The sequence below is a fragment of the Lissotriton helveticus genome (genome assembly GCF_964261635.1).
Source record: "Lissotriton helveticus chromosome 1_1 unlocalized genomic scaffold, aLisHel1.1 SUPER_1_unloc_69, whole genome shotgun sequence".
Classification (NCBI taxonomy): domain Eukaryota; kingdom Metazoa; phylum Chordata; class Amphibia; order Caudata; family Salamandridae; genus Lissotriton; species Lissotriton helveticus.
The window spans coordinates 276,525-420,703 of record NW_027611713.1 but is presented as its reverse complement, the minus strand read 5'-3'; the positions used below and the strand labels follow the sequence as shown (position 1 = coordinate 420,703).

The 144,179-nt window shown below is 45.2% G+C and overlaps 1 protein-coding gene across 1 annotated transcript; it reads left to right on the top strand.

The window, feature by feature from the left end:
- Positions 1-31,379: 31,379 nt before the first annotated feature.
- On the top strand, positions 31,380-99,742 carry LOC144806390 (uncharacterized). Its single transcript, XM_078672754.1, is given in 3 exon segments — positions 31,380-31,460; positions 94,372-96,754; positions 97,007-99,742. Coding segments are annotated over 2 exon segments (3,051 nt in total). The 5' UTR covers positions 31,380-31,460; positions 94,372-94,686; the 3' UTR covers positions 97,990-99,742.
- Positions 99,743-144,179: the final 44,437 nt, after the last annotated feature.

The window sequence follows — 144,179 nt, the reverse complement described above, 5'->3', positions numbered from 1 at the left end:
TATCCTACTTCTATCTGTTTCTGTTCCTTCTTTTATGGTCTGTTTATGATATGGGTTGTGGTCCTTTTATTATGGGTTTGTCCGGCTTGTGTAAGAAGGAATGTTAGGCATTTTGCATGCTTGCAAAAGCTAGGACTGCCCCTTACTTGTATGCTGAAGTTTGTAACCCTAAGCATATAAAAGGCCTCTGTTTTTTGTACTCTTCAGACTACCTCATTCAGTTGCTACGGCTTCTGTGTGACGTGGCCTCACTTATTAAATTTAATAAAGATGTCTTTTCATATTTTCAGCTTCTGTGCCAAGTTCTTTTTTTATTAGTAAGTATTCCCTGAGAATGAAGATGTCATTTCTTCAGCATGCCTAGTTAAGAAAGGTGCAGACGCATCCAAAATGCCTCAGCCAGACTGATCATCAACGTCCCCCATCACAGCCACAGCCACATCACCCCCTACCTGGGAGCCCTACACTGGCTCCCCATCAACAAGAGGATCACCTTCAAGCTCCTCACCCACACACACAAAGCACTCCACAATGCCGGACCAGCCTACCTGAAAAGCAAACTCAGTTTCTACACCCCCACCCCGAGCTTCACTCCGCCAGCCTCGCCCTCGCCGCTGTCCCCCGCATCCAACGAACCACCTTCGGCGGCAGATCCTTCTCCTACCTCGCCACCAAGACCTGGAACACCCTCCCTACTCACCTACGGCAGACCCAAGACCCACTCGCCTTCAGAAGACTCCTCAAGACCTGGCTCTGCGAGCAGTAGCGGCTCCCCACCCCTCTCCCCTCAGCACCTTGAGACCCTCACAGGTAAGTAGCGTGCATTACAAGTACTCTGATTGATTGATTGATTGAACTCACCAGTGTATGAAGCACAAAAGGCGCAGCAGAGGGCGTGTGCACGTGTGCAATTGTACGGTATAGAAATTATTTGTGGTTCATCAGTGTGGGCACAACTGAAATGAAGATGAAGCACATGTGGTTCAGCAGTGTGCACAACTACCCAGTATACAAAGCATGTTTGGCTCAGCAGTGATTGCCCCATTACAGTGCGTAGAATTATGCAAGGTCAGCCGTGAGCCTCTGACTGGAAGCAATAGTGGTTTATAGGGATGCATGGCTCGCCACAGTGCTAAATTGCACTCAAGAAACCATGTATTGCTCAACAGTGTGTACTACAGCAAAGTACAGTGAGCATGCAAGGTACTGCAGAGTGTGCACAAGGGTACAGTAAATGAAAGGAGCTTGACTTTTATAACAAATAATCAAACAAATATTGAGAGAATACACGGTTTAGTAATGCATGCATGATTAAGTAGCTACTGCTGGTTATAGCAGAAGTGTCACAGCCAACCGTGTGTGACTACCCAGATCCTAGATGCCTAGGAAACGTGCACTGCCCAGTACTTTATTTTGTTCCTGTGTGTGTCAGCACAAAGATTAGGTGTGGGATGCTAACTTCTGTGTTTGTGGGTTGTGCATGCACCGCTGTGTGGCCCACGTTATCAGTTTGGTTGCTAGAAAGCATACACTGCTCTCCTGTCAGTTCGCTGACCCTGTCCATGCAGGGATTTACTTTGCACTCAGACAGCAGATCTAACAGAGCAGAGAGTCCACTGCAAGCCCTAAAAGCAGCATGCACCTTTCACCTCTGTTCACATGCACCACAAACAAGTACTTCCCAATAAGCACACGGTCATTGAGAGTGCCAGCCCCAGTGCCCTATCCGTGCTCAGCCATAAGCACATGCAGACCCGGATGCAAAGTGCAACAATTTCCTGGGGCTCCCATGCCGCTCAGCATGTAGAGGGGGCCCAGGGGCTGAAGCGGGGCTGAAGCGTGGTTGTCCGCTGACCATGGAAGAGAGCGCTGCAAGGTGCTGCCGCAAGACGGTCATGCTGCTAAATCTTTTTCTTTTTAATTACTTAAAAACTAATCAATGGATTTGCACCAAATTACGAAAAGAGATCTTTCTGGACCAAGCTCTAGCTTGCTGCCAAATTTAGTGTATTTCCGTTCAGTGGTCCGGCCTGTAGTCATGTCTTAAATCCCTATGGGAAATTGCATGGGAAAAAGGCATTTTGGACCACCCTTTTTCTCGGCCTCTACTGACGAATGACCCCTAAGCTTTCCAGACAGCAGCTGAATTGAATGGTAAACTAGCTTAAAAACTTGTTTAGACTCATCAAATGGAGCCAAAGTTGTTAGCAAAACAAAAAAAACTTTTCCTACGGAAGCTAGGTCCTAACTATAACTACCTACTGGTGACAGCTAGTATTTCATATATATATATATAAACATACATTGAGCTCATTTTTTCACGCACTGGGAACCGGCGACACGTAGAAGGGCTCTAACCTGCAGTGACTGTGGTGCATTAGGTATTTACAACTACTCCACGCAGTATACGGAATACACATGGCGAATGAAATTTTAAAGGAGTGCGAGGCATTGGCTCTTAGAATCTTTAAATCAAAGTAAGCTGTGAGAGTTGAGGGCGCTGCCGATGTAAGCGATGCCGATGGCACAACTGGCACTTTGAAACAACGAGGAATAACACTAGAAAACAAGCATTTACAATGCAATGGTCTCGGCATTATTAAAGGTAGAGCTATTGGCATTGCTTATGACATTTTTTTTTTTTATGATCTTAAATAAATGGCATTGTAATTTACATTGCCAATAGCTTAATCGTTAAATAAATGGCATTGTCATTTACAATGCCAATAGGTTAATCGCTCGCAAATGCATGACCTATTGCATTTACACCCACACAGAGACACACACACAAAGACACACACAGAGCCACCCACACAGAGCCCCACACACACACACATCCACACCCACACAGAGCCCCCACACACAGAGCACCACACACACACTTACTAAAAAGCACAAAGTCTTCATACAAATAAAAATATAATCATGGTACATCAGCTATAAAATAGGTTTCTTTACCTCAGTGTGTTGATTCGTGCATTTTTGAAAATTCCTACAACCTACTGCCACTGTTCTGACAAGGGCAGGGCCATATAAATGACACTATTATGAAATCATGTGATATTGTTTAGCAAGGTATTCCCAACCTGAACCCTGTAGTTTTTTTAAAAGTAAATTGCACTTTAAAAACTAACTTCTTGCTTATTTTATGTAAAAAAAATTATATCAAAATATAGCAGTTTTGATGAGATTTGCGCCTCATTAAACTCACTTAACAATGGCAGAGGTATTAATTTAAGTCCTGCGGAGTGTGACGTTGCCGCCAAAGTACCACTGAGTGAAAATCCCGGACAATAGAAGCAGAAAATATAAGAACTGAAAGTTGTCCTGCAGTGAGCACTGCCACTAAAGTACTAAAAATAAACCAAGCTATGGCCATGCTTCGAATGACAAATTAAAATCTGGGACCAGGGCGACTTGCGGGATTGTCTTTCAGATGTGTAAACCATATGTATATGAAAACTTATTTTTTTCAGGAAAACGTAGCCTAAAAGCTGAAATAAATCGAGAGCCATCCACTTAAAAAAAAACTGATGTGACAAGTGGCATTTCGCAGCAAAAATCTAAATCCGAAACCATTGATCATGGGCAAGCACTGTTGATAGCTGACACTTGCTTTGTGCTGCTACATTACATTGCTTTATGTCATCTGACGTCACTGGCACCTAAAAGTCACAGAGTGACCGGGTATTAGGGTGGAGTGAACATTATTTCTGTGAAGTGCACTGAGGATGTGCTAGTTCGGTTCACACTTTCATACGAGGGGGAGGGGCGAGCCACTCCTGCCCTGCATGCAGCAGGCACCAGGCATGCTGCTGTGGCTTCAGATGGCGCCTGCCTCCGTAGCTCACCTGACACACTGGGTGGGGGTCAAACAGAAGCCATGCTTCTTCACCGTAGGATCTTCCATCTGATGTCCACTAGGAGCTCGAGGAATGTATGTTGACAAGAGTGTATTCAGTAGATGTCAATCTAAACCATTGTTAGTCATGCAGATAAGATGCCCATGATCGCAACCCCTTTCAGAGGCCGCTCCATCACTACTCAACCAGAGTACAAAGTGTGGACAGAGCTATTCCAAACCACAAAAATCCTTGTAGTAAGGGGCAAGACCCAACGGAAGTATATCCGGTACACCACACGCAGCAACCACATATATCCACAAACTCCGCGATGGCTCTTGATTTCATAAAGTTGACATGTTCGATAATATTACATGTGTCCAATAAAGTAAGCTGTGTCCCTTACACGCCGTGAGTCTGGCAAAACTCATAATATCCCTGTGCCTTAAAAAACCACAACCTGGCCTTGTAATGCAACTGGTGCTCATGTAAAGCGGTCCAATACTGTCAGATCAAGTTCGCGGTGTATTAAACTGCCAAAAGAACAATACATCAGGGACACACAGCCCCCAAGATTTTTTTAAACGAGGCAAGCCACTAAAAATGGTAGAATAAACGTAGGATCGCGCTTTCCTGATTGAGTAGCCTGCACCAAAGCTCCCAACTCCACGTGTGCAGGGAGGCGCACAGTGCGATTCCAGATTCCATTCCAGAAGCTTTTATGTACAGCATAAACGATCAAAAACTGAACACACATTTAATTATTTCGTTGTAGGCAGCCCATAGTTTGGCGGACTCAGGCAAGTTCATACAGGGGTGGAGGAGGGGGCGTGATGTCCACAAGTAGCCTCACACAAAGAAAGAGGTGCCATGTGTGAAGAAATCGGTGGGGGTCTGATGAGTACAGCCTCTGGGGGGAAAAAGGACGGCTCACTTTGGTAGAGTGCCGGAGTAGCCTCACGTACGGAAAGAGGTACAATGTGTAATGAAATCAATGGGGGTCATATGAGCACTGCCTTGCTGTGGAAAAGGAATGGTCTCGAGGGTAGAGCGCTGTTAAAACAAGAGCGTAACTGCACCGCCATTAACCCCTAAAACTACCACGATTTACAGAAAAATGAATGTTACTTTGCCACAGTACGGTACACCGCTTACAGCATCACCCGATTTGCCCTGAAACACATTTTACTGCCGGAAGAGAGAGGAAGAGGATAGGAAGGGAGAAGAAGGCAGGAAAGCAACAGCTCACCTTCACTGCGAAAAAAAATGGCGGCCGCAAGCTTCCGAACATTTTCGGATTTGGGGGCGTGTTCGGCGTTCTAAAAGGGGGCGTGGCTAAAAAGTGGAAAGAACAGCACGAACACACCCCCGAATCCGAAAGAGACGGAGCTTCTTTCGAGGGACGCCTCTTTCCTCCAATGGCTGGCCTCCGTTTAGGAAGCCTGCCAATGGAGGAGAGACGGAGCAGAGAGGTGGGTTAAACTGCCCTACTGAACATCATTAAATCTCCGACTTCCGGCTGGCAAGCCAGCCTTCGGTCCTCGACCTAAAATGAGGAAAAAGGAAATCAATCGATGGTGGGAAGCCACATCGCTTCAAAATTACCTGGATGTAAACAGGATAACGAGAGGCCTGAGAAACTAGCTACTGAAGGATTGGACAGAAAATACTAATGCATGCTCGAATACCATGCTCAGAATCCTGATCAAGAGTGCATGAATAGAGCATACGGTACTAACAAATAAAATCAAGGGCATAATGGATGAATTTGAGAAAGAAATAGATCTGTAAGCTGTTAAGAAAATACTTAAGCCAATTGAAAAACGCCTCAAGACCCATGAAAAGGATGTAATAGAGCGCAAACTACGCAAGTTCCTTCGGGATGAACTGGATTACGCAGCAGGAAGGATTCCGACTTTTGCCAAAAAATTTGATAAAGCCCGCCAACAAATTGCTAAAGATAGAACACTGTGAGCAATGGAGCAGAGAGTATCGGAATCAGGCACGGACCAGAGCTCTGAACTCGGATCGTACTAAGAAACAAGATGGCACCAAAGATTTCTTTTTCCGAGGAACTTCGGATGCTACAAAAAGAAAGCGAACACTCATTTCAGGCAAAACAAAGAGGCAGAGGAAGGGGCACAAAAGTGAAAGCCAGAGAAGAAGGCAACGAAGGAAAACAAACAAACAGCGGAATGGGAATACGGGGCCAGCAAGGAAAGAACAAGTAATGGCAGTACAATCGAAGGAAGTAACGGTAATAAACCTCTCTAAACCACAAGCCTCACATGAGGACATTGAGACTCTTAAACTTGGACTATCCTTTTGTCCTACATCACAAGTAAATTATGCACAATTAAGGATTTATTTATTTAAGTTTGTTAGGAAGGTGAAATTGTACAAAATACATTGTCACAACAAAGAAGGGGATTGAGGCTTTGAAGGCCGCACCAATAGTCAAGTTCCTAACGTTAATCAGAGTCTGGGTGCAACTGGTCTAGGATACAACCCCCTAGATCCCAAAATAGAACAAATAAAAAATTATTTGTTCTGTAAATCTAATTTCACAAATTGACCTCGCACACCAAAAAAGTTATATGATAAACACAGTATCAATGTTCAATCAACATTCGTATAATGAAAAAGGACAAGATTGAAACTGTTCTCCCAAGAAATTTGTTCAAGTCAATTTTCTTCGTTTTATTCTTTCTTTATTTGTTCAAACACTCGCAGATAAAAATAGCCAACGCGTTTCGTCCGAAACCGGACTTCTTCAGGGCTTAGCGCAGTGTACTCTCATGTCGAGCGTTCCATCCATCCTGGCAAGTATGCAAATAATGAGTTTTATGGTTATATCCTTGGCAGATTTAGTAATCATCCATTCATTTGGGATCCAGTAGAGTTAGGGAAAGAGTAAAGTATATGCCATAAATTCGGCGTCCTCGTCGTGTCCGTGTGCGGTCGTCTGGTCTCCCGGTCCAACAAATTGCTAAAGATAGAACACTGTGAGCAATGGAGCAGAGAGTATCGGAATCAGGCACGGACCAGAGCTCTGAACTCGGATCGTACTAAGAAACAAGATGGCACCAAAGATTTCTTTTTCCGAGGAACTTCGGATGCTACAAAAAGAAAGCGAACACTCATTTCAGGCAAAACAAAGAGGCAGAGGAAGGGGCACAAAAGTGAAAGCCAGAGAAGAAGGCAACGAAGGAAAACAAACAAACAGCGGAATGGGAATACGGGGCCAGCAAGGAAAGAACAAGTAATGGCAGTACAATCGAAGGAAGTAACGGTAATAAACCTCTCTAAACCACAAGCCTCACATGAGGACATTGAGACTCTTAAACTTGGACTATCCTTTTGTCCTACATCACAAGTAAATTATGCACAATTAAGGATTTATTTATTTAAGTTTGTTAGGAAGGTGAAATTGTACAAAATACATGCATTACGTCCAAACAGGGAAACAATTGATGTGACAACAACTACCAATTCTCCTCAGACTGCCCTTACAATACGAGACCTTGAGATATTACAAACACTACACAGTTTAGAAGGAATGGAAGAGACCACAATCATATCTAGTAATTCCAATGACTCTCTAGATCCCACTAATATTGACTATATTAACAACATCCTTGATATCAACACAGGGGGTACTGAGGCGACAAATTTTAGAATGCCATCGAGATCCATACCCCAACTACCCGAAGACAATATTGTTTTTTTTTTTTTTTTGTTTTTTTTTTTCACCCAGGCTGGTGGGAGTAGCACGTCCTCTGGAATCAAGATCAGAATAGATTCATTGGTCAAATCAGTGTGTGGCTCCGGTATATTGATGATGTCTTCCTCGTTTGGGAGGGGAGTGAGGAAGACCTTAAAATCTTTTCATCTGTCATCAATAACAACAACATCAATCTGAGATTCACCACGAATTACAGCCAGGAAACAGTGGATTTCCTTGATATATGAAAGTTTCACTCAAAAATGGCACACTCCAGACTGATTTCTATAGGAAGAACACTGCTGGCAATTCGATCCTCCTTGCGGATCTATCATCCACCAAGCTACTGCTGGAGTATCCCCTATAGCAAGTTTCTCAGAGCCAAAAGAAACAGTAGCACCAAAGAAGGCTATAGGAGAACCAAACAGGAGATGCAAGATCGCTTTAGTGCCAGAAAGTATCCCATGAAAACCCTTATAAAAGCTAGCATAAGGGCTGATAAAAAATCGAGAGATGAACTTTTACAAGGAAAACCACATATATCAAGGGAACCTAACAAAGAACCGATACGATTTATCACCAAGTTTACAAGTCAGACAAATAACTTAAGCAAGATCTTAAAGAGTAGATGGGCAATACTAACACATGATACCACCTTGAGTCCAAAGAGAGGCAAATACACCCAACATCACTTTTAAGAGAAATCTCTCCATAAAAGACATGTTAGTACACAGCCATCTCACAAGTAAAAGACAAACTTGGTTGCAACAGAGTCGAGGTTTCAGAAAATGTAGTCACTGCAAGGCGTGCAAATTCAGCACTAACGTCTATGAGATTACCCTAGACAGGATTAGGAAGAAATACTGTATCACTAAACCAATCACATGCGAAACAGACTATATGTAGTATATTTAATCATCTGCCCATGTGACAGATGAAATATAGGGTTGACTACCTTTCCCATACAAAAGCGTATACTCGAACATTGGCATGCCATCACAAATGCAGACATGAGCTACAGCACAACACTTCAGGGAACACCGTGATGGAGACTGGACCAAAGCCAGATTGTTTGGCATTGATACTGTTGTGAAACACGCTAGGGGTGGCAACAGAACTACTGCATTACGCAGAATTAAATCTAGGTACATATTAGAAGCAGGAAGTCTTGCTCCACATGGTATGAACCAGGACGAAGAGCTTTACACACATTTGTAAATTAGAAGCTCCTATGTGTAACTCATTTTTCTTTTCTTTTGATGATATTTCTAATGGTCACAAATGTATATAGTTCTTTCTGTAGACATATCACATTCATCATCGATAATATTTTCTCCTCTTATAATGGTTTTCCAAGATGCAACACAAAGAAGGCTGTACTAAGGTTGTACTTACGTTACGCTGGTATACTAAATCATTCTTTTTCTCCCTTATAGATATTTGGAAGCTTCCATGCACATCTGCTGGTAGCGTTAAGGAGACTATAGAAGGCGACCCCCATGTGGCAACACCTTTTGTAATTAACTGAGGTGGAAGTAGGATTTAGTTTCATTTGGGTACTATACCCTTAAGCACAGCAGCATTTGTTTGTCAGTTTTGAGTTAGGGCACTAGACCCTAACAAGAAATTATTTATCAAAATAAAAATATAATTCAGAAATAAGCCAAACATAGCTGAGCGGTCATAGAAACAGTACTATACCTAATATATGGTGGCTAAAGTCAATATTATTGGTAAAACTTAGTTTACTAAATAACAACTTTTGTCCGTCATTGATAAAGTTTTTGTTGACAAAGAGTCGAGGAGGAATTACAGAATGTGAAGTATTTTGTTTATGTCTACTTGAACGTGTTATTGCACGTTGTATAAATGCAATGAACATAGAGAAAAACGAGTTATGTGAAAAAGTTTGTCAGATCGAAATGCGCCACTTTCATTTGCCAAATAAAAAACAGTGATAAAATACTACTGTTTTGGTGTGGCTGTTTTCTCAGGAGTAACAGGCAAAGCGGAATACATGTGGAATATACATATATATTCACTGAAAAAACTACAGGTTACAGGGACATTAGAATTAGGTCAGATTTCACTGGTGCAAAACATAGAAATTCAGCTGGAACTGTTACCTGAGCTAACTATAACTTATGCCCCTGTAATGCACTGCTTATGACCTCCCATATTGCATCACTCATGACATGGTCAGTTCCATCGCTAATGACAACATCCACAGAACCCCTCACACACCCTCTCCTACCCCATAGAACCTCTCAGACACCCAATCCCAACCCCACATAACCCCTCACATACCCATTCACAGACCCATACCAGCACTCACACAACCAATGACTCATCCAAAGAGCCACTCACAAATCCACTCACTCACACAGCCACTTACATACCCACTAAGTCACCCATACAACCACTCATGCACCCACTCACTCACCAATACAACCACTCGCATATACATACAGACAGACACACACCCTCTCCTACCCCATAGAACCTCTCAGACACCCAATCCCAACCCCACATAACCCCTCACATACCCATTCGCAGACCCTTACCAGCACTCACACAACCAGTGACTCATCCAAAGAGCCACTCACAAATCCACTCACTCACACAGCCACTTACATACCCACTAAGTCACCCATACAACCACTCATGCACCCACTCACTCACCAATACAACCACTCGCATATACATACAGACAGACACACACCCTCTCCTACCCCATAGAACCTCTCAGACACCCAATCCCAACCCCACATAACCCCTCACATACCCAGTCACAGACCCATACCAGCACTCACACAACCAATGACTCACCCAAAGAGCCACTCACAAATCCACTCACTCACACAGCCACTTGCACACCCAATAAGTCACCCATACAACCACTCATGCACCCACTCACTCACCAATACAACCACCCGCATATACATACAGACAGACACACACCCACTCCTACCCCATAGAACCTCTCATACACCCAATCCCAACCCCACATAACCCCTCACATACCCAGTCACAGACCCATACCAGCACTCACACAACCAATGACTCACCCAAAGAGCCACTCACAAATCCACTCACTCACACAGCCACTTGCACACCCACTAAGTCACCCATACAACCACTCATGCACCCACTCACTCACCACTACAACCACCCGCATATACCTACAGACAGACACACACCCACTCCTACCCCATAGAACCTCTCATACACCCAATCCCAACCCCACATAACCCCTCACATACCCAGTCACAGACCCATTCTAGCACTCACACAACCAATGACTCACCCAAAGAGCCACTCACAAATCCACTCACTCACACAGCCACTTACATACCCACTAAGTCACCCATACAGCCACTCATGCACCCACTCACTCACCAATACAACCACTCACATATACATACAGACAGACACACACCCTCTCCTACCCCATAGAACCTCTCAGACACCCAATCCCAACCCCACATAACCCCTCACATACCCATTCGCAGACCCTTACCAGCACTCACACAACCAGTGACTCATCCAAAGAGCCACTCGCAAATCCACTCACTCACACAGCCACTGACATACCCACTAAGTCACCCATACAGCCACTCATGCACCCACTCACTCACCAATACAACCACCTGCATATACATACAGACAGACACACACCCACTCCTACCCCATAGAACCTCTCATACACCCAATCCCAACCCCACATAACCCCTCACATACCCAGTCACAGACCCATACCAGCACTCACACAACCAATGACTCACCCAAAGAGCCACTCACAAATCCACTCACTCACACAGCCACTTGCACACCCACTAAGTCACCCATACAACCACTCATGCACCCACTCACTCACCACTACAACCACCCGCATATACCTACAGACAGACACACACCCACTCCTACCCCATAGAACCTCTCATACACCCAATCCCAACCCCACATAACCCCTCACATACCCAGTCACAGACCCATACCAGCACTCACACAACCAATGACTCATCCAAAGAGCCACTCACAAATCCACTCACTCACACAGCCACTTACATACCCACTAAGTCACCCATACAACCACTCATGCACCCACTCACTCACCAATACAACCACTCGCATATACATACAGACAGACACACACCCTCTCCTACCCCATAGAACCTCTGAGACACCCAATCCCAACCCCACATAACCCCTCACATACCCATTCACAGACCCATACCAGCACTCACACAACCAATGACTCACCCAAAGAGCCACTCACAAATCCACTCACTCACACAGCCACTGACATACCCACTAAGTCACCCATGCAGCCACTCATGCACCCACTAACTCACCAATACAACTACCCGCATATACATACAGACAGACACACACCCACTCCTACCCCATAGAACCTCTCATACACCCAATCTCAACCCCACATAACCCCTCACATACCCAGTCACAGACCCATACCAGCACTCACACAACCAATGACTCACCCAAAGAGCCACTCACAAATCCACTCACTCACACAGCCACTTGCACACCCACTAAGTCACCCATACAACCACTCATGCACCCACTCACTCACCACTACAACCACCCGCATATACCTACAGACAGACACACACCCACTCCTACCCCATAGAACCTCTCATACACCCAATCCCAACCCCACATAACCCCTCACATACCCAGTCACAGACCCTTACCAGCACTCACACAACCAATGACTCACCCAAAGAGCCACTCACAAATCCACTCACTCACACAGCCACTTGCACACCCACTAAGTCACCCATACAACCACTCATGCACCCACTCACTCACCACTACAACCACTCGCATATACATACAGACAGACACACACCCAGTCCTACCCCATAGAACCTCTCATACACCCACTCCTACCCCATAGAACCTCTCATAGACCCATTCACAGACCCTTACCAGTACTCACACAACCAGTGACTCATCCAAAGAGCCACTCACAAATCCACTCACGCAGATAGATACAGCACATTCCTGCCCTTTCACTATCACGCAGCGCAGATAGGTGACTTGCTGAGCTGCGCTTTGTGCCCCTAAGTGTAGTAAAGGAAGTGCAGTATGGACAGATTTATCACACTGAAGAGTAAAGAGCAGTGCAGCGCGCCCAGATTTTCTCTTTTTCAAACGCCCCTCGGACTGTAGTAAAAAGTGATTCGATTTGCAGACCACAGATGTGCTCTAAACACCCTGTACAGAATAGTCAAAGGCAGAGGAGTCTGCACAGATTTCCTCTTTTATATTAAGCCCCCCTCACAGTGTAATAAAAAGCAGTGCAGTGTGTGCATATCAGCTTTCCTGTCAACAGCCCTCATAGAGCAGGGAAAGCAATGCAATATACAGATTTTCTCGGTTCTCAGAGATTATTAGTAAGCTGAGCACAAATTTCTCACAAAGTAGCAAAAAGCAGTGCCGTTTTCACAGGCATCTTCAAAGTGCAGTAAAAAGCACTGATTTCTCACAGTGCAGGGGGCACAGACTACTCATAGTGCAGTACAATGCATGGCAGCATGCACAGATCGTGCATAGTGCAAATAGCCGTGCAGCATGCACTGATTCCACACAGTGCAGTACGATACAGGGCAGTGTGCACAGATTTCTCATAGTGCAGTAAAAAGTAGTACAGTGTGACAGGTTTCTCATAGTGCAGTAAGATGCAGTGCAGTGTGACAGGTTTCTTATAGTGCAGTAAGATGCAGGGCAGTGTGCACAGATTTCTCATAGTGGAGTATGATGCAGTGCAGTGTGACAGGTTTCTCATAGTGCAGTAAGATGCAGTGCAGTGTGACAGGTTTCTCATAGTGCAGTACGATGCAGGGCAGTGTGCACAGATCACTCATAGTGCAAATAGCCATGCAGCATGCACTGATTCCACACAGTGCAGTACGATACAGGGCAGTGTGCACAGATTTCTCATAGTGCAGTAAAAAGTAGTACAGTGTGACAGGTTTCTCATAGTGCAGTAAGATGCAGGGCAGTGTGACAGGTTTCTCATAGTGCAGTAAGATGCAGGGCAGTGTGACAGGTTTCTCATAGTGCAGTAAGATGCAGTGCAGTGTGACAGGTTTCTTATAGTAATAATAATAATATAATAAACCACATTTGGCATTACGCAGAATGAAATCTAGGTACATATTAGAAGCAGGAAGTCTTGCTCCACATGGTATGAACCAGGACGAAGAGCTTTACACACATTTGTAAATTAGAAGCTCCTATGTGTAACTCATTTTTCTTTTCTTTTGATGATATTTCTAATGGTCACAAATGTATATAGTTCTTTCTGTAGACATATCACATTCATCATCGATAATATTTTCTCCTCTTATAATGGTTTTCCAAGATGCAACACAAAGAAGGCTGTACTAAGGTTGTACTTACGTTACGCTGGTATACTAAATCATTCTTTTTCTCCCTTATAGATATTTGGAAGCTTCCATGCACATCTGCTGGTAGCGTTAAGGAGACTATAGAAGGCGACCCCCATGTGGCAACACCTTTTGTAATTAACTGAGGTGGAAGTAGGATTTAGTTTCATTTGGGTACTATACCCTTAAGCACAGCAGCATTTGTTTGTCAGTTTTGAGTTAGGGCACTAGACCCTAACAAGAAATTATTTATCAAAATAAAAATATAATTCAGAAATAAGCCAAACATAGCTGAACGGTCATAGAAACAGTACTATACCTAATATATGGTGGCTAAAGTCAATATTATTGGTAAAACTTAGTTTACTAAATAACAACTTTTGTCCGTCATTGATAAAGTTTTTGTTGACAAAGAGTCGAGGAGGAATTACAGAATGTGAAGTATTTTGTTTATGTCTACTTGAACGTGTTATTGCACGTTGTATAAATGCAATGAACATAGAGAAAAACGAGTTATGTGAAAAAGTTTGTCAGATCGAAATGCGCCACTTTCATTTGCCAAATAAAAAACAGTGATAAAATACTACTGTTTTGGTGTGGCTGTTTTCTCAGGAGTAACAGGCAAAGCGGAATACATGTGGAATATACATATATATTCACTGAAAAAACTACAGGTTACAGGGACATTAGAATTAGGTCAGATTTCACTGGTGCAAAACATAGAAATTCAGCTGGAACAGTTACCTGAGCTAACTATAACTTATGCCCCTGTAATGCACTGCTTATGACCTCCCATATTGCATCACTCATGACATGGTCAGTTCCATCGCTAATGACAACATCCACAGAACCCCTCACACACCCTCTCCTACCCCATAGAACCTCTCAGACACCCAATCCCAACCCCACATAACCCCTCACATACCCATACACAGACCCATACCAGCACTCACACAACCAATGACTCATCCAAAGAGCCACTCACAAATCCACTCACTCACACAGCCACTTACATACCCACTAAGTCACCCATACAACCACTCATGCACCCACTCACTCACCAATACAACCACTCGCATATACATACAGACAGACACACACCCTCTCCTACCCCATAGAACCTCTCAGACACCCAATCCCAACCCCACATAACCCCTCACATACCCAGTCACAGACCCATACCAGCACTCACACAACCAATGACTCACCCAAAGAGCCACTCACAAATCCACTCACTCACACAGCCACTTGCACACCCACTAAGTCACCCATACAACCACTCATGCACCCACTCACTCACCAATACAACCACCCGCATATACATACAGACAGACACACACCCACTCCTACCCCATAGAACCTCTCATACACCCAATCCCAACCCCACATAACCCCTCACATACCCAGTCACAGACCCATACCAGCACTCACACAACCAATGACTCACCCAAAGAGCCACTCACAAATCCACTCACTCACACAGCCACTTGCACACCCACTAAGTCACCCATACAACCACTCATGCACCCACTCACTCACCACTACAACCACCCGCATATACCTACAGACAGACACACACCCACTCCTACCCCATAGAACCTCTCATACACCCAATCCCAACCCCACATAACCCCTCACATACCCAGTCACAGACCCATACCAGCACTCACACAACCAATGACTCACCCAAAGAGCCACTCACAAATCCACTCACTCACACAGCCACTTACATACCCACTAAGTCACCCATACAGCCACTCATGCACCCACTCACTCACCAATACAACCACTCACATATACATACAGACAGACACACACCCTCTCCTACCCCATAGAACCTCTCAGACACCCAATCCCAACCCCACATAACCCCTCACATACCCATTCGCAGACCCTTACCAGCACTCACACAATCAGTGACTCATCCAAAGAGCCACTCGCAAATCCACTCACTCACACAGCCACTGACATACCCACTAAGTCACCCATACAGCCACTCATGCACCCACTCACTCACCAATACAACCACCCGCATATACATACAGACAGACACACACCCACTCCTACCCCATAGAACCTCTCATACACCCAATCCCAACCCCACATAACCCCTCACATACCCAGTCACAGACCCATACCAGCACTCACACAACCAATGACTCACCCAAAGAGCCACTCACAAATCCACTCACTCACACAGCCACTTGCACACCCACTAAGTCACCCATACAACCACTCATGCACCCACTCACTCACCACTACAACCACCCGCATATACCTACAGACAGACACACACCCACTCCTACCCCATAGAACCTCTCATACACCCAATCCCAACCCCACATAACCCCTCACATACCCAGTCACAGACCCATACCAGCACTCACACAACCAATGACTCATCCAAAGAGCCACTCACAAATCCACTCACTCACACAGCCACTTACATACCCACTAAGTCACCCATACAACCACTCATGCACCCACTCACTCACCAATACAACCACTCGCATATACATACAGACAGACACACACCCTCTCCTACCCCATAGAACCTCTCAGACACCCAATCCCAACCCCACATAACCCCTCACATACCCATTCACAGACCCATACCAGCACTCACACAACCAATGACTCACCCAAAGAGCCACTCACAAATCCACTCACTCACACAGCCACTGACATACCCACTAAGTCACCCATACAGCCACTCATGCACCCACTAACTCACCAATACAACTACCCGCATATACATACAGACAGACACACACCCACTCCTACCCCATAGAACTTCTCATACACCCAATCTCAACCCCACATAACCCCTCACATACCCAGTCACAGACCCATACCAGCACTCACACAACCAATGACTCACCCAAAGAGCCACTCACAAATCCACTCACTCACACAGCCACTTGCACACCCACTAAGTCACCCATACAACCACTCATGCACCCACTCACTCACCACTACAACCACCCGCATATACCTACAGACAGACACACACCCACTCCTACCCCATAGAACCTCTCATACACCCAATCCCAACCCCACATAACCCCTCACATACCCATTCACAGACCCTTACCAGCACTCACACAACCAATGACTCACCCAAAGAGCCACTCACAAATCCACTCACTCACACAGCCACTTACATACCCACTAAGTCACCCATACAACCACTCATGCACCCACTCACTCACCACTACAACCACTCGCATATACATACAGACAGACACACACCCAGTCCTACCCCATAGAACCTCTCATACACCCACTCCTACCCCATAGAACCTCTCATAGACCCATTCACAGACCCTTACCAGTACTCACACAACCAGTGACTCATCCAAAGAGCCACTCACAAATCCACTCACGCAGATAGATACAGCACATTCCTGCCCTTTCACTATCACGCAGCGCAGATAGGTGACTTGCTGAGCTGCGCTTTGTGCCCCTAAGTGTAGTAAAGGAAGTGCAGTATGGACAGATTTATCACACTGAAGAGTAAAGAGCAGTGCAGCGCGCCCAGATTTTCTCTTTTTCAAACGCCCCTCGGACTGTAGTAAAAAGTGATTCGATTTGCAGACCACAGATGTGCTCTAAACACCCTGTACAGAATAGTCAAAGGCAGAGGAGTCTGCACAGATTTCCTCTTTTATATTAAGCCCCCCTCACAGTGTAATAAAAAGCAGTGCAGTGTGTGCATATCAGCTTTCCTGTCAACAGCCCTCATAGAGCAGGGAAAGCAATGCAATATACAGATTTTCTCGGTTCTCAGAGATTATTAGTAAGCTGAGCACAAATTTCTCACAAAGTAGCAAAAAGCAGTGCCGTTTTCACAGGCATCTTCAAAGTGCAGTAAAAAGCACTGATTTCTCACAGTGCAGGGGGCACAGACTACTCATAGTGCAGTACAATGCATGGCAGCATGCACAGATCGTGCATAGTGCAAATAGCCGTGCAGCATGCACTGATTCCACACAGTGCAGTACGATACAGGGCAGTGTGCACAGATTTCTCATAGTGCAGTAAAAAGTAGTACAGTGTGACAGGTTTCTCATAGTGCAGTAAGATGCAGTGCAGTGTGACAGGTTTCTTATAGTGCAGTAAGATGCAGGGCAGTGTGCACAGATTTCTCATAGTGGAGTATGATGCAGTGCAGTGTGACAGGTTTCTCATAGTGCAGTAAGATGCAGTGCAGTGTGACAGGTTTCTCATAGTGCAGTACGATGCAGGGCAGTGTGCACAGATCACTCATAGTGCAAATAGCCATGCAGCATGCACTGATTCCACACAGTGCAGTACGATACAGGGCAGTGTGCACAGATTTCTCATAGTGCAGTAAAAAGTAGTACAGTGTGACAGGTTTCTCATAGTGCAGTAAGATGCAGGGCAGTGTGACAGGTTTCTCATAGTGCAGTAAGATGCAGGGCAGTGTGACAGGTTTCTCATAGTGCAGTAAGATGCAGTGCAGTGTGACAGGTTTCTTATAGTAATAATAATAATATAATAAACCACATTTGTATAGCGCACAATCACCCGTTAGGGTCTCTAGGCGCTGGGGGCCGTCGGAAAGATTAAGCAAGCTAGTGCCCAGAGTCGCATGGTGCTGGGCTAACCTGCCGCCGGAGCTGGGGATCGAACAGTGATCCCCAGATTCCAGCGTCAGTCGTCCTGGCCGCGGCGCCACACCTCTCCCTAGTGCAGTAAGATGCAGGGCAGTGTGCACAGATTTCTCATAGTGGAGTATGATGCAGTGCAGTGTGACAGGTTTCTCATAGTGCAGTAAGATGCAGTGCAGTGTGACAGGTTTCTCATAGTGCAGTAAGATGCAGTGCAGTGTGACAGGTTTCTTATAGTGCAGTAAGATGCAGGGCAGTGTGCACAGATTTCTCATAGTGGAGTATGATGCAGTGCAGTGTGACAGGTTTCTCATAGTGCAGTAAGATGCAGTGCAGTGTGACAGGTTTCTCATAGTGCAGTAAGATGCAGTGCAGTGTGACAGGTTTCTTATAGTGCAGTAAGATGCAGGGCAGTGTGCACAGATTTCTCATAGTGGAGTATGATGCAGTGCAGTGTGACAGGTTTCTCATAGTGCAGTACGATGCAGTGCAGTTTGCATAAATTCACCCTTAAACACACATAATGACCACAAAAGTCCCAAGTGCCTAAAGGAAAGCCCCTTCACCCTCCCAGAGGTCCCCAGGTAGAAGAACCCAGCTCAGTCCACCCCATTCAGTGATTTCTCGTAGTGGGGTAAGACTGCTGAAAGTTTCCATCAATAATGATTAAGCATTGGACGTATTTACCTTTGAACTGAAACAGTATAAATTTCACAGCGTGCTCTTGTGCCACGGGAAGTTTTGGGTCACATCTGATCAGTGATTTATATTCTTCCCCCTTGATCAAGAGAATTAACTCTGTGCTTTGTTGCTGAAATGAATGTGTATTTTGTTCCCTTTCCTCCCGAGAACAATAGTATCATCGGATGAGACAAAGGCAGGAACCAGGGATAATCGCCCGCCATTTCCAATAGGATCAGAAACCAAGGCTGGGATTTCCTAAGAGCAGTTACAAACACTATCTGTGTCGATTGACGATTGATTTGGGTTGCCACCCTGGGAATGAGAATAAACGGGGGAAATGCATAGTTCATATTTGTTGACCAGTCCTGTGAAAAGACATCCGTCGCTCTCGCTAGCGGATACGGCCTCTAACTGAGGAACAACTGTAACTGGTATTTCAACCTGGAGGCGAACAGATCTGTCGCACAAGGTCCCCAAATCACCTGTATCCATTGGTACAGACACGGCTGGAGCTGCCAGTTGCTGTAGTCTGTCAGGTTACTGGAATTCCAGTCCGCGACAGCGGAGTCTTTAGCTATCTCCAACAGGGACGGCCTTGTATCCCCAACCAACAATGTATCTCACTGCAGATAATTTGTCCATCCTGAGAGGGATGCAACAAGACACCTGCTTGGGGAGAGGTTCTGTATCACAAAGGACCCCGCCAACAACTCTATACAGTTGAAGTGAAAAGACAATTCCTGGAGAGAACACCTGGCGCCGATGGCCATCTCTCCCCAACATGCACCCCAGCCCCAACGGTAGGTACTTGCGGTTGGGACCCGAAGATGGCCCTGCCATTCTAAACATCCACATGACCCAACCACCAGCGAATTTCTTTCCATACTTCCTCTGTCAAAGGAATCTGATCTGTATATTAAAGACTCTTCTGGAGATGTTGGAGTTTTAACCACCGCTTGAGAGACGGGTAATGAAGTGGACCTGAAAAATGGCTTGGATTGAAGAAGCCAACAGGCCCGTCAAATGGGCAATCACTCATATAGAAACCACCTGTTGAGAGCGAACCGAAGTCGGTTCCTTCTTCAGATTTCGTTTTGGAAAGCTTCAGCTGTGCCGACTGTGAATCGAACGCGCAAGAAAGTCTATTGTCTGGGACGGTAAGAGAATCGACTTGGTTCCATTGATGATGAAACCCAAATCTTACAAGAGAAATGTTGTCATCTGTAAATGAAGACTGGCCAAGAACTGTGATTGGGCCATGATGAGAATATTGTCCAAGTACACTATCACGCGTATTCTCTGTTCCCTAAGATTGGCTATCACCAGCTTCATCACCTGGTTAAACACCATAGGGCCGAAGAAAGTCCAACCGGAAGGACCAAATATTCCAACCACCTGTTCTTCCACCGGAATTGAAGAAATTGCAGGTGAGAAGGAAAGATGGGAATGGTCAGATATGCATCCTTGAGGTCCAGACTGAACATCCAATCCCTTTCCGTAGCAGTTCTGTTAACAGATCGATGCCCTCCATCTTGAAATATTTGTACACTATGAAATGATTGAAATCTCTCAAATTTAACACCAATCTCAGACCACTGCTCCATTTCTGAACCAAGAAACGTTGCCACAGAAACTGCAGGTGCTGTCGTTGGAATTCGTCACTGCATGTTTCTGCAGCAGATCCTCTATTTCGGCATCTATGAAAGAGCACTCTTGTTGGGAAAAAGTAACTGCCAAGGAGGAAACTCTTGTTGAGGAGTCTGATAAAACTTCAGATTAAATTCCAGAACTGTCTGCAAAACTCATGCATCTTGAGGCAGAGTCCTCCATATGTGGAAGAAAAACTTAACCCGACTCACCCCCAAAGGCATATCTGAGGTATCGAGAATTCTTGCCTACTGAACTCTGGGACTGAAATTAAGCTCCATGTCTGCCTCAGTTGAAGTGGCATCTGGAGAAAATTTGCTGGGTGGGGTAGAAGGTGCCACCCCTGATGCAGTCCCAATCGGTGCACAGACATAATATCGACTCCAAAATATCGTTTGGACAGAATATCGAGTTTGAAATATCGTTTGGACAAAATATCGACAGGACAGAATATAGACAGACAAAATATCGTTTTTAAGGTAAGTGAAGTAATATCGACTGTAAATAATATAGAAAGTGAAAATATCCAAGTATATAATCTAGATAGTAAAAATATCGTTTTTTAAATAATATTTAATTATTTATAATGTTTTTTCATGTTATAATATGTGTGAAAAGTGTCATTTTATGTTATAATTATTTTTAATTAATGATTTTTTTTAATTATTGTGTAATTTTATTCTGTAGCGGGTTGTGGGTTTATAGGGGAATAGGGTGGGAAGTAATTTAATTATAATTAAATAAATATGTAAATTTATTTATTGGTAGTAATATTTAATTAATTGGTAATTAAAAAATATTTGTTAATTATTTAAAATTTAATTGGTAATTAATGTAATTTTATTGATTAATTGCTAATTATGTAAATTTAAATAATTTATTTCCTGTAGCGGGTTGTGGGTTTATAGGGGAATAGGGTGGGAAGTAATTTAATTATAATTAATTAAATACGTAAATTTAATAATTGGTAGTAATATTTAATTAATTGTTAATTAAAAAATATTTGTTAATTAATTAAAATTTAATTGTTAATTAATTTAATTTAATTGATTAATTGCTAATTATGTTAAATTAAATTATTTCTTTCCTGTAGCGGGTTGTGGGTTTATAGGGGAATAGAGTGGGAAGTAATTTAATAATAATTAATGAAATATATAACATTTATTTAATTGTATTTAATATAAAATAATTGTAAATTAAATTTTAATTATCAAATAAATAATTGGTAATTAGTTACAAATTAGTATTAATAGGTAACTAATTGAAATATTTATAGTTAATTAGTAATTTTAATATATTAAATATTATGTTATATTAAATAGTTAATCATTTTTAAATAAATTTATATTGATAATATTTTGTAATTTATTTATTTATTTTTACAGCGCAGATACATTTACAACTCATGCCATTACAACGTAAGTATTGGTAAGTATATAATAATTTTTTTAATGTAAATTTTTGTAATTTTTGGTAAAGGGGTATTTTTAGGGTTCAGGGTCAGTTTTTAGTTTTTGGGTAAAGGGGTATTTTTAGGGTTCAGGGTCAGTTTCTGGTTTTTTGGGTAAAGGGGTATTTTTAGGGTTCAGGGTCAGTTTTTAGTTTTTGGGTAAAGGGGTATTTTTAGGGTTCAGGGTCAGTTTTTTGTTTTTGGGTAAAGGGGTATTTTTAGGGTTCAGGGTCAGTTTTTAGTTTTTGGGTAAAGTGGTATTTTTAGGGTTCAGGGTCAGTTTTTAGTTTTTGGGTAAAGGGGTATTTTTAGGGTTCAGGGTCAGTTTTTAGTTTTTGGGTAAAGGGGTATTTTTAGGGTTCAGGGTCAGTTTTTAGTTTTTGGGTAAAGCGGTATTTTTAGGGTTCAGGGTAAGTTTTGGGTTTTTGGGTAAAGGGTTTTTTTTAGGGTTCAGGGTCAGTTTTGGGTTTTTGGGGTACAGGGGTACAGTGTAAAAATAAAGTAAAATTACATTTACATTAAATTAATTTAATGAAATTAAATTAAAATATATTAAATTAATTTTAAATAATTTAAATTTAAAAAAATTATTATATACTTACCAATACTTACGTTGTAATGGTATGCGTTGTAAAGGTATCTGCGTTGTAAAAACATGCGTTGTAAAAACATGCGTTGTAATAGTTTTTGCGTTGTAAAAATTCGTTGTAATGGTAGTGTGTTGTAAAAGTTGCGTTGTAACGTCATATATCCACTGTTGCACTCTTTGGAGTGGGAATAGTAATTTTAACCCCTACGCTATCCAACGCTTTCCCTACTGTTGCACCCACTGGAGTGGGAATAGTAATTTTTACTCTTTTGTATTTGTACGTTAATAATATTGGCTATTATTTAATTAAATTTTGTTACTATATATATATATGTTTTAAGAAATATGAATAAAAAAATATTACTTTTTTACTTTCATTAATTATTTAATTATTAAAAGTTATTTTAAGTATTGTTAAGTATATTTTAGTAATAATTTTTTATATTAATGTAATTAAACATTGTTTTTATTAAAGTCGATATTATTTACAACGATATTTTTGTAAACGATATTTTAAACTCGATATTTTTGTACTTACCTGTTTGTATATAGAAAGTCAATATTTTGACAGTCTATATTTTGTCAACGATATTCTTGAAGGTCGAAATTTTGTCACTCGATATTATTTCAGTGATCCGTCCCAATCACCTCTACTGTGACCATATCCACCTCTGGGTGACCTGGATGATAGTAATGGCCTAGTGAGTGGCCCCTGCCTCGTCCAGCCCGGTTAAGGAGGCCAACCTGGAAGTTCCTTTTGACATTGGATTTGGCTTTATCCAGTGATGTAAAAGTACCCACATATTTAGACACGTCTTTGACAAATTTATCTCAAAAGAGATTGCCTTCAGCCAAGGGACCCACTTCGGCCAAAGCAGGCTCAGTAAGGTTAGAGTCCATTCAAACAAAGAACGATTTACACCATTCAGTTAACACGGCGCAATTTGCGTTCCCCAATAAACATATCGCTTGTTTGGTCTAGTCAGCTAATATATCAGGATTCACAGAAGTAGCTGTTTCCTTCGCTGTTGGACTTGGCCCTCTTGGCAGGGTCATCCCTGAACTTTTTGCCTTCCTCCAATATTCTCTCTGACCTGTTTTTGTTGGTTTAATGACTCTGGGCACTTTACCACTGCTGACCAGTGCTAAAGTGCATATGCTCTCCCAATGCAAAGTGTATATGTTATTGATGTCCATGATTGGTTCATTGGATTTACTGTCAGTCCCCAGTAAAGTGCACCAGGAGTGCTAGGGCTTGTAAATACCAATACTGCTAGTGGGCCTGCAGCGCTGGTTGCGCCACCCACAGAAGCAGCCTTTTAAAATGTGTCTTGGGTCTGCCATTGCAGAACCTGCGTGCAGTCTGGTACTGTCATGCTGGCTGGGCAAGTGCACACACTTCCCAGCCTCTAAACCTTCCCTTAACTTCATATTAGTCACCCCTATGGTAGGCCTGAGGGCAGGGTGCATTGTAAGTGTAAGGTAGGACATGCTCTGGTGTGTGTGGCATGTCCTAATAGTGAATTACTGCCAAATTCGTTTTTCACTATTGTAAGGCTACCTGTTCCCTTTAGGCCAGATGGCTGCTGGAATTATTACACTCTATAATCCCAGCAGGCTCAGGGAACATGGTAGAAATTAATGTTTAGTATGCCTGAACTCAGAATAATAAAATACTTCTATTAGTAAAGTTTATTTTAATATCCTGTGTTTGCAAATGCTACTTTTAGAAAGTTAGCATTTGCTTGCCTAACCATTTCAGCCCGCCTCTGCTTGGATGTGTATTTGACTGTCTGGGTTGTGTGAGTGACAGGGCTGGGGGATGACAGGTGGTGAATGGAAGGATTACACCTTAGTGGGAGGTAGGAGTTTCCCTGGACTCTTCATCAGGCTGTGCTCTGCCACCACAATGCTGGCTCCGCCCCCCTGGGGAGCAACTGATGACTCAGCCTGCACCTGGCCCAGGAAGGGCGAAGCACTGTCAACAAGGTACTCCTGGCTGCCCCTGTCCCCACAATGCTAGCTCTGCCCCCCTGTGGAGCGTCTGATGTGCCTGCCCTCACACTGAAAGCAGAAGCCAGAAGTACCCCCAACAAGTGCTCAGAGGCTGAGAGCAGTTATGCAAAGGCCCCCGTGGCCTGGGAGAACAAAAGAAACTCTGTATAAAAGTAGGAGCCCTGCTCCTTGTAAATCAGAATCCTGTTTTACCACAAAGAACCTCTGCCCGAATAGAAGGAGAAGAAGACGCTGGAAGGACTGGCCTGCTGCTTGCCTTGCTGAGGAAGGAGAGGAGAAGACTTTGCTAAAAGACTTTGCTGACTTGTGCTTTAAACTTTTCTCCAAGGGCTTGATTGAGCTTGCCCCCTGAACTGAACCCCAGGACCAGTGGGTTCTCCTGTGCTTTGGCTCGTCCCCTGCCTGAGGCCGAGTATTTCCTCCCGCCGGAGGTGAAGTCTGCCCCCTCTCGCCCCCTCCTAGGGCCGTGGTACTCGGGAGCCAGCCTGCCCTCTTGCCCTTGAGAGCCTCGCTCCACTCGGAGTAGCTCTCTGTCCCAGGGCTAAGGCCGGCCGCTCCTCTACCCCTGCCTGCTTCACGGAGCCCTTGAGTGAGACTTCAGCCCCTCCCGCCGGAATCCCGGGGACACGAGCAGCCTGTAGCCTGGACGGCCCCCGTGCATCTGATTGCACCCGGCTGCCCTGCCTTGCTCTGCCCCCCTCCAGGAGAGGCCGCACCGCACTGTGAAGGGAGCCCCCCTCTGTACCGTCAGTACCGAGGGCTCCTGTGCTGTGCCTTGCCTCCCGGAGATCCTCCGCTTTGAGAAGGGACCCCTCTGCACTGATAATTCCTGAAAGAAAGAAACATTCCTGAAGACAACATCGGGCTAGGGGCCCGCAACGTTTTATTTCCCCATCAGCCTTCCCTGTGCCTTGGCCCAAGAGGCTCCTCTCATCCCTCCCTGCTCCTCACTGCAGCTGAGATCCCCCACCTCTGGAAAAGGCCCGGGGTTCCTCTCATCGCCTGATTGCTGCTCTGCTCCGCAGCTCAGCCCCCACCTCCGGAAAAGGCCCAGGGTTTGCAGGCCCCTCTCTGGTCTCCATTCCAAGCATACCGCGAGATGCATGAGCATTGGTAGGGCCCGGGGTTTTCTTCTGTGTGGAGCACAGAGGAGTGCTGCGAAGGCCAAAGAGGCGCTTGGGAGCGCCATACCTTCCAGGAACGGGGCAAGAGGCCCCAATTATTGCATAACTGGAACTGAGAGAACTGTTTACAAGTGAGTTGAACAAGACAGAAGATACATTTGAACTGTAACCTAAGAAGCTTGCCTATTTACAACCTGTGGCCCCACAAAAACGTTATTGGTCTTGTAATAAGTCTGAACTGCATATATATATATATTTTTATATAAAGAATCGTATTTTGATATACTCACAGCCTGGTGTCCATTTGTGGGGGGATTGGTATATTTTACTGTGTGTGTGATTACAAATGCTTAACTGAATAACGCCTGAAGAATAGCCTTGGTTGCTCACGCCACGTACCTAGAGGGTGAGCAAGGGTAATTCTAAGGGGTCATCCTTCGCCCTGACTTAGAGGAGAGGGTCCCTGCTTGTCACAAGTGCATACTTGCGCCAACCAGAGACCCCCAATTCTAACATTCGCCATGAAGGCCATTTCCAAAATCTTAGTCAAAGGCCCAGCCAAGTCCAGTAACTTACCTGTCAGCTGCTTCAGGCGCAGTCAGTACCCTTCTTCGGATTCTTTGCAAATTTTTTCAAGAATGTTAGCATGCCTTAGTTTACTTCTATGGTCTCAGTACCTGAAGGGGGTTACACACTTCCTTATTAAAACTCTTTCTCAGATTCTCATGAAGGTACTCTGACACTTCAGGAACAGTGGCTCAATAGATGAATGGGGATTGACTATATACAGAGGGTTGAAAGTAAAGGGATTGGAGGTACTCAGAACGGGAACAGGGGGCTTAGCTGAGGCAGATTTCTTTGCCTTTTTCTTCTTAGGTGGTTCACCATAATCTGATTGGGTAGAATCCATATCCGTAATGTTCGTGTCAGTATGATTCGTATCTTTGCGATGGACTGTGCAACTACGGAAGACGAGGGGACTGAATAACCATTGTTACCCATATGACCCTGAAGTAGATTCATCATAACGCCTCCGTGAAGCCACTCTGAAGACTTGGCTTTAGCTTTACTGGGCACCTCTGAAGAACATGCTTGGGGATCTGGTGCTGGTGGATTTTGAAAGACATGTTGTTTCACAAAACGGTCTAATTACAGAGTGGTAGGTTTAAGGGCAGCATCCAGAGCCTGATTCACTGTGATGGGGACAGCAGTCTCAATAGCCCTGTTGACCGACTGCTGTACAGAAGCATCCACAGTGTCAACTCAATTATCTTCCAAAAGGGGTCCCTGTTGTTCCTCATAATATCACTCTTACTCCTCCTCCACAAAGGGAACCCAATCTTCCATTATTAATTATATTTATTAATAAATGAAGGGTAAATGCCAAGTCTATCCAACCAACGAGCCATCCAACATGCACACGGATCAACAATTATTCCAGCACTTAGCTCCTCAGCACCAGCTGTAGTCACAAATTATAGCAGCCCCAGAAGTCCAGAACGTTACGACCCAAGGATTTAATGGAGAGGGCACTCGCTCCACAGGACAGCCTCATCAATGCAACCAAGCCGGCACCAGGATCACACTGCATTCAGTTATGCAGTGGTAAGCCGAGCGCCGAAAACCGCTATGGCTACTTTTAGAAGGATCGTGCATAGCCCAAAAACATCCAAAACCAGCCCATTTGGGCTATGCACGTTCGTCTACTCAGGGATCTGTTTTAATATCGGGTCTGATATCCGGAAAGGCACCGATGCATGTTACACGGGAGACCACTATAATAAAAGACACTCTGAATAGTGATAGAAAAAGCAAAACAAAAAAGGCAATTTTAGACCTCTCCTTAAAGCGGGAGGGCATGAGACACCAGTGCGACAGAGGCCGCAACGTGAAGCGGGTGCACAAAGGAAAACCTCCCGAAGGGGAGACAAGAAAAGGGCAGGCAGCTCGTTCACCCGCAAGCTAGGGCGCGGGGAAAGCGCTTGCCAGGGACAATTATGCAAAGTACAATAAAAAGTATACCACATACACATCAATCATTATCAGAAAAGAAGTGCCACTTATCTCAGCTGCGAGTAGCAAAGAAAGACGCTTTTATGATGTTGATGATGACTCTCATATGGTCTCCTAGACCATCATTGGTGGCTGTATGCAAAATATAATGAGAAATATCGTTTTGTGTGTAATGTTAAAATGTTTTTCATTGGCTGCTATGTTTTTTCCAGTAAAAAAAGAAGCAATAATCTGAGCCTCCAGTCCTGAAGTAGAATTGTATAACTAGCGCCCCTGACGAGGTGCTGAAGCGCATTGGTTATATAAACTGTGGGATTCTAAGCAACTTATATGCTTCCTGTTCCTCTGTTCACTGATATAACAGTACATCAGAACTTTTTCAACAGGCTTAATAAAAGCAATAAACACACAGAGAAAATGCTCCTAAAAGGTACACAGCGCAGTATTTATTCACACATTCAGGGCTGGTTAATGGCAGGTGGCTGGATTTCTAACTGTCTGCATTTAAACACGCTCCTCATGCTGCATTGTGCAGGACCCTCCTGAACTGCAGCTACTCACTCCCAGCCACCAACAGACACAACTTTTATAGCTGCGCCTGCTCCCCAGTCTCTTCAGAGGAGCCCAGAGACTACTTTACCTTTTTGCCACCCCAGCCTGCTCCCGATCACCCCCTGCCCTTCCCCACTCCTGATGATCCTACACAGGTTTACCTCTGCAACATCCTGCCTGCTCCACTGATCTCCCGCTGCTCCTTCCCACCCTAGGGGACTCATACACAGCTTCACCTCTGCACCACCCAGCCTGTTTCCTCCACACCCCCTGCTCCTCTCCAACCTGAGGACCCATACACAGCTTAGCTTCCCAGATCACTCCCTCTGAGGACTCCATACACGATTTACCTCTGCACCACCCTGCGTGCTTACCAGATCACTCCCTGCTCCTCCCCACTTCTGCGGACCTGATACACAGCTTTACTTCTGCACCAGCCCCTCTTACTCCTTGTTCACCCCTGCCCCTCCTCATCCCGAAGACCCCATACACAGTTTTACCTTTGCTCCTTCCCTCCCCTGAGGACCCCATACACAGCTTAACCTCTGCACCACCCGCCTAATCCCCAGATCAGCCCCTACCACTCCCCACCCCAAGGACCGCATACACAGCTTTACTTCTGCGCCACCTCCGCCTGCTCCCACGATAACCCTCTGTCATTCCCGACCCAGGGGACTCCATACACAGCTTTACCTCTCCACAGCCACGCCTGTTACCTGAACACCCTATGGTCCTCTTTACCCTGAGGACCTCATACACAGCTTTACTTCTACATCAACCCTGCCTACTCCCTGTTCCCCCTGCCCCTCCTCATCCCAAAGACCCCATACACGGATTTACCTCTGCACCCCCCCTCCCTCCCATTTCCCATATCAGCCTACCGCCTTACCTCTTGGAAACACCGGAGACCAGATGTGGAGTACCCCTGGGATCCTCCCTCAGCCCCACCCTCTTCAACATCTACATGCCCCCTCGCAACCATCGCCAGAAAACACGGACTCTACATTGTCTCCTACGCTGATGACACCCAGCTCATCCTCTCCCTCACCAAAGAACCCAACATCATCAAGCCTAACTTCCAAGAAGGGATGAAAGCCATCGCCACCTGGATGAAGATGAGCTGCTTGAAACTCAACTCCGAGAAAACAGAAGTCCTCATCCTTGGCTCCACCCCATCCGCATGGGACGACAGCTGGTGGCCCCTCACCCTTGGAAACCCTCTCACTCTGATGGACTATGCACGAAACCTTGGCATAATACGAGACTCATAGCTCACAATTAAAAGCCAGATTAACGCTGTATCCTTGACCTGCTTCAACACCTTCCGCATACTCCTAAAATTTTTCATATGGATCCAATCCGAATCCAGAAAAACTGTCATGCATGCCCTCATCAGTCACAGACTGGACTATGGCAATGTTCTCTATGCTAGAATCAACAAGAAACTACTATGTAAACTCCAGACCACCCAAAACGCCACAGTCCGACGGATCCTAGACAAACCTCCGTCGCAACCACATCACCCAACACCTCTGAGATCGCCACTGGCTCCCCATCCAATAAAGAATAACTTTCAAGCTCTTCATTGACCCATACAAGGCCCTCCACAACATCGGACTATCATACCTAACCAAACGCCTCACCTTCCACGCACCCAAGAGACACCTCTGACCAGCTGACCTCTCTCTGGCCACCGTCCCATGCATCTACAAGGCCAGAACAGGAGGAAAGTCCTTCTCATACCTCGCAGCCAAGACCTGGAACACCTTCCCCCATCACCTCCGGCGAATCCCTATACTGCTTCTGTTCATGAAGGACCTCAAGACCTGGGTCTTCGGATGACCCCAACACTCAACGGAGCCATCCCCCCTCCCCCAGAGCCCTGAGGTCACACACAGCTTTACCTCTGCACCGCCCCCTCCTGCTCCCAGATCACCTTCTGCCCCCCTGAGGTCACACACAGCTTTACCTCTGTACCTCCCTCCTGTTCACCTCCTGCCCCTCCTCATCCTGAGGGCCCATAGAATCCTTCACCTCTGCCCCCCCCCCGTGTCCAGTGACCCCCCTCAGCCTGGGTCTGGTTCAGCTCTCTCTGGTGCTCGTGAAATCCCATAAACACACACAGTGATGACGCTGCACTCACCCCTGGACAGTGATCCTGGTCCTCACTGTCTGTAGCAGCGCCGTAAGGTCAGGCGGAAGCTGACCAGGAAGCAGGGTACACCCCTACCACTGCGCTTGCGCACAGCCAGAACACCGCCCGTACACCCGCTTTAGCACCGCCTCGGACAGCAACTGCGCATGCTCACATAGTGAGACCCTCATGGCCTGGTACAAGACGTGGATATTCGACTGCGCATGCGTAAATACTGAAACACTGATACAAGACAATGACATTTGATTGCGCATGCTCTATTGTTAGGCTCTGTAAACCGTGAATGCTGTGATAGCGAGACACAGGTACAAGATAGTGACGTTGACCTTCCCACGCTCAGATACAAAGATGCCCTGGTTTCCTACATATGCTCAGGGATACGGGTCTTTTTCCCCGAGCTGCGCATGCTCGGTCATTGTTCACCGACGAACTCAGATCTGCGCATGCTCAGTCATATTTCACCGTGAACTCCAAGCTGCGCATGCTCAGTCATTGTTCTTCGTGAACTCCTAGCTGCGCATGCGCAGGGGAATGGCTGGCTCCCCGGCGGCAGAGCGCTTCGAAGACTGTTCAAAGGCGGGCAGGCGCTGCAGAGCTGCCGAGGACACACTCAGGTGGGATGACGTCAGCATTAGTGGGGGTCATCACGTGTCTGCTTAGAAGTTTGTGTGGGGGTAGACTCTGCCCCCCTCCTTCAGAGGTTGGGCGCCTCTGTGTGTTCAGTGCTGAATCTGCAGCAGCTCCACCGTCACAGAAGCCTCGGGGGGCTGTGGGGCGTCAGCTGCTGCATTACATAAGAATGGAAATCAAATCTGCTCTGGTTTGCATCCATAATGCAGAACATGGTGGTGCTGGTCATTCTAAAAGGATCCATGGCTATGACTTTGGCATTGGGAGCAAGGTTCGAGTCTCAGCGCTGCCGGCTCAAAATCCTGTGATTCTGGGCAAATCAGTTCATCTCCATGCGCCCAGCAAAACATGAATGTGTCCTTGTAATGTAACTGGTCGGGTTTGAGCCAAATAAACATCTGCAAAGAAAGCATGGGCGGGGCGAAAAGTCCCAGTGTCTTTGGAGCACTGGCTGAATAGCATCAAAGAGAGAAGAGGATGTAGCCTAACGGTTAGGGCGGTGGACTTCAAATCTGGGAAATCGGGTTCGAGTCTTGGCAACGACACTCAACATCCTGTGGTTCTGGGCAAATCACTTAATCGCCCCGTGCCTAACAAAAATGAATGTGTCCTCGTGTAACGCAACTGGTGCTCGTGTAACGTGCTCCAATACCTGATTTCAGGTGAAGTTCGTGCAACATAAAACTTTGAGAAAGAAAGAAATAAGGCCCTGCCTAAAACCTCCTTCACTCTGGGGTCTCCTGAAAAAACCAACCGAATCTCCACAGTGAGCGCCCTGGCACATTTGCTTGGGAGACCCTGAGAAATTTCAATAAAAGTTCTCACGTCTTTTGATAGGTGAAATCTAAGTTGGGTAGTTGGCTGCAGGGTCAGTGGTGACACATCCTCCGACACCTCAACAGCTTGGCAGCTCGGCAGCTGAAGTCTGAATGAGGCCGTAATTACTTTATTATTTTGTAATCGTCAAGTCGGCTGCAATAATTTTGGCTGGGGTAAGTTTACAGCTGAGCTACAAGTACAGCGGCGGTCCGCGTTGCTGCGACGTGCCCGCAGCAGCGTTGCAAGCGGTGCCATCATTCAATTTGCAGTGCCACCCGCAAACCAGCCAGCCCGTAGACACAGCTTCCTCAAAACTCCCCACTCGGCAACAGGATGTGGCGTCCCCCGTGGCACCGGTGTTCTAAGGAGCGCTGTACACCCATCGAGCTCTGTACCCCCTACGGTTAGGGGGTGCAGATTTTGATAGGTTCGGCCTATCTGCCGCTGTTTCCCCATCGAGCTTTGTACCCCCTACACACACCATGATAGTGAATGCCCGCCCACCCACCCAACAAACACGAGGAGCCCCTTTTTCGCTCGCAGGAACCCCCCCCATCCTACGGCAGCGGGGGAGGCACCTGAGGCCCCGCACAGTAGCCCTTCACCGTCCTCAGAAGTGTGGGGAGGCGAGTAGTGTGCCGCCCGGGTGGGGGCCCCCATCCTCGGCACTGTCTAAGAGCCGAGGGGGTACCCCACATAGATCCTTTAAGGGTGGGGGAGGACCGGGCTGAGTGCCTCCCCATCCTCCGCCCTGGCAGGGGTGTACTGTAGACCCCAATCCTCGTACATGTGTGGGGGCACCCCCAGAGTAGCCTTTCACCGTCCGTCAGAGGTGGTGTGAGGGACCGGGCAGGGGTGCACAGCAGGGAGGGTGCACGGTAGCGCCCCCACCCTTCCTCGGGCGTGTGTGCGGGCGCCCCCACAGTAGCCTGCGGGAGTGCTGAGGTTCCCTCCCATGGGCTCCCCGTCCTGCAGCACTCTCTCCTGCAGCTGCCCTCTCTCGCCTGTGCAGAACAGCAGCGCAGCAGCAGCACCCAATGCCAGGACATGTTTTGAATAGAGCATGCGCAAATGCGAAACTTTAGGGGGTACACGGAATGATGGTGGGCGTGGTGCCACGTCATGTGCCGTAATGTACGCATGCGCACCATTCTTGCGCATGCGCAAAACGGGGGGAGACAGAGCTCGATAGGCTACAGCTCTCTATAGCACACCAGCATGTAGCAGACAACCTGACTGGCCCAGCTATCTAGTCATTCGACACTCCCTTGGATCATGGTGTCAGGCTGTCTAGTCGTTGGACACTACCTCGGATCATGATGTCAGGCTGTTTAGTCATTGGACACTACCTCGGATCATGGTGTCAGGCTGTCTAGTCATTGGACACTACCTCAGATCATGGTGTCAGGCTGTCTAGTCATTGGACACTACCTCGGATCATGATGTCAGGCTGTTTAGTCATTGGACACTACCTTGGATCATGGTGTCAGGCTGTCTAGTCATTGGACACTCCCTCGGATCATGGTGTCAGGCTGTCTAGTCATTGGACACTACCTCGGATCATGGTGTCAGGCTGTCTAGTCATTGGACACTACCTCAGATCATGGTGTCAGGCTGTCTAGTCATTGGACACTACCTCGTATCACGATGTTTGGCTGTTTAGTCATTGGACACTACCTTGGATCATGGTGTCAGGCTGTCTAGTCATTGAACACTCCCTTGGATCATGGTGCCAGGCTGTCTAGTCATTGGACACTACCTTGGATCATGATGTCAGGCTGTTTAGTCATTGGACACTACCTTGGATCATGATGTCAGGCTGTTTAGTCATTGGACACTACCTCGGATCATGATGTCAGGCTGTCTAGTCATTGAACACTATCTCGGATCATGGTGTCAGGCTGTCTAGTCATTGGACACTACCTCGGATCATGGTGTCAGGCTGTCTATTCATTGGACACTACCTCGGATCACGGTTTCAGGCTGTCAGTCATTGGACACTACCTCGGATCATGGTGTCAGGCTGTCTAGTTATTGGACACTACCTCGGATCATGGTGTCAGGCTGTCTATTCATTGGACACTACCTCGGATCACGGTTTCAGGCTGTCAGTCATTGGACACTACCTCGGATCATGGTGTCAGGCTGTCTAGTTATTGGACACTACCTTGGATCATGGTGTCAGGCTGTCTAGTCATTGGACACTCCCTTGGATCATGGTGTCAGGCTGTTTAGTCATTGGACACTACCTCGGATCATGGTGTCAGGCTGTCTATTCATTGGACACTACCTCGGATCATGATGTCAGGCTGTCTATTCATTGGACACTACCTCGGATCATGGTGTCAGGCTGTCTATTCATTGAACACTACCTCGGATCATGATGTCAGGCTGTTTAGTCATTGGACACTACCTCGGATCACGGTTTCAGGCTGTCTAGTCATTGGACACTCCCTTGGATCATGGTGTCAGGCTGTCTAGTCATTGGACACTCCCTTGGATCATGGTGTCAGGCTGTTTAGTCATTGGAAACTACCTCGGATCACGGTTTCAGGCTGTCTAGTCATTGGACACTCCCTTGGATCATGGTGTCAGGCTGTCTAGTCATTGGACACTACCTCGGATCATGGTGTCAGGCTGTCTATTCATTGGACACTACCTTGGATCATGATGTCAGGCTGTCTATTCATTGGACACTACCTCGGATCATGGTGTCAGGCTGTCTAGTCATTGGACACTACCTCGGATCATGGTATCAGGCTGTTTAGTCATTGGACACTACCTCGGATCACGGTTTCATGCTGTCAGTCATTGGACACTACCTCGGATCATGATGTCACGCTGTCAGTCAGAGTCATGCCGCAGGGGAATCATCACAATAATGAATTGTGATCCATTTGTATCACTAGTGCAGTTGAGTAGTGACTTGTGAGCCTGCCAGCACTGCTTTACCGCACACTGCAAGCCATGATCCTATGGGAGCACAGCGCACGACACTGGCGGTGCTCTGCCACACTTGGCGCTGTCAGTGACAGCTGAGACACAAGTAACAACAGATTTCAGTGCAGTAATGCGGATTACCACCCTGAAATGGATTAGTGTAACACCTGATGTATGGTACTTGGCTGGACTGTATGTGGAAAAACAAAAAAATATATAAAACAGGCCTCAAAGGGACAGCACCAGGATCTCCAGTGAGCTGATGTGAAATATCACCCTAGTGAGAATGGTGTCCGAACTTACACATTCACTCAATCTTCCCCCTATGCATTCCTGGTAGGAGCTAAACACCTCTTCTAGACCTATGACTGTAACCTATATGTCACTGATGCCTTAACCATTCATGTTTTGTGAGCAATGAAATGACAGGATGCCTGTGGGTTCCACTGATGGGATTGAGTCACCCAAAACAAAAAGACTAAAGGAGAAAATAACGTGGAGGAGGCTGCATACTCACAGCAGAGACCTGCTGTAACGATATGCATAAAACTGGGCTGAGGATTACCCCATGGTGCCCCATAAGGAAACTGAAATCTCACGCTGTCGTGCTTGTGTTGGCCCCAAAATGTGCAGGGGCACCACCGACGTGTATCAGAAGTGTTGTGGGGGGCCTTCGGAGGTGGCAGCAGATTCTCAGATGTTTTGAGAAATTTATGTCTCTAAGTCTCCTGGGCCGTGTGTACCATGATTGTAAGCACTCCTTGAGATTGTGCATTTGTGCTCAGGCTCTAGAGTGTGGAGATCTCTTGTAGTTGGTCCCATGACCAACTGGGTCAGGTGGCTCAGTGGACTAAAGCAGCCACTGCAGGGGCCTGTGTTCGACCTCATCTTCACAAGTTCAAATCCCGGCGGGTCCACTCAGCCTTTCATCCATCTGAGGTCGATAAAATGAGAACCATAGAGTTGGGTAAAAATAAACATCTGTTATTCAGCGCCAAGACACCTACGGGTAGTTGTGCACTTTACAAATACACCTGTTATGTTATGACTGCAGTGACATTTTAATTTATTTTTTATTTTTAAGATTTTCATTTTAAAAGTTGTCACCGGTATACCCAGCTTTACGCCCACAACCCTAAGGCCGGCAGCTTGTTAATGTGTAGCGATCTACACAGCTTCTTAGCCCACATCCCAGAGGCAGAGCAGCGTCACAATTAAGAATCGTTGCTCCCATCTATCGTGTCAGGAGCGTACTCTGATCACCAGTAATAGGAAACATTACACAAATTTTATAACAAACAAAGAGATGTCAACTCTGCCTGCCACTATCAGTACTCCCACTTCGTTCTTCAGCCTATGACCATGGAGCCTATCCATCGTGGCCCAGCTAAATCTCTTCCCTCCTAGTAGTTCCCCCCGCTATCGTCTAATTACCATCTAAGTCACCCACTTCGTTCTTCAGCCTATGACCATGGAGCCTATCCATCGTGGCCCAGCTAAATCTCTTCCCTCCTAGTAGTTCCCCCCGCTATCGTCTAATTACCATCTAAGTCACCTGTGCTGTCCGTCAATCCAAACACCTCCCGTCGCCCTGCAAGTTATGTGTACCCAGTGTCGAAAGAGGACGCTGGCTACTGAGAGACAGGGGAAACAGTTCCATCTTCAATCTCTGTTGTTGTCTCTATTGTGGTATCCTCCCCCTTACTGTTCAAATATGTTGTGTATAGCCCCCAGAAGTTCTTCGGGCCAACTCCTGGGGGGAAGCAGTTCGCTGAAGGTTTCTGACTGCGTGCAGCAATAAAGAATATCTTGTGACCACTGGGACATCGTGGGTAGGGGGCCCCTCATCCAGCACATAGCTTCCCTGCGTTTTGCCATCAATAAGCCAATGTCCACCAGTCTGCGAATTGCCTTCGACAGTGATTTGGAATATCCCAATAGTGCCACGGCTGGGCCGATGGGAACCTCCGAAACCACTATTGCGCTCAATTCACAAAATACCTTTCCCCAGAATCGAGCCACTCCCATGCAGTTCCACGCCAAGTGCAGGAAATCTGCTGCCGGAGAGTGACATCGATCACACTTCGCCTCCTCTCTCAGCTCGTATCTGTGCAGCCTTTCCGATGTATAATACACTCTGTTGTTACAGCAATAGGACAACATGGCGTTGTCTTTCGTCACGTCCAGATCGGGCTGTCAGGCCAGTCTCGCCTTTGTATGCTGGTTTGCTCTGTGGGACATTGCCAACTTATAAATATTGGAGACAAGTTTCCGAGGGGATTTGGTTTTAATGAGGTACGTCAGTTCCCGCACCTCCGAGGGTTCGTCCATGTCATCCCCTAATTGTTGAGGCAGTGCCATGCGCACTCTGTGAAACTGGATACGTTGCAATATTGTTGGGTCTTCCACTGTGGCTGAGATCTCGTCCCACGTCTTTGCAATACTACCCAAGAACAAGTCACCGGCTTTATGTATAGCTAACACGTGCAATGCTTGTGTGACCCCCCCGCCTCTACAGGGGGCTAGCCAGACCATCCATTGTATTGGCATTTTCGGGGAGTATAATAATGCCCCCGCTTGCTGCTGTAATAGCCAATGCCACACGTGCCTTGTTGCGTTGAGAGAATCAAGTATCCCTGTTCTACGATCTACTGGTTCCAAGATAACAGCTGCTAGTGGGAGAGGGTAGCGAATAACCTCTCAAGCCGGAGGTATGGAACGTCTTCCGCTCCATGTATCCACTTGTGCGCCTGCGCTCCCTGTGCGGCTCTGTAGTAGAGCTCCAAATCAGGCGCTCCAAGCCCTCCCAAGTGGTACGGAAGGGTAAGCACACGCCACAGCCAGTCGTATTAATGATTTGTTAAGTCTGACGAAAAAGGAGCATGGCAACACTATCGGGATGTTTACAAACAGAAATAAGAACCTGGGCAACACTACCTTCTTCATGATCGAGACCCTGCCTATGAGAGACAGCGGCAGGCCGATCCAGGTTTCGACGTTGTCCTCTAGTTTGGCTCCCGCCTTACCATAATTCTCACGGAACACTATGTCCGAATCAGTGTGTAACCTGATGCCCAGGTATCTCACAGAGTCATCAGTCCATTGTAGAGGGTATTCTATCTCAAATTGTGTAGTGGCTATGGTGAGCGGAAAGGCTATTGATTTAGACCAATTGACCTTTAACCCCGACAATGCTCCAAAGTGTACCATCTCTCTGAGGACCGGGGACAAATTACTTTCTGGGTCCCTCACATATAGCAATGTGTTGTCCGCATACGTAAAGATTACAATGCTATAGGTCGGAAATGGAACACCTCTATGACTGTGATATTCACGTAATGCACATGCCAGAGGTTCAGCGACTAAGGCGTACAGCGTCGGCGACAAGTCCCTCTGGAGATAGGATTGGTTCCCGTAACCAGATTCCCCAGCCGTATTCGGGCTGATGGTGCATTATACAACACTCCTATCAATTGCAAAAAACGGGACCTAGTCCCATTCTTGTCAGCACTTGCCGCATAAAAGGCCACTCCGCAGAGTCGAAAGCCTTCTCCATATCTAAGAATATCGCAATGGCCTTCGTGTCCCCTCGGACATGCTGCATAGTGCTGAATACTGTCCGTAAGTTGTAGGTAAGGTTCCTGCCTGTTCCGGTGCAGCCAGCTCCGGGGCTAGCAGGGCCAGGCGGTTGGCCAGTACTTTGGCGAACAACTTGGTGTCTACATTTAGCAGAGACAGCGCCCGATAAGAGCCGCACTCCTCCAGGGGCTTGCCCAGCTTCGGAATAACCACTAGTATTGCTTCTCTCATGGTTTGCAGCATCATACCTATCACACAAAGGTCGTCGAACAACGTAGTTATATGGGGGAGCAGTATGTCAATGAAAGCCTTGTAAAAACCGACCGTAAGACCATCCGTCCCTGGGGCGCTGCCGACCGCATCACCGCAAGTGCTTCCATGATCTCATCCCTTTCGATGGGGAGCATGAGGAACCCTCTATGTGTATCGGAGAGGAAGGGCAACTTAATGTGCTCCAGATAATCTAAAATTTTGTCATCCATGTTCGAGGAGCGGGATGCGTACAGATCCGAATAGTATTGTTTGAACCTTTGTACAATGTCCCCTTCTTCCGTAAGATCGCCCCCTTCCGAGCAGATTGCAGTTATCAAAGTTTACTGCGTCTAGCTTTTAACATATTGTCTAGCACCGATCCCGGCCTGTCACCCTCCCCATACATGCATGCCGTGGCATATTTCCCCGTATGCTTCACTTTGCTATCCACCGCTTCCTGATACTCCTTCAGCAATCTCTTCATTGCAAATGCTACCTCCTCTTCGTTCCCTGACAACTGTTGTGCCTCCCGATCCCCTATTTCACGTTCCAAGGTCGTTAACCTCTGTCGAATGGAGCAGAGCACCCACAAATGTTTAGTCATGGCCACCCCCCTAATGTACACCTTGAAAGCTTCCCACACCATCTGGAAACAATCCACAGAGCCAATATTTGTGGCGAAGTATGCGTCAATAGCTTCCGCCATCTCTTCTTTAAAGACTGGATCCAGAAGTGAATAGGGTGGGAATCGCCACGTAAACGGTGGTATTGTTTTCTTGGGTATGGACAAAACCAATAAAAGCGGAGAATGGTCAGACAAAGTGCGCAGCAAGACCTGACAAGCGCGAATCCCAGACACGAGAGACGACGACGCCAGCCAATAATCTATACGTGTGTGTAGGTTATGGTATGCAGAGTAATGTGTGTAGCCACCTTCATGTGGGTGCATCTCTCTCCACATGTCCATCAGTTCCTTGCTAATCATGATGCTTTCAGTAGTCCTGGCCGCCGCTACCTGCCGTCTCACTGGGCCTCCCGATCTATCTATCTCAGGGTTCCTAACTAGGTTGAAGTCGCCACTCCAAAGAATTGGTATCCTCCCATTTCCCCCATCGTGTTAGCCATAGTTGTAAAGAACTCCGGGCAGTCAAAGTTTGGGACATAGATAGTCACTATGAGCAATTCCAATCCCTTACCTTTAATGTGGAGATCACAAATCAACCCTCCTTGTCCGCCTTCACCTGTTGTATTGTGTACTCAGATCAGGGATTAACCCATGTCATAACCCCTCTAGCATGATTTGAGAAGCCCGATGCATAATTGTTACCCGAAATTCCCTTGTTGCGCATCATTGGACTGTGTAACGGGAGGTGTGTCTCTTGGAGTAAAGCCACATCAATATCATGTCTATTTAGGTAACTCAGCACCCTGCGGAGTTTACGGTGGTCATTGAGGCCCCTGACATTCCACGATAGTGCCCTAAGGGAATCAGTCGCTCTTGGGGTAATAATTCCGCTAGTCGTGGCCATCCTACCTGCTAAATGTCACTACGTGTCCTATCGTAAGTGGTGTACCAGTGTTGTGTGCAGCGTACATCAATTCAATTGCCATCTCTAACATCAAAAACAACATTACCCCCACCCAGCCCGACCCTCCCCCCCTCCCATGGCAGACCACCCACAACTCGGTCGCGCGACATCCCTTGCAACTCCCCCCCCCCTTCACCCCACTTGCCCCCTCAAACATAGTTAACTGTGGAGGTGTTTACACTCGCAGACAGAGGTCGCTCTTTATACTCTTAACTGCCAAACACAGGTATTGTCTCAACCCGACCTCCGCCCACCGCTTTCTAGCGCCTGCAGCTCACAACATAGGCTTCCCACCGCCGTTTGTGGCCTGTCGATGTCATAACTCTGATCCTCACCAGTGGCGCACATTCAAAATTACTACCCTGAGATTGCGTTGCAGCTAAGGTATGATCCCTGAGTTAATCTCTTAAAGCAGTGCACTAAATCTCAGCGGGCGCTCCCAGCGCAATTACATAGATAATAAAGGCCACCATCACCAGACTACTGTCACCAACATGTTCAATAACAACATATTTCCCAGTGCCCCCCTCCCCTCGCCCCCGCAATACTTATCAGCGCCGTGTGAATCAATGAGTCTCAGTCATGCTCTTCCAAAAAACCACCAGCTGCCTCATCCAGAAGTTGTCATTCCGGGCTCCGTCTGTGTTCTTTGGACCAGTCTCTCATGGCCTTCTGGAGAGCCTTCGGGTCAGTAAAAATGTGAGAGCGCCCCTGTTTGTTTACCCTGAGTTTGGCTGGGTACAGCATGGCGTAGTCCAGGCCCAGGTCCCGCAGCTGTTCTTTCATGGGTGCAAATTGTCTCCGTGCCTCCTGCACTCATGCGGTAAAATCCGGAAAAAGTGATATAGACGATCCCTCATATGTTAGCTCTTGCTTGTCCCTCGCCGTCTGCAAAGCAGCATCTCTGTCTCAGTAGTTCAACTGCTTCACTATTATCGGGCACGACGGGGCTCCTGGCACCAGTCTGGGCCCTAAGGAACGGTGTGCTCTCTCCACCACAAACATGTTGGAGAATACCTCTGCCCCCAGAAGGCTCACCAACAGCTTCTCCACGAATTGTTCCATGTTTCCAGTTTGTGTCGATTCCTGCAGCCCCGTGATCCTTAGATTGCAGCGTCTCGAGCGGGCTTCCAAATCCTCTGCTTTATCTTGTAATACTCGTATGACCCTCCCAAGCTGTTTATGGCCTGTATCTAGCATGGTTTGTGCGTCCTCCACTTCTGTGAGTCTCAGTTCAGACATGTCTAACCTCTCAGCATGTTTGTCCAGCCTTTTTCCCATTCTGTCCATCCGATATGAGAGGGCGTCGATTTTGGTGCCCAGCGAGGTGATACCACTCTTTAGGCCTTTTTCCTTGGATAGCAGTATGCTCCGGACATCTGGTTCGTCCTCAATATGAGCAGGAGTCCTAGGGGCTTCTCCTGCCGCAGTGTCCTGTGACTTAGAGCATTTTTGCACAAACATAAGCTTGGATTGCATCCTATCCGTCCGTCCCATGACCTTTTCTAAGTATGTGAATCGTAGTAGGGCTGTCTACGATGTTCCCTCAGAGGACAGCAGCAGACCTGATTGACGTCTGCAACAACTGCAGGCACCGGTTTCGCCGCAATCCCGTATCGGATAGAAGCGGCCCGCTGCACCAGCGCATTATCTTGCATCCAGCTTGGGGGACTATGTATGTTGGGGGATTATGTATTTCGCTGCTTAGGCGTCCACCAGTTCCCAGATCCCGACGTCGCCGGTGACCGTCCTATTGCACTAACTCTAGTGCCTTCTTGCCCCAGGGTTTCTCGCAGGTGCCTGCCCCTAAGCAACCTCCCAGTCACACTCCGTACTGCGTTCTTGGCTCTTCTTGGCTCTGCACTATTGGACATGTTAGTGGTAGGCCTGCAGGATTGTACAGCTGTGGCTTCTTTCTAGCCGGTGCTGCAACAGTGTTCCCACTCGGGACCAGCTGAGCCTGCCATACTCTCTCGCTGAAAGTTTTGTTTTGCACCTCAGCACTGACTTTCCTCCCTGAAGGGCGATGCGGGCCACGGTTATATATATATATATGTAGCTTTATCTGTCTCTCCTCTGCACAGAACCCAGCTGTGAGCAGCACAGAGAATATCTGCCAGCATAGTGAATGACAACCCTGCAAAGGGCTAAAGAGTGCTGAACGACATCGGACCGAGCCTCGTCTGTTCTCCACAGAGAGCCACCATTGTGCCCTGCTAGGAGCCTACCCTGCATTTCATCCTGTACCCCTGCCTGCACAGAGCCCATCTGCTGTCCTGTCCCTTATTTGCGGTCTCATGCTCCTGCTCCTCATGCATTCTCTCAGTATTGTACGTGTCTGACGTGTTGGCACACTACTGCTTTCCCTTGCTGAAACCGGATACCGCTTTTAGTTATTTTGATCTCCGTTGGGCTTGTACAAAACCTTGCTGTACTTGTGATATATTTGCTGATGTGTTCCGTGTGATTACACTGGGTGTATTTATCACTTGCCTTAATTCTGAGTTCTTCATTTTGCGGTGATTAACATCGGAGCCTATATTTTCCAATAATTTAGGTTCATAATTCAGATCTTTTGAGAAGTGAGTTTTGTTTTTAGGGGGCGCTAGAGGGCGCGCAAACGGAATGGCTGCCTAGCACAGCAGCTCCCGTTCCTTGGAATATTATCCTTCACATATCTGCTGCCAACGGCGAGATAACTCGCAATATAACCCACCATCTGCTGCAGGAGACGGTCCCTGACACTCGACCCGATGATCGGACCTCTTGGACGGAAGGAACCGCTGCCCTGGTCGTCGGAGGGTTGACCGGCTGAGCCCACGGAACATACCCCTTGCGGTGGCCGGGTGCGGGACCTACGCGAGGCCGGGGCTTGCCACGAGGCGGCGGGTCCGCTCGCCGAACTTGTCCCGGCGGTCGGACGGGACGGCTCCTACACCACTGAGGCGACGACTTCTAATCCTAAGCCCGGCTGTGCGCTACCCGGCCCGTCGGCCTGACTCCCTGAGACTGCTTTGGCGCCCGAGGTCTCTGGGGCTGGTGAGAGCTGTCGCTCCCCTCGCCCGGCCGGGAGAGTGCGGGGGGGCCTACGGTGTGATGCTGTGACCGTCGATAAGGTGCCTGTGGACACCCGGTGTTGCCGAACGGCCGGAGTGCCCACCGCACCCGTGCACACGGTGAGGAGCTTCAGTCCCTGGCCTGGGCGTGTTCTTCCCCACCCTGTTGGGCGGACTGCCGCGGAGCGCGGGACGGGAGCACAGGCGAACGTTGCCGATAACCGCTGCAGCCTCCCTTGCCGCGCGGGCGCCACTGCAGGCCTCTTGGTGCTGAGGTGCTTGTCTGGGCATACGATACTGGCGCCTGTTGGGATCAATTGACTGTGGCAGGGTTTGAGCGGCCTTAGGTGGTGCCGGGGGCGGACATACCCTTAGGCTGGAGATCCATACCTCTCTGCACACCCGCCCACCATAGGTCTACCTACGAGTGGAGGTCCCGCGAGCTGCCCCCCCCCCCCACTGCGGGGGCCTGGTATTCTACCTGCGCGCGTCCCTCCTTCCACCTTGGTGAAGTGGACCGGGGGCCTGGGAGTCGCGCCCCCTCTATGGATTGCTCCGCAGGCGCTGGGTGATCAGACGCTGCGGCCCTGGAGATTGAGACTGACTGCCACTGGACGACGGCCCCCCCTGCAACCTCAGGCTTGTGGAACGCTGGTGTGGTGGAGACGCGGTTAGTGGCCAAAATGGGGCGCCTCGACAATCGCCAAGCCAAAATCAGTTTTGATGGCACCAAGAAGTCTACAAAACCTGCGACTGCTGCATCGCAGTCCAGTGATGATACCCCATCGACCGCTCCTTCCCCTTCCAGAGACATTGATCTGCCCCGACTGTTCCAAGAGATGAGGCAGGGATTTGCCACTGTGGTGGAGAAGGTGGATGGAATGACCGCCAGACTAGACGCCCTGGTCCATAAAGTTGACCGCCATGAGGAGCGCATCACTACCACGGAGCAGCGAATATCGGACAACGACGACATCACCACGTCCCACACCATGCAACTAGCCCGTATGGATAACTTGCTCCGAATAATAGCGGCCAAGAACGAGGATTTGGAAGCCCGCAGCCGACGCAACAACATACGCGTCACGGGCGTTCCAGAGTCCACAGACACGGGTAAAATGGAAATATACGTTGAAAAACTCCTTAATGGCTCGATAGGAGAAGAGGCCTTCTTGCCGCAATTTATCGTGGAGCGGGCGCACCGCTCATTGGCCCCCGTTCCCATGCCCGGCCTGCCACCCAGACCGATTATTGCTAAATTGCTGAACTATCGCGACCGTGATGTTGCACTGCGAGCAGCCCGGACCCAACAAACTCTACGATACAATGGAGTGCAATTTTCCATATACCCTGACTTTACTCCCTTAGTGCAAGAAGAAAGAAGAAAATTCCTTCCTGTCAAAAAGAAACTACGAGAGGCTCAGCTGGAATACGCCCTCCTCTACCCGGCAAGACTGCGGGTCACCCACGGAGGGAAACATCGCTTCTTTACTAATCCTCAAAAAGTCGAGGACTTCCTGAAGGCCCTTAGGAAGGCCCAGCGAGATGGTCGTAATGCTGAAGCGGAACCAGAAGAGGATGACCCTCCCCCAGCAGCAGAGGAACAATGAGCATGGGCTCAAGAAATGACCTAACTGTTTACTATCCTGCACGGAAGCTGATGGCCCCTGTTCCGGGCGGCTGAGAGACTTGAGCCCTGCACTACTGAACTGGACTACTTACGCTCACCATTGGTAAAGTATCCCAGGGACCACTCTCCATGCCCTGACCTCCACCGAGGGCGGTACAGATCGGGAGGCCAGTTGGCGGGAGTAGTGGCTGTGCGCCCTTAGAGTTGTTTCCCTATCGGGTGTTCCCCATGCATGTTGTTGGAAAGTCAAAGTTGTGGGAGGGAAGGGGAGAGGGAGGGGGAGGAGGGTGGGGACAGGTGGCTGCTGGCATGATTGGGATGCAGTAGTGGGAGGGGGGGGTGGGATTGTTTGGGGGAACACGGTTTGCACACGAGAACAGTAAACGAGTCACAAAGCACTACAGTCTACTATATACTATGAACGGCACCCTGCCTGTTATCTCGCCATTACTGGGGTGGGATGCAAAGATGGATGAATGCCGGTGGCGGGCTTAGGGTCTGACACACAATTGAACTGCATATCGTGAAATGTTAGAGGTCTTAACAATGCTAGAAAATGTAGAGATGTGATTGCCTATCTTAATAGACATAATGTCCACGTTGCTATGTTACAGGAGACTCACCTGTCACCAAGGAGTAGAGCTACTTTTGCTAGTAAATGGCTGGTCTCCGGGTTTTTTCCTCCTACTCTACTTATGCTCGAGGTGTGACGATCCTGCTTAGACGAACAGTGCCATTTCATAAATACGGAGACCTGCTGGATAGTGAGGGACGTTATGCTCTGCTATGGGGACGCATGGGTCACGACACTATTACATTTATAAATTGCTATGCCCCCAACTAAGACATGCCTTCCTTTTTCACCACACTTTGGGGTAAGGTCATGGATGTAGGATCCCGCCTTGTCCTATGGGGGGGAGACTTTAACCTGGCGTTTACACCTCATTTGGATCGATCGGACGGAGCACCTCATTATAAACCGGGGGCCAGGGAGGCTCTGGAGGGCATCATGGCTGAGGGCGGCCTGGTGGATATATGGAGACACCTACACTCGACTCAGAGGGAAGGTACACACTTTACCTCGCACACAGGCACATGGTCACGGCTGGACTACTTCCTCGTCTCCAAAGGGGTCACCTCGGAGGTTCTGGGGGTCTCACACCTACCGAGAACATACTCTGATCACAGCCCAGTACTTCTGCATACACGTATCCCTGGGTGGGACAACCCGAGGCCAGGCTGGAGATTACAACCGTCACTCTATCTATCTATCTGTTGCCCTCTCTCTATCTATCTATTTATCGCCCTCCCTCTATCTATCTATCGCCCTCCCTCTATCTATCTATCGCCCTCCCTCTATCTATCGCATCATCACAGCATCACTCAGCACCACCACAACATAACTCAGGGGCACCACAACATCACTATGCACTACCACAGCATCACTGAATGCCACAGCATCACTCGTCGCCACCACAACATCACTCCGTGCCACCACAGCATCAATCCGTGCAACCATTCAACAACTGGTTCAAAAATGTTCTCTCAATGTTTCAAGCTTTATTACAAATGTCACAAAAAGATGTTAATATTTCACATCTGTACTTGGATTTTTGTCACAATAAAATACACTGAATATAATCTTCACAAAAGTTATTTACAAACGTTTAAGCTATTGCCATTATAAATTACAATAACTTCTATTTAAGTATTATTAAAAAAAATAAAAGCCATTGTTATTTGTAATATCAATACATCTAAGTCACGTAAATACAACACATATTGCATTACAAATGCTATAGGTGTCACATTTGTGAAAGTTACAACTATTGGCATTGTAAATGACAAAGCTATTAATTTCGCTATTTTCCAAACCAACACATAAATAACAAATGTGTCATTTACAATACCAATAGCTCAAACTTTCCTAATGTGAGACCTATTGCATTGCAAATGTTTGTTTCCTCTTCTATCCCCTCTAATATCCTTCAAAATCCAAATAACTGACTAACCTATCCACCACTTTAATTACTTTCATATTTCACTATATTAATTCAACACTAATCCTATAAGGGTCCCGGAGTAGCGTGCTACTTGCCGTAGAAGACTTCGACCACTCGTCAGGGGTAGTAAGCGCAATATAAATGCAATTACAATACAATATAATGTGTGTCTATTGTATTGGATCAGTACATATAAGAAATGGTGCCTGTGTAATTCCGTTTGTGCATGCACAAGCACTCATTCACGCATTAGTGGAATGATGCTACCACTGGTCCACTAGTTTTGGTTCCATCATCAAGCCTTTTTTAGGTTGAGCCAATAGCGGCAGCGCGCATGTGCTTCTCGCTTTGTGAGGCATGCAGTAATGGAGTATGGAGTGTGGAGTGGAAGCTCGGCTCACTCTCCGCCCATGTTTTTAATTGGCTTGTGTCATTTTCTTTCATAAATGCTGCCATCTGATTGATTATGAGGCTTGTTAGTCCCTCATTATGGCCATGTCGTCACTCCTACATGGGGGGAGGGACAATGCTACATGGGGAAGAGAACGGGTATCAGTGACGCATAAGCGCTTACACAGTGACCAACATGCTACATACATTCATATAATAATCACCTGTATGTGCACTCTCTTCACTGAGTTAAGTCTTGCAGGGTAATTAGTACAAGCAATCACCGCCTCTAGGGGCTCTCATACTATCCTTGTGCTTTCAAAGTAGTAGTTTCTCATTACAAGTCATTGCACACTGTAAAATAATAATATAACCATAACAGAAAATAACAGGAAACAAAGGCTCAGAGAGCAGGGGGGCCCGCGACAGGCCCCCAAAGTCTGATTCCGACTGCTGATTCGAGTCGGACAGCACAATTCATAAAGGCTGTCCAAATCCAGCATCATAATAGGTCGGTCGGAAACGCTGCCCGTACAGACGTATGATTCTGCTCCATACGGCTCAGTCATTCCAAATGGCATCCAGTTAGGATTGGGATCTTCATAACGCCTAACTTGCATTGTACTCGTTCGGTCGGAAACCTTTCCGATTCGGTCGGAAAGACACATTCCCAATCCGAATCTGACGGAGCAAATGCTGTTAGGAGGCCTTCCAAACCACAATGGAATTGGCCCCAATGACTCTATGAGCACAAAGTTCAAACACACAACTAGTCTCTGTGAGCACACTCCACTTAGCTGTTGGCCAGGGAGGCCTTATTCTGCAATCTGTTCTGGCTGCCGCAGGAGGCTGCAAGGAGTGAAGCAGAGGAATTCCCTGTGGGCGTTTCAAGGAAAGGGAGCTGATCAGCACCAGACACTGCAGGAAGGAAGCTTTGGCAGTGCTTACAATATGTATGGCACTCATGGACTTCCTGTATCTATGACCCTTACGTTGGAACCAAGACCACCATAGGAGTTGACAGATAGCACAGGAATGAGACAATGCGGATTCCCACCAATATGTATCATAATAAGGTGCTTAAAGTATATTTTCCCAATATCTTTATATAATGAATGAGTCGCTTCCCTGCGGCCTAAAGCCTTCAAGCTTAAATATGTGGTATGGAATTTTGAATCTAGATTTTGGGAGAAAATTCTACAGAAACAGGGATATTTCTCCTGATTCATTATATCATTCCCCGATTTCCAGCAATACATATTTTTTTCCTTACTTGCTTCAGCGAATCTGATGTTACTTTTCTGAACATTCATCTTAACGTAATGTTTCAAAGTATATTTATATAAAACACTTAGATTTCTTTGGAGTGAGATCCAATATGATTAAGTCATCGGGATACAAAAAAGAATAACACTTAACATTTTCCAATTTGGTGGGAAATTGTTAAACGAAATTGATTAGGTGAATCACATTGTCAGGTTGGGTCATAGTTTGAATATGATTTCCAGACAAGCAATCTCTAGGCGTTTGGGTCACAAAGCGTTTTCAAGAAGTAAGAGAAAGAAGTTACAGTTATCTTGGAGACAATTAGTAGCTCAGCAATTTATTTAGTTTATTTTTGTGGCCGCGTGGAATTTCAAGATGGCGGCCATAGTCCCAGTATTCAGATTGTCATTTGTGTTAGAGCGTTTCTTCAATCATTAGTTTGCATCTTAGCTGTTGCGCTGAAACTCAATATGGCGGCCGTCGTTGTGGCGCTCTAGTGTTTGAGCGTCTAAGGAGATCCTTTACTTTGTGCGCGAGCGTTAGAAGCTCTGCTTACTTCAACTGCTGCATCGGAGAAATCAGCTGGGAGTCGCCAGAGCTCTCAGTTTTCAGTCAGGATTATCGGCGAAAATATCAGTTTCTTACTCGGAAGTTGCAGAGAGATTCAGAAGAGATTTAGAGTGGAATTCCAGCGTTAGAAATGATCTTCGAGAAAATGTAAATGTAAATGTATGTGTCTTGTAAAGCGCACTGCTGCCCTGAGGCGTCATGGCGCTGTAGACCGCTGGGGAACCCGTCCTGGCTATCACTGTGAGATGGTCCCTACTGGGTATCTCCAAGGTGAAACCAGGCATCCCCGGCGAATGTGGGGGGCCGTTGTAGAGTTGAGGCAAGCTAATGCCCAGAGTTGCCGAGTGTGATCCCTGGTTAGAGTAGGCACCGAGGCGAGAATTATCAAGTCCGCTGACCCTGGTCCTTGACCCTGCCGCGTCGGGAATTGAACCCTGGTCCCGGGCCGTTCTCTGCTTCCGGGTCTGCCGCCTCTAACCAGTGAGCCACACCACTCCACTGTTCAAGTACTATTAATCTATTCTAAAAGGAAAAAACAGTTCAGAACTTTGTATTCTCAGAAGTTAGTCGATTTTCATTGAAATTAATCAACTAACTAGAGACTTGAAAAGACTCAGAATTCAGTTTGAGACTTCATACATGATAAATAATAGAACTCAGAATTTGTGCATTTATTTATCAGCGCAAGAATATTAAAGGATAATTTAAACATCAAAGAACTATTTAACTGAAGAGAAAAAATATCTAAGATAGAAAAGGACAGGAAGATTATATACATGAGAGATGATTTCATTCTCAAAACAAAAGACTGAATATTAAAAAAACTATTGTAGGTGAAAATATATATATATATATTACCTACTGGCGGTCGCCAGTAGGTATATATAGTTAGGATTTTTTCTCTATGGGTTTTTTGAAAATTCTATGTCTAATAACTTTGGCGTTTGTGGACGGAATTGGCTGAAATTTTCAGGAAAATGGCACATTTTGTTTCTGAGCAGCCCCTGAAAATTGGGGGGGGTTTCGTCCAGGGGGGGTCGAGAAAAAAGGGGGGTCCCAAAACGTGTTTTTAACATTGAGTTTTCCATAGGGCGGTTGGCCTCACTTTTAGCCCGAACGGCTGAAAGGATTTGCACGAAACTTGGCAAAATTGTAGGGACAGGTAGCCCGATGTGCCTTTTGTAGGTCTCAATATATGTGCTCCAGTGGATTTTGAGAAATTAACTTTAAAAAAGATATATATCTGTAACAGCGGACCGGGCAGCGTCCCAGGACGCGTACTTTTCGCGCAACGGAGCTTTGTGAAGCGAAGCTGATTGGTTCTCCGGCGTCTGTCAACATTCCAAACAGTCCGTAGCGGCCGCCATCTTGTCTCTCGGTAGGATCGAGAGACAAGAGGAGGCCAAAGCGAAGGGGCAAATGACCATAAGGGGGAATAGTAGATCCTCGCTGACCCCCTAGGTTTGATGTGGAGGTTTTAAAAGGGCCCCGCGGGGCAAAAAAAAAAAATAATAATAATAATCGAACGGCTGAATGGATTTGCACGAAACTTGGCAAAATTGTAGGGACTGGTAGCCCGATGTGCCTTTGCTAGGTCTCAATATATGTGCTTCAGTGGATTTTGAGAAATTAACGTTCAAAAAAAGATATATATCTGTAACAGCGCACCGCTTCGCGTACTTTTCGCGTTACGGAGCTTTGCGAAGCGAAGCTGATTGGCTCTCCGGTGTCTGTAAACATTCCAAACAGTACGTAGCGGCCGCCATCTTGTCTCTCGGTAGGATCGAGAGACAAGAGGAGGCCAAAGCGAAGGGGCAAATGACCATAAGGGGGCATAGTAGATCCTCGCTGACCCCCTAGGTTTGATGTGGAGGTTTTAAAAGGGCCCCGCGGGGCAAAAAAATAAAATAATAATAATAATCGAACGGCTGAATGGATTTGCACGAAACTTGGTAAAATATTAGGGACTGGTAGCCCGATGTGCCTTTGCTAGGTCTCAATATATGTGCTTCAGTGCATTTTGAGAAATTAACGTTCAAAAACAAGATATATATCTGTAACAGCGCTCCGCTTCGTGGAGATAAAATTATATCTGTATTACCTAGCTGTTGCTAACACCAGTTAGCGACGGCTAGTAGGAGATAGCGACCATCTTGGGCCCCACTTTGCATGTGAGTGATATTTATCACTAATGACATGCAAAGTGGGCATGCCAAGATGTTAGCGACTGGAAACAGTCGCTAACATCGCTATCTCCTATTATCAACTTTTGGAAATATTCGAGATAAGCGCGAATATCTCCAAAAAGTAACAGCTGCCCTGAGCAGTTCTTAGCCATGTTATCCAATGGGAGGTGGATAACATGGCTAAGAGCATTAGCTCGGTAATGCATGAATATCGCTGAGTTTTGAGCGATATTAATGCATTGCGGTCGTTTTTTATCGTATTTGCGATAAACCTTGATAATAGCAAGGTTTATGTGCGATAATTTCTGACGGTAAAAAAATCTTTGCAATGCATCGTTAGGGATAAATATCGCTTAACTTTGGTAATATGCCCCAACGTCTGTTAACGTTCGATTCGAAGGAAATCAGGAAGTGTTGAAAAACATTGTCTGCGCCATCTTGTCTTTTTTCAAATGCCACACTTTTGTCGTGCACGGCAGCCATTTTAGATGCCTTGACCAGACCCACTCTGTGCACGCTGTCGATCCTTAGCATGGCTCCCCACCCTCGCAAGCATCTCACCCAGGCAGTGGTCACCCCCGCTCTCTGTCTTATGCATGGGTAATAAACCTCCCCCCATCTGCGCTGCTCTTCCCTGAGAATCACACCCTGTGCCCGCCCGACACCTCCCTTTCACCCTATTCACTACCGCACCCTCTGACACTCCTTTTCCTCTGTGTCCGATTGTCCAGGCCGGTCCTAGGCTATCAGCTAGCCCTGCAGATGTAGTTTATGGCCACAGCTGTAAAGAATCACCCCTCTTCAAAGGAGTTATAGTAGATCAAGGCCCACACTCGATGAGATCCGTCACAGCAGAAGCGTTGCTATTATCTGAAAACCATCCTGTATTGTGATTGGGGAGGGGACCGAGCGTGAAGCGGTAGATTCCAGGGATGACTCTTTGTACATCAAAGTTTTTACAATTATGTGTCACATTAAAAATATATAGCACTCCGACAAAGTAGTAAGATTATAAAACTTTAATAATTTATAAATATATACAAGAAAACAAAAATAGTAATAACATATAAACATTTTTAGGGAAAAACAACGAAGTAGCGGTCGGCTGTGCGAATAGTCCCAACGCAGCACAACGTCCAGATTTCCGGCGTGGGGCGTCGCGGGGGGTGGGTCATCAGTAGCAAACTGTTGTGCGAATAGTTCCAAGGCAGCAGAACGCGCCGAAATCTAGATGACACGAAAGTGATGTCTAGTAAGTTGCCACCCAGCAAATAACGGCGTGGGGCGTCGCGGGGGGTGGGTCATCAGTAGCAAACTGTTGTGCGAATAGTTCCAAGGCAGCAGAACGATGGCACCAAGGTGATGTCCAGTAAGTTGCCGCACTGGTTTTGGTATCCTACAATGCTGCTCCGAATAACGGCGTGGGGCGCCCCGGGGGAGGCGGTGTGAACGGGCCTCTCCAGGTGGAGTGTCATCTGTTGTAGTGGGGCGCCCCTTTACCGTTTCAGTTGCCATTCCGTCCGTTTTTGGTCCACTGTGTCTTCAGCTGAGTTGCGCCCACTCTTGCGGTGCAGCGATAGGCGGCTGTCACAGGACTCTCAAAATGGCGGCAGGCTCTTTCCTTTTTGGGCCTGGTCCACTGAAATGGCCCTGGGACACCTTGGAAATCGGACGCTTGTCTGCTAGGTCTTGGACCCCATTCTCGAAAGCGTCCCCTCCGCCTTGAGAATTCATCAAAAGTTTTGGGGGCCCCGACTCCTGCAGGCTTCTGGTAGGGAGCGGCTGCCATGATTGCTCGCGGAATGACCACGACGGAGCTACGAGATGGTGGTGCTCTGATGCTGACGCCAGTTTAGTCTGAAACATCCAGAAACAAGGTGGGGCTTTCATCGTTTGGGAAAAAAAAAAGTTTTCATCCAATGAAAAGTGTTGTTTTTAGGTCATATGATCAAGCCTTCCATCATTAGGAAACCAAAAGTAAAATGAACCAATGAAAAGTTTTATAAACAAGTCACATGACCTGTTATGCGGCATAGGGTATAAAATGCGGAGAAAATACGTTGGCACGTGAGGCGGCGTCAGTAGCGGACCGATGTGCGAATAGGCCGAAGGCAATACAACGCGCCAAGATCCGGATGGCACCGAGGTGGTGTCCAGCAAGTTGCAGCACTGGTGTGGCCATCCTACAATGCTGAAAGTCGGCGTGGGGCGCCCCGTTGGCCTGTGTGTTTGCGTCAGTAGCGGACCGATGTGCGAATAGGCCGAAGGCAGCACAATGCGCCAAGATCCGGATGGCACCGAGGTGGTGTCTAGTAAGTTGCCGCACTGGTGTGGCCATCCTACAATGCTGAAAGTCGGCATGGGGCGCCCCGTTGGCCTGTGAGATGGCGTCAGTAGCGGACCGATGTGTGAATGGGGCCGAAGGCAGCGCAACAATATTTTCGGAATAGAAGACACCACTAGGCGCTGAGATGCCAAGATCCGGATGGCACCGAGGTGGTGTGTAGCAAGTTGCCGCACTGGTGTGGCCATCCTACAATGCTGAAAGTCGGCGTGGGGCGCCCCGTTGGCCTGTGAGTTTGCGTCAGTAGCGGACCGATGTGCGAATAGGCCGAAGGCAGCACAACGCGCCAAGATCCGGATGGCACCGAGGTGGTGTCTAGTAAGTTGCCGCACTGGTGTGGCCATCCAACAATGCTGAAAGTCGGCGTGGGGCGCCCCGTTGGCCTGTGAGATGGCGTCAGTAGCGGACCGATGTGCGAATAGGCCGAAGGCAGCACAACGCGCCAAGATCCGGATGGCACCGAGGTGGTGTCTAGTAAGTTGCCGCACTGGTGTGGCCATCCAACAATGCTGAAAGTCGGCGTGGGGTGCCCCGTTGGCCTGTGAGATGGCGTCAGTAGCGGACCGATGTGCGAATAGGCCGAAGGCAGCACAACGCGCCAAGATCCGGATGGCACCGAGGTGGTGTCTAGTAAGTTGTCGCACTTCTGTGGCCATCCTACAATGTTGAAAGTCGGCGTGGGGCGCCCCGTTGGCCTGTGAGATGGCGTCAGTAGCGGACCGATGTGCGAATGGGGCCAAAGGCAGCACAACAATATTTTCTGACTGACACCACAAGGCGCTGAGATGCCAAGATCCGGATGGCACCGAGGTGATGTCTAAGTTGCGGACTGATGTGCGAATGGGGCCAAAGGCAGCGTAACAATATTTTCTGTATGGAAGATACCAGTAGGCGTTGAGATGCCAAGATTCGGATGGCACCGAGGTGATGTCTAGCAGGTTGCTGTACTGGTGTGGTCATCCTACAATGCTGAAACTCGGCGTGGGTCGCCCCATTAGCCTGTGAGATGGCGTCAGTAGCGGACCGATGTGCGAATAGGCCGAAGGCAGCACAACGCGCCAAGATCCGGATGTCACCGTGGTGGTTTCATAGTTGAGAGGCACTTCATCTGCAGTGGGGCGCCGAGATCCGGATGGCACCGAGGTGATGTCTAGCAAGTTGCTGTACTGGTGTGGTCATCCTACAATGCTGAAACTCTGCGTGGGTCGCCCCATTAGCCTGTGAGATGGCTGTTCTTTGGATTTGGGCCTGGTCCACTAAAATGGCCCTGGGACACCTTAGAACTCGGACGCTCGATTTTTTTTTCCTTTCCTGTACATGCAAAAAAAGGTAAATGCCCGGTACGTTACACGCTTCATCTGCCACGATGAACTCTCCAGAGGAACCGGAAAAAAATATAGTTGTGGTAACTATATCATGCATCGTCATATGGAGAGGTGGCACCAATTAATTATAGTGCTGCATAAAAGAGAGATTTGGAGGAGAACCCCTGACCTGCTAGTACATTCATCAAAGAAGTGGCACTGAGAGCTTCAGAGGCAAGGGAAACGGTCCCAAATATTTAGAAGAACTTTGGAAAGATTAAAATGACATGTTTAGATTGTGGCAAATTAATTTCATGTGGACAGATGAGTGTTACTCTAATAAATACAGCATATGAACGTCATCATAGTCGATGGTTGGTAGAGACATTTTGACTATATCCTGGACCTGCCCGTCCTCGCCCAAAATGGCGCCGGAATAAATGGGACTCGTAACTCCTTGTTGTGTACTGGTTGCAGAACCTTGAAATCACGAGATACGTATGCAGTTTTGAAGCACATGGCGGGCGGGGACGAGAATTGATTGAATATTTCGACATCCCTATTGATATTAAGTTCTGATGTGTTATTGATTACTGTACTGTTGAAAGTTCGAATTAACGTCACCCATGGTACTTGCCCGCAAATGTATATCTAGATAATTTTATTGTAACTGGCCCTGTCGTATTTTAATTATAAAATGTACGTCCACCGATTCCGTAACTGTTAGACACCTTAGTTCTTGCAACCTAATGGCCCGCCCGTTACGTTCTTCTACAGTGTAAATGTCTATTCATCATATACGATTACAGTTTGCTCTGTGGCAGGCCCACGTGGTTATAGGCTCGTATTTGTATAATGAAATTTTCACAATAAAGGTTTTTAAAAGAAAACATGGTAGTAGTATATACATTGGTAAAGTTTTTAATAATAGTCACTGTTTTAGAATCATTAAAAGGCAAGTGAAATAAAGCAGACCAATTACATGAAGGGTAAAAGGTATAATACGAAGGAACGTAGTAAAGATAAATGGTCAAGGGCTGTTGTGTTTTCTATTCCTGCAACATAAAGTGATCGATAAGAATCTCATATTCAGGCGTATCGGCGACTAAGACAGCAGGTCGACCCTCTTTTGCTCAACGGCTCCGTCATGGGACGAAGAAACGCTCTTTTTCTCGAAAAAAGAATATATTTTACTTGCAGGACAGTTGTAAATTTTCGGGGAAAGTACATTAGCCTGGAACATTTTAACATATATTTAAGAAAAAATAATGTTCGGAAGTAATAAAAAGCGTAATTTTTAGGTCATATGACCAAGCCTTTCATCATTAGAATAAGAAAAGTAAAATGAACCAATGAAAAGTTTTATTAACAAGTCACATGACTTGTTATGCTTACGTTACGCGCTGCGCGCCCCGGATGACTTCCGGATGCGCTAACGCGGCGCGTCATATGACGCATTACGCGACAACGCAGGTCCAGAATATAGTCAAAATGTGTCCACCAACCAGCGGTCGGAACACACCCCTTTCAGCAGGCTAAATAGTTCTGTTAAATGACAACAGAAGGGACAGGCAACAAGAACCATCAGTCAAAGAGGGGAGGGCTAGTTCTTCTCTACCGGGTTACATTGGGGCGCTACCGGAACTGATCGAATTGGTAGTCTACAGTGTTTCTGGATGTTTCAGACTGAAGCTGGGGTTAGCATGAGAGCACCACCATTTCGTAGCTCCGTCGTGGCCATTCCGCAACCAATCATGGCAGCCGCTCTTTATCGTTATTTTGGGCGGGGTGGGTGGCGGAGCCGAGCTGTTTTGCAGCCATCATTGTGTGGAGTTCAGTTCATCTCACTAGTTTCGTATTTGTCATGAGGGGTTGTTCCTAATGTTTCTATTTTAGCGAGGTCAAAAAGAGATCCCATTAGTGGCCTACTGATTTTGCTCGATTCCTTTTGTTTTTTTTACACGATTTTTCGTTATCTGCAAAGACTAAACAGAGTATTGCGACTCTGTGTTTGTTTGTAAATAGAGAATGAACCAAAGAGAACCAATTCTAAAACAGTAAATGCTTGGATAACAATCAATCAAATGGAGAGAGAAGCAGGCACGACGTATTACAACGGGGGCAAAGGCCTGCGTTAACTACCTTTCACTATCTGCAAAGAGAGAGTACTCCTAATAGAAATGAGGGGGGGGGCACCATTCAAAGCAGATCAGTGTGCATAAACACGAAAATGTTTTTACTTACCACGTACTTGACATTCGACAGCTTATGATATTTGCTATTAAAAAACCATTGAAATTCACTGAAAAAACCATAGGTTATAGACCATATATAGTTAGGAATTAGCATTTACAAAACCTTGAAAATTCACTGAAAAAACCATAGGTTATAGACCATATATAGTTAGGAATTAGCATTTAAAAAACCTTATTTTACTCACACAAAACCATTGAAATTCCATATATAGTTAGTTGCACTAACTATATATCGCGCACCCGCAATCCACTGCTGATGATGTCACATATTACATCATTCATGACATGGTCAGTGACATCACTGATGACATCACTGATGACATCTCAAATGACATCACTGATGACATCACTGATGACATCTGAAATGACATCACTGATAACATCTCAAATGACATCACTGATGACATCTCAAATGACATCACTGATGACATCACTGATGACATCTCATTTGACATCAATGACCACATCACTGATGATATCATTCATGTGACAATACAATGCATCTCCTCACACTTTAATATAACCTCTGTTACACCCAGTGTTAAATACAGAGTATAATTTTTGAAACCATTGACACACCAATACTAGTTACTACATACGCACTCAGTGATTCCTATGTTTACACACACATTCACTCATTTACCCATACAATCATTCATATATACAATCACTCATCTTTACAACACTATCATACGCACTCATACACCTATACAGACTCTCACACTCTGTCACTCATCCATGGAGTTACTCACACACCTAGTCAGTCCTGTAAATAATCAATCACACTTTCATTTTCTACTCTATACAGTTAAACATAGAGCACCTTACATTTTGAAACATATACTAACACATACTTACTCTCTTATACAATCATTGATACAAGTACACATTGATCTGCACAGAGTCACACACCTCCCAGCCAGCCACACACACACTCAGTCTCCCATACAAATACTTGGGCAATCAATCAATAACCCATATAGTTACTCATATAGCTACTGACCAACACATGCAGCAGTTTACAGAACAACAGACATAATGATGCACAAATTAAGACAGTTTAGTCACTAACCCATGCACTCAGTGAGACACATTTAATCACTCACTCATACAGTCAGTCACGCACCTACTAAATCCTTTGTCCAGACACTTATACTTCCACTCATTCTTCAATATGTAAGACACATTTTAACTTTACAGAAACATACAGTCACTGGATGTTGTCATCAGTGATGTCATCAGTGATGTCATTTGAGATGTCATCAGTGATGTCATCAGTGATGTCACTGACCATGTCATGAATGATGTAATATGTGACATCATCAGCAGTGGATTGCGGGTGCGCGATATATAGTTAGTGCAAATAACTATATATGGAATTTCAATGGTTTTGTGTGAGTAAAATAAGGTTTTTTAAATGCTAATTCCTAACTATATATGGTCTATAACCTATGGTTTTTTCAGTGAATTTTCAAGGTTTTGTAAATGCTAATTCCTAACTATATATGGTCTATAACCTATGGTTTTTTCAGTGAATATATATATATATATACTCACCAACAAGTCGGCTTGATCTTTTATGTACAAGTACTGCATCTGAAAAAGAAGAGTAAAAAAGGACAGAAAAAGACAATCAAAATAAAAGACTTCAACTATAGCATATTAAAGGACTATTCACAGAGAGAAGCTAAAACCACTGATTAAGCAGGTAATAGCTTATAAGAATAAAATAGAAACTAGAGCAGGAGAAGTAGTTAAAAGAAAGAATCTGTAACCTTGTCTTTTTGTTGTTACAGGAACTGAAAACCATTAGAGGGTGATCAGCAAGTAATCTTACAGTGGCAGTTTCTTTTAATTCCCATTCCCCTTTCCCTTTCTTTACTGCTAGTTGAATATATTTCGATTGCAGTGAAGTGGAGGAATTGGGAAGAATTCTTCAAAGATAAAGAATCAAGATCAATTCTTCTGACCCTGTGGAGTCAAGACTCAGGTACTTGGTTGATAACTGACACACATATATAAAAGGAAAAAGTAAGGGAGTTAAAATATATCCTTGCTTTAGTTCCTAATCAGTCATAATTACATCGGACACTGCTTAAGCATTAGAGCCGTGTTTGTAAACATAATTAGATGATGGGGATTCCGTCATACCCCTTTTAGTCCTTAATCACCAAGTATTTGTGGTCTGACAGTAAGCACTCAAATGAATGTCTCGTAGTTAATTATATGCACTGGATTCACGGTACTGACCAATGTCTCCAATAACTCTGAAAACTCTGCTAGAAATGAGGAAATCTTATTCTCTCCTGTGAAGCCAGAACATTAATAGAACAATGTAGCTGGTAGCTGCTCAATAGCGCCTGATCCAAAATGACCTTCAGAGCAATAATTACACATTGTATCGCACTGTCAACAAAGCGCCCAACTAGGTAGTGGTAGTGTTGGAAATGCGATCTCTGGTTGGCTAAGGCTTGCGCCAAAGCCAGGCAGAGACCACCACTCTAGTCAGGGCATGGGAGTTACACACCAAAGATAACTCCTGCTCACCCCTTTGGTAGCTTAGCACGAGCAGTCAGGCTTTTCCCGGAAGCCATGTGTAAAGCATTTGCGCACGCAGATAACAACAGCAACAACACAGCAGGCACACCACAGAAGGAACTCCATACAAGGTTATATCAAAAATAGCCTTTGTATTCTCAAAACACATTAGAATAGTAGCGATACAAAAGGGGATGATGGACGGAGCGTTTGAGCAAATCAAACACTCACCCCCAGTCAACTGATCTGGGTTTAATCCATCACCATTCTTTAGCTCACTCTCCCACCCCAGTTCAGACATGGCCATATGCTAATCATTCTGACCCTGTGCCTTATGGGAACAGTCCAGCCTGAACTACCCAAGCCATGTCTTCCCTGGACGGAAAACAAGCATCCTGGGACCGGTTTCTGGCATTGCAGCCGTCATCAGCCAGGCTAGCTTGAATCCAGTGGCAAAGGGAGCAAGGGACTCACGTCTGAACATACCCTGCCAACTTAGGGCGAACAAAGCGATACAAAAGGGGATGATGGACGGAGCGCTTGAGCAAATCAAACACTCACCCCTAGTCAACTGATCTGGGTTTAATCCTTCACCATTCTTTATCTCATTCTGCAGCCCCAGTTCAGACATGGCCATATGCAAATCAGTCTGACCCTGTGCCTCATGGGAACAGTCAAGCCCGAAATGCCAAGCCATGTCTTCGCTGGACCGGAAACAAGCATCCTGGGACCGGTTTCTGGCATTGTAGCTGTCATCAGCCAGGCTAACTTGAATCCAGTGGCAAGGTGAGCAACGGTGGATTAAACCCAGATCTGTGACTGCTGGTGAATGTTTTGCCATTGTGCAACATTTCACCCAGACGCCGGCCCCGTGCTCACTAAGCCACTGGAGTGAAGCTATCCTGGCTGATGAAGGCTGATAGCCAGAAACCGGTCCTAGGATGCTTGATTCCGGTCCAGGGAAGACATGGCTTGGCAGTTCAGTCTGGACTGTTCCCATGAGGCACAGGGTCAAGACTGATTTGCAAATGGCCATGTCTGAACTGGGGTGGCTTGGTGAGCAAAATAACGATGGTTTAAACCCAGATCTGTGACTGGGGGTGAATGTTTTGCCATTGTGCAACATTCCGTCCATCATCTTGTGTGTTTTGCTGTTCACCCTATGTGGGAAGGGTATGCCCAGACGTGGGTCCCGTGCTCACTAAGCCACTGGAGTCAAGCTATCCTGGCTGATGAATGCTGATAGCCAGAAAGCGGTCCTAGGATGCTTGATTCCGGTCCAGGGAAGACATGGCTTGGCAGTTCGGTCTGGACTGTTCCCATGAGGGACAGGGTCAAGACTGATTTGCATATGGCCATGTCTGAACCGGGGTGGCTTGGTGAGCAATATAACGATGGATTAAACCCAGATCTGTGACTGGGGGTGAATGTTTTGCCATTGTGCAACATTCTGTCCATCATCTTGTGTGTTTTACATTAGAATAGTAAACACATAATGTACACTGTGCCAACTGGCACTGGGGAATATTTGCAAGGGATTATGTACACCTGACAGGGCCACATGGACCACTGTCAAAACCATCACAAAGTGAACTTAGTAAAAAGAAAACTAGGTCATAAAAGTACAACCAGTAAACACTGCTAATCACTGTACTTAGCATCAGTCTGTGACATAAACTACATTATGCACAACACCTCAGTAGCCAAAACAAGCATTGGCGATGCTAAAACAATATATCCGGCAAACAAGCATTGGCAATGCTTACAATATGTATGGCATGTATGACCCTAACCTCCTAAGCATAACTCACATTAGGGGCGTAAATCACAGAGTGAAACATAATCTCACTAGCATAAACCATGATATGCAAAACAACATCATAATCATAAACCATATTTAGAGATATCAAACAGTGTGCGTAAAACATACTAAATGCATTACATTTCGTAGCACCACATCACATTAGCACATACATCACATTAGGGCCTGGCACCCTATAAATGTAACCATACACCTGGCCAACTGACCATCTCAAACGGGGGGCTCAAATGCCCTATGTCCACAAAGTCAGGGCTGAGGCCTAGGCAGCGAAGGTCAAGTTTGCGCCACTGCGCAAACCTAAATGTAGCAGCTGCCCACTACTTCCTTGGCAGCTGTGAATCTCACATGAGGGCCTAAACGGAGCAGCTGGCACTAAGTGATGCGCAGCTGTAAATAATCAAATGAGGCATGGTCTCTCACTGGCCCTTGAAATAACTGCTCAACGTTGGAGCAATCTGGCTCTGGAAAGAAGCATGTCCCCAAGCACTGGGGAAAGGACACAGGCCCCTCTGGCCCTGTAAACAATTATGTGTCCCCTTGGTTGGAGCCATCTGGGCTCTAAAACAAATACTGCGGGGTGGTGGCGCCACCTGGCTCTGAAAATAAATCTGGCCCCATGGAGCGCACTGGCTCCGGAAATAATCCTGCCCATCACTAGGGCCACGCGAGCTCTAAAACCAAAAGATACCCCGCTGTCGGAGCGTCCCGCAACTGGGAGCCCGCTCACCAAATGGGCACCGTGTGCCTATCTCTGGCCTCCCCCATGCACTTTACACTGGGCCACAGTGCTAAAGTGAGCAGAGGCCACAGACTACTAGTATCAGGTCATAATAACAGGCAAAAAGTTCAGGGGTGAACCTGCCAAAAGGGTCAAGTCCAACAGGTAGTCACCACGCCGGTAAACAGAACATCTCTCCAAACACCCAGTCAGGTAACAAGAGCACTGCATGAGGTTCCCCTCACTCTCAGAGCTGCTAACACAAAAACAAATCGAAGGTGGTGCAAGCACCCTTACAGTACTGGGAAACGATACTCAACTAATTTCGGCAGCACATTCAGGAACATCCTAGCTAGAATAATCTGCACCACCTTGTTGTCTTACTTATTGCTCCTCTAACCCACGAAGAGGTTCCTCTTCCATGTTCAAGATGAATCGCGAATCGTGGGAAATGTAGTGTTCATTCCCATGTGTCCCGCCCCTCTTCTACAATCCATGCGTTGCTCAGTTTTAGAAACAGTGAAACCACCCCTGTGAGGTTACATGGCTGTTCCGATGTCTTTCTCTCTTGTTCCAGCACAATCGCCAAGCTGTGGCTATGTGTCCCGGCTGTGTGTTACACTTGTTCATCAACTGCTGCTCATTGACTATCTGAATGCAACACACAAGCAAGAAAATGTACAACTCCGGAGGGTTACATCTGCCACTCCAATGCGTTTGGAGGACCAGGGACCTTACGGAACCGCGGCCTACCAATACCCGGGGTACTCCCAACGATGGAAACCGAGAACAACAGTCCATCCTGACTCCCATAGAACCCAAACTAAGCACCTGTCAAGGGACATCAAGACACCCGAGACCCACTTCATGAGTGTCCCAGCTGCCCCAAGATTGCCTCTCCAAGTTGCCAGTTCCTGACCGTGAGGGCACTACGATGCATGATGCCCAGTTTGCCTTATCTCCCTGCACTAAGCATAGGTGGAGTTCCACTACTCAGAACTCTGCTAAGTGACAAAAAATCTCTGCCAAACTGCACGGAGATCCATGAGCGATGGAGTAGGTTACCTCATGGCGTTCGCACTGACTGCGTAAAATTCTGTCACTCAAGTAGAAGTACTACTAGAGCGGCCGCTTCTTCAACACGAACTAAAGGTTTCTCAATACGAGCGGTAACACCCACCCATGACTGCCCGTGTTGAGAAATCTTGCACGGAAATTATCCAGGATTTTTAAGAGCTCCTTGGAGTGCGAAAAATTCAGTGAACAGAGAAGAGTTCACCGCCCAGGGTTACTCTGCACTCGACCCCAGCACTGACCAAAAGGCCTTCTCCCTTGTTCCCAGACCCACCAGAGTTACCTGTAAGTCCTCCTTCAAGTGTGTTTTTACATAGCCCCCTTTGTCTTTGCACACTAATCTTTAAGACCCTCTGGACTCTGCTCCATCCCGATCCGGGCCGCTCTTGAACTTCTCCTGCTGGAACTTTGAACCTGACGCTGACATCAACCTAAAACGAGAAGGTGAATTTCATGAAAGCATTGCCTGATATTATATGCATTTTTCATGTTTTTCCCTCATTGATTCCTATGGTGCGTAATGGCGCACAAAAGTGATATATTTCGTAACTCTGAAAGTACTTACCTTAGAACTGTGTTCTTGGTCTTCAAAATTATATACAAATCTGTATTATTTTTACACATTGGTCTTGAGTTTATTCTTGTGTGTGCCTCATTTCTTGCCACTGTGTGTAACAACAAATGCTTAGCAGGACCTCCTGATAAGCCTAACTGCTCGCCGACATTACCACAAAATAGAGCATTCATATTATCTGTTGCTGCATCTCATGGGGACTCGTGGACTCCCTGCAAGGTGGTCTTCATTTTAGAACACCATATAGAGAACCAGCCTCCTAGACAAGGGGACAAGGTTTGATGGATGGATTGATAAAGATAACTTTGTAGATAGAGATGGATACACTTGAAAAGATAGGTACATTGATAGATAGACTGATAGATTTGCAAAGATTGATAGAAGTCAAAAAAATTGGTATAGTTTCAAAGATAGAGGGACAGTAGATAAATAGATTGATAGACCAGTAGATACATATATGGATGAGCAGGTAGACCGCTATATCAACACATGCAGGGGTAGGTAGATAGGATTGGAAAAATAGACTGCACGGACAAGATTCAATTAGTAATATAATACTTAAATATGTATATAAGCATGACAAACCAGCACTGAAAACAAACTAGAAAGACATACTACCAAGACATACAGACTAAATTGGTTCACAAACATAGCTGTAGTCCTCAATTTAATTACATACAGATTTGCAGTTAAAAAGGCATTTTATTGCGTGCATTCTAAAAAGTGAATCACTTCATAAACAATAGATTCAAATGGACATCATCTGGCATAATCTGATATATCAGCAATCACATGAACAGTGATCCGTTTCGTGTTAAATATATTGATGTGTTCTCTACCCTTCATAAATAGCTCTTTCAAAGATCGGAAAAATCAACCCAGCTATTTTTTCTTTGAAAAACAATTTCTTATGCCTTCTTTGTTCCGTTACTCCGATCTTAGTGTCATATTGGAATCTACTCTATGGAAGAGCTATGTAGGAAGTGTAGAGAGTACCTCAATAGGAATTTTATCTACTGCTACATGTTGTGAAATGGATAATAGCTATGTCTAGGTAGTACATATGGGTTGTATCTATTTAGAATTATGAGTATAGCCATGATGGGTTTTAGTTCCCATCTTGACTAACTCTATTCTTCTGTTTATCTTTGTTTTAATCAGGAAGGGGAGTTCATCTCAAAATGTTTAAGAACAGTTCTGACAGATTTGAGCGTGCCTCACCGTAGAAGATACTAGGTGAGTTGATCCTATTGGGATCATAGAATGAAGAGGTAAAAGTGCAGTAAAGTGATGTTTGGTGTTGGCCTCTATAACGTAGTCTTGATGGGACTACTATGATAATTTATCATACAAGATACTTTTTTTTCATAAAAATCTTTCTAAAAAAATGCATTGTCTGGTACCAATTTATGAAACAGAAGAATAAGATGGTCACCTCCAGTCACAGGCTCAATTTGTGCTGGCGTACCGAGGGAGAGAACAGTGCTCCTTTCCTGAGCTGTCGCCAGGTAGAGGTGTGGTTGCTTACCCAGTAGTGGCGGGTAACTCTTCCCTATGCAACAGACAGATTAAGAACAGTTTCTGTCCTTGTATCCTTTTTTGTTGTATCACTCACACTAAGCAGCAGCATCATAGGTCCTGACGATAGTCTCGCCTACATATAGGTTTATGGCTGAAACATGTTGATCATTACTTTCTATCTCACAGTCGCGGTTTAAATCCATACCGCTGGTGCACTGTTTTTTTTATCCTGGCAGGGGACGTACCTAAATAAAGTAGAATTTTTACGCTCCTTTGCTAGTTTAACTTCACTATCCCCACATTTTTTGTTTCTTTGCGCTGCACCCTCATTCACACAGCTGTCTCTTCATATGTGGATTTAGAGTATCCTATCAGCTATTCAAAACCTCCCTGAGCTCCTCCCTCTCAGAGAGGGGGTGTAGCCCCCCAGAGGAACTAGGTTTTTGCTCTGGGAGGAGAATTCCATATGATGAAGCATGTCACCTCTGGTGAGTGAGGGATTTCGTCCTGAAAAGGGAAGTGCACACAGTTAGTTCTGTGGCGCATAGTCATTGGTTCTGTATTATTTATGTTTTTGTTCACAAACTATCTAGCAGTGGTTCGCCACACTCTCTGATTTTTGTAATAGACCCAAGGATTTCGTACTGTTTAGTGATTAAGTGTTGGGGATTAAATCCTGTGTGGTCTTAAAAATTTCCCGAGGACCCTGCGGCTTTGAACCGTTTTTTGTTTGGTAGAATAAGAGGGTCTATCAGACCCCTGTTTTAAGTCAACTGAAAAGTGTATTTTCTTTTTACATAGATTGTTTAAGATTTAAGCTAATGTGGTTTTATCTGATATATGTCCTATGTTCTCTATGCAGGCAAATACTGTATTATTTGTTGGGAGGTATATATTCTTGTTGTCCTGAAGAAGACAGTCTTATTCTGTTTTATCCACCGAAACCCGTCAACGCCTAGTTTTGTTAAATTTGAGTGACAAAGTTTCACGTTAAGAAAACCCTCAGACAGTGCAATTACTCTAATTGATTCCTGCGAATTAACATTTTTTATGACAAATGTGTGTGTCTTATATGTGGTCGCCAAATGATTTTTTTATCAGGTTTTAGATTGATTATACTTGAACTTTGTGAGAAAAAAAATAATATATATATATATATATATTCACTGAAAAAACCATAGGTTTCAGGAGTTATATAGTTAGGAATTAGATTTTAAAAAACCTTTGAAATTCACTAAAAAAACTATAAGTTTTAGTGGTGTTATAGTTAGCTGGACATTTTACTCATACAAAAACATTGAAATTGCTCCTATATAGTTAGTTGTACTAACTATATTTCGCGCACCCGCAATCCACTGCTCATGATGTCACATATTAGATCATTCATGACATGGTCAGTGACATCACTGATGACATCTCAAATGACATCACTGATGACATCACTGACTTCGTTATTTAAATATGCATTATATATATATAGCAATTTGCATTGAAGAATAAGTGGATATATATAAATAAATATTTGGATGGAGGATTTAGTAGCAGTGTAATTGACTGTTTACTTGACCAATTTATAATGTCTCACTAAATATAGTGGATAGTGACTAAACTGTGTGAATATCTGTATCACTTTGTCAGTTGTTGTGTAAACTGATTCTACAGTTGGTTACTAGCTATGTGAAAGTCTATATTAGTTATTGATTAGTTAACTGAGTATTTGTATGGGAGTGTGAAAGTGTGTGTGGTTCGGTGGGGGGTGTGTGACTGTCCAAAGATGTGTGAATAGTTGATTCAGTAGATATATGAAGTTAAAACTACATGTTCTAACAGTTGTTTGGGTGAGTGAATATATTTATGGGTGTGGTGATGAGCAAATATATTTCTCAATATTACAGGTCCAACAAAATAGAAAAATAAAAGGCAGTGTATGTGTCAGTTGTTGTATATAAATAAGTATACATAAGACACAATGATTGTGTGAGTGACTGTATGGATAACTGTATACTTGTAATAATGATTTTATAATTCACTAAGTATGACTTACTATCTAAATGAATAGAAGAAGTGGTGTTTGTATAAGTGTTTTGCTAAGTAAATATGTAAGTATGATCCATTGTTTGCATAAGTGAGTAGGATGACTTCATATGTGAATAGGATGCGTGCTGTTGTTTAATGTCGATATAGATGTATAAGTATTTTTGATAGTGTTCTATTGTTCATTGACAGCATGTATGAGTGAATCCATAGGTAAGTGATTAGATGTGTGTATACATCTATGAATCACTGAGTGGATTTTTAGATACTTGTATTGCTGTGACAATGCATTTAAATATGATACTCTGTATTTTACAAAGAGTGATGAAAAATTGTAATAGTGTATGAAAAGGTGTATGTGATTGTCACGTGGATGATGTCATCAGTGATGTCATCAGTGATGTCATTTGAGATGTCATCAGTGATGTCACTGACCATGTCATGAATGATCTAATATGTGACATCATCAGCAGTGGATTGCGGGTGTGCGAAATATAGTTAGTACAACTAACTATATAGGAGCAATGTCAATGTTTTTGTATGAGTAAAATGTCCAGCTAACTATAACACCACTAAAACTTATAGTTTTTTGAGTGAATTTCAAAGGTTTTTTAATAGCTAATTCCTAACTATATAACTCCTGAAACCTATGGTTTTTTCAGTGAATTTCAAAGGTTTTTTAAATGCTAATTCCTAACTATATATGGCCTGAAACCTATGGTTTTGTCAGTGAATTTGCAAGGTTTTTTAAATGCTAATTCCTAACTATATAAGGCCTGAAACCTATGGTTTTTCAGTGAATTTCAAAGGTTTTTTAAATGCTAATTCCTAACTATATAAGGCCTGAAACCTATGGTTTTTTCAGTGAATTTGCAAGGTTTTTTTAAATGCTAATTCCTAACTATATAAGGCCTGAAACCTATGGTTTTTTCAGTGAATTTCAAAGATTTTTTAAATGCTAATTCCTAACGGTATAAGGCCTGAAACCTATGGTTTTTTCAGTGAATTCGCAAGGTTTTTTAAATGCTAATTCCTAACTATATAAGGCCTGAAACCTATGGTTTTTTCATTGAATTCGCAAGGTTTTTTAAATGCTAATTCTATTAGCGGATAACGTTTTTATATATTAAAACGTTTTTTAAATCTCAAATGCCTGCTTTGCTAACAGAGTTTTAAGCACAGGCTCTTTTGTCTCTGGTGGCCATCTTGGGAGACTGCATATCAGAATTTTTTTAATGAAATATAAGAGGATTTGAGAAGTCACTCAAAATGTGCCCTAATTTTTCTTTCTTCAGCACTAATCATAATTTCTATGGCAAAATGAGCCCCCTCATTTTGTTCCTTTGCAAATTAAATGTTTTAAGTGTTAACACTTTATTCCAATCAAGATGACTTCAGGTGTGCCATACTTTTGTCATAAGTAAGACTGTTAGCGCTCTAGTTGTTCCTTAGAATACTCTGGGACATTCTGTCATTGGGCTATAGTTGGGCTACATCTGGCTGATATTTGGGCTACATTTGTTTTTTTTTGTCTCTGGTGGCCATCTTTGGGCTACATTGGGCTGCATTTGGGCTCTAACATATATATAGCCCAATGTAGCCCAATATATATTTTTTCAAAGTTAATTTTCGTAAAAACCACTGGACCACATATCTTGAGACATAGCAAAGGCACATCGGGCTACCAGTCCCTACAATTTTGCCAAGTTTGGTGGAAAACCATTCAGCCGTTTGTGAGTCCAACCGCCCTATGGAAATTAACATGGGGAAAACACGTTTTGGGACCCCCTTTTATCTCGGCCCCCCGCTTGACGAATCCCCCCCAAACTTTCAGGGAAGGACCGGAGCGCCGCAAGGCAAAGTTAAGGAAAATTTCAGGAAGATTTCTCAACCGGCGCCAAAGTTATTCCCAATAGAATGTTGCGATTTCCCTATGGAAAACAATCCTAACTATATATACCTACTGGCTATCGCCAGTAGGTAATATATATATATATATATTACCTACTGGCGGTCGCCAGTAGGTATATATAGTTAGGATTTTTTCCCTATGGGATTTTTGAAAATTCTATGTCTAATAACTTTGGCGTTTGTGGACGGAATTGGCTGAAATTTTCAGGAAAATGGCACATTTTGTTTCTGAGCAGCCCTTGAAAATTTGGGGGGGGGTTCGTCCAGGGGGGGCCGAGAAAAAAGGGGGGTCCCAAAACGTGTTTTTAACATTGAGTTTTCCATAGGGCGGTTGGCCTCACTTTTAGCCCGAACGGCTGAATGGATTTGCATGAAACTTGGCAAAATTGTAGGGACTGGTAGCCCGATGTGCCTTTTCTAGGTCTCAATATATGTGCCCCAGTGGATTTTGAGAAATTAACGTTTAAAAAAAGATATATATCTGTAAGCGCGCTCTGGGCAGCGCTCCGGTCCGCGGACCTTAAGCGTACCGGAACTTCGCGTAGCTAAGCTGATTGGCTCTCCGGTGTCTGTCAACATTCTAAACAGTCCGGAGCGGCCGCCATCTTGTCTCTCGGTAGGATTGAGAGACAAGAGGAGGCCAAAACAAAGGGGGAAATAACCATAAGGGGGCATACTAGATCCTCCCTGACCCCCTAGGTTTAATGTGGAGGTTTTAAAAGGGCCCCGCGGGGCAAAAAAAACAAAAAAAAAATTGTTTTTTTTGCGTGGGGAGCGCCCGGTCCGCGAACCGGGAAGCGTTCTGGGCAGCGTACTGCAATGAAAAATGAATGATAGACTTTTAAAATGCTGTATGTTAATTGATTGTTGGTTTTGTTGATTATTATTATTTTTTTTTTTTTAAGCATTTTTTTATTGTGATTGTGTTTCATAATTTATTAAACTTTCTAACATTTCATTGTCAGAAATTTCATAATTATCATTGAATATACATTGTAGTCTCTGAGGGTGTAAAATGGCCTCATTTGCAAGGAGGTTATCTACTGCTTGTACACATTGCAGTAGTTCATTGTCCCAAGTTTCATCGAAAAATTCAATATCATTTTCATCAATGATTTCTTGGCTGCTCTCTTGCAGGACAATTTGAAATTCAACTTTCTGTTCGCCTTCCATTTTGCCTGAAATTTAGATTAAAAAATTATATATTAGTAGAGATAGGGCACTGTTGGGATTAATTTTAGATAGGCAGTTTTTATCAGTGAATTTATCTTTGGGCAGTGTATAGTATCAGAGTGGAAGTAGGAATATAAAAAAGTGTATGTGATTTAACGTAAGTAAATTCATAATTATACAAGAGAAGCCTAACTCCATCCATAACTATAACAGAGAAGTCTATCTAAATCTATAACTACTACAGAGGGATAGTATATAACTATCAGAAAAAGTTTACCATATTAACTTATAGAGCACAATATACTTCAGTTTTAAAAATAAAAAATTACCTTTAGAAAGAAGTTGAAGGAATTAGTGAAAATACTATTGAAATGTACACCAAGAAGTAGTAGTCAAAATGGCTGTGTTTTCTTCTCTTCCTTTATATATATTGAGGTATATAACCAATGAAATGTCAGGTAAAAAAAGTAGAAAATGAAAGTAACATTTTCATTGGTTGTCAATTCCAACACTTCAGATGTGTTTTGTGAAGTAATTTACCTCAGGGTATTTAGAGAGGTCTACAGGCTAAATGGCTCAATGGAATTCCAATCAAATTTGTGAAAATGGTAGGGATTGGTATGTAGTATGAGCTAATCTATATTTGGTGAAATTGTCTCCAGTGGCTTTTCTGTGAACTACTTTCCCACCTTTTTTGATGGTGCGCTTCCCAGGGAGCGACCCGGTACGCGAACCGTTGAGCGCCTCGGTTCGCGGACCTTAAGCGTTCCGGGAGTCCACCATTTTGTGTTTCGGTCGAATTAAGATACAAGATGGAGGGCAAATAATGTTCAGAATGGGTAGAAGGGGGCACGGTAGAGTTATCTTGACCCCCTAGGTTTTGTGAGGGTGGCTGAGGAGGCTTATATGTGCGAAAAAAAAACATTTTTTTAAAAAATTTCGCGAGGTTAGCTCCCGGTTCGCGTACCCGGTAGCGCCCCAGGGAGCGTACTTTGTTGAAAATTAGTGAAAAATGTTAGAGTAAAATAATAATTGTGAGTGATTAGATGTAGGGTAGCTCTGAGAAGAGCTTTTGGGTTTATGGTACATTTAGGTACTTATAAGTAGGTACCAATGCACATTCTTAAATTCAGAGTGAAAATTCTGTTGCCCTCATCTGAGAAGTGAACTCCATCTCCTCTGTAGATATCTTGCATGTAGTAACGCAAGTTATTGTTGTACAGGGAGCCCATTCCATGGTCTCTCATGTAAGCTGAAACAGATTTGTTTACATGCTTCCTCGACTTCTCAATTTGTGGACAAAATTGGTTTGACCACCTCCATTTCTGTCTTTGGCATATATTTGAATATACCAAGGCAGTCTGAGGAAAAAGTGCCATTAATTGCTCAAAGGTGTCCTTTAAAAGCATTTCCAGACCTACACCAGTCAAAGTGCCCAAGTCATTACCTCCACAGTGCACAATTAACAGGTCAGGTTTGGGCAAATGCAAAAAGGTTTTCACCAATGGTATCAATTGGTGACATTTTAATCCTCTGTGGCCAAACCACTTAATTTCCACATCTTGTAAATTGAGGTTAGGTAAATTCCTGTTTTCAACGTACCTTTGAGCCCAGTGAATATAACTATGTCCAACAATCCAGACAGAAAACATGGTGAGAGAAGGTTCTCCTGCAGTCAGATGAAGTGTGGCAATGAAATGGCAGTTGAAAAAATGAGAGTGTAAAATGAAAAAAAACTGTGGAGTTTCTGTGTTCATGAAGCAGTAACAGTGATTGGTGGATTTTGATTGCTGAAAACAGAAAGTTAGGGTGCACGGATGTGTTCTTTGAAAGATGTATTTTGAGTGGTCAATAAAAAATCATTAAATGAAAGAATGCACTGGATATGCAGGTGCACTGAGAGTTCAGAGTTCAATTGCAACATTGTTGTGTGAACTTGCAAACAACAGAGGTCTTCCAAGAGGTGGTTGCCATGCAGAAAAGGCAGAAAGGGCAGAGGGGGGATGGGTTTTCATTTGAAAAAAAGTGAGGGAAGAGTTTTGATTGGGGGTGACATGAGAGATATGTGTGAAGAATTACAGCATTTCTGTGCTTTTGATAGCTGCAGACTCTGGAGTGCATACCTTTTGCTCTGCTGAAGACAAATTGGTGTGTTTCTGAGACTGTTTTCAAACTCAAAGTATTTGCTAAGGTGAGAAAATATTTCTTTAATTTAGATAGAGAATAGTGTGCTTTAAGGAGAAAATTATGAATTATGTGGCGCAAATTGCTTGTAAATATGCTCCCACCTGTGCATGGAAAATTTAGATTTTGAATGTTTGTGTTACATAGCCATGTTAAAAGTGATACAAACATGCTGCAAAGGCAATCAAAAAACGCTTTTATGTGTCTTAAGGACATTTTAAGTAATTTTCCCATGTGCAGTGTTTTGAAATTATGATTTGAAAATCGTTTTTGGGGAAAAGGAATTGTTTTTAAATTTATGACAAGGACATAATGGTGTATGCTTCTTTATAAGGCAATTGACTGTCCCTGATGTTATTTTTCCCATTTTAATGTAAGACCTTTCTCTGTGGCGCAAATTGCTTGTAAATATGCTCCCACCTGTGCATGGTAAATTTAGATTTTAAATGTTTGTGTTACATAGCCATGTTAAAAGTGACCCAACCATGCTGGAAAGGCAATCAAAAAACGCTTTCATGTGTCTTAAGGACATTTTAAGTCATTTTCCCATGTGCAGTGTTTTGAAATTATGATTTGAAAATCGTTTTTGGGGAAAAGGAATTGTTTTTAAATTTATGACAAGGACATAATGGTGTATGCTTCTTTATAAGGCAATTGACTGTCCCTGATGTTATTTTTCCCATTTTAATGTAAGACCTTTCTCTGTGGCGCAAATTGCTTGTAAATATGCTCCCACCTGTGCATGGCAAATTTAGCTTTTGAATGTTTGTGTTACATAGCCATGTTAAAAGTGATACAAACATGCTGCAAAGGCAATCAAAAAACGCTTTTATGTGTCTTAAGGACATTTTAAGTAATTTTCCCATGTGCAGTGTTTTGAAATTATGATTTGAAAATCGTTTTTGAGGTAAAGGAATGTTGTTAAAATTTATGTGCGCCATATGCCCCCAAATTTCTTTTTCAAGGGTGCAGCAGGGTGTTATTGAGACACCCCTGCACCTTTGGAAAAATTCCTAATTTGCGATGAGCAAATTGTTAATCGCAAATTGCACCTTCATTTATATGAGCCTCCTAGCCCATGGAAATGAATGGGTAATTTGCAATTAGCAATTTGCTCATCGCAAATTTGGAATGGTAAAGAATCGCTATTTATTCCTTAAAATTCGCTATTTTGGAAATGCAAAATAGTTATATGATACATATGGCGGTTGATGTCTAACAAGATAAGAAGCTTAGGGATACATTTATGATGACTGGCGCAATGAAGTGGACATCACTTACTTCATTGGTAGAGCTGTACATGTATTATGTCCTCTGTATTCTTCATCAAGCGTAACTTTAATCTGCAATCCTGAGTAGGCCTCACCTTAAACAAACCTCTGGATAGGCCACATCTTATTGTCATCCTGAATTAATCATTTAAAATGCTAGGGACAGATTTATGATAGGTGTATGCCTCTTTTGCGCCACTTAGAAAACACTGTCCATGGGGAAATGACTTAAAATGTCCTTAAGACACATGAATGTGTTTTTTTAAAACGTTTGCAATTTGTTTGGGTCACTTTTAACATGGCTATGTGACTCAAACAGTCAAAATCTAAATTCGCCATGCACAGGTGGGAGCATATTTACAAGGAATGTGCTCCATGGGGAAAGGTCTTATAATGTAATATGGGAAAAATGACATCAGAGACACTGAAATGCCTTATAGAGACGCATACACCATTATGTCCTTGTCATAAATTTGCAAACCATTACTTTTCCCCAAAAACGATTTTCAAATCATAATTTGAAAACACTGCACATGTTGAAATGACTTAAAATGTCCTTAATTCAAAATTTGCTATTCCTTATTTTGCGATTGCACTGAAGGATTTGCAAATTTTGCGATTCCTTAAATGCAATGTATCAAACAAAAAATATGTAAAAAATGATATTAAGGATTTGGAAACTACCACCAACTTCTAGTTTGTGGTAATTTGCGAATTCTTTTCAAAAAGCATTTTTTTCCAAAAAACAAAAGGTCCCATATGACGCCCATACATGCCCTTAGGGCATGTATGTGTGCCATATGCCCCCAAATTTCTTTTTCAGGGGTGCAGCAGGGTGTTCTTGAGATACCCCTGCACGCTTGAAAAAATTCCTATTTTGTGATGAGCTAATTGCTAATCGCAAATTGCAACCTTCATTCCTATGAGCCTCCTAGCCCATGGAAATGAATGGGTAATTTGCAATTAGCAATTTGCTCATTGCAAATTAGGAATGGTAAAGAATTGCTATTTATTCCTTAAAATTTGCTATTTAGGAAATGCAAAATAGTTTGATGGTACATATGATGGTTCATCTGTAACAAGATAAGAAGCTTAGGGATACATTTATGATGACTGGCGCAATAAAGTGGACATTACTTACTTCATTGGTAGGCCTTTACATGTATTATCTCCTCTGTATTCTTCATCAAGCGTAACTTTAATCTGCAATCCTGAGTAGGCCTCACCTTAAACAAACCTTTGGATAGGCCACACCTTATTGTCATCCTGGATTAATCATTTAAAATGCTAGGGACAGATTTATGATAGGTGTATGCCTCTTTTGTGCCACTGTGCGTCACTTTTATGATGCAGCGGCGGTGCTAATTTGCAATTAGCAATTTGCTCATTGCAAATTAGGAATGGTAAAGAATTGCTATTTATTCCTTAAAATTTGCTATTTAGGAAATGCAAAATAGTTTGATGGTACATATGGTGGTTCATCTGTAACAAGATAAGAAGCTTAGGGATACATTTATGATGACTGGCGCAATAAAGTGCACATTACTTACTTCATTGGTAGGCCTTTACATGTATTATCTCCTCTGTATTCTTCATCAAGCGTAACTTTAATCTGCAATCCTGAGTAGGCCTCCCCTTAAACAAACCTCTGGATAGGCCACACCTTATCGTCATCCTGGATTAATCATTTAAAATGCTAGGGACAGATTTATGATAGGTGTATGCTTCTTTTGTGCCACTGTGCGTCACTTTTATGATGCAGCAGCGGTGCAAAAGATTTGCTATGAGGCGACAAAATTACAAATTGATGCATTTAGGCAGATATGTCATGGTGTAAAAAAAACGTACCACATGAAACCGATGCAGCAGTGATGCAAAAGATGCACCATGTCGCAAGACAGGCCTCACTTGGGGCCATATGTATCAAGCTAATTAGCATTCGCAAAGATCAAAATTCTACGAATTTCGGCCTTTGCGAATGTTAATTAGACAAATGGTATGTATCAAACAAGTTTGATGCAAAATAAGGAGTAGCAAAATTTGCTATTCCTTATTTTGCAATTGCACTGAAGGATTTGCAAATTTTGTGATTACTTAAATGCAATGTATCAAACAAAAAATATGTAAAAAAATGACATTAAGGATTTGGAAACTACCACCAACTTCTAGTTGGTGGTAATTTGTGAATTCTTTTCAAAAAGCTTTTTTTCCAAAAAACAAAAGGTCCCATATGACGCCCATACATGCCCTTAGGGCATGTATGTGCGCCATATGCCCCCAAATTTCTTTTTCAGGGGGTGCAGCAGGGTGTTCTTGAGACACCCCTGCACCCTTGGAAAAATTCCTAATTTGCGATGAGCAAATTGCTAATCGCAAATTGCAGCTTCATTCCTATGGGCCTCCTGCTGCATGGAAATGAATGGGTAATTTGTAATTAGCAAATAGGTCATCGCAAACTAGGAATGGTAATGAATCGCTATTTATTCCTTAAAGTTCGCTATTTAGGAAATGGAAAAAACTTTGATGATACATATGGCGGTTCATCTCCAACAAGATAAGAAGCTTAGGGATAGATTTATGATGACTGGTGCATCACCAGGGATGTGTCAGTCATCCTGCGCCGCTGTTCCGCCACCCATGGTGTGCTGCATTTACAATGCGGGGCATCATGGGGCAAAAATGGCACAGATGCGTGACGTATCTGTGCTGTAAAGGTAGTGATTGCTGGAGTTGTATCGCAAGTGCGATGCAGCTCAAGCAAGGCTCAGGGGTGCCCCATCTCCACAATGTTGCGTCAAGACCTATGCCTGCTTAAAGCAGGAGCAGGGTTTTGACGAAGCTTTCTCCTATCTAATTGTAAATACGGCACAACATGGGTGGCAGAGTAGTGGTGCACGTTAACTGGTGCATGCCTGGGGATGTGCCATTTAACATAAATCTGCCCCTTTACATTTAAGTATGTGCAGGACACACAGAGTCGGTGAGGCTTATCCAAGGTTAAGAAGAGATGAGTCCTGTTCACTGAAAATTTAGACATAGTCTTCACCTGCTCAGCATTGCTGGACATGGCTAAATAATAGCTGCAAAATATTACTCTTGTTAAACAATTTTACTATTATAATCTCTGAGATTTGTCTCTTACTCTGCAACATCTCATTGTTGTTATCTTTCTTTAAAGATAAAGACAACATCAACATAAGCGACAATCTGCAATCAGTTGATTTCGACCTCATCATTGAACTCGTAATTGAAACATCAGTGGATGTTGATCCTTTGGATGATTTAAATCCTGAGGATGAAGAAGAGCGTGATGAGGATGCAGATTTGTCCGAATTATATGACATAGGGTGGGAAGCTGACCTGCTTGAGCCTATGGAAATATAAACATTTATTTTTAAAATTTATAATTAATAAAAAGTAAAAATGTAAACCGTTTAATTTAAAAATAAAGACACCTTCAAAAACAGGTTATGTGTAGTGTCTTCAATAAAATATTAAAATATGCTCATAAAATTAGATCAGATTCACATATAAAATAGCACAGGTAACATAAATATAAATGTCATTTCTTTTCTGCTATTTCTGTATTGTAAATTTGCCAACGACTAAAAAATCTTCTAATTAAAATGTCAAGTAGTGTGTTAAGTTTTTGATCACTGTTATTGATTTACTGTTTGGTAATAATGGTTAATAACATTTTTTATTATATTTTACCACAGATTCAACTGCAGATCATTTCAAGATTTCACCATGCCAACAATAGAAAGACAGAGAAAGGCTGCAAAACGTCAAAGACAGCAGGTGAAAGAAAATAAGCAGCAGTCCTCTAACAAAAAGATTTGTCAAGTCACGAAGAAAGCACCGGGTAAGAGCACAAAATATTTCATAAGAAATATGTGTAGTAAAAAAAATATTACTACAGAAAATGTTTCAGTCCATAAAACGAGAAGGAATTCAAATGGAAAAGAAAGGCCAATCAAAAATGTTACTGCTAGAGCAAGAGATAACTCTGTGCATGATAGTAGAAGGAAACAACAGTTTAGGGAGATTCGTAAACGAATGTTCCGCAACAGGATAATTGGCAATTTGTTAAAAAATATTAAGAAAGGTCAACAGAAACTGGTTTTTTATAAGAGAAAAAAAAAAGTTGAGAAAGTTATTGATCAGGCATTTGAAATTAAACGTAAGTTATTTATTTTGATAATCAATAGAATTAGGAAGCTAAACAAGGCAATTTATGATTTCAAAAGAAATAGTAGATGGAAGAGAATAGTTAATCGTAGTAATTTTTGTGAAGTTTTTTCTGGAGAATGGATGCATAGTTCAAGCTGTGAGGCATTTTTTAATGAGGAGAGTTATTTCCAGGATAATGATTTGGTGCATGCAGTTGACACCAGTGGTCGTGCTTATGAAGTGAAAGATGGTTGTCCAGTTGAAAAAGAAAAACTTGTGACAACAGAGACAGAAGAGGTGTTAGGTAATGAGGTTTTAGGAAGACGTGCTAAGGGTCCTGTCTACACCTGGAAGTGTAGTAGTATTTGTAGTGTGCGACAGGATTCCATCAATTTGCTTTGTGATTTTGTACGGTCATTTAATAAGAAAAGTTTGAAGCAGAAAATAAGGTTGTTGCAAGAATTAGATCCTTGCAGAGTGAGAGAAGTGACAGGTTTGCATGGTCATTCACTGGCTTGTCTTTCCAGGAGAGTATGCCAGAGTGTTTTTCATCATTTCAGGATGCTAGCAGTGCATCATAATAAAGTGAGGAAATTAGTTAGAATGTTGTATTATGCTAAGAGTCCAGCAATTATGCTTAAACAATTATGCGCTGCTCTTTTGCATGGTTCTGAAGTAGATGTGAAGAATATTTATGAAGAAATTGAGTTTTGTTACTTTGGAAGTAAAGAGGAGAATGTTGAAATTGACCAAGAAGAAGAGGGTAATGTGAAAGATAGTGTACAGGTTTCCAGTACAGATAATTTCCAGAGGGAAATTGCCACGTTTGAGGTGAAATCAAGTGAGAGGCCAAATTTCACTTGTGTGTGTTGTCGACGCACTTATTATAAGAATCAGACTAAGTTAGTGGATTTATATGTAAAAAGTGAAAGGGAAAATAATAGTGAATGGAAGGATTTCGCAACATACTTGATGGTAGAAAATTGTTTTGATTTGGGATTGTATCAACGTGTGTGTACTTATTGTTGTTGCAAATTAAATCAAAACCAGATGCCTGCTAGAGCAGTTCATAATAATCTGGAATTGGTTGAGATTCCTTCTGAATTGAAGGATTTAAATACTTATGAATCTATTTTGATTCAAAGTATCCATCCCTTTCAGGCTATTGTAAGAATGGAGCCAAAGACAGGGAAATTGCCTCCATCAGATTTACAGAGAGGATTAAAGGGAAGAGTTGTTTATTTGCCTCTAGATTTGAAGAAAAACATTAACACAATTGGAGTAGAAAAAGTGGAAGAGGAACCTCTGGTTATCTTAGTTAATGGGGTTCCGACAAAGAATAAGACAATATGGCAAGATTTAGTAGATGTTAGGAAAGTTAAAAAGGCAACATTGTATTTGAAAAAAAATAATAAATACTATAAGAATGTATATGTTGCAGAAGAGGATAGCGATTTGTGTGCTGGTCAAATTGAGAAAGTAGAACCCTCTACTAGTGAAGAAATATATGAACATTATAGTGTTCATCCTTTGCATTCCAAGGAAGTCATGGGGAATGCTATTGAGTTGTTTCAAATGAAACAAGCCAAAGGGAGTCCCATTAGTGTTTGGGAGGAAAGTTTGGAAGCTCGGTGTTTCCCACAGCTTTTTCCAATAGGTCAGGGAGGAAGATATGATGAGCGACCTCATCAAATTCCTGCTTCTGAATACCGGACTTTGCGATTGTATGCAGGAGGTGCTAGGTTTCGACAATGCATTCCTTATTTGTTTCATCTCCTGTTTGAAAGCGATCTGTCTGGACTGTCATATGCAGTGAACCACATCTTGAAAAGTGGTATACACATGCAAAACATCTCGTCAAGTGACTTTATGGATAAAGTCAATGTCCAAGACAGTATTTTGGATTCTCACCTGATTAATCTCATGGCGTGTCAGCGTGGTACTAATGAGTACTGGTACCGTCGTCATGGTGATTTAAAATGTATGCTGAGGAACTTAGGTACTCCCACATGGTTCCTCACTCTGAGCTGTGCCGAGTATGGCTGGGAAGACTTACTTGAATTTCTACGAGAGGCAAATGCTAACGTAGATAACATCGAATTCAAGACACCCGGAGAACTGTGCTCTTTGGATCCAGTCAATGTATGTAGGTACTTCAATCATAGATTTGAAGCTATGATGTCTTTCATCATGAATAAGAAGAATCCACCTCTTGGAGAGGTGTTGGATTTCTTCTGGAGAAAGGAGTACCAAGCAAGAGGTGCTCCTCATATACATATGTTGCTGTGGATCAAGGATGCACCTAAATTTGGAACGGATCCAGAAGACTCAGTGATGAGTTTCATCCAACAGTATTCTACGTGTGCTGTTCCAAACGCAAAGGAGAAGAAAAGCCTAAGAGAAAAAGTTCTGCGTTTCCAAAGCCATCGATGTGGAAAGTACTGCCGTCGTAAATTCCGAAACAAGGACAAGTTCTACACCAAATGTCGTTTCGGCTTTCCACGACCGGTGATTTCTAAAGGAAGAGTAAACAGTTTGATGTCTTCGCTGCGACACAATGTCATGAAGAAATCACCTAAAAACACATACAATTTGAAGAGGAACGAAGAGTCCAAGTACATCAATGACTACAACCCGGTGATTTTGTCCATGTGGAATGCTAACATGGATATACAGTTTGTGGCTGATAATTGTATGGCTGTGGCTCGGTATGTGACGTCTTACATCACCAAAAAAGAGAAGACAGAATTGAAGGATATGTGGGAGGACATTTCCCATGAAAAGAGCCTCAGCAAGAAGTTGTACAGTTTCAGTCTGAAGATGTTGTCGCATCGAGAAATCGGAGCGTACGAATGTTCTGACCGGTTGTCTTCAGCAAGTCTCTATGCCAAGTCCAGGAGTATCGTTTGGGCGAGTCTTGGTCTTGCTGCAACGCGTAATCGAGTTCTCAAACCTGTCCGGGAAATTGAGTATTTGGCGGAAAAGGAGCCAAACAGTACCGACATTTTGAAGACCAACATGTTGGATACATATTATCCAAATCGAAGCATTCACCTTGAGAATGTTTGTCTGTATGATGTTCTTCAAAATTACATATTCAAGAGGAACATCAAAGAAGATACTGAGAAAGGAGGGTATGCTGTAATAGGAAGTGAGGGATGTCTGGTCAAGCAAAGAAAATGCCACTTGGTAAACCATCGAAAATTGAGTGGCGAATCTCCTGAAAAAAAGGAGTTTTTCTATTTAGCACTTTTGCAACTTTTCAAGCCTTGGCGTGCAGAAGAGGAACTGCTTGGAGATTTTCTCTGTTACGAAGACTCTTTCAATGCCGCCAAGGAGACCATAGAATGTCCTGCTTTTCCCAAATATGTAGAAATGTTGAATGCGGAAATTGAGCAGGAAGCAACGATTGCAGCCGAGATTGCCAGAGACAGTTCTCAGGACAGTCAGAGTTCTGCTTCATTGAGTCAGGATCCACTAGGAGGACCTGTTATCAAAAATGAAGCTGCCACTGCTATGAATGAAGTGGAAAGAGCCATGGCACATGCTCAGGAGGATGCGGTTAACTTAGAAGAGTTGGAAAGACAACTCAACGTTGAGCAGAGGAAAATATATGACGAAGTTACCATGCAAATTGATCATGGATTAAGTCATGATAAGAAAGAGTGCTCATGTACGTCGTTGAAGCCTGTCCGACTGTACGTGAGTGGAGAAGCGGGAACTGGAAAAAGTTTCCTCATTAAAGCAATTTCATGCTATTTGCAGGAAAGGACAGAGTCATCGCTGTCTTGTGTTGTCACTGCTCCAACTGGACTGGCAGCACATAATATTAAAGGGATTACTTTACATCGTTTACTGATGCTGCCAGTGGAGCATGACAACAAATTACAATATCACAAGCTATCTGGAGATGCTTGTTTTGAAGTTTCAAGAATCTTGAGAAAAATGAAACTTCTTATCATTGACGAAGTAAGCATGGTTTCCAATGTCATGCTTGCCTTTGTGCATTTGAGAATGCAAGAAGTTCTCAAAACAGAGTATGATGTGTTATTTGGTGGCAAACACATCATTGTTTTTGGAGATCTTCTGCAGCTGACACCAGTGAAAGGGCAACCTGTGTTCAAAATGCTCACGCATGAAGATACCAGGAAGTGCCTAGGCAGCATTGGCAACGTCAATATATGGTTAAACTTCAATTATGCTGAACTGCATGAAAATATGCGTCAGGCGAAGGATGAAGTTTACAAGACTATTCTACAAGATGTTAGAATTGGAAAAGTGACCGAGCATGGGAAAGAAGCTTTACATGCACGATTACTGTCAAATTTATATCCAGATCAAGATGTTGTGCCTGAGAATATTTTTCAGAAAATTACTGAGAAGAAATCTGGAATATGTTTGATGCCAACTCTTGCAGAATGTGCCAAATTTAACAACAAAATGTTGCATTTAGAAAAGCAAGAGATTGTGAAACTGGAAGCTATTGACAGAGTAGAGCATATGGGATCAACAATTATTTTGTCTGAGAATCTGAAAACAAAATTGGATTCATTAGAGAAGAGTATATCTAAAACTGCAGGTTTTGAAAAGACTCTGAATGTGTGCTTGAACTGCCGTATAATTTTAAGAAGGAATTTACATGTTGAAAGAGGTCTGGTAAATGGATCAATGGGTAATGTTGTGAAATACAGAAATAGAGATGGAATTGAATTTTTAAAAATTTAATTTGATGGCATTGAGGAAGTACAGCTAATTGCTCGTTGTTCTGCTAGATTTTTGCTTGTAAAAGACTTATATGTTCGCCGTAAGCAGTTTCCTGTTTGCTTGGCATATGCGGTGACAATCCATAAATCGCAAGGTTTAAGTGTAGACAGTGCATTGGTGAATATTGGCAGTTCTGTGTTCAAGGAGGGTATGGCATATGTGGCATTGTCACGAGTTAGAACTTTATCGGGATTGTACTTGATTGAGTGTGATGTCACAAACATTTGTGCTGATCTAGATTGTGTTAAGGAATACAATAGGTTAAGAAGAGAGTATGCGCCACATTTGCCTCAGTATCCTTTGTTTGAGAAACGTGTGGTAGGCCGGAAACGAAGAAATGTGACCAATACTGGGGAGGTTGTAGCAAAAAGACGAAAAAACGATGAACCTAAAATTACAAGCAGAAACAAAAAGGATTCTGTTGAAGATGTTGTTGGTTTTCAATTTGAAAACAGTTCTGGTGTCAACTGCTATGCTAATGTAGTGGTTAATGTTTTGTTTTCTCTAGAAAATGTAAAAGAAGAGATTGTGGTCAATTCTGATCAAAGATTTTGCAGTTTGTTAAATTCTGTGTTAGAGAAATGTAGCACTGATAGAAGAAACATAGAAAGTGTGTCTGAAATTCGAAATCTGTTAGACAGATGTTCAGGCCAAACACAATTCTCTCAAAATATTCAGCAAGATTGTCAGGAGTTTTTAATGTATATGCTTGATGTATTACATGCTGAAGGTGTAGATGTAGATCAGCTGTTTGGGCTTTCTTATCAATGGCAGCATGACTGCGAGAACTGTATGGTATCAAGTACTACTAGTGTAGACTCAGAAAGATTTATATATTTAACTTTGCCAGACAGTAAATCAGTCTCCTTTAATAAGCTAGTAAAAGCAGCTGATCACAACATGGAGTGTAGCCAATGTAAATCTGAAATGATGTCCACATTATTTATACGAACATATGGCCAGTATGTCATTTTAATGTTCCAACGATGTAGGCCTGATGGAACAAAATTGACAACTTTAATTAAAAATTTTGTAGCTTCGCAGTTGTCAATATCAGGAAGGACTTTTGTAACTGCAGCAATTATATATCATGACGGCCCTTCAATAACATCAGGACATTACACAGCTTATTTAAAGTCTAGAAATGGCTGGTCATTCTGCAATGATTCTGTTTTAATTTTCACAAAAAAATTGCCGTATGACCTTAAAAACTCTTACCTGGTGTTTTTAAAACCAAACTTTTAGGGAAATAATCTCGGGATGTGCTCTGTGGAATTTCAAGAAGTTCTAATGGCTCCTACACAATTTGGCCTTGAGGATAAGTGTAGTTCAGAGACATAACTTCTAACCATAGGACTGGACGTCATGGAGAAATACGTGCACTTTGAATGAGTTCAGAAAAACTGTTTCTTTTTATAAGCTAATTGAAGCAGCCAATCTAAACATGGAGTAGAGGGAATGTAAGTCTGCAATGCTGTCTACTGTTTTACATTGCTTTGTGATTAAAAGTGATGTAGAGAATTAAATAATTGTAGTAGTCATAGAGGTAGTGTAAGTCTGCTTCATAGTAAGCAGTATCAGTGTCATAGGAAATGTAGAACATGACTGAGCAAGAAGGGGAAGATATTACTATTCCAGGATTGTGAAAATGATCTTCAACATTTTAATTCTGAAAGTTGCGGAAATGCCAAATGACGGGATTGGCTTACAAGAAATCCAAGAGTTATAAATGGCTCTGACCAGATTTGGCCTTGTGGAAACTTGTGGTAGAGAGCAAGAAGTAATTTATTGCATGTAACGTGTTTTTAAAAACGATGGAGATTTTCTTTCAGAAAGTGGCGGGCTGAAAGTAATAACAGCACAAAAGAGTGTAAGCTGTTCATAGGACATCCTTGGACGTCATGGAAAGTAAGTTAACTTTAAGGAGTTCTGAATTTTGATTTCTTATGTTGTATGGGTTTTTTAAACACAATCATTTTGATTGTGTTTTTTTTTCCCCGCTGTTATATGATGAATACCTTCAAGTCACTGTTTTAGTGAATTTTGATACATTCTGAGAACAGCAAAAATAAACCATTTAACATGTATAATTAATTCTGTACTGTTTGCATTTATGATGTATATGTAGAACTGTGTAGGAGGCATGGAGAAGGTGAGGCTTCTGTAAGTGTCAAAGTTGTTGCATGCAGTGCTGCACTTCTGCGTATTCTTTCATATGCTAGACTACATCTGCACAATGAGATACCTAAGCAAAGGAAACACAAGTGATGTGATTGTGAAATGAGCAAAATAAATTGCACGTATTTCAATTACATCACCTGTGTTTCCTATCATTACGAATCACATTGTGCAGATCAAGTTTAGGTCTGTCCAGGGAAACATAGGAGGTTTGGACTTTGTTGAAGAGTGCAGTGGACATGACTCACTTCATTGGTAGACCTTCACATGTATTATCTCCTCTGTACTCTTCAACAAGTGTAAATCTCATCTGCAACCCTGAGTAGGCCTCACCTCAAACAAACCTCTGGATAGTAGACATCTTATTGGCATCCTGAAGCAATTATTTAAAATTTTAGTGTCTTGCGACACTTTTCTGAAACAACAGCTATGCAAAAGATGCACCATGTTTTAAGATAGGCCTCACTTCATCTGCATCAAGATACTGTTAGTTTAAAATGTATATCTTTAGGACTGTGTAGGGGGCCTGGAGAAGCAGAAGCTTCTGTAAGTGTCAAAGTTGTTGAAAAACTGTTTGTCCTTCAATCTTTTCCCTTGTCTTTTCTAATTTTTAAATACATGTTTTAATATTTTTCAAATGTTTGTTCTCTCTTTCACAGATTGAAAGTATAAAAACAAAAAGTGAGTAATTTAACGACAATTATAAGGTAAATATTTTGTACTCTTTTCGTTACATTTCTATCACATTTAACTACTATTAGTTCCACTGCTTCATTTCTTTAACCCTCAGTTTCCTGCCTTTGCTACTTCCCTCATTCCTTTCTCTATTACCTACTTACTCAACTCCTTCCACTCTTTTTCTCAGTCCCTCTCTTCTCATAGTTCCTCACTCTTGTTCACTCACTCCGTCTCTATTACTCTTAGTGTCTTTGACTGATCACTCTATCACTACTTGTTCATAATGCTTTCTCTGTGTAGTTGAAGCACACTAAGGGGAATATTATGAACACAGCCAATAAAATTATTGCTCTTTTTATTGGCAGAAAACTGGTGCAAAAGTGGTTTTAGCGGCAGTTTTCTGCCACAAAAGCAGCTTTAGCGACACATTTCTGCCAATAAAAGCTGCAAAACTTTTATTGCCTATGTTGATGATATGGCTCTATGTTACTTACATTTCTTTGCTGTTTCAATTAATCTTTTTCTGTTATTTTTTGTTTTCTGTTTTCTATTTTTTCTCTCTGTTATTCCTCATGTTTTAATCTTATTTTGAACATTCACTCACATTCTCCAAGAAACTCTTCTTTGTTAATGTTATACTCTCTTTTTTTTTCTTTCACTTCGTTATCTATTTTGTTTTTCACAATTATACCCTCTTCTGTCTTTTCTTCTGTAAATAGATCTATTAAACAGTATCTCTTCTTTACTCCCTATAGCTGTCTTTCTTTTAACATCACTCTCTGTTTACTTTCCTTATACTTACACTTTTTTTTTTTTTTTTTTTTTTTTGGTTAGCTCCCGGTCCGCGTACCGGGAAGCTAACCCGGGAGCGAACCAAAAGAAATAGAGCTTGCCAGAGTGCTAAACATTCTAGCAATTTTTTTTGAAAGGGAAGGTAGTTCTGAAAAGAACTTTTTTTTAAATATTTTTGTTGTTTTATATTTTTTTTATTTTTTGAACATTTTTTGTTTTTTTTGTATTTTTTGAACGATTTTATATTTTTTTGGGTTTTTTTGGGGGGGGGAAACAACAAAAAACAGGCGTTGAAAAGGGCTCAACAGGAGCAAAAAAAAATTACTGGGGGCGGTTAGGGCAATCATGGTGTTCATACGCCAGGTTGAGTGCATTGATGCTCATGTTGCCACAAGCTAATAATGCACGACAGTGCATACATAAGTGAATCATGTGCCCAAAATTTTCTTGAATATTTGGCACAGTTTCCCGTGCCTCTTCTGGTGTTAGAGAAATCGGTATTGTTGGTCTGGCCACAGGAGTTGGTCTTGGATTGTCCTGCATATCCCTTATTTCCGCCCGGCTGTAATTTAGTGGATGCTTCCTTGTCATGTGCCTGTGCATTGTGTGATTTCCATAGCTATATTTTTTGTCCGTCCCTCTGGACAATTGTTCTTTGCATATGAGGCAGGTGACATACCTCGCATTGACTTTTTTTTGGCCAAGAGGGATCGAATAAAACTGCCAGATGAAACTGGCTTTCTTTCTGGAAACCCGGGGCAACTCTTCTAAGAACTGTGGTTCTTCTCCCTCCTCATCCATTTCTTCATCTTCCTCCTCAGTGTTGGTAATGACCTGGGGAGGTGGTCCTCTCTTCCCATGAGGAGGTGGAGGTGGTGGTGGGGGTGCACCAGCTGAAGCAACCAATGAAGCCATTTTCCAACAAGCAAAATAGGTCTTCCTCTCACAATGATGAAAGTCAGAGTGAGGAAAGAAGGAGGGGTTTTCATCATTTGGGAAAAACAATACTTCTCAACCAATGAAAAGTGTTATTTTTAGGTCACCTGACCTAGCCTTCCATCATTATGAAACCAAAAGTGAAATGAACCAATGAAAAGTTTTATTAACAAGTCACATGACCTCTCACGCTCATGTTACGCGCTGCGGAACGCTCCCCGGTTAGCTTCCGGGTCGCTCCGCTTCGCGCCTCGGTCCGAGCCCCGGGACACTTCCGGGTGCGCTAACGCGATACGTCACAAGACGCATTTCGCGGCAACGCGATACGTCGCGCTTTCGCGACGCGCCGCGGATCGCTTCCGGGGAGCTGTGTTTCGCGCCTCGGTCCGCGCCCCGGGGCACTTCCGGGTGCGCTAACGCAGTACGTCATAAGACGCATTACGCGGCAACGCGATACCGTCACTATGTTGATTTCTTACCGGTTCGCGGACCGGGTCGCGGCATCAATTTGAGCTAACGGAAAGCTTCCCGGTTCGCGGACCGGGAGCGAAACAAAAAAAATATTTAAAAAAAATTATTAATAAACATATAAAATATATTTTTGTATTTAAAGAAGAATACATTTTACAGCTATAGATATTAGCTTTTAAAAAACCAATGAAATTCACTGAAAAAACCATAGGTTATAGACCATATATAGTTAGGAATTTGCATTTACAAAACCTTGAAAATTCACTGAAAAAACCATAGGTTATACACCATATATAGTTAGGAATTAGCATTTAAAAACCTTATTTTACTCACACAAAACCATTGAAATTCCATATATAGTTAGTTGTACTAACTATATATCACGCACCCGCAATCCACTGCTGATCATGTCACATATTACATCATTCATGACATGGTCAGTGACATCACTGATGACATCACTGATGACATCTCAAATGACATCACTGATGACATCACTGATGACATCTCAAATGACATCACTGATGACATCACTGATAAAATCTCATTTGACATTACTGATCACATCACTGATGGCATCATTCATGTGATAATACGATGAACCTCTTCAGACTCTAATATAACCTTAGATACACTCAGTGTAAACAGGCACTCACAGACTGTCACTCATCCATGGAGTTACTTACACACCTAGTCAGTCATGCAAAGAATCAATCACAGCTCCATTTTCACAACTATACAGTTATACACACCTTACTTATTCAAACATATACTAAAACATATTTACTCACTTATACAATCCTGGATACAAGAGCACAATGATCCATACAGCCACTCACACATTCACTGGCTCTTATGCACAGTTATTTATATATGTCAACTCTCACATGTACTGTATTTTACATATGTACTTACTTTGACATGTAGCACTGAGATATCTATTCACTCACCAATACAGTCATGCACACAGTCAACCACCCATACAGCTGTTTCCACATGCACTTTTGAACCCATACATCTATGCACAGTCATACACCTCCCAGCCACCCACACACACTCTCAGTCTCCCATACAAATGCTTGGGCAACCAATCAATAACCCATATAGTTACTCATATAGCTACTGATCAACACATGCAGCAGTTTACAGAACAACAGACATAATGATGCACAAATTAAGACAGTTTAGTCACTAACCCATGCACTCAGTGAGACACATTTAACCACTCACTCATACAGTCAGTCATGCACCTACTAAATCCTTCATCCAGACACTTATACATCCACTCATTCTTCAATATGTGAGACATATTTTAACTTTACAGAAAAATACAGTCACTGGATGTTGTCATCAGTGATGTCATCAGTGATGTCATTTGAGATGTCATCAGTGATGTCATCAGTGATGTCACTGACCATGTCATGAATGATGTAATATGTGACATGATCAGCAGTGGATTGCGGGTGCGTGATATATAGTTAGTACAACTAACTATATATGGAATTTCAATGGTTTTGTGTGAGTAAAATAAGGTTTTTAAATGCTAATTCCTAACTATATATGGTGTATAACCTATGGTTTTTTCAGTGAATTTTCAAGGTTTTGTAAATGCAAATTCCTAACTATATATGGTCTATAACCTATGGTTTTTTCAGTGAATATATATATATATATATATATATATATATATATATATATACATATATATATATATATATATATATATATATATATATATATATATATATATATATATATTGCCACAGCTTCTTCTCTCCACTTCTTGCGGATCAAAGGACACGGCACAGCAGCAGTAGTTTTTTAGCGTTTTATTATTTACACACCAGTGCAAACATAACGTGCAACAAAAAAGGACGGTCTACGCGTTTCGGCTCCTGCCTTCAACTGGACCATAGAGTCCCTAGGTCTAGACCTTATTTAAGTAGTGTGTTATAAGTGTAAGTACCCTCTACCATTTCCATGGTCATCTTGACCAACCCGCCCAGCAGTATATACATGGCTATTACATGTTAAAGGTATATACACAAACCTATGTACAATCAATGTAAAGTACTCTACTGCATGTATTGTTCTAGTCACTTTTTTAAAAAATAAAGTATTTACAATATCTCTCTTTTGTACATGTGTTACACAATTTAAAAGATTAACGTAAAGTACCCCTAAAAAATAAAGTATTTACCATTTCTCTCTTTTGTACATATTTGTGTAACAAAGTTAACGTAAAGTACCACTGAAAGTGAAGAAAAAGTTGAACTGGTAATTTGGATGAAGTATTGACAGGTATTTACAATATGGTCCTTCTAGTGGCATGTAGTATTTATCCAAACACTACACAATATCAGTAGGGAGAGTGAGGGCTATTTGAATTAATGGGTAGGGCTGAGGTTGTACGGTGATGGCATAACAGGATGATAATGTGGGAATCTAAGAGAAGGTTGGGTGAATTTCTATATTAAATAAAATTAGGATTCTAAAGTCCTCTTTTAACCCAATCAACTTCAGAGTTATTCTTATAAACTTTTTGGCAGATTCCTATGGTAAAGTACCAAAAACATTACATCTCATTCCAATAGTACCCTACAAACTCAAATTTTTAAACAAGGCAGCCACAATGTCTCTCTCCTCAGTGCGAACGTTCTGTGTGGTGGACCATCAATTTTAACCAGTTCAGTATCTATATAGGTTATGGCATGTACATTTTCCAGCATTCGTTAAGTGAAGGATATCCTTCCTAGGAGTTCAATCTACTCATATGACTTCAATAGCATCGGTTCATCAGGAAGTTACAAATGTACATGAAGTTCAGCGTCCAAATTATGGCCGAACGGTGCCTCCGTTCCCATACTCAATATCATTCGGGATTCTAGACGCCTTAGAAGTTGTAGTTGATCTCCACCTCGTTCTGGTGTTTTACATAGTCTGATTCCCGAGTATTTCAAAAGAGTGGTGTCACTTTGATGGTGTTTAGTGAAGTGTGAGGCCATTGGGTAGCTTGGGTCTTTGTTTTTGATCGCCCTTAGGTGTTGTAGTATCCTCAATTTCAATTTATTTATAGTGCTCCCAATGTAATACTTTTCACAAGGACATTTGAGTCGATAGACAACACATTTGGATTCACATGTAATGTGGTCATAGATGGTTTCTTTTCTTCCATTCTGAAGTTCATAGTGCTTGATGTTCTCCCCATGTTCACAGGCCTTACATTTATGACATTTCCAAAAGCCAGGTGTTGTCAGCCATACCTGTTTCTTCTCCTTGCATAATCCCAAATGACTCTGTGTTAATATGTCTCTTAGGGATGAGGTCTTTCTATATGTTATGCTCGGGTTGGCTGGCAGGCTTTCATTCAAAGTTTTGTCCATGCGCAAGACTGCCCAGTGTTTTTTATAGGCTTTCTTCAATTGTGTGCTCTGATTGTCATATTCCACAATGATTCTAGTTGTTGTGCTACTCGAATCATTGTCATGTTCCTGGTTTCTGCGCAATCTCTTATCTTTTGGTGTTAGTAATTCTTCTCTCTTCTTTAAATGCATCCGATTTCTAGCAGAGATGATGACTTCCTTAGGGTATCCCCTCTCGAGGAATCTGAGACTCATGTTGTTCACCTCTTCCTCTAAATCATCTACTTCAGAGCAATTCCTTTTTGCCCTCAGCATTTGTCCGTATGGGATGCTCCATTTTAACCTAGTTGGATGTCCACTGTTAGCATGCAGGATGCTGTTGCATGCAGTTGGCTTTCTGTGGATTTTGGAGCATAGTTTGTTATCCTTAATGAATACTTCCACATCTAGGAATATCAATGATTGGGAGCTTGTAGTTGATGTAAATTTTAGAGTGAATCGATTGTCGTTCAAGGTTTCGGTGAATTTTGTTATTGATTCCTCATCTCCATCCCAGATGACGAACAGGTCGTCAATAAAACGACACCATAGTTTGATTTTGGGTCCATCCGGATCTTCTTGGTCTTTCCTGACCACCTCAGTTTCCCATGCCCCCATCAAGATATTCGCATATGTGGGCGCAAAAGATGTCCCCATCGCGGTCCCCTGCTTTTGGAGATATGTGTCTCCCAGGAAGAGGAAGGCGTTGTGTGTTAAGCAATATTGGAGCATGTCCAATAACATTATTGAATGTTCCAGGAAGTTGACAGACCGTGTCTTGAGGATTTCTTTTACAGCCTCAATGCCATCCTCGTGGCGAATTGAGGTGTACAATGATGTCACATCAATTGTTGTCATTTGGTAAGTTGATTTCCATTCACAGGTGGATATTCTCTGCAAAAAATCCATTGTGTCCCTTAGAAAGGAGGACTGAGTAGTCACATAGTGCATCAAAAAGATGTCGATAAATCTCGAAGTTGATTCTAATAGAGACCCTATTGAACTCACAATAGGTCTCCCTGGTGGTTTTACTAGTGACTTATGAATTTTTGGTAGAAAATATATGGTGGCCATAATCGGGTTGTTCGTTTTCAGATAGTTGTATTCATCGAAGTCCAGCAGACCCCTATCTTTCCAGATTAGTAATTTTGCATGATATTCATCTGTCCAATTTTCTAGTGGATTAGTATTTAGTTTCTCATAGTGTTCCTGGTTGAGGAGTTGCCGATTGGCTTCTTCAATATAATCTACAACGTTCTGAATAACAAGATTGCCCCCTTTATCAGAGGATTTGATGATTATAGAAGTGTCTTCTTTTAGGTCCATCATCGCTCTCCGCTCATCCAACGAAAGATTTTGTTTTTCACTTTGTCCTCGTTTCATGGATCTATTTGAGATCTTCATTATTTCCTCCACCATAAGTTCTTGGAATAAGTCAACCTTATTCCCAGGGGGTAGTTGAGGACAGAATTTGGAAGTTCTTTTGAGTCCACTATTTCCACCTATGTTGGTGGGTAGACCAATATTTTCACAGAAATCTTTTTCCATTTCCGGAGTGATGGTATTGTCGCTTTGGCTTTCAGAAGGGATCTCTTTAATTGTTGTCAAAGTAATCATAGCAGTTAGATCTTTCTGTGTAACTGTTGAAATTTTATGACTCTCCAGGGCACATGTTTTTTTGTTTATATTGGTTTGAGTTCTCTCAGCAAAGTATATATATATATATATACTGTTTGATATTAAACTTGATAATCAAGGATTGTTTTGGTGGTACATTTGATGACTGGTGTATATTAGTGTGTGACGGTGTAAGAGGTGATGAACAATGGAGGTAATAGAATCTAGTTTTCCAAGAGAATTTATTTGTGACGATTAAGTCTCACATGGAATCCCATCTCTTGGAGTAACAGGGCCTCTTTCTATTACATTGATGTAAAATGGTTCTAGTCCGCCTGCTCCTTGACTAGATATGGTCAGAGTCTCGGATCTCTGAAATTACACTATGTTGAAGATACTCAGATTACCTGTCTAGCCTCTTCCAGACTCTCTGATACTATAAAGGGACTCCCTTGCAGCAGTCGCTTATGTTTCCTGCCGTTATTGTGATGCTCTGTCTTGCATGGTCCATTCACCGGAAAAGGCTCCATTTTGTATTTTTGTTAAACCTGTGTGAGAATAGGAAGCATTCCCTTGATAAGAACGGAGGCATTGTGTTGCTATGTATTTGGCATTGTAGCACGTCGTAGGGTGAGGGTCTCACTCAATGAACAAGGAACCTTCTCTGGTGTCTTGGTTGCTATTTTACTCCTCGATAGAAAGGGATCATTGAAGGATCGTATGCCTTTACTCTGTCTACTGCATCTTCACATTGAAAGTGTAATCTAAAATTTCTTCAGCGCATTTGTCTTTATGAACAATTACATGCCAATAGATTTTTGTGATGGCCTCTGCATTTAAACTTATCCAGTGTGTTTTTATTTTTAAATCTTTTTCTTATAGGTAAAACAAATGCAATAATGATCGAAAAAGGTGAAGGCAGTAAACGTTACTTGTTTAGGAAGTGATGGAAAAACAGTATGGCTGGAGATCACTTCCCATGAAGGCTACTGCCGTGCCAAAGTCTTTTTCTACAGCTGAAAACCTGTACTATCCAGTGAGGTCTGCACTTGGCACTTAGGTATCAGCTGATATACATAAAAGACATAACACACTGAACAAACTGAAGCAAGTCGAATGAGATTCTCATTACGAAGGAAGAACTAACCAAGTATAAGAAAGAAAACAAATAAGAGAAACCGTGTGAATATGTAGAAGATGACAACACAATGCGGCAAAACATATAGAACAAATGGAGAGCTAGAACTACATCAGAAAATTCACACAGGGGAGAAACCATTTCAATGTGCACAATGTGGAAAAGCATTTATAACTAATGGAGAGCTAACACAACATCAGAAAATCCACACTGGGGAGAAACCGTATGAATGTACAGAATGCAACAAAGCATTTATAAGAAATGGAGAGCTAAATCGACATCAGAAAATACACACTGGGGAGAAACCATATCAATGTGCACAGTGTGGCAAGGCATTTATAACTAATGGACAGCTCAAACTACATCAGAAAATCCACACTGGGGAGAAATCACATCAATGTACAGAGTGTGGCAAAACATTTAGAACAAATGGAGAGCTAAAACTACATCAGCAAATCCACAGAGGGGAGAAACCATATCAATGTGCACAATGTGGCAAAGCATTTATAACTAATGGAGAGCTAACACAACATCAGAAAATCCACACTGGGAAGAAACCTTATGAATGTACAGAATGCAACAAAGCATTTATAAGAAATGGAGAGCTAAAACGACATCAGAAAATCCACACTGGGGAGAAACCATATCAATGTGCACAGTGTGGACAGGCTTTTATAAGAAATGGAGAGCTAAAACGACATAAAAAAATACATACTGGGGAGAAGCCATATCAATGTACAGAGTGTGGCAAAGCATTTATAACAAATGGAGAACAGAAGCAACATCAGAAAATCCATGCTGGGGAGAAACCATATCAATGTACAGAGTGTGACAAAGCATTTATAAGAAAGTGGCAGCTAAATCAACATCTGAAAATCCACACGCGGGAGAAACCGTATGAATGTACAGAATGCAACAAAGCATTTATAAGAAATCTAGAGCTAAAACGACATCAGAAAATCCACACTGGGGAGAAACCATATCAATGTGCACAGTGTGGCAAAGCATTCATAACTAATCCTGAGCTAACACAACATCAGAAAATCCATACTGAAGAGAAACCATATCAATGTACAGAGTGTGACAAAGCATTCATAACAAATGGAGAGCTAAAACAACATACAAAAATCCATACTGGGGAGAAACCATATCAATGTGCACAGTGTGGCAAAGCATTCATAACTAATCCTGAGCTAACACAACATCAGAAAATCCATACTGGGGAGAAACCATATCAATGTACAGAGTGTGACAAAGCATTCATAACAAATGGAAAGCTAAAACGACATACAAAAATTCATACTGGGGAGAAACCATATCAATGTACAGAGTGTGACAAAGCATTCATAACAAATGGAGGGCTAAAACGACATACAAAAATCCATACTGGGGAGAAAGCATATCAATGCTCACAGTGTGGCAAAGCGTTCATAAGAAATGGAGAGCTAAAACGACATAAAAAAATCCATACTGAGGAGAAACCATATCAATGTACAGAGTGTGGCAAAGCATTTATAACCAATGGAGAACAGAAGCAACATCAGAAAATCCATGCTGGGGAGAAACCATATCAATGTACAGAGTGTGACAAAGCATTTATAAGAAAGTGGCAGCTAAATCAACATCAGAAAATCCACACTCGGGAGAAACCGTATGAATGTACAGAATGCAACAAAGCATTTATAAGAAATCTAGAGCTAAAACGACATCAGAAAATCCACACTGGGGAGAAACCATATCAATGTGCACAGTGTGGCAAAGCATTCATAACTAATACTGAGCTAACACAACATCAGAAAATCCATACTGGGAAGAAACCATATCAATGTACAGAGTGTGACAAAGCATTCATAACAAATGGAAAGCTAAAACGACATACAAAAATCCATACTGGGGAGAAACAATATCAATGTGCACAGTGTGGCAAAACATTCATAACTAATCCTGAGCTAATACAACATCAGAAAATCCATACTGGGGAGAAACCATATCAATGTACAGAGTGTGACAAAGCATTCATAACAAATGGAGAGCTAAAACGACATACAAAAATCCATACTGGGGAGAAACCATATCAATGTTCACAGTGTGGCAAAGCATTCATAAGAAATGGAGAGCTAAAACGACATAAAAAAATCCATACTGAGGAGAAACCATATCAATGTACAGAGTGTGGCAAAGCATTTATAACCAATGGAGAACAGAAGCAACATCAGAAAATCCATGCTGGGGAGAAACCATATCAATGTACAGAGTGTGACAAAGCCTTTATAAGAAAGTGGCAGCTAAATCAACATCAGAAAATCCACACTCGGGAAAAACCGTATGAATGTACAGAATGCAACAAAGCATTTATAAGAAATCTAGAGCTAAAACGACATCAGAAAATCCACACTGGGGAGAAACCATATCAATGTGCACAGTGTGGCAAAGCATTCATAACTAATCCTGAGCTAATACAACATCAGAAAATCCATACTGAGGAGAAACCATATCAATGTACAGAGTGTGACAAAGCATTCATAACAAATGGAAAGCTAAAACGACATATAAAAATCCATACTGAGGAGAAACCATATCAATGTTCACAGTGTGGCAAAGCATTCATAACTAATCCTGAGCTAACACAACATCAGAAAATCCATACTGGGGAGAAAGCATATCAATGTACAGAGTGTGGCAAAGCATTCATAAGAAATGAAGGGCTAAAACGACATGAAAAAATCCATACTGGGGAGAAACCATATCAATGTACAGAGTGTGACAAAGCATTTATAAGAAAGTGGCATCTAAATCAACATCAGAAAATCCACACTGGGGATAAACCATATGAATGTACAGAATGCAACAAAGCATTTATAAGAAATCAAGAGCTAAAACGACATCAGAAAATCCACACTGGGGAGAAACCATATCAATGTGCACAGTGTGGCAAGGCATTTATAACTAATGGAGAGCTAAAAGTACATCAGAAAATCCACACTAGGGAGAAACCATATAAATGTGCAGAGTGTGACAAAGCATTCATAAGAAAGTGGCAGCTAAAACAACATCAGAAAATCCATACTGGGGAGAAACCATATCAATGTACAGAGTGTGACAAAGCATTCATAACAAATAGCGGGCTAAAAGGACATCAAAAAATCCATACTGGGTAGAAACCATATCAATCTACAGAGTGTGGCAAAGCATTTATAACCAATGGAGAACAGAAGCAACATCAGAAAATCCATGCTGGGGAAAAACCGTATGAATGTACAGAGTGTCACAAAGCATTCATAAGAAAGTGGCAACTAAATTGACATCAGAAAATCCATACTGGGGAGAAACCATATCAATGTACAGAGTGTGGCAAACATTAAGTACAAATGGAAAGCTAAAACGACATCAGAAAATCCATACTGAGGAGAAATCATATCAATGTGCAGAGTGTGACAAAGCATTAAGTACAAATGGAATGTTAAAACAACATAAAGGCGACATTGGGGAGAAACAATATCAATGTACAGAGTGAGGCAAAGCATTGTTAATAAATGGAGATCTGAAGCGACATCAGAAAATCTATTTGGGAGAAACCGAATGAATGTACGGAGTGTGACAAAGCATTTTTAACAAATAGAGAGCTAAAAACAACACCCAAAAGTCCACACTGGAGAGAAACCATATCAATGTACAGAATGTGACATGGGATTTGTTAGACAGCAAAATTTTATTTAACATCGGAAAGTTCACACAGGTGAGAAACCATATCAATGTATTGACTTTCACAAAACATTCATGACAAATGGCGATCTAAAATGACATTAGCAAATCCACATGGAGAGAAATGCTATGTACATACAGAATGTGATGGAGTCTTAAATAGGAAGAATAAGCTAATACAGCATCAACAGATTTACACTAAGGAGTAACCATGTTAATGCACAGAATGCAACAAGGGATTTGCTACAAAACAACATTTGATATGACTTTAGAATGCTCACATTGAAGAGAAACTATATAAATGTTTTGAACGTGAGAGTGCATTCATAAGAAATGGAGAGCTAACACAATATGAAACGTCACCACTTAAGACTACACTGAACGTGACAAGGCATTTATTAGCAAGGGAGAGTTAAAACAACATCAGAAAGTCTCTGGGAAAATCTGTATGAGTGAACAAAATGCAACAGTGTTCTTAATGACGTAACCGTATGAATGTAAAGAAAGTGACAAGGCATTTATTAGAAGGACACGGCCTATATAACATCAGAAGTTCCACATAGAAGTAAAACCATATGCATGCACTTACCACTTACTGAGACAAGGCATTGTTTAAAAAACCCACACCTGCTCACAGTGTTATGTTTCATACAGATACCCCAATATAGGCTCAGGGAATTACCAAACCTTTTACCTATATCTTCCCTGCCATTACACTACATAACGGTTCTTGGTAGTGACATTATACCTAGTTACGGTACTGCTTACAGGACGTGGGTTTTTTTTCTGAAAAACTAGCCTCATCCATTATGCATGAGGATTCTTGGAATCTCAGCAAGACTACCATCTCCTGCATAATAACTATGTATAAGGGTTATTCCTTCCGTCATCCTAGTCCGACATGACACAGCAAGGTAGATCCCCTGAGGGTACCACTTTGGGCATATAAACACCATATCTTTCCTGAGGCAGGGGGAGGCGAAGAAGGACTTTCATACTGACACATTGACGCGAGACGCTGAGGTTCCTGCAGGCAGACACTCCAGATCGCAGTGGTGTGACATCCCTCGCAGTGTGTCCATCTTCAGACCAAGACAGGGTCACACAGTCTCTCATTTCAGGTAATGGGGTTGGCTTTATCCTAGGGGGATTCTTGGCTCTACACCTACATAAATGTTAGGTACACGTAGGTACATCAAGATAGTGTTGCATTGTAGGAGGAGGAATTTATTACTGTCATGTATTTTATATTCTGGTCTGTATTCATTGTTCTAGCACAATGGTAGGAATCTACCATCATTTTACTCTTTTGGTGCTTATAATCATTTAGATCTGTTTGTCTTATGGTTGTTTCAGCACACCTATTTTACAGCAGAATGACGCTGGTTCAATAAATGCTTATTGAAAAAGGTCCCTACTGTTTATTCTGTGCATTACTCTGAAACAAAAGTGAGCACGAGTAACTGAGCGAAAAGTACTGCACTGTTTCCACAATCCCTGATGGGACAGAGTTGTTATGTTCAATAGTTGCTAAAAACTATTCTCTCTTTGGTAAGAAGGGTTTATAGTGGCACTGTGAGCTAGCTGGTATACAGGTTAAAATACCCGGTGGGGGTGTCTGGAATTAATCTGGACACCAATCCCACAGTGTATGTTGTCTGAACGTGCAGATCCTATATATGTTTATAGGAACTACACGACAACAGCTATAGGGGGATGAAGTAACTGAGCACAATGTGGAACAAAGGAACATAAACAGTGGCAGTCATCAAAGGTGCCGAAGGATTAGTCAAGAAAAGGTTCCAGGACAACTTGCCCCTTTCCTACAGAGGTGACAATATGCACTCTCCAGATAGCAGCAAATGGACAGAAAGCAACAGCTACATTTCTTTACCTACACCCAGTCTGCTGTAGGTATAAGGGCTATTCTAGCTACCTCGTGATAGGACCTGGTGCTGCCTATTTACTCAGTTATTAGATTTGCTCTGCAAGGCCTTCTAGGGCTCGTATCCACAGTTTTGGGCACATTGGTGCAGTTTGTTATCTAGGATGTTAAGTTCATGCTGTATATCGTTGGCATTTTGTTAATTTCATTAAACAATACTACCCAGGAGAGGCAAGTGGAGTTTTGGGGTCAGATGGAAGTCAGATGCTACTGGCCTTAGGTATTTGCAGCCTGAAGTATGTGTGTATCCGGTTTATGGTTTCATGTGGGACAGGAGGTGCCACCATTTGTACAGACATTGCATGACAGTTTGCTGAACAACCTGCGAATAAAAGGCCTCTACTTAGAGCAGTGATTACAATCTACTATATCACATGTAGGCAACAATTGTATTCTTCTCCTTTTGCACCATGTATTTTTTTTAACATACTGATCTGTAATAAAATAAATATTTGCTGAAAGTACCGACTGCAATCCTAGATGGTTGAACACTGTAGACTATCTTATACTATACAGTGTATAGAGTTAATCACCTTTCTATAGCGCTCCAATGTCCTTTCAGACTATGTCCGCTTAATAGAAAAAAACAAATAAATAAATCTGTTTGCCTGAATAGGGAAAGACAAAGCTGTTCATATCTCTCCTCGAGCCTTGTTCCAAAAGGATACATTCTCTGGCCACCATTGGAGGGGAGGGAGGGGGTTAATGAGGAGAATCAAACAGATTATTTATATTTAGAAACCATGGAGAGGGATCAGTAATGTCAGCAATGTGTACCCCAACTTTCAGTCTCATAAAATGTGAGCCCCTGGTTGATAGACCCCCTTAGTTTCTTCCAATGTGAATAAATGGTCTAGTACTACCCTCGGTGCCTTGCAATGATGTGAATGTGACAAAAAATCATTCCTTCCTGATCTTTTCTAAAAAATAAATTATTTATTTTCTTAAGAGGTTTTATAAAGCTTGTACATGATCCAAAAGAATCAGAAACCAGTGCATACGAAAAAATTGTTTTGGTTTCATATTTAAGCGCAGTACAATTTTTAAACCACCAATGAGAGAGACATTGCATCAATTTTAGCAACTCTGTACCCGCATATTTGGATTGAGGCAGGTGATTGGATAGCACATCCAGTGGTGTGTGCTGTTTACAAAGTTGAGTGAGAAAAACAGATATTTGAAAAATTCCTTTTGTTTATGCGGCCTTATGTCCAAAGCCATCCAACAAGAGCATTTTTTTTAATTCGGTCGATTTAAAAAAAATCTGCGAACTATTTTATTTCTCTCAAAAAAGTGCCAAAAAGTGACTTTTTGTGCAAAAAAGTGCCCGTACAATATTTTTTCATCTAATAAACTTTTTATGACTCAGAATACACTTTATTATTGTTAATAATTCAGTGTGTTTTTATGCTATTTAGCTAATAATGCATGAACCTGTTTATTAACATGTGCATAATGAGATACCAAAGAGAAAATAATGAAAATGTATTGGTAAACCGTATTTTGGTAGACTTTAAAAAACCCCATTGAAAAACACATGCATCACCAATGCTGCTTTTTGCTTGTGCCTAAAACAAAAATGTGTTATTAAAAAGTGAATATAACACATAGAGATGTTTTTTCTTTTGTTTATGAAGCCTAATGTGAAGGCAGGTCACACCTATGTTTTACTTTGAAAAAATCTCTTTTCTAAAATTTACGGCGTTACCTTGTTTTTTAATATAGCTAAAAAAACAATTGTTAAAGTCGCTTATAAAAAAGTGATCGTAAATGCTATTTTGTTTTTTTTTTCAGCTTGAGGTTCAGTTTAATATGAGTCTTAATTTGATGTATCACTTGCCCTAGTAAACAATCCCCAAAGTCTATTTTTTTTCAATTTTCCCAAGCTCAATGTTAAACACATGCATCACCAATGATGCAAAAAGTCAAGTCAGAAATTTCAAACAGCAATAAAAAAGTGAGAAAAACAGATATTTGAAAAATTCCTTTTGTTTATGCGGCCTATGTCCAAAGCCATCCAACAAGAGCATTTTTTTTTTAATTCGGTCGATTTAAAAAAAATCTGCGAACTATTTTATTTCTCTCAAAAAAGTGCCAAAAAGTGACTTTTTGTGCAAAAAAGTGCCTGTACAATATTTTTTCATCTAATAAACTTTTTATGACTCAGAATACACTTAGGCTTCAGGTCAATGTGTTTTCGTTTGGGGGAGGGGCCCAGGGAAAAAAACACCTTTTTTTTCTCGGATTGGTCAAAGGTCAGGCTACCAGCTTGACTCTTGTTGCACCAGTGCTTCGGCTGCACCAGTGCTGCTTCGGCTGCACTGGTGCAGCTTCTCAGACTTGAGGCGTTGCACCAGTGCAGCATAGAAAAGAAACTTTTTAATAAAAGGATTTAAAACTAATTCAAGATATACATTATCTAAGGAATGTTATAAAAACTCAGATATGGAGAATATTTTTCATTTTCGTCCATTTTTGACTGTTTTGGAGCACTTTGAAGCACTGATGCAGCTTTGGGATTTTGATCAGAGATGCTCCTAATGTGTTTAAAATTCATGTGGGATGATTCCAAGACACTGCAATCACACCTATATAGTTTTTAAATGATTTTGATGTATTAAAATTTTGACCTCCATAAGGGGGGAAAGGTTGAACTTTTACCTCGCTCGGAGTTCCATGACTTTCGTGACCTTGTCCCCCTGAAATTTAAAATTGCATTTTCAAAGTAATGTGTACAACTATTCATTCTGTGTCATTCATTGTGTGTTTAGCATGCTATTGGGCCACTGTAGCACTTGTTTTTTTTCGTTTTTATGCATTTTTGACCGTTTTTGAACACTTTGATGCTCCAAATGGTCTTTGGACTTAGTCACTTTTTGCTTCATGGAGACTTCAAAAGTGTTAGAAAGTCACTTTAGAGGCACACAGGACAGTGCAAATGCACCTATATAGCAATCAGGACACTCCAATCACACCTATATAGTTTTTAAATGATTTTGATGAATTAAAAATTTTGACCTCCATGAGGGGTGGAAAGTTTGAACTTTTACCCCGCTCGGAGTTCCATGACTTCTGTGACCTCGTCCCCCTGAAATTTAAAATAGCATTTTCCAAGTAATTTGTAAATATATTCATTCTGGGTCATTCATTGTGTGTTTAGCTTGCTATTGGGCCAGTGTAGCACTTTGTTTTTTTCATTTTTATGCATTTGTGACCGTTTTTAAACACTTTCATGCACCAATGATGTCTTTGTACTTCGTCATTTTTCACTTCATGGAGACTTCAAAAGTGTTAGAAATTCATTTTGGAGGCACACGGAACAGTGCAAATGCAGTTACATAGCATTCAGGACACTGCAATTACACCTATATAGTTTTTAAAAGATTTTGATGTAATAACATTTTTGACCTCCATGGGGAGGGCCCTTAAGCTGAACTTTTACCCAGCTCGGAGTTCCATGACTTCCATGACCTTGTCCCCCTGAAATTGAAAATCGAATTTTCAAAGTGTTTAGTAAAACTGTTCATTCTGTGTCATTCATTATGTCTTTAGCCTGCTATTGGACCACTGCAGCACTATGTTTTGTTAATTTTAACCCAATGTTGACCTTTTTTGACCACTTTGATGCACCAGTGAAGTTTTTGGACTTGGTCATTTTTCACTTCATGGAGACTTCAAAAGTGTTAGAAATTAATTTTGTAAATACCTAGAACGGTGCAAATGCAGCCATATAGAATTCAGGGCACTACAATTACACCTATATAGTTTTTAAATGATTTTGATGCAATAACATTTTTGACCTCCATGGGGAGGGCACTCAAGCTAAACTTTTACCCAGCTCCGAGTTCCACGACCTCGGGTGGAAAAAGTGACTTTGCCCCCTTAAACCCAAAAACTTCAAAAAGTCACCCCTGGAGGCCAGAAATGGGTCTTAGACACTCTTGGTATGTCATCTGAGGTATACTATGGTGTTCTTGGGTCCAGAACTAGAAATGTGATGTGACTCTGATATCTAAGGCCTATAATGGAAAAAATGAATTTGACACCAAACACCTCAAAATGTCTGAAATAGGACTCAGACATGTACCTGAAGGCTGGAAATGAGCCCTAGACACTCTTGCTATATCACCTGAGATATAATATAGGGTCCTGGTGGCCACAGGGACCCAAAAACAGTCAGGTGGGTTGATACTGAAAATTAGCAAAAATCGTCCAAAACATTTTTTTGACAAGATTTGCTAATTTTCCAAATAGCTCAGAATGGATATCAGAGACACTGTTTGAGTGCGCAAGATACGAATACACTTGTTAGAAAGGTCAGCTCTGATGCTTTCATGTGATATATATAACTTTGATATTATATAAAGTTTTTTTTCCGCTACCAGCCAAGGGAAACACCTGATATCCTACCCGATTTTGAGAACATTGGGCTGGGTGGAAAAAGTCACTTTGCCCCCTTAAACCCAAAAACTTCAAAAAGTCACCCCTGGAGGCCAGAAATGGGTCTTAGACACTCTTGGTATGTCATCTGAGGTATACTATGGTCTTCTTGGGTCCAGAACTAGAAATCTGATGTGACTCTGATATCTAGGAGCTATAATGGAAAAAAAAGAATTTGACACCAAACACCTCAAAATGTCACAAATAGGAGTCAGACATGTACCTGGAGGCTGGAAATGAGCCCTAGCCACTCTTGTTATATAATCTGAGATATATTATGGGGTCCTGGTGGATACAGGGACCTGAAAACAGTCATGAGGGTTGATACCGAAAATTAGCAAAAATCGTCAAAAAAAGTTTTTTTGACAAGATTAGCTAATTTTCCAAATAGCTCAGAATGGATATCACAGTCACTTGTGAGTACCCAGGACCTAAATATACTTGTTAGAAAGCTCAGATTTGATGCTTTCATTTGATCTATCTACCTTTGCTATTATCTGAAGTTTTTTTTCAGCTTCCAGCCATGGGAAAAACCTGACATTGTACCCGATTTTGAGCACCTTAGGCTGGATGGAAGAAGTGACTTTGCCCCCTTAAACCCCAAAACTTCAAAAAGTCATCCCTGGAGGCCAGAAATGGGTCTTAGACACTCCTGGTATGTCATCTGAGGTATACTAAGGGGTCCTTAGGTCCAGAACTAGAAATTTGATGTGACTCTGAGCTCAATGTGATGTGACTCTGAGCTATATGGCCTATAATGGAAAAAATGAGTTTGACCCCAAACACCTCGAAATGTCACAAATAGGAGTCAGACATGTACCTGGAGGCTGGAAATGAGCCCTAGCCACTCTTGTTATATCATCTGAGATATATTATGGGGTCCTGGTGGCTACAGGGACCCGAAAACAGTGATGAGGTTTGAAAAATTCCTTTTGTTTATGCGGCCTTATGTCCAAAGCCATCCAACAAGAGCATTTTTTTTTAATTCGGTCGATTTAAAAAAAATCTGCGAACTATTTTATTTCTCTCAAAAAAGTGCCAAAAAGTGACTTTTTGTGCAAAAAAGTGCCTGTACAATATTTTTTCATCTAATAAAATTTTTATGACTCAGAATACACTTAGGCTTCAGGTCAATGTGTTTTCGTTTGGGGGAGGGGCCCAGGGAAAAAAACACCTTTTTTTTTTCTCGGATTGGTCAAAGGTCAGGCTACCAGCTTGACTCTTGTTGCACCAGTGCTGCTTCGGCTGCACCAGTGCTGCTTCGGCTGCACTGGTGCAGCTTCTCAGACTTGAGGCGTTGCACCAGTGCAGCATAGAAAAGAAACTTTTTAATAAAAGGATTTAAAACTAATTCAAGATATACATTATCTAAGGAATGTTATAAAAACTCAGATATGGAGAATATTTTTCATTGTCGTCCATTTTTGACCGTTTTGGAGCACTTTGAAGCACTGATGCAGCTTTGGGATTTTTATGGTTATTTTGATCAGAGATGCTCCTAATGTGTTTAAAATTCATGTGGGATGTATCCAAGACACTGCAATCACACCTATATCGTTTTTAAATGATTTTGATGTATTAAAAGTTTGACCTCCATAAGGGGGGAAAGGTTGAACTTTTACCCCGCTCGGAGTTCCATGACTTTCGTGACCATGTCCCCCTGAAATTTAAAATTGCATTTACAAAGTAATGTGTACAACTATTCATTCTGTGTCATTCATTGTGTGTTTAGCATGCTATTGGGCCACTGTAGCACTTGTTTTTTTCGTTTTTATGCATTTTTGACCGTTTTTGAACACTTTGATGCTCCAAATGGTCTTTGGACTTAGTCACTTTTTGCTTCATGGAGACTTCAAAAGTGTTAGAAAGTCACTTTGGAGGCACACAGGACAGTGCAAATGCACCTATATAGCAATCAGGACACTCCAATCACACCTATATAGTTTTTAAATGATTTTGATGAATTAAAAATGTTGACCTCCATGAGGGGTGGAAAGTTTGAACTTTTACCCCGCTCGGAGTTCCATGACTTCTGTGACCTCGTCCCCCTGAAATTTAAAATAGCATTTTCCAAGTAATTTGTAAATATATTCATTCTGGGTCATTCATTGTGTGTTTAGCTTGCTATTGGGCCAGTGTAGCACTTTGTTTTTTTCATTTTTATGCATTTGTGACCGTTTTTAAACACTTTCATGCACCAATGATGTCTTTGTACTTCGTCATTTTTCACTTCATGGAGACTTCAAAAGTGTTAGAAATTCATTTTGGAGGCACACGGAACAGTGCAAATGCAGTTACATAGCATTCAGGACACTGCAATTACACCTATATAGTTTTTAAAAGATTTTGATGTAATAACATTTTTGACCTCCATGGGGAGGGCCCTTAAGCTGAACTTTTACCCAGCTCGGAGTTCCATGACTTCCATGACCTTGTCCCCCTGAAATTGAAAATCGAATTTTCAAAGTGTTTAGTAAAACTGTTCATTCTGTGTCATTCATTATGTCTTTAGCCTGCTATTGGACCACTGCAGCACTATGTTTTGTTAATTTTAACCCAATGTTGACCTTTTTTGACCACTTTGATGCACCAGTGAAGTTTTTGGACTTGGTCATTTTTCACTTCATGGAGACTTCCAAAGTGTTAGAAATTCATTTTGTAAATACCTAGAACGGTGCAAATGCAGCCATATAGAATTCAGGGCACTACAATTACACCTATATAGTTTTTAAATGATTTTGATGCAATAACATTTTTGACCTCCATGGGGAGGGCACTCAAGCTAAACTTTTACCCAGCTCCGAGTTCCACGACCTCGGGTGGAAAAAGTGACTTTGCCCCCTTAAACCCAAAAACTTCAAAAAGTCACCCCTGGAGGCCAGAAATGGGTCTTAGACACTCTTGGTATGTCATCTGAGGTATACTATGGTGTTCTTGGGTCCAGAACTAGAAATGTGATGTGACTCTGATATCTAAGGCCTATAATGGAAAAAATGAATTTGACACCAAACACCTCAAAATGTCTGAAATAGGACTCAGACATGTACCTGAAGGCTGGAAATGAGCCCTAGACACTCTTGCTATATCACCTGAGATATAATATAGGGTCCTGGTGGCCACAGGGACCCAAAAACAGTCAGGTGGGTTGATACTGAAAATTAGCAAAAATCGTCCAAAACATGTTTTTTGACAAGATTTGCTAATTTTCCAAATAGCTCAGAATGGATATCAGAGACACTGTTTGAGTGCGCAAGATACGAATACACTTGTTAGAAAGGTCAGCTCTGATGCTTTCATGTGATATATATAACTTTGATATTATATAAAGTTTTTTTTCCGCTACCAGCCAAGGGAAACACCTGATATCGTACCCGATTTTGAGAACATTGGGCTGGGTGGAAAAAGTCACTTTGCCCCCTTAAACCCAAAAACTTCAAAAAGTCACCCCTGGGGGCCAGAAATGGGTCTTAGACACTCTTGGTATGTCATCTGAGGTATACTATGGTCTTCTTGGGTCTAGAACTAGAAATCTGATGTGACTCTGATATCTAGGAGCTATAATGGAAAAAAAAGAATTTGACACCAAACACCTCAAAATGTCACAAATAGGATTCAGACATGTACCTGGAGGCTGGAAATGAGCCCTAGCCACTCTTCTTATATAATCTGAGATATATTATGGGGTCCATTATTGAGCATGGAGGCTGTCAAGGTTAAATATGATGTTGGTGCTCATGCCTGGCTCTAGACCAGTCTTGCCCAGACAGCACGCAGGAAGGCCCAGCTCATCAGAAATGTCATAACTTCAATCGACGATACTGTAGTGTTTAAACATTCAACGTTGCAGAATATTGCACTGCTAGGCAATTACCTCTCAGCACGGGAGAATTATAGCTGATGTCCACCTTTCTGCCCAGATTTTGTTGGGTTTTTCCCAAGCACAGAGCTGTTTTCCATGGACAAGTTTCATAAGGTTTTACCTGACCAAATGTGTCCATGAGAAACCCACAAAGTGCAGTACTGTTACTCTTTTTGCAACACCCCTTAGATCAGAAACTCCAGTTTCTGCGCAAAATCGAATTTACAAACTTGTAATGAAGGTGTTTTTGGTGTCACAATGAAGGCATGATGTGATGTCAAGGCTTTTTGCTCAAATAACATTTGAGTTCTAAGATTGACAGTTCTATTTTGTAAAGGATGTTCTAAGTTTGGAATGAGAGTTCTAATTTAGAATTGAAAGAATTCCTTTAGAATGTAGATTGGAACACCGCTTCTAATTTGGAACGTTCGAACTATGTATGGAATGCAAATTCTACATTTGGAATGCCTCTTGCACAAAACATACATGTTTTTTTAAGGTTGAAGCAGCCAGCAGCTATGTGTGATATCTTCATTTTGGGAGTAGGAAACAGTACATCCCAAGACTACATATTCCTTGTGCACCTTGACCCCCCAGGGTACCCAGAACTACCTTCTATTGAATGGATGTGTGTGTGCAATGCTCTTGAAGCCGTGTGTAGTTACACAAGAAGGAGTCTATGGGAGGCCAGGCCAGCAGAAAGGCTAACACAGACGAAGACTCAGAGCCCAGCCATAAGACCGTTGCCAGGCTCTGCTAGTCTGTGCAGAAGACTGATGTAAGGTGTCTTCTAACCCTTAGATCCCACCCTGCCATTTGAATACCTGAATCACACCTGTGAAATGGGCAGAGCAGATAGGAAGAAACAGAATGACAAGCTGTGCATTCCTATGCAGTACACTAGGCCCATCTCACCATCGCCTTTACAGATTCTGTTAACATGTATGCAATAAAGAGAAAACAGGAAACCTTAATAATACGATTATTGTAACTGACTTCCTTCGCTCAATCTTCTGCCTCCGTGATGTTATGCGAAAGATGGACCTATATCTACCAACATAATGTATCACTGGTCCCCAAAGGCAGCCTTGAGTGTTATCAGCATTTCCCATCAATCGGTTGTGATGTCATCTCCTACACCACACCCCTGACCCTGGCAGGTTTGTGACATCATGTACTACATCACACCCCTGGGTCTCGCAGGCTTTATGACATCATTCACCTCTTTGCTATATATAGAGGCATAGTCGGGGATGCCTGCAGTGTGTGTGCAGTCTGTGGACTGGGCTATGAATGGTGGGAAAGAGGTGTGAATGGGGGACTTGGGGGCACCGAGCTAACATCAGACTCACAGGATGGCCGCGGCAGTTCTGCTTCTCGTGGCCTCTGCCATGTGTTGTTTGGTCGTTCAGTGGGAGAAAACAGGCAGCACCTCGCAGACCGCCAGAGAGATGCACTTTGAGGTGGGGGCGGAGCCTTCCATAAGGTGTGGTAAGGGCTTATGAGGTTCCTTGTCGTTGCAGTAAACAGCTTTTAATAGCAATTCCTGGGGTTCTCTTTGCAGGCGAATTGAATTTTGCCTTGAGCTCCAGGAACTCTGGCACCGCCCCTATCTGAAGCTGGGTGCGGAATGTCTGTGGGTCTAATGGGAAGCACGGTAGTATGAATGAAGGTGTGAATGGGGGACTTGGGGGCACCGATCTAACATCAGACTCACAGGATGGCCGCGGCAGTTCTGCTTCTCGTGGCCTCTGCCATGTGTTGTTTGGTCGTTCAGTGGGAGAAAACAGGCAGCACCTCGCAGACCGCCAGAGAGATGCACTTTGAGGTGGGGGCGGAGCCTTCCATAAGGTGTGGGAAGGCCTTATGAGGTTCCTTGTCGTTGCAGTAAACAGCTTTAATAGCAATTCCTGGGGTTCTCTCTGCAGGTGAATTGAATTTTGCCTTGAGCGCCAGGAACTTTGGCACCGCCCCTATCTGGAGCTGGGTGCGGAATGTCTGTGGGTCTAATGGGAAGCACGGTAGCATGAATGAAGGTGTAAATGGGGGACTTGGTGGCACTGAGCTAACATCAGACTCACAGGATGGCCGCGGCAGTTCTGCCTCTCAAGGCCTCTGCCATGTGTTGTTTGGTTGTTCAGTGGGAGAAAACAGGCAGTACCTCGCAGACCGCCAGAGAGATGCACTTTGAGGTGGGGGGGACGGAGCTTTCCATAAGGTGTGGGATGGCCTTATGAGGTTCCGTGTAGTTGCAGTAAACAACTTTTAATAGCAATTCCTGGGGTTCTCTTTGCAGGCAAATTTAATTTTGCCTTTCGCTCCAAGAACTCTGGCACCGCCCCTATCTGGAGCGGGGTGCGGAATGTCTGTGAGTCTAATGGGAAGCACGGTAGTATGAATGAAGGTGTGAATGGGGGACTTGACCAGATCAGATGCAATTGATGTTAATTTGTTTCCCTGACATAATTTTAGATTGAGTACAAAGAAATCAAATATTTCCCAAAAAACAATCATCCATGTTGTGTTTCATTATTTCATGCTCACCAGGACCTCCCAGGGGCAAGGCGGCGGCGACTGAGACTCCGGTGGCAGAAGGTGGAGAGGCTCAGTCCCTTGCAGGCTCTTCTGCTGGCCCCAGTAAGTTGTTCTATTGTTATATTAATACTTATACTTCCCTAACTTTTACAGCTCCTATTCATTACAAACTGGTTCCTAATAATTCTATGTTTTACAAAATAGTCTTTGATCTTCTTCTAATGTAGACTACTTTGTACATTCTTATCCTGCCTCTACCATCACTCTCTGTGCTACTACTATTTACAATTATGAGTCGGTCTGTGTAGGTAGCTAAGCTTGTCCATTCGGCAAATGGTGTGAAACAAAACTCTGATACAGCAATAGCTCTAGGCACTGAGTGCAGTCCTCTGGGTTGCCCTTGCTGTCTATTCCAGTCTTCTTAATGTAAGTGCTTTGACAATTTCCAACAACAAAATGTCATTGTTTACACCAAGTAAAAGGTAGCAGTTGCCTTTTGAGTTGAGAGGAGCACATCCCATACCGCTAGTGTTTCAGGGACTATTCTTCACACAAAGAAGTATGAACAAGATAAATAGGACATTGTTGATGATAGGTGCAGTTCGACTTTCGACATACCTCAGTCCGAACAGAAGTTGAACCCCCATTCCCCTGACCGACTATCTAGAATGTCTGACCAATGATTTTACGACCCAGAAGAACAGAAGAAGAGAGACTACCTCCGAGTCCCGGCCTATCTGAGTCACTGAAACATGACTGCCAAGTGCAGTATTTCAAACCTTTCCGCTCACTCACTCGTGAACAAAAACCACACAGTGTTTGTTAGTTTTAAATTTTTATTTTCAATTGAGAAATGAAAACATTATTTCTTTATTTTTAATAGCGTAGTATTCTTATGGATGAAGATGACGTTAAAGTTTACTTTAAACAACATTCCCATGAATGAAATTAGTATGACTCAAACTTAAAAATATTTAACACTAACAGACACAGGAAATTAGTAGAATAACTGTGTGTGAGCCCCCACCTTCTTTAAAGTACTTAAGTACTGCTGGTGGTGACTCTGTAGTAGTTGGTGAATCGTCTGGCAGAAGGGCAATGGAATCTTCTTTCTGTAATGAGAAAAATGGTGCACGTTAAGCAAGCATTAATCAGTTGTCAAAAGAAGAAGTGTAGCATTTAATGGAATAAGCATCTAAAAGGTTAACACCCTCCCCAAAACCGTAAAAAAATTTCAATCCCAGTAATACAAAATGTGTTATGTAACATTTCCTTCCATTACGAGACAAAATAGGGGGTTGTGTATGGCATCTGAAAATATGACATGTTTTTCCTAGACGTCACAACATCTGATGCGGCACAGATGACCATCAGTGCTGGGGCCAGCAGTGCGGAGGGGTCCACTCTGGATGCGGCGGTGCCAACAGGAGGAGCTGGGGGGGAAGGCTCAGCGGCGGCGGATGGTGGTAAGTTATTATACTCCTTACTTATTTAATTTTTTTTGAGTAGGCTCGTAAAGGAGTGTATGATGTACTGTACAGTAGTACACAGTACACTAGTATAAGTACACTGTACTGTCAAGAACATTTACTAATTTATAACTACTTTTTGGGCTATCACGGAGAAGACAGTCAACCTTGACTTGTAATAGCATTAGTGGCTGTACTTCTCTGGTAACCAATGGTCCCCTCTATTTCACTTGAACTCAGCTGGCCAATTTTTATTTTAATGCCAAGTCATATCAGATCAGATGTAGTTTAGGGATGTGAAGAACGAAAAGCTAAAGAAGAGTGAAACGAAGGACGAGCGAGTCTTAATATTTATTTATGACTGTAAAAAATGGTTTTGTTGAATGCAATTCAACATAAGAAAGAAGACAGCGGTTTCCAAAATATAATGAAAAGGGTGTTAGTTGGTTGTTAACAAAAAGAAATTTTGGTACATTTGAGACATTAAGAAGAATCATAGACGTACTTTGTAAGCCTGGATGTTATTTTCTTTATCCTCCTCGTCGATAGCAGAAGTGTATGATGTAGTAGAGCAGACGCTGAGTGGATGAAGTATGGCCAGTGGCAGTGCCACCCCTATAGAAAAGTAAGACATTCCTATTCCCACCTGCATGTACTGCTTAAAGTACTGCGAGTCTGCATCATCATGGCCTGTGTCTGTATTTCTTGGGTTAAAGCTGAGTGAGCTGCCATTATGGCGGCTACCACAAGTTCACGTACCAGTAATTTCTTTTGCAAAACAAGAGAAAAAAGTAAAAAAGGCATTTTTTAGTACTATCTGACTATGTATGTACTAGTAGTGAGTCCACCTATAGTGCTGCTAGTGGAATTCCTGAAACTCACAGTGTCACAGGCTTACAAAGACGGCGGAAAGATACAGGCCAAAATGTTTTACTGTGTTTGCTACTTGCTGGTGTCACAGGCTCTGTAGAAATGCCTGTCCCCTTTTTGGAGCCTCGCTGGGCTCTGAATAAACAAATGGCCCCTGAGACTCTCTGGGCTCTCAAAGATACTTGGGGCGCCTGAGCCCCTCGTGGGCTCTCAGTAAATCAAAATGCCCCCTTGAGCCTTTCAGGCTCAAACACAAAATGCGGCCGTTGGAGTCCCTCCGGGACTCAAGAGAACAAATGGCTCTGGGCGTTGGAGTCCCTCTTCGGGGCACGCGAATGGAAATGATGCCACCCAGAGCCTCTCGCGGCCTTGAAGAAATGCCCCAGTAACGTAGGAGCCCGCCCGGGGCTCAAATCTGCAGGGAGGCCCCCCGGGGCCTCTCGGGCTCTTTGACAACAAAGCCCTGGTACTGGAGGGGAGGGCGGGCACCGGCAATGTGCCCCGATGCCCTCCTCCCTAGACTGGAACACCGAGCCCCACTTACCCGGTTTCTGGCGGGCGCTCACCGGGTCTCCAGGCTCCTTCTCTTCCTCGGCAGCTGCGGGGCTCTCCCCACACCACGGTGGCCCCACTGCTGGACAGAAGGCTTCTCTCTCTCCTGGGTGAGTTCACCGGATCCCGGGGTCGGCTACCGGTAGCTTCCGGGTTCCTCCTTCCTGTCCCGGGCCGGCAGCCAATCAGAGCGCTGCCTGGGGAGTGAGGTCACGGGATGTCACGCAGTCCCGCCCCCGGCCTGCCTGACTTCCTGTACGGCCGGGCGGCGACGGGGAAAACTTCACAGGGCAATGCCGGGTGGGCACCGGCCTTAAGCTCAATAAAGCACTCCCAAAGCGCTCGTGACAGGGTAAAGCACAAGGTCCTTGGCAGGGTGGGCACCTGCCAGGGGACTGTCAAATCGGCAAAAAGCGGCGTGGGCAGCCACGAAAAGGGAAAGTAAAGCGCTCCCAGCGCTCAAAGACGATTTGCAGCGCTCTCAGCGCTAGGGGTGCAGGCACAGCGCTCCCAAGCGCTAGGGGCACAGCAAAGTTCCTTAAAGCAGGCAGGGGGCAAGGCTGGGCCCAGAGCCAGCTCACTGGGTCTCCAGGCAGGGAGACAATCCAAGTGGCGGTCCTCCTGGCCCCAGCAACAGCAGCAGCCCCCTCAGGCAGGATCCTGGCAGAGAACAGTTTGTGTGGCGACACAGCCCCATTTTTATACACCACATTCCATTATCTGTAGGTGCAGGGTGGGGGAGAAACCAGTCGCAGCTGGTTTTGGAGCACCCTTGATGTGCTCATCACCTCACTCTATTCACTGGCAGGGCTAGGGTCGTTAGACGCACCACAGGGGGCGGAGCCAGCATTGTGTGGGGAAAGCCCAGAACCATCAAGGAACCAGGTGCAGCCCTCCCCTCACATCAGCATGCTGATCTCAGCACTCACCACTGGGCAGACCCATCCAGACATCCTGGAGCCTGGCATCCCAGCCAGCTCCAGCCAATCACACTCCAGCACCCTCACAGCACACGTACATCAATGTCTAGAAGTGGCACTTCCCCACTAGACACATACATGCCGCATACATCATCACGCAGCATTCAATCTCACGAGTACGTACATATCAAATTCGAGCCTGCACTCCCCACACATCAGGAACTAACATGGACACACACATTCCCCATGCATTCCTATGGGAGGGCAGGCCAGCCTCACTACACGCACGCACTTTTACTCTGGGACACAGGGAAAAGTGGACAGAGACCCAAAAACCACCATCACCAGGTCACCAATAAAAGCAAAAAGAATAGGGGTGAACTTGTCAGAAGGGCCAAGTCCAACAATCCCCCTGGTTGCTCTTGGTCACCCTGGTTGCTCTTGGTCCCCCTGGCTGTGCTTGGTCCCCCTGGCTGTGCTTGGTCCCCCTGGTTGCTCTTGGTCCCCCTTGTTGCTCTTGGTCCCCCTGGTTGCTCTTGGTACCCCTGGTTGCTCTTGGTCCCCCTGGCTGTTCTTGGTCCCCCTGGCTGTGCTTGGTCCCCCTGGCTGCTCTTGGTCCCCCTGGTTGCTCTTGGTCGCCCTGGCTGCTCTTGGTCCCCCTGGCTGTGCTTGGTCCCCCTGGTTGCTCTTGATCCCCCTGGTTGCTCTTGGTCCCCCTGGCTGCTCTTGGTCCCCCTGGCTGCTCTTGGTCCCCCTGGTTGCTCTTGGTCCCCCTGGCTGCTCTTGGTCCCCCTGGCTGTGCTTGGCCCCCTGGTTGCTCTTGGTCCCCCTGGCTGTGCTTGGTCCCCCTGGCTGCTCTTGGTCCCCTGGCTGTGCTTGGTCCCCCTGACTGCTCTTGGTCCCCCTGGTTGCTCTTGGTCCCCCAGGCTGTGCTTGGTCCCCCTGGCTGCCCTTGGTCCCCTGGCTGTGCTCGGTCCACCTGGTTGCTCTTGGTCCCCCTGGTTGCTCTTGGCCCCCCTGGCTGCTCTTGGTCCCCCTGGCTGCTCTTGGTCCCCATGATTGCTCTTGGTCCCCCTGGCTGCTCTTGGTCTCCCTGGCTATGCTTGGTCCCCCTGGTTGCTCTTGGTCCCCCTGGCTGTGCTTGGTCTGCCTGGCTGCTCTTGGTCCCCCTGGCTGTGCTTGGTCCCCCTGGTTGCTCTTGGTCCCCCTGGTTGCTCTTGGTCCCCCTGGCTGTGCTTGGTCCCCCTGGCTGCTCTTGGTCCCCCTGGCTGTGCTTGGTCCCCCTGGCTGCTCTTGGTCCCTGTGAGAAGTTTGCCTGATAGGTGATGTTTCCAATTCTGGAACCACCGGTGTAGGAGAGTAGGGTCTGCTATCCTATGGTCACCCCAACTTTTTGCTTTTTGCTTCACTGGTTTTCGACTACTGAGGCTGTGGGCCTGCTGATCAGACCCCCAGCCTGCTGTTCTCTCACTAAATTACTGACACATGTGCTATAGGCACATACCACAATTGGAAATGGACTCCTTGTCAGCCCCTGTATAATGCACTATAGGTGCCCAGGGCATAGGGGCCACCAAGGCCTACCAGGGGCTGCAGCATATCTTTTGCCACCCTGGCTGGTTCTTAAATTGACACAACTGGCTCTTCACTCAGCTGGGGTAAGGTGGTGTAATCACCCCTTGCTTAGATATAGTATACCTATATCTAAACCTATATCTGGACACCTTATGGTGTCTGGTTGTAAGTCAACCTTATTAGACAAGCTATCCTAGGGGTAGCATGGGCTAAGCAGCCTAAAGGCTTAACTTAAGAGGTCGTGTTAAGCGAGCTGTTTTACCACATACAATCCTGTAATATCAAATGAAAGGACACCACACAAGTATATATTATAAAAATATATGTGTTTATTACTAAAAACAATCCCCAGTATTCGTTATGAATAAAGGGGCACAAGCGTTAAATCAAAAGCACTGTTTAAACATACAAAGTTGCACGATTATGGATGAGGGCGGGGGCCACTCAAACCATATACTAAACAAGTGGTATAAGAGATACCAATCGAACAGTGGTTAGGCCTAGGGCCTAGGGAATCGCTGGGAGCAGTCGGGACAAGCAATGCTGAAGTCGGGAATGGCCCACGGGATTCGGGTGCAGTGCGGAAAGCGCACGCGTGCACCAATGTTAACCAATGGTGCGTAAAAGTTGTAAAGTTAAAGTTTAAGGACACTTCCGCTGAACCTAGAGGAACAAAACTTAAGACACAGACCCTAGAGATGTGTACCAGTGTGGGAACACCGGCGGAGCAAAGTTACCTCACCCACAGGAAGCGGGTGCACAGGGTCGAAGTTGAGTCGGGTTTCGTCACGCAGGCTCTTGGTGCTTGAAGCTGAAAGGGCTGCAGGCGGGGTGAAAGAGAAGTGTCCGGTGGAGTCCAAGGGTGGACTCAAGTCGAAAAGTACCTGAAAGCAGAGGGGACAGAGTCTGGGTCACTCAGCAGTGACCAGGGTGGAACCAGGACGGAACCAGGCAATGTCGGGCGCAATCAGGTGGTCGTCGAGGAGCTTCTCTCCGCTGTCACGTGGGCTCTGGGGCATCTACGACGTCCAGGCGCGGGTCACGATCTGTCCTACGCAGGCTCTCGCCGTCGGCGCTGTCGGCTTCAAGATTGGAGAAAACAACACTTGGCAAAAGCAATCCACGCGGAACCGGGAGATTGCTTCTCACTCGAACCAGGAGGGTCAGAGTGGGGGCTCCTTTTCAGGGGAGCTGGTGCAGATCTGGAGCAACCGGATTCACAGGTCGAATTTCAAAGTTCGTCGGCACAGGGGCCACTAGCTGGCTGGCAAGTGACCGGGCCAACGCGTTGAGCCAAAAGTAGCAGAAGGGCCCCACGCAGCACTCGATGAGTGTAGAGGGGTGAGCTTCGGTGCAAGAGTGGCTCAGGGTTAGAGCTTCTCAAACCCCGGTGTACAGCTTCGAGGGTCACTCGTGGCCTGCACTGTCAGCGTCTCGTGGTCTTTTCAAGATGGCGTGCCCCACGCTTCCGGTCGCCTCCACGGGTCTCATCTCTGCAGGGACTGTGGATCGGGCTGTTGGAAGGCAGGCAAGCTTGATCTCGTCAATCTCATTCGCTCGAGTTCCGGCAGGAACTGCGACAAAGCAGACGTCAATTGCTGGATGGTGCCTATTTGCACAGGGTGGTCACTCCTTGACCACAAGGGAGATTCTTCGGGCTTCTACGTTGAGTAGGATGTCGAATGGTCCAGAGTTTTGTTTCTTATGTTTCATCAGGATAATCTGAAGTGTCTTGGCACTGCTCCCACTCTTATTCGAATCTGGGGGGCTGGATTACCTGCTAGGTCCCCTCCTATGGGTGGGACCCGGGAAGGGGGTGGATACACCCCTTTCCTTTGATCCAGGCCGCCCTGGCACGAGGGCTGGAGTGCCCCAGAACCGGTTTGGCCGGATTATGCAAGGTGCAGCCTTGTGCGCCCCAAGCAGTGTCTGGTTTCTTTCAAACCTCCCTGCTACAATCCACTATCTCCTGTCTGGAGGGTGGTAACACCCCCCTGCGACAGGAAACCCTTTGTCCAGGCCCCATTTGGCTGAGTTTCGGTCAGCTGCAGGGGGTCAGACTCTTGTCTGTGGCAGAGGCATCCATTTTGTGGATCTAAGGTCCTTTTAGAAATTAACCGCATTTAAGTAAAGTAACATGTCTTACCCCTCTAGAGGGGTGGAATGCTATCCCCGTCACCAGAACTGGCGAGGGGATAGTATTCCAAATCGTATGACACCTTACACGAAATGTTTTGATAAAGCCAAACCAAAGTTGCTATATAACCGCGAGGATTATAAGGCACTTAAGAGTATATGTGTAGGAAGGTGGCTACCTGACTATGGTTACCCCAGATTTTTTGCCTGTGTTTAGCTGGTTTTTTGACTTAGTTGACCTGGTTCCCTGCTAATCAGGGCCCCAGGCCATCTGCTCTCTCTGTAAAATGGATTCCATGTACCCTAGGTACATACCACCAATTGGAAATGGACTCCTTGTCAGCCCCTGTATAATGCACTATAGGTGCCCAGGGCATAGGAGCCACCAAGGCCTACCAGGGGCTGCAGCATATCTTTTGCCACCCCTGGCTGGTTCTTAAATTGACACAACTGGCTGATCACTCAGCTGGGGTAAGGTGGTGTAAACACCCCTTGCTTAGATATAGTATACCTATATCTAAACCTATATCTGGACACATATTAGCCTGTGAGCCACTCCTATGGAAGGCCTCATCAATCCTGGAGGCAGAGTGCGTGGTTTCATGTGAGATGGAGCTCTAGCATGAGCTGAGCCTGTCTGCAGCTGTCGGGAACAAATCCCTAAGCTGTTTCAGGATAATGCCATACCATATACTATTAAGTGCCTTATAATCCTCGCGGTTATTTAGCAACTTTGGTTTGGCTTTATCAAAACATGTCGTGTAAGGTGTCATACGCTTTGGAATACCATCCCCTCGCCAGTTCTGGCGACGGGGATGGCATTCCACCCCTCTAGAGGGGTAAGACATGTTACTTTGCTTTAATGCGGTTGATTTCTCCAAAGACCTTAGGATCCACAAAATGGATGCCTCTGCCACAGACAAATGTCTGGACCCCTGGAGCTGACCGAAACCCAGTCAAGGGGGTCCTGGACAAAGGGTTTCCTGTCACAGGAGGGTGTCACCGCCCTCCAGACAGGAGATAGTGTATTGTAGCAGGGAGGTTTGAAAGAAACCAGACACTGCCTGGGGCGCACAAGGCTGCCCCTTGCATAATCCGGCCAAACCGGTTCTGGGGCACTCCAGCCCTCGTGCCAGGGCGGCCTGGATCAAAGGAAGGGGGTGTATCCACCCACTTCCTGGGTCCCACCCATAGGAGGGGACCTAGCAGGTAATCACGCCCACCAGATTCGAATAAGAGTGGGAGCAGTGCCAATGCACATCAGATTTCCTGGAAGAAACATTTGAAACGATATTCTGGACCCTTCGCCCTCCATCTCAACGTGGAAGCCCGAAGAATCTCCCTTGTGGTCAAGGAGTGACCACCCTGCAGCAGCAGGCACCATCCAGCCCTCGACGTCTACTTAGTTGCAGTTCCCGCCGGAACTCGAGCGACTGAGATCGACGAGATCAAGCCTGCCCAGCTTCTAACAGCCCGATCTACAGTCCCTGCAAAGCTGAGACCCGTGGAGGCGACCGGAAGCGTGGGGCACGCCATCTTGAAGTGACCACGAGACGCTGACCGTGCAGCCCACGAGTGACCCTCGAAGCTGTACACCGGGGTTTGAGAAGCCCCCACCCTGAGCTACTCCTGAGCCGAAGTTCAGCCCTCCACACTCGACGAGTGCTGCGTGGGGCCCTTTGGCACGATTTGGCTCAACGCGTTGGCCCGGTCACTTGCCAGCTGGCTTGTGGTCCCTGTGCCGACGAACTACAAAAGAAGACTCGTGATTCTAGTTGTTCTAGATCCACACCAGCTCCCCTGAAAGGGAGCCCCGACTCTGACCTTCCTGGTCCGAGTGAGACGCCATCTTCCAATCCCGCGTGGATTGCTCTTACCAAGGCTTGTTTGCTCCAAACCGGAAGCCGACTGCACCGACGGTGAGAGCCTGCGTGGGACAGATCGTGACCTGCTCCTGGACGTCGCAGATGCCCCAGAGCCCACGTGACAGCGAAGAGAAGCGCCTCGACGACCACCTGATTGCGCCCGACATTGCCTGGTTCCGTCCTGGTTCCACCCTGGTCACTGCTGAGTGACCCAGACTCTGTCCCCTCTGCTTTCAGGTACTCTACAACTTGAGTCCACCCTTGGACTCCACCGGACACTTCGTCTTCACCCTGCCTGCAGCCCTTTCAGCTTCAAGCACCAAGAGCCTGCGTGTCAAAACCCGACGCCACTTCGACCCTGTGCACCCACTTCCTGTGGGTGAGGTAACTTTGCTCCGCCGGTGTTCCCACACTGGTGCACACCTCTAGGGTCTGTGTGTTAAGTTTTGTTCCTCTAGGTTCAGCGGAAGTGTCCTTAAACTTTAACTATTTGACTTTTACGCACCATTGGTTAACATTGGTGCATGCGTGCGCTTTCCGCACATCTCCCGAATCCCGAGGGCCATTCCCGACTTCAGCATTGCTTGTCCTGACTGCTCCCAGCGATTCCCTAGGCCCTAGGCCTAACCACTGTTCGAGTGGCCTCTCTTATACCACTTGTTTAGTATATGGTTTGAGTGGCCCCCTGCCCTCATCCATAATTGTGCAACTTTGTATGTTTAAACAGTGCTTTTGATTTAACGCTTGTGCCCCTTTATTCATAAAGAATACTGGGGATTGTTTTTAGTAATAAACACATATATTTTTATAATATATACTTGTGTGGTGTCCTTTCATTTGGTATTACAGGATTGTATGTGGTAAAACAGCTCGCTTAACACGACCTCTTAAGTTAAGCCTTTAGGCTGCTTAGTCCATGCTACCACTAGGATAGCTTGTCTAATAAGGTTGACTTACAACCAGACACCATAAGGGGATTGTTTGGTCAGGTAGTAGGTGGTTCCAGAATTGGAAACATCCCCTACCAGGCCAACTTCTCACATTGGTGAGCAGCGGTGCGGATTTGAGCTTGCTGTTGTTTTACCATTGCAATCTTTATATCAAATTGAAAGATCACATCAAGTACCTCTAGGTACATATAAAATCAAAAGCTTAGCATATTAAGTTCTACTGAACTTAGTAGTTGTAGGTTGAAGGGAGTAGCACACCCCTGACTACAACTCACTAGCAAGGTCCAGTAGGAAAACACTTAGTGTAGGTAAGTGCACCACTTACACCTCACTAGTAACCATGTCCGACACAGGAAAGGCCTCAGGGTCTAGTCCTGTGACAGTTGACCCTACCCAGGCAACTTCTGGATATGACAAACTAACCCGCAGAGACTTGATTGTCTTGTGCAAAGCAAGAGGGTTAAAAAGGGGCAGAAGCCCCACCTGCCTGACCCTGATAGAACTCCTAGAACAGGATGACTTAGAGAGGGCAAAAGCAGCTTCCCTAGATACAGGAACTGGAGGGAACCCCCCTGCAGTTGATCCCCCTGAAGAGGAGGATGATGATGACTTGGATGAGGACTCAGATGCTGGGGACTTAGAAGTACAGGATCAGGGTAGCCAGGTTCCAGTTGGTAGGCTTAGCCAGGCCAACTTGGACCTACTGGGGAATGGAGAGGGCCAGCACCTCCCCAGAACCCAACATGTTATTCTCCCAGGCAACAGAAGAGTGAGATCCCCCTCAGGGGACTCTCATATTTCTAGTGCCTCCAGAGAATCACAGAGAAGCCTGGGTGCTTCTCAAAAGCTAGAACATAGGGCCAGAATGAGGGCTGTCAAACTCCAGATAGAGAGGGAGGAGGTAGCCTTGGCTCAAGCTAGACTTGCCTTGGCAAGAGAGCAAAAATTGTGTGGCTTAGGTGCCACTGGTGGCAGCAATATTCCTAAAGAGAAACCCAGGTCCTATGATAGTAGAAACCTGACAAAGATTGTGCCCCCCTTCAAAGAAGGGGATGACATCCACAAATGGATGACTGCTCTTGAGAGAGCCTGCATGGTACAGCAGGTTCCTGAGGAACAGTGGGCAGCAATCTTATGGTACTCCTTTTCAGAGAAAGGGAGGGACAAGCTCCTCACTGTCAGACATGAGGATGCAAACAATTACAAAGTCCTGAAGAGTGTTCTGATAGATGGGTTTGGCTTAACCACTGAACAGTACAGGTTCAAGTTCAGAGACACCCAGAAGACACAGACTCAGGACTGGACTGATTTTGTAGATTGTGCTACTAAGGCTCTGGAGGGTTGGCTACATGGCAGCAAAGTACATGACTTTACAGGATTGTATAATTTGATTATGAGGGAGCAGATCCTAAGTAATTGTCAGAACCAGCTCTTACACCAGCACCTGGTAGACTCTGATCTGACCTCTCCCCAAGAATTGGGAAAGAAGGCAGACAAATGGGTCAGAACCAGGATTAGGCCTAAGAATCAGGACAGTAACCAGAAGAAGGAGTCTACCAAGCCTCAAGATAAGGGTGGGGATAAAAGTAAAGAAAAGACTTCCCCAGGGCCCCAAAACTCCAAGGATGGGGGTGGGTCCCAAGACACTTCTTCAACTGAGAAAAAACCCTATTGTTATCCCTGTAAACAGGTGGGGCATTACAAAACAGACAGCTGTTGTCCCAAGAATAACAATAAAGAAAATATACCTCCAAAGCCAGCTTCAACACCTCCTGTTACTGTCAGCAGTAATCCCCCAGGAAGTGGAAGCACACCCAGGAATCTGGGTGGGTTTACTTTTGGAAATCAGGTGGACCCTGGCCTATCCAGGTCCCCATCACCCAATGATCTTGTTTATGAGGCTGGCATGGGGTTTGCCAACTTCTCTGCTTGCCCAAATACTTTGAGCAAGTATAGACAAGAACCCATCATCAATGGTTTAAGAGTTGAAGCTTTTAGAGACACAGGGGCTAGCATCACCATGGTGGCTGATGGCATAGTCCCCTCTAAGCAACTTTTACCTGGTGCCACATACCAGGTAATAAACATTGATGGCATCCAAACAAATCATCCCATGGCAGTAGTAAGTCTCAGCTGGGGAGGTGTCACTGGCCCAAAGAGAGTGGCAGTGTCCCCAAACTTGCCTGTAGACTGTCTACTGGGTAATGATTTAGAAATCTCAGCCTGGGCTGGGGTTGAACAGGAAATCCATTCTAGAATGGTAAATTCCAATGGAAAGGTTAGTGGGGCTGTAATGGCTACAGCCCCAATTCAAGATGTCCTTCCTGAAAAGGTTGGTAGGGCGGAGATACTCCCTGCCCCATCTTTAGCAAAAGCTCTTCCTGAACAGAATAGCAAAGCTGTTATGATAACAGCAGAAACCCAAACTGAGTCTCCTCCTGAAAAGGTTGGTGGGGCTGTGATGGCCACAGCCCAAACTCAAACTGACACGTGTGTTGTGAAACCTGAAATGATGGATAACTCCACACAAACTGAGAGCATGGAGGAGGAAGAGAAATCTCCCCCTCACCAGACTTTAAGACAGGATCAGCCTCCTCAGGGAACTGATCTTACCCCTGATGAAGGAACTGCCCCAGAGGTGGTTGGGCCTAGCCTGACAGAACCTCTGATGTCAGTGGACCCTTCTCAGGTGGGACCCAGTCTGGAGCAGGTAACCTGCCCCTCTCTCCCTTGCCTTAGCCAGCCCAGGGCTGCAGAGGACAAGAAGGACAGTGAGACCCAGAGGGCCCCCTGTCAAATAAAGCACCCCTATCAAAAGATTAGGTGCACCAAAACTAGTAGCCCTAGTAAGGCGAAAACTTTAAAAACTCCTGAGGGAGCCCCCTTAAAAACAGTTAGGGACCTCCCCCAGATGGATTCTGTTGGGCACAGCCAAACCTGGGACCCAAAGGGCCCAAACCTGAACTGTCCCTCCAGCAAGCCAAACAGAGGGACCCAGCCTCCAGCTTTAGGTAGCCAGAGGTTGACCCTGAGAGCACAGTGCAACTCAGTTAAAGAAAGAAAGGCACACATGGTGGAAGATAATTGGAGGAAGCTAAGCCCTAAATTAGTAGAGCCTCGCTTCAATACTCCACATCCAAACCAGCCTTTAACTTTGCATAAACACACCCAAGGTAGTGATTCCCTATGGTGGAGACCCTCTAATACCCAAAGGGTGAGGGACTGCTTAGTGGACCATGAGACAGGGGGTACCCATGCTAGTGCAGGTACTTCCTTATATGGCCACTCAGGCAATATAGGCTTACCTGGCCAAGGATAGCCTTATCTCCTTTCGTTTGGGGGGGGGTTATGTAGGAAGGTGGCTACCTGACTATGGTTACCCCAGATTTTTTGCCTGTGTTTAGCTGGTTTTTTGACTTAGTTGACCTGGTTCCCTGCTAATCAGGGCCCCAGGCCATCTGCTCTCTCTGTAAAATGGATTCCATGTACCCTAGGTACATACCACCAATTGGAAATGGACTCCTTGTCAGCCCCTGTATAATGCACTATAGGTGCCCAGGGCATAGGAGCCACCAAGGCCTACCAGGGGCTGCAGCATATCTTTTGCCACCCCTGGCTGGTTCTTAAATTGACACAACTGGCTGATCACTCAGCTGGGGTAAGGTGGTGTAAACACCCCTTGCTTAGATATAGTATACCTATATCTAAACCTATATCTGGACACATATTAGCCTGTGAGCCACTCCTATGGAAGGCCTCATCAATCCTGGAGGCAGAGTGCGTGGTTTCATGTGAGATGGAGCTCTAGCATGAGCTGAGCCTGTCTGCAGCTGTCGGGAACAAATCCCTAAGCTGTTTCAGGATAATGCCATACCATATACTATTAAGTGCCTTATAATCCTCGCGGTTATTTAGCAACTTTGGTTTGGCTTTATCAAAACATGTCGTGTAAGGTGTCATACGCTTTGGAATACCATCCCCTCGCCAGTTCTGGCGACGGGGATGGCATTCCACCCCTCTAGAGGGGTAAGACATGTTACTTTGCTTTAATGCGGTTGATTTCTCCAAAGACCTTAGGATCCACAAAATGGATGCCTCTGCCACAGACAAATGTCTGGACCCCTGGAGCTGACCGAAACCCAGTCAAGGGGGTCCTGGACAAAGGGTTTCCTGTCACAGGAGGGTGTCACCGCCCTCCAGACAGGAGATAGTGTATTGTAGCAGGGAGGTTTGAAAGAAACCAGACACTGCCTGGGGCGCACAAGGCTGCCCCTTGCATAATCCGGCCAAACCGGTTCTGGGGCACTCCAGCCCTCGTGCCAGGGCGGCCTGGATCAAAGGAAGGGGGTGTATCCACCCACTTCCTGGGTCCCACCCATAGGAGGGGACCTAGCAGGTAATCACGCCCACCAGATTCGAATAAGAGTGGGAGCAGTGCCAATGCACATCAGATTTCCTGGAAGAAACATTTGAAACGATATTCTGGACCCTTCGCCCTCCATCTCAACGTGGAAGCCCGAAGAATCTCCCTTGTGGTCAAGGAGTGACCACCCTGCAGCAGCAGGCACCATCCAGCCCTCGACGTCTACTTAGTTGCAGTTCCCGCCGGAACTCGAGCAACTGAGATCGACGAGATCAAGCCTGCCCAGCTTCTAACAGCCCGATCTACAGTCCCTGCAAAGCTGAGACCCGTGGAGGCGACCGGAAGCGTGGGGCACGCCATCTTGAAGTGACCACGAGACGCTGACCGTGCAGCCCACGAGTGACCCTCGAAGCTGTACACCGGGGTTTGAGAAGCCCCCACCCTGAGCTACTCCTGAGCCGAAGTTCAGCCCTCCACACTCGACGAGTGCTGCGTGGGGCCCTTTGGCACGATTTGGCTCAACGCGTTGGCCCGGTCACTTGCCAGCTGGCTTGTGGTCCCTGTGCCGACGAACTACAAAAGAAGACTCGTGATTCTAGTTGTTCTAGATCCACACCAGCTCCCCTGAAAGGGAGCCCCGACTCTGACCTTCCTGGTCCGAGTGAGACGCCATCTTCCAATCCCGCGTGGATTGCTCTTACCAAGGCTTGTTTGCTCCAAACCGGAAGCCGACTGCACCGACGGTGAGAGCCTGCGTGGGACAGATCGTGACCTGCTCCTGGACGTCGCAGATGCCCCAGAGCCCACGTGACAGCGAAGAGAAGCGCCTCGACGACCACCTGATTGCGCCCGACATTGCCTGGTTCCGTCCTGGTTCCACCCTGGTCACTGCTGAGTGACCCAGACTCTGTCCCCTCTGCTTTCAGGTACTCTACAACTTGAGTCCACCCTTGGACTCCACCGGACACTTCGTCTTCACCCTGCCTGCAGCCCTTTCAGCTTCAAGCACCAAGAGCCTGCGTGTCAAAACCCGACGCCACTTCGACCCTGTGCACCCACTTCCTGTGGGTGAGGTAACTTTGCTCCGCCGGTGTTCCCACACTGGTGCACACCTCTAGGGTCTGTGTGTTAAGTTTTGTTCCTCTAGGTTCAGCGGAAGTGTCCTTAAACTTTAACTATTTGACTTTTACGCACCATTGGTTAACATTGGTGCATGCGTGCGCTTTCCGCACATCTCCCGAATCCCGAGGGCCATTCCCGACTTCAGCATTGCTTGTCCTGACTGCTCCCAGCGATTCCCTAGGCCCTAGGCCTAACCACTGTTCGAGTGGCCTCTCTTATACCACTTGTTTAGTATATGGTTTGAGTGGCCCCCTGCCCTCATCCATAATTGTGCAACTTTGTATGTTTAAACAGTGCTTTTGATTTAACGCTTGTGCCCCTTTATTCATAAAGAATACTGGGGATTGTTTTTAGTAATAAACACATATATTTTTATAATATATACTTGTGTGGTGTCCTTTCATTTGGTATTACAGGATTGTATGTGGTAAAACAGCTCGCTTAACACGACCTCTTAAGTTAAGCCTTTAGGCTGCTTAGTCCATGCTACCACTAGGATAGCTTGTCTAATAAGGTTGACTTACAACCAGACACCATAAGGGGATTGTTTGGTCAGGTAGTAGGTGGTTCCAGAATTGGAAACATCCCCTACCAGGCCAACTTCTCACAATATGGTATGGCGTTATCCTGAAACAGCTTAGGGAGTTGTTCCCGGCAGCTGCAGACAGGCTCAGCTCATGCTAGAGCTCCATCTCACATTAAACCACGCACTCTGCCTCCAGGATTGATGAGGCCTTCCATAGGAGTGGCTCACAGGTTTATATGTGTCCAGATATAGGTTTAGATATAGGTATACTATATCTAAGTAAGGGGTGGTTACACCACCTTACCCCAGCTGAGTGATCAGCCAGTTGTGTCAATTTAAGAACCAGCCAGGGGTGGCAAAAGATATGCTGCAGCCCCTGGTAGGCCTTGGTGGCCCCTATGCCCTGGGCACCTATAGTGCATTATACAGGGGCTGACAAGGAGTCCATTTCCAATTGTGGTATGTACCTAATGTACATGGAATCCATTTTACAGAGAGAGCAGATGGCCTGGGGCCCTGATTAGCAGGGAACCAGGTCAACTAAGTCAAAAAACCAGCTAAACACAGGCAAAAAATCTGGGGTAACCATAGTCAGGTAGCCACCTTCCTACACAACCTCCCCCCCCCCCCAAACGAAAGGAGATAAGGCTATCCTTGGCCAGGTAAGCCTATATTGGCTGAGTGGCCATATAAGGAAGTACCTGCACTAGCATGGGTACCCCCTGTCTCATGGTCCACTAAGCAGTCCCTCACCCTTGGGTTATTAGAGGGTCTCCACCATAGGGAATCACTACCTTGGATGTGTTTATGCAAAGTTAAAGGCTGGTTTGGATATGGAGTATTGAAGTGAGGCTCTACTAAGTTAGGGCTTGGCTTCCTCCAATTATCTTCCACCATGTGTGCCTTTCTTTCTTTAACTGAGTTGCACTGTGCTCTCAGGGTCAACCTCTGGCTACCTAAAGCTGGAGGCTGGGTCCCTCTGTTTGGCTTGCTGGAGGGACAGTTCAGGTTTGGGCCCTTTGGGTCCCAGGTTTGGCTGTGCCCAACAGAATCCATCTGTGGGAGGTCCCTAACTGTTTTTAAGGGGGCTCCCTCAGGAGTTTTTAAAGTTTTCACCTCACTAGGGCTACTAGTTTTGGTGCCCCTAATCTGTTGATGGGGGTGCTTTATTTGACAGGGGGCCCTCTGGGTCTCACTGTCCTTCTTGTCCTCTGCAGCCCTGGGCTGGCTAAGGCAAGGGAGAGAGGGGCAGGTTACCTGCTCCAGACTGGGTCCCACCTGAGAAGGGTCCACCGCCATCAGAGGCTCTGTCAGGCCAGGCCTAACAACCTCTGGGGCAGTTCCTTCATCAGGGGTAAGATCAGTTCCCTGAGGAGGCTGATCCTGTCCTAAAGTCTGGTGAGGGGGAGATTTCTCTTCCTCCTCCATGCTCTCAGTTTGTGTGGAGTTATCCATCATTTCAGGCTTCACAACACACATATCAGTTTGAGTTTGGGCTGTGGCCATCACAGCCCCACCAACCTTTTCAGGAGGAGACTCAGTTTGGGTTTCTGCTGTTATCATAACAGCTTTGCTATTCTGTTCAGGAAGAGCTTCTGCTAAAGATGGGGCAGAGAGTATCTCAGCCCTACCAACCTTTTCAGGAAGGACATCTTGAATTGGGGCTGTAGCCATTACAGCCCCACTAACCTTTCCATTGGAATTCACCATTCTAGAATGGGTTTCCTGTTCAACCTCAGCCCAGGCTGAGATTTCCAAATCATTACCAAGTAGACAGTCCACAGGCAAGTTTGATGACACTGCCACTCTCTTTGGGCCAATGACACCTCCCCAGCTGAGACTTACTACTGCCATGGGATGATTTGTTTGGATTCCATCAATGTTTGTAACCTGGTATGTGGCACCAGGTAAAAGTTGCTTAGAGGGGACTATGCCATCAGCCACCATGGTGATGCTAGCCCCTGTGTCTCTAAAAGCTTCAACTTTCAAACCATTGATGATGGGTTCTTGTCTATACTTGCTCAAAGTATTTGGGCAAGCAGAGAAGTTGGCAAACCCCATGCCAGTCTCATAAACAAGATCATTGGGTGATGGGGACCTGGATAGGCCAGGGTCCACCTGAGCTCCAAAAGTAAACCCACCCAGATTCCTGGGTGTGCTTCCACTTCCTGGGGGATTACTGCTGACAGTAACAGGAGGTGTTGAAGCTGGCTTTGGAGGTATATTTTCTTTATTGTTATTCTTGGGACAACAGTTGTCTGTTTTGTAATGCCCAACCTGTTTACAGGGATAACAATAAGGCTTTTTCTCAGTTGAAGAAGTGTCTGGGGACCCACCCCCATTCTTGGAGTTTTGGGGCCCTGGGGAAGTCTTTTCTTTATTTTTATCCCCACCCTTATCTTGAGGCTTGGTAGACTCCTTCTTCTGGTTACTGTCCTGATTCTTAGGCCTAATCCTGGTTCTGACCCACTTGTCTGCCTTCTTTCCCAATTCTTGGGGAGAGGTCAGATCAGAGTCCACCAGGTGCTGGTGTAAGAGCTGGTTCTGACAATTACTTAGGATCTGCTCCCTCATAATCAAATTATACAATCCTGTAAAGTCATGTACTTTGCTGCCATGTAGCCAACCCTCCAGAGCCTTAGTTGCACAATCAACAAAATCAGTCCAGTCCTGAGTCTGTGTCTTCTGGGTGTCTCTGAACTTCAACCTGTACTGTTCAGTGGTTAAGCCAAACCCATCTATCAGAACACTCTTCAGGACTTTGTAATTGTTTGCATCCTCATGTCTAACAGTGAGGAGCTTATCTCTCCCTTTCTCTGAAAAGGAGTACCATAAGATTGCTGCCCACTGTTCCTCAGGGACCTGCTGTACCATGCAGGCTCTCTCAAGAGCAGTCATCCATTTGTGGATGTCATCCCCTTCTTTGAAGGGGGGCACAATCTTTGTCAGGTTTCTACTATCATAGGACCTGGGTTTCTCTTTAGGAATATTGCTGCCACCAGTGACATCTAAGCCACTTAATTTCTGCTCTCTTGCCAAGGCAAGTTTAGCTTGAGCTAAGGTAAGTCTAGCTTGACTCAGGGCTACCTCCTCTCTCTCTATCTGGAGTTTGACAGCCCTCATTCTAGCCCTATGCTCAGCTTTCTGAGAAGCAGTCATGCCTCTCTCTGATTCTCTGGAGGCACTAGAAATATGAGAGTCCCCTGAGGGAGATCTCACTCTTCTGTTGCCTGGGAGAATCACATGTTGGGTTCTGGGGAGGTGCTGGCCCTCTCCATTCCCCAGTAGGTCCAAGTTGGCCTGGCTAAGCCTACCAACTGGAACCTGGCTACCCTGATCCTGTACTTCTAAGTCCTCAACATCTGAGTCCTCATCCAAGTCATCATCATCCTCCTCTTCAGGGGGATCAACTACAGGGGGGTTCCCTCCATTTCCTGTGTCTAGGGAAGCTGCTTTAGCCTTCTCTAAGTCATCCTGTTCTAGGATTTCTACCAGGATTAGGCAGGTGGGGCTTCTGCCCCTTTTTAACCCTCTTGCTTTGCACAAGGCAATCAAGTCTCTGCGGGTTAGTTTGTCATATCCAAAAGTTGCCTGGGTAGGGTCAACTGTCACAGGAGCAGACCCTGAGGCTTTTCCTGTGTCAGACATGGTTACTAATGAGGTGTAAGTGGTGCACTTACCTACACTAAGTGTTTTCCTACTGTACCTTGCTAGTTAGTTGTAGTCAGGGTGTGCTAATCCCTTCAACCTACAACTACTAAGTTCAGTAGAACTTAATATGCTAAGCTTTTGATTTATATGTACCTAGAGGTACTTGATGTGATCTTTCAATTTGATATAAAGATTGCAATGGTAAAACAACAGCAAGCTCAAATCCGCACCGCTGCCACCAATGTGAGAAGTTGGCCTGGTAGGGGATGTTTCCAATTCTGGAACCACCTACTACCTGACCAAACAATCCCTTATGGTGTCTGGTTGTAAGTCAACCTTATTAGACAAGCTATCCTAGGGGTAGCATGGACTAAGCAGCCTAAAGGCTTAACTTAAGAGGTCGTGTTAAGCGAGCTGTTTTACCACATACAATCCTGTAATACCAAATGAAAGGACACCACACAAGTATATATTATAAAAATATATGTGTTTATTACTAAAAACAATCCCCAGTATTCTTTATGAATAAAAGGGCACAAGCGTTAAATCAAAAGCACTGTTTAAACATACAAGTTGCACAATTATGGATGAGGGCGGGTGGCCACTCAAACCATATACTAAACAAGTGGTATAAGAGAGGCCACTCGAACAGTGGTTAGGCCTAGGGCCTAGGGAATCGCTGGGAGCAGTCAGGACAAGCAATGCTGAAGTCGGGAATGGCCCTCGGGATTCGGGAGATGTGCGGAAAGCGCACGCACGCACCAATGTTAACCAATGGTGCGTAAAAGTTGTAAAGTTAAAGTTAAAGGACACTTCCGCTGAACCTAGAGGAACAAAACTTAACACACAGACCCTAGAGATGTGTACCAGTGTGGGAACACCGGCGGAGCAAAGTTACCTCACCCACAGGAAGCGGGTGCACAGGGTCGAAGTGGCGTCGGGTTTTGACACGCAGGTTCTTGGCGCTTGAAGCTGAAGACGCTGCAGGCGATGTGAAGGAGAAGTGTCCGGTGGATCCAAGGGTGGATCTGAAGTGGTGAAGACCTGAAAGCAGAGGGGACAGTGTTCAAAGTCACTGGCCAGTGACCACCGAGGAACCAGATTGGAACCAGGCAAAGTCGGGTGCAAACAGGTGATGAGGGGTTGCTTCTCTCTGCAGCCACGTGGACACGAAGAGGTCAAGGACGTCCAGGAGTCGATCACGAGCTGTCCCTCGAAGGCTCTAGCTGATGGCGGTGTCGGCAACTCGATTGAAGCAAACAAGCCTTGGCTAATGCAAGCCACGGGGAAAGTGAAAAAGGCTTATTACTCGGACCAGCAAGGTCAGAGCGGGTACTCCTTTCTACAGGAGCGAGGGCAGGTCTGGAGCAACAAGACCCACAGTGTAAATCATAGGTTTCGTCGCCAAGATGGCCGCTGACCACGTGACAAGCGGCCAGGATGGCGAGTCGAGTGGCACAAAGCAAAAGGGCCCCACGCAGATCGTGGAGATGCTGGAGGGCTGATCTTTGGTGCAAATGCTGCTCGATTGTGGGACTTCTCAAACCCCAAAGCACAGAGTCGAGGGTGCCACGGGTGCTGCGCAGTCAGCGTCTCGGGGGTCTTTCAAGATGTCCGCTCCCACGTCTCTCGGTGCCTCCACGGGTCCCTTCTTTGCAGGGACTGTGGATCGGGCTGGGAGAAGTCTGGGAAGCTGGGTCTTGTCAGGCTCTGCACTCGGGCTCCGGCGGGAGGCGGCGGCAAAGCAGACGCCGAGGTGCTGGGTGGTGCCTGTGTTCACAGGGTGGCCCCTCCTAGGCCACAAGGGAGATTCTCTTCAGTCTTCTATCATCAGAATGTCGAAGTCCAGTCGTCTTCTTAGTTTAAAGGTGATTTCAGGATGATCTGCTGTGCTAGGGCACTGCTCCCACTCTTATTCCAATCTGAGGGGTGGATCTCCTGCTAGGTCCCTCCCTATGGGTGGGACCAGGAAGGGGGGTGGTTACACCCCCTTTCCTTTGTCCAGGTCTCACTGGAGCTGGGGCTGGGCTGCCCCAGAACCGGTTTGACCGGATTATGCAAGGGGAAGCCTTGTGCTCCCCAGGCACTGTCTGGTTTCTTTCAAACCTCCCTGCTACAATACACTATCTCCTGTCTGGAGGGCGGTGACACCCTCCTGTGACAGGAAACCCTTTGTCCAGGACCCATTTGGTCGAGTTTCGGTCAACTGCAGGGGTCCAGACATTTGTCTGTGGCAGAGGCATCCATTTTGTGGATCTTAAGGTCTTTGGAGAAATTAACCGCATTTAGTAAAGGAACATGTCTTACCCCTCTAGAGGGGTGGAATGCCATCCCCGTCGCCAGAACTGGCGAGGGGATGGTATTCCAAATCGTATGACACCTTACACGACATGTTTTGATAAAGCCAAACCAAAGTTGCTATTTAACCGCGAGGATTATAAGGCACTTTAGAGTATATGGTATGGCATTATCCTGAAACAGCCTAGGGAGTTGTTCCCGACAGCTGCAGACAGGCTCAGCTCATGCTAGAGCTCCATCTCACATAAAACCACGCACTCAGCCTCCAGGATTGATGAGGCCTTTCCATAGGAGTGGCTCACAGGTTAATATGTGTCCAGATATAGGTTTAGATATAGGTATACTATATCTAAGCAAGGGGTGATTACACCACCTTACCCCAGCTGAGTGATCAGCCAGTTGTGTCAATTTAAGAACCAGCCAGGGGTGGCAAAAGATATGCTGCAGCCCCTGGTAGGCCTTGGTGGCTCCTATGCCCTGGGCACCTATAGTGCATTATACAGGGGCTGACAAGGAGTCCATTTCCAATTGTGGTATGTACCTAGGGTACATGGAATCCATTTTACAGGGAGAGCAGATGGCCTGGGACCCTGATTAGCAGGGAACCAGGTCAACTAAGTCAAAAAACCAGCTAAACACAGGCAAAAAATCTGGGGTAACCATAGTCAGGTAGCCACCTTCCTACAGTGTAGATCTGGAGCAACCAGATTCACAAGTCGTATTCATAGTTTCGTCGGCACAGGGGCCACTAGCCGGCTGGCAAGTGACCGGGCCAACGCGTTGAGCCAAATGGAGCAGAAGGGCCCCACGCAGCACTCGTCGAGTGTGGAGGGCTGAACTTCGTTGCAAGAGTGGCTCAGGGTGGGGGCTTCTCAAACCCCGGTGTACAGCTTCGAGGGTCACTCGTGGGCTGCACGGTCAGCGTCTCGTGGTCAATTCAAGATGGCGTGCCCCACGCTTCCGGTCGCCTCCACGGGTCTCAGCCCTGCAGGGACTGTGGATCGGGCTGTTGGAAGGCAGGCAAGCTTGATCTCGTCGATCTCTGTCGCTCGAGTTCCGGCGGGAACTGCAACAAAGTAGACGTCGAGGGCTGGATGGTGCCTGTTTGCACAGGGTGGTCACTCCTTGACCACAAGGGAGATTCTTCGGGCTTCCACGTTGAGTAGGAGGTCCAAGGGTCCAGAGTTTCGTTTCTTATGTTTCTTCAGGAAATCTGAAGTGTCTTGGCACTGCTCCCACTCTTATTCGAATCTGGGGGGCTGGATTACCTGCTAGGTCCCCTCCTATGGGTGGGACCCAGGAAGTGGGTGGATACACCCCCTTCCTTTGATCCAGGCCGCCCTGGCACGAGGGCTGGAGTGCCCCAGAACCGGTTTGGCCGGATTATGCAAGGGGCAGCCTTGTGCGCCCCAAGCAGTGTCTGGTTTCTTTCAAACCTCCCTGCTACAATCCACTATCTCCTGTCTGGAGGGTGGTAACACCCCCCTGTGACAGGAAACCCTTTGTCCAGGCCCCATTTGGCTGAGTTTCGGTCAGCTTCAGGGGGTCAGACTTCTGTCTGTGGCAGAGGCATCCATTTTGTGGATCTAAGGTCCTTTTAGAAATTAACCGCATTTAAGTAAAGTAACATGTCTTACCCCTCTAGAGGGGTGGAATGCTATCCCCGTTGCCAGAACTGGCGAGGGGATAGTATTCCAAATCGTATGACACCTTACACGACATGTTTTGATAAAGCCAAACCAAAGTTGCTATATAACCGCGAGGATTATAAGGCACTTAAGAGTATATGGTATGGCGTTATCCTGAAACAGCTTAGGGAGTTGTTCCCGGCAGCTGCAGACAGGCTCAGCTCATGCCAGAGCTCCATCTCACATGAAACCACGCACTCTGCCTCCAGGATTGATGAGGCCTTCCATAGGAGTGGCTCACAGGTTTATATGTGTCCAGATATAGGTTTAGATATAGGTATACTATATCTAAGTAAGGGGTGGTTACACCACCTTACCCCAGCTGAGTGATCAGCCAGTTGTGTCAATTTAAGAACCAGCCAGGGGTGGAAAAAGATATGCTGCAGCCCCTGGTAGGCCTTGGTGGCTCCTATGCCCTGGGCACCTATAGTGCATTATACAGGGGCTGACAAGGAGTCCATTTCCAATTGTGGTATGTACCTAGGGTACATGGAATCCATTTTACAGAGAGAGCAGATGGCCTGGGGCCCTGATTAGCAGGGAACCAGGTCAACTAAGTCAAAAAACCAGCTAAACACAGGCAAAAAATCTGGGGTAACCATAGTCAGGTAGCCACCTTCCTACAGGGACCAAGAGCAACCATGGGGACCCAAGCACAGCCTGGGGGACCAAGAGCAACCAGGGGGACCAAGCACAGCCAGGGGTACCAAGCACAGCCTGGGGGACCAAAAGCAACCAGGGGGACCAAGCACAGCCTGGGGGACTGTGAGAAGTTGGCCTGGTAGGGGATGTTTCCAATTCTGGAACCACCTACTACCTGACCAAACAATCCCTTATGGTGTCTGGTTGTAAGTCAACCTTATTAGACAAGCTATCCTAGGGGTAGCATGGACTAAGCAGCCTAAAGGCTTAACTTAAGAGGTCGTGTTAAGCGAGCTGTTTTACCACATACAATCCTGTAATACCAAATGAAAGGACACCACACAAGTATATATTATAAAAATATATGTATTTATTACTAAAAACAATCCCCAGTATTCTTTATGAATAAAGGGGCACAAGCGTTAAATCAAAAGCACTGTTTAAACATACAAGTTGCACAATTATGGATGAGGGCGGGTGGCCACTCAAACCATATACTAAACAAGTGGTATAAGAGATGCCACTCGAGCAGTGGTTAGGCCTAGGGCCTAGGGAATCGCTGGGAGCAGTCAGGACAAGCAATGCTGAAGTCGGGAATGGCCCTCGGGATTCGGGAGATGTGCGGAAAGCGCACGCATGCACCAATGTTAACCAATGGTGCGTAAAAGTCATAGAGTTAAAGTTTAAGGACACTTCCGCTGAAAGACCCTACTCTCCTACAGGGACCAAGCACAGCCTGGGGGACCAAGCACAGCCTGGGGGACCAAGAGCAACCAGGGGGACCAAGCACAGCCTGGGGGACCAAGCACAGCCTGGTGGACCAAGAGCAACCAGGGGGACCAAGCACAGCCAGGGGTACCATGCACAGCCAGGGGGACCAAGAGCAACCAGGGGGACCAAGCACAGCCTGGGGGACCAAGCACAGCCCGGGGGACCAAGCACAGCCTGGGGGACCAAGCACAGCCTGAGGGACCAAGAGCAACCAGGGGGACCAAGCAGAGCCTGGGGGACCAAGCAGAGCCTGGGGGACCAAGCACAGCCTGGGGTACCAAGCACAGCCTGGGGGACCAAGAGCAACCAGGGGGACCAAGCACAGCCTGGGGGACCAAGCACAGCCTGGGGTACCAAGAGCAACCAGGGGGACCAAGCACAGCCAGGGGTACCAAGCACAGCCAGGGGGACCAAGAGCAACCAGGGGGACCAAGCACAGCCTGGGGGACCAAGACCAACCAGGGGGACCAAGCACAGCCTGGGGGACCAAGCACAGCCTGGGGGACCAAGCACAGCCTGGGGGACCAAGCACAGCCTGGGGGACCAAGAGCAACCGGAGGGACCAAGCACAGCCTGGGGGACCAAGCACAGCCTGGGGGACCAAGCACAGCCTTGGGGACCAAGAACAGCCTGGGGGACCAAGCACAGCCTGGGGGACCAAGAGCAACCAGGGGGACCAAGCACAGCCTGGGGTACCAAGCACAGCCTGGGGGACCAAGCACAGCCTGGGGGGCCAAGAGCAACCAGGGGGACCAAGCACAGCCTGGGGGACCAAGCACAGCCTGGGGGACCAAGCACAGCATGGGGGACCAAGCACAGCCTGGGGGAACAAAAGCAACCAGGGGGACCAAGCACAGCCTGGGGGACCAAGCACAGCCTGGGGGACCAAGCACAGCCTGGGGGACCAAGAGCAACCAGGGGGACCAAGCACAGCCTGGGGGACCAAGCACAGCCTGGGGGACCAAGAGCAACCAGGGGGACCAAGCACAGCCTGGGGGACCAAGCACAGCCTGAAGGACCAAGAGCAACCAGGGGGACCAAGCAGAGCCTGGGGGACCAAGCAGAGCCTGGGGGTCCAAGCACAGCCTGGGGGACCAAGCACAGCCTGGGGGACCAAGAGCAACCAGGGGGACCAAGCACAGCCTGGCGGACCAAGCACAGCCTGGGGGACCAAGCACAGCCTGGGGGACCAAGAGCAACCAGGGGGACCAAGCACAGCCAGGGGGACCAAGAGCAACCAGGGGGACCAAGCACAGCCTGGGGGACCAAGCACAGGCTGGGGGACCAAGAGCAACCAGGGGGACCAAGCACTGCCAGGGTACCAAGCACAGCCTGGGGGACCAAGAGCAACCAGTGTGACCAAGCACAGCCTGGGGGACCAAGCACAGCCTGGGGGACCAAGCACAGCCTGGGGGACCAAGAGCAACCAGGGGGACCAAGCACAGCCTGGGGGACCAAGCACAGCCTGGGGGACCAAGAGCAACCAGGGGGACCAAGCACAGCCAGGGGTATCACGCACAGCCAGGGGGACCAAGAGCAACCAGGGGGACCAAGCACAGCCTGGGGGACCAAGCACAGCCTGGGGGACCAAGCACAGTCTGGGGGACCAAGCACAGCCTGGGGGACCAAGAGCAACCAGGGGGACCAAGCAGAGCCTGGGGGACCAAGCACAGCCTGGGGTACCAAGCACAGCCTGGGGGACTAAGAGCAACTAGGGGGACCAAGCACAGCCTGGGGGACCAAGCACAGCCTGGGGGACCAAGAGCAACCAGGGGGACCAAGCACAGCCAGGGGTACCAAGCACAGCCAGGGGGACCAAGAGCAACCAGGGGGACCAAGCACAGCCTGGGGACCAAGCACAGCCTGGGGGACCAAGCACAGCCTGGGGGACAAAGCACAGCCTGGGGGACCAAGAGCAACCAGGGGGACCAAGCACAGCCTGGGGGACCAAGCACAAGCCTGGGGGACCAAGAGCAACCAGGGGGACCAAGCACAGCCTGGGGGACCAAGCACAAGCCTGGGGGACCAAGAGCAACCAGGGGGACCAAGCACAGCCTGGGGGACCAAGCACAGCCTGGGGGACCAAGCACAGCCTGGGGGACCATGAGCAACCAGGGGGACCAAGCACAGCTGGGGGACCAAGCACAGCCTGGGGGACCAAGCACAGCCTGGGGGACCAAGAGCAACCATGGGGACCCAAGCACAGCCTGGGGGACCAAGAGCAACCAGGGGGACCAAGCACAGCCAGGGGTACCAAGCACAGCCTGGGGGTCCAAAAGCAACCAGGGGGACCAAGCACAGCCTGGGGGACCAAGCACAGCCTGGGGGACCAAGAGCAACCAGGGGGACCAAGCACAGCCTGGGGGACCAAGCACAGCCTGGTGGACCAAGAGCAACCAGGGGGACCAAGCATAGCCAGGGGTACCATGCACAGCCTGAGGGACCAAGAGCAACCAGGGGGACCAAGCAGAGCCTGGGGGACCAAGCAGAGCCTGGGGGACCAAGCAGAGCCTGGGGTACCAAGCACAGCCTGGGGGACCAAGAGCAACCAGGGGGCCAAGCACAGCCTGGGGGACCAAGCACAGCCTGGGGGACCAAGAGCAACCGGAGGGACCAAGCACAGCCTGGGGACCAAGCACAGCCTGGGGGACCAAGAACAGCCTGGGGGACCAAGCACAGCCTGGGGGACCAAGAGCAACCAGGAGGACCAAGCACAGCCTGGGGTACCAAGCACAGCCTGGGGGACCAAGCACAGCCTGGGGGACTGTGAGAAGTTGGCCTGGTAGGGGATGTTTCCAATTCTGGAACCACCTACTACCTGACCAAACAATCCCTTATGGTGTCTGGTTGTAAGTCAACCTTATTAGACAAGCTATCCTAGGGGTAGCATGGACTAAGCAGCCTAAAGGCTTAACTTAAGAGGTCGTGTTAAGCGAGCTGTTTTACCACATACAATCCTGTAATACCAAATGAAAGGACACCACACAAGTATATATTATAAAAATATATGTGTTTATTACTAAAAACAATCCCCAGTATTCTTTATGAATAAAGGGGCACAAGCGTTAAATCAAAAGCACTGTTTAAACATACAAGTTGCACAATTATGGATGAGGGCGGGTGGCCACTCAAACCATATACAAAACAAGTGGTATAAGAGAGGCCACTCGAACAGTGGTTAGGCCTAGGGCCTAGGGAATCGCTGGGAGCAGTCAGGACAAGCAATGCTGAAGTCGGGAATGGCCCTCGGGATTCGGGAGATGTGCGGAAAGCGCACGCATGCACCAATGTTAACCAATGGTGCGTAAAAGTCATAGAGTTAAAGTTTAAGGACACTTCCGCTGAACCTAGAGGAACAAAACTTAACACACAGACCCTAGAGGTGTGCACCAGTGTGGGAACACCGGCGGAGCAAAGTTACCTCACCCACAGGAAGTGGGTGCACAGGGTCGAAGTGGCGTTGGGTTTTGACACGCAGGCTCTTGGTGCTTGGAGCTGAAAGGGCTGCAGGCAGGTTGAAGATGAAGTGTCCGGTGGAGTCCAAGGGTGGACTCAAGTTGTAGAGTACCTGAAAGCAGAGGGGACAGAGTCTGGGTCACTCAGCAGTGACCAGGGTGGAACCAGGATGGAACCAGGCAATGTCGGGCGCAATCAGGTGGTCGTCGAGGAGCTTCTCTCCGCTGTCACGTGGGCTCTGGGGCATCTGCGACGTCCAGGAGCAGGTCACGATCTGTCCCACGCAGGCTCTCACCGTCGGTGCAGTCGGCTTCAAGTTTGGAGCAAACAAGCCTTGGTAAGAGCAATCCACGCAGGATCGGAAGATTGCTTCTCACTCGGACCAGGAAGGTCAGAGTCGGGGCTCCTTTTCAGGGGAGCTGGTGTGGATCTGGATCAACCAGATTCACGAGTCTTCTTAGGTAGTTCGTCGGCACAGGGACCACTAGCCAGCTGGCAAGTGACCGGGCCAACGCGTTGAGCCAAATAGTGCCAAAGGGCCCCACGCAGCACTCGTCGAGTGTGGAGGGCTGAACTTCGGCTCAGGAGCAGCTCAGGGTGGGGGCTTCTCCAACCCCGGTGCACAGCTTCGAGGATCACTCGTGGGCTGCACGGTCAGCGTCTCATGGTCAATTCAAGATGGCATGCCCCACGCTTCCGGTCGCCTCCACGGGTCTCAGCTCTGCAGGGACTGTGGATCGGGCTGTTGGAAGGCAGGCAAGCTTGATCTCGTCGATCTCAGTCGCTCGAGTTCCGGCGGGAACTGCAACTAAGTAGACGTCGAGGGCTGGATGGTGCCTGCTGCTGCAGGGTGGTCACTCCTTGACCACAAGGGAGATTCTTCGGGCTTCCACGATGAGATGGAGGGCGAAGGGTCCAGAATTGCGTTTCAAAATGTTTCTTCCAGGAAATCTGATGTGCATTGGCACTGCTCCCACTCTTATTCCAATCTGGGGGGCGTGATTACCTGCTAGGTCCCTCCCTATGGGTGGGACCCAGGAAGGGGGTGGATACACCCCTTTCCTTTGATCCAGGCCGCCCTGGCACGAGGGCTGGAGTGCCCCAGAACCGGTTTGGCCGGATTATGCAAGGGGCAGCCTTGTGCGCCCCAGGCAGTGTCTGGTTTCTTTCAGACCTCCCTGCTACAATCCACTATCTCCTGTCTGGAGGGTGGTGACACCCTCCTGTGACAGGAAACCCTTTGTCCAGGACCCCTTTGGCTGAGTTTCGGTCAGCTGCAGGGGTCCAGACATTTGTCTGTGGCAGAGGCATCCATTTTGTGGATCTTAAGGTCTTTGGAGAAATTAACCGCATTAAAGTAAAGTAACATGTCTTACCCCTCTAGAGGGGTGGAATGCTATCCCCGTCACCAGAACTGGCGAGGGGATAGTATTCCAAATCGTATGACACCTTACACGACATGTTTTGATAAAGCCAAACCAAAGTTGCTATATAACCGCGAGGATTATAAGGCACTTAAGAGTATATGGTATGGCATTATCCTGAAACAGCTTAGGGAGTTGTTCCCGACAGCTGCAGACAGGCTCAGCTCATGCTAGAGCTCCATCTCACATGAAACCACGCACTCTGCCTCCAGGATTGATGAGGCCTTCCATAGGAGTGGCTCACAGGTTAATATGTGTCCAGATATAGGTTTAGATATAGGTATACTACATCTAAGCAAGGGGTGATTACACCACCTTACCCCAGCTGAGTGATCAGCCAGTTGTGTCAATTTAAGAACCAGCCAGGGGTGGCAAAAGATATGCTGCAGCCCCTGGTAGGCCTTGGTGGCCCCTATGCCCTGGGCACCTATAGTGCATTATACAGGGGCTGACAAGGGGTCCATTTCCAATTGGGGTATGTACCTAGGGTACATGGAATCCATTTTACAGAGAGAGCAGATGGCCTGGGGCCCTGATTAGCAGGGAACCAGGTCAACTAAGTCAAAAAACCAGCTAAACACAGGCAAAAAATCTGGGGTAACCATAGTCAGGTAGCCACCTTCCTACATAACCCCCCCCCCAAACGAAAGGAGATAAGGCTATCCTTGGCCAGGTAAGCCTATATTGCCTGAGTGGCCATATAAGGAAGTACCTGCACTAGCATGGGTACCCCCTGTGTGAGAAGTTGGCCTGGTAGGGGATGTTTCCAATTCTGGAACCACCTACTACCTGACCAAACAATCCCCTTATGGTGTCTGGTTGTAAGTCAACCTTATTAGACAAGCTATCCTAGTGGTAGCATGGACTAAGCAGCCTAAAGGCTTAACTTAAGAGGTCGTGTTAAGCGAGCTGTTTTACCACATACAATCCTGTAATACCAAATGAAAGGACACCACACAAGTATATATTATAAAAATATATGTGTTTATTACTAAAAACAATCCCCAGTATTCTTTATGAATAAAGGGGCACAAGCGTTAAATCAAAAGCACTGTTTAAACATACAAAGTTGCACAATTATGGATGAGGGCAGGGGGCCACTCAAACCATATACTAAACAAGTGGTATAAGAGAGGCCACTCGAACAGTGGTTAGGCCTAGGGCCTAGGGAATCGCTGGGAGCAGTCAGGACAAGCAATGCTGAAGTCGGGAATGGCCCTCGGGATTCGGGAGATGTGCGGAAAGCGCACGCATGCACCAATGTTAACCAATGGTGCGTAAAAGTCAAATAGTTAAAGTTTAAGGACACTTCCGCTGAACCTAGAGGAACAAAACTTAACACACAGACCCTAGAGGTGTGCACCAGTGTGGGAACACCGGCGGAGCAAAGTTACTTCACCCACAGGAAGTGGGTGCACAGGGTCGAAGTGGCGTCGGGTTTTGACACGCAGGCTCTTGGTGCTTGAAGCTGAAAGGGCTGCAGGCAGGGTGAAGACGAAGTGTCCGGTGGAGTCCAAGGGTGGACTCAAGTTGTAGAGTACCTGAAAGCAGAGGGGACAGAGTCTGGGTCACTCAGCAGTGACCAGGGTGGAACCAGGACGGAACCAGGCAATGTCGGGCGCAATCAGGTGGTCGTCGAGGCGCTTCTCTTCGCTGTCACGTGGGCTCTGGGGCATCTGCGACGTCCAGGAGCAGGTCACGATCTGTCCCACGCAGGCTCTCACCGTCGGTGCAGTCGGCTTCCGGTTTGGAGCAAACAAGCCTTGGTAAGAGCAATCCACGCGGGATTGGAAGATGGCGTCTCACTCGGACCAGGAAGGTCAGAGTCGGGGCTCCCTTTCAGGGGAGCTGGTGTGGATCTGGAGCAACCAGAATCACGAGTCTTCTTTTGTAGTTCGTCGGCACAGGGACCACAAGCCAGCTGGCAAGTGACCGGGCCAACGCGTTGAGCCAAATCGTGCCAAAGGGCCCCACGCAGCACTCGTCGAGTGTGGAGGGCTGAACTTCGGCTCAGGAGTAGCTCAGGGTGGGGGCTTCTCAAACCCCGGTGTACAGCTTCGAGGGTCACTCGTGGGCTGCACGGTCAGCGTCTCGTGGTCACTTCAAGATGGCGTGCCCCACGCTTCCGGTCGCCTCCACGGGTCTCAGCTTTGCAGGGACTGTGGATCGGGCTGTTAGAAGCTGGGCAGGCTTGATCTCGTCGATCTCAGTCGCTCGAGTTCCGGCGGGAACTGCAACTAAGTAGACGTCGAGGGCTGGATGGTGCCTGCTGCTGCAGGGTGGTCACTCCTTGACCACAAGGGAGATTCTTCGGGCTTCCACGTTGAGATGGAGGGCGAAGGGTCCAGAATATCGTTTCAAATGTTTCTTCCAGGAAATCTGATGTGCATTGGCACTGCTCCCACTCTTATTCGAATCTGGTGGGCGTGATTACCTGCTAGGTCCCCTCCTATGGGTGGGACCCAGGAAGTGGGTGGATACACCCCCTTCCTTTGATCCAGGCCGCCCTGGCACGAGGGCTGGAGTGCCCCAGAACCGGTTTGGCCGGATTATGCAAGGGGCAGCCTTGTGCGCCCCAGGCAGTGTCTGGTTTCTTTCAAACCTCCCTGCTACAATACACTATCTCCTGTCTGGAGGGCGGTGACACCCTCCTGTGACAGGAAACCCTTTGTCCAGGACCCCCTTGACTGGGTTTCGGTCAGCTCCAGGGGTCCAGACATTTGTCTGTGGCAGAGGCATCCATTTTGTGGATCTTAAGGCCTTTGGAGAAATCAACCGCTTTAAAGTGAAGTA